Source organism: Bombina bombina, chromosome 2 (assembly GCF_027579735.1).
Source record: "Bombina bombina isolate aBomBom1 chromosome 2, aBomBom1.pri, whole genome shotgun sequence".
In the NCBI taxonomy this organism is placed as follows: domain Eukaryota; kingdom Metazoa; phylum Chordata; class Amphibia; order Anura; family Bombinatoridae; genus Bombina; species Bombina bombina.
This window is the reverse complement of record NC_069500.1, coordinates 822,735,380-822,879,558: the sequence shown is the minus strand read 5'-3', so window position 1 is coordinate 822,879,558 and position 144,179 is coordinate 822,735,380. Positions and strand designations below refer to the sequence as shown.

At 38.2% G+C, this 144,179-nt stretch overlaps 1 protein-coding gene across 3 annotated transcripts; it reads left to right on the top strand.

Annotated features, from left to right (window-relative positions):
• The first annotated feature begins 26,727 nt into the window (after positions 1 to 26,727).
• Positions 26,728 to 132,998, top strand: LOC128649688 (nuclear receptor ROR-beta). Of its 3 annotated transcripts, XM_053703084.1 has the most exons (11): positions 26,728 to 27,464; positions 66,973 to 67,216; positions 84,191 to 84,276; positions 84,819 to 84,960; positions 92,657 to 93,025; positions 93,336 to 93,457; positions 99,150 to 99,282; positions 106,908 to 107,015; positions 107,100 to 107,210; positions 128,026 to 128,138; positions 130,185 to 132,998. In XM_053703084.1, the coding sequence occupies exons 2-11, from the start codon at positions 67,153 to 67,155 to the stop codon at positions 130,344 to 130,346; spliced, it is 1,410 nt and encodes a 469-aa protein (XP_053559059.1). In that variant the 5' UTR covers positions 26,728 to 27,464; positions 66,973 to 67,152; the 3' UTR covers positions 130,347 to 132,998. The 3 variants fall into 3 exon arrangements, with proteins under 3 accessions (XP_053559059.1, XP_053559060.1, XP_053559061.1); XM_053703085.1 differs by lacking the exon at positions 66,973 to 67,216; XM_053703086.1 differs by lacking the exons at positions 66,973 to 67,216; positions 84,819 to 84,960.
• Positions 132,999 to 144,179: the final 11,181 nt, after the last annotated feature.

Genomic DNA, 144,179 nt, shown 5'->3' with positions numbered 1-144,179 from the left:
CAAGATACTAAGACAGATACTGCTCATAGTTTAAACCGAAGAAAAACTCACAAGTAGCTGTTGAGAGCTTGAACACTTAAGTCAAAGACTATATTGGAGTTCAATATAAAAAGACAGGAAATTCAGCATTTCTTTTACTTATGTCAAAAATGTATTTGATACGTCAAAATTGACAAAATATCATAAATGCATGTCTCAAATGTAGGAGTTACACATCTCCAACAACACAATGCATATGTTCAATAACACAATCATCAAAATGAGTCCAGATGAATCCCCATGATTCACATGCTGATCCATTTTACACAGCCAAGTGGACCTGAGTTTACACTGAATCTTTTCATCGTTGAGACTCCCACTTTGTGGCTCTCCTGCTGTGGTTTCCGTGTGGATGCGGAGTAACAGTCTACAGGTTGTATGGGAAGCGGTGGTGAGTCTCACAAGAAGGGTTTGTTTGTTTGTGACCAAGCAGCTATACACTTTGCGAAGTTACCTGGCATTTGATGCTGGATACCCTGGAGGTTGCAAGCCAGCAATTTATTACTATTGCCTGGCACTACATAGCTAACTTACATCCTTATTGAAGGGGTTTGTGCAGTAGAAATTGCAATTCATGATTGGAAATAACTGAGCCGTAATCATGCTTAACTTTCTGGAACCGCTGTACACAAACTGTATTGGCTGTGAATGTAGCTATACATACCGCTACACTTATACATTGTATTCTCAAATGATGTATCTTTATTGCATTGTTATTTCATCATGATTTGATACCTTCTGTTGTAGCATACATAGGTTTGATACCGCATAGATCTCGGTTCCATCATCCTCACTAGCTATTTACCCTTCTGCTATGCATTTGGGGCTAGTGCAGGTTGGGAGTTGCTGATTTCTTTCCTAGGCTATCTTCATTTTATTCTATCTGTATAGAGCGTGTACATATGATATATGTGCTAAGGGGTTACGTAGATCCTTTTGGTGTACTCGACCAGGCATATTTCCCTACTTTGGAGCCTGACTTCGGCCATGGTGTTGTTAAAACCCTGGATACATATTCTGTCTAAGTTCCTGCTTTGTTTTTAGAATTGTATGTATGTATTTTGATGATTGTATTATTGAACATATGCATTGTGTTGTTGGAGATGTGTAACCGCCTACATTTGAGACATGCATTTATGATAAATTTTGAAAATTTTGACGTAGCAAATACATTTTTGACATAAGTAAAAGAAATACTGAATTCCCTGTCTTTTTTTTTTTTTTATATATATATATATATATATCTTTATTTTTTCCACATTATTATAAACATAATACAGCTCAGACATTTGGTCAGAATTAGGCTTTACATTTCTTATACTAGATGCATAACTCGGTCATGAGATGATAGTCCATGCGAATTGGCTTCTGCTGCAGTGTATTAGGAGAAGAATCAAAGTCTCTCATTAGCCAAAGTGAAGACCAAATGGTGATTGAACAAAATAAAGAACAAACCAACACTTACAACAATTACAACATCCAGGGATCTTACACAACTAAGAACATGTAAAACAAAACAATTTGAGGACTAAGTTAGCATGCGGACCTATACATTGTATACTTCCTACAAGGTAACGCCTTCTCAATTATGCCATCCTAAGAAGGAGTTGGGACCCCGGTTTTGGTATTTATATATTGCTCCCACAGAAATATCATGTTCTGGTACAGATCCATCTGACCAAATCCAAAATAGTATGATCTCTCTAGAATTAAAGTATTCTTTACTAGTTCCATCCATTGAGAGATGTTGGGAATCTGAGGGCTCTTCCAAAATGTAGGGACAAGGCATTTGGCAGCATTAATTAAAATTTGATATAGGTGTCTTCTAATCTTACATGGGATATCAAAGATAGCGTTAAATAAAATCTTTTCAGGGAAGAGCTCTAGTTGAATACCTATAATTTTACAAGCTACAGCGTGAATTTGCTTCCAAAAGGGTCCTATCGCTTCACAATGCCACCAGACATGATACATGGAGCCCACCCCGCCACATCCCCTCCAACATTTGTCGCTTGTAGTTTTAAACATGTGTTTCAGTTTGCTAGGGGTTAAATACCATCTAGTAAGAATATTCAAATTGGTTTCTAAAGCTGCTGCTGAATGCAGGGGCGTATTTAGGTTTTGTGCTGCCCTAGGCACAAAGTTCTGCTCCCCCCCCCCCCCCCTAGGTTTTAGGCTGTTTTTCGGCCATAATATTTTTTGGTCAGGTCAGGGTATAATTTGACTTTTGTTTAGAAAATGTTCCCCACAGGACTTGCATATATATATATATATATATATATATATATATATATATATATATATATATATATATATATATATATATATATATATATATATATATAAATATATATATATAGTGTGTGTGTATGTATATATATATATATATATATATATATATAAATATATAGTGTGTGTGTATGTATATATATATATATAAAGTGTGTGTGGGAGAGGTATTTGGAAAATCACTAAGAAAAAAGCAGACAATGTGAAGCGCCAAAATGCTAGTTATAATGGCTTAAAATTTAAAGTTTAAAAATGAATTATATATAAATAATGAGTAGTCTCTAATCCATATATTTTTGATAATTCGACAAAAAAGTGGCTATAAAAATTAACACAGCAATATAGACCAGCTGTGATATAAGGTGCAAAAAAGCAAAAGTTTATGAAAACAATGTGTTGAATTAATGAGTAACATATATTTAAAATCACATATGATTTATTTATAATGAATATAAAAAACACAAAACAAAAAATTCATGCATGAATATAAAAAAATAAAAAACACTCAATGTGTACTCTTATATACAGATATTGTATTACACACAATCTCCTAACCCTACTATTTCCCTTGTAGGGAAATGTAATAACTTCTTAAAATGCTTCTTAAAAAACGTTGTAATAACTAAAAGCTTGTGTGGCAAGCTAATAAGGCAAGAAACAGTCCCAAAGACTCCTTATAGCCTTTATTTGGACATAAACCGTCTTTGTAATCTGTTTTATTTCACTATTATGTCCACAGTACTGATTGAATTTTTGTACCTTTTGCCAAAGTTTCCAAGGTGGTGTTGTCCGGATATGATACCTTTAGTATCCAAAGCACGAAACCGGCTGTTTAAACCGGGCAGTTTACAATCCTTTAGAGAGCCGTGTCCAGCAAGGGAAATAGTAGGGTTAGGAGATTGTGTGTAATACAATATCTGTATATAAGTGTACACATTGAGTGTTTTTTATATTCATGCATGAATTTTTTGTTTTGTGTTTTTTATATTCATTATAAATAAATCATATGTGATTTTAAATATCTGTTACTCATTAATTCAACACATTCTTTTATATTACCTATTAATTGTTTTTATAAACTTTTGCTTTTTTGCACCTTATATCACAGCTGGTCTATATTGCTGTGTTAATTTTTATAGCCACTTTTTTGTCGAATTATCAAAAATATATGGATTAGAGACTACTCATTATTTATATATAATTCATTTTTAAACTTTAAATTTTAAGCCATTATAACTAGCATTTTGGCGTTTCACATTGTCTGCTTTTTTCTTTGTGTTAATTTTGTTTTTCAGACTGGTTTTGGATTGCCAGTCATTGGATGTGAAGCTTAATGGACCTGTTCAGTATACCCCTTATGCAAGGGCAATAAGCTTTTATGCTGTTTTATTGTTTTCTCCAATAAAGTCAATTTGATTTAATGCCTGGAGGTCTCGCTGGTTTTTCTACAATTAAGCTTAATTTAAAGGCAATATATATATATTTTTTCAGCGCAAGGTTTTTTGTTCTCCTTCCTCTAAATTTAGAAAATCACTGTAAAGGTCTTCTGAATACAATTTAGAAAGAGCATCAGAAGTGAAGATTTTCTCCTGCAGCAAGAGAAGTGACTGGTTCCCCTTTAGCAGTCAGGGAAGCGATCCTGACATGTTAATTAGAAAGTGCTGGAATTAAGTCGGTTACAATATGCTATTAGGGCGGCAGAAGGAAACGGGACTGCTGGCTCAACAAGCATTACACAAATACACACTGTCTAATGTCTTACACTTAGACAGTAACTCTCCAGTCCTCGCTCCTTGTCAGCCTACCAGCCCGCTCTCATTAGTGTGCACTGTGCGGCAGCTAACACTCAATGCCTCCTCTGCTAGCTAGCGACATTAATATTTTATTGCCTAATGATTAGGCAATAAAATGTTAATGTCGCTAGCAGAGGAGGCATTAAGTGTTAGCTGCCGCACAGTGCACACTAATGAGCCGCCGCCTACCTACTGTCACAGTTACTCTTTCAGGACTCAGCCCGACCCTACCTGGGTTAAGTGACTCCGCTGTCCGCTCCATCTACAGTCCTGACTCCTCCACATCAGTCTACTCTCTGGCTGGCCGTCTCTGTCGCCACTGACTCACTGGACTCCTCCTTTTCCTAACTAACCCCTATTCTGTTGCCGCTGTTTTACAAAGTTCGAAGTAACTTCGGCCCCTTCACAGAACACTGTCACTGCCTCAAGCCATGCACCGCCAGCCCAGTGTTAAAAAAAACGCCCACAAATAAGTCCAATTGGCTGAGGGCGGGCTATGAAGAGGCTGCAGCACGCACTTTCAAAGTTATTTTTTTTTTTTAAATGATTAGCCGCATTTATTATATTCAGACTGTGCAGCCACGGCAAGTGCCGCCCCCCAAAGCTCTCGCCCTAGGCACCGGCCTTGTTGGCCTATGCCTTAATACGCCCCTGGCTGAATGAGCAGATCTAGCTGTGACCTTAAACCATGAGGACCATTGTTTGGTGGAAATAGACCGACCCATTTCTCTTTCCCATTTGAGAGTATAATTCGGTTTTGTGGAGTAGTATGATTTAAGGAGACTCTTATACATCAAAGAAATTATTTTTTTAGGATGAGATGGTGATGTGCATGAAGTTTCAAATACAGTGAGGTGTCTTAGCATGTCTTTACTTGATTTATGTGTGACAAGAAAATGTCTTATTTGATGATAATATAGCCAAGAGCTAAATTGAGTCAGTTCTCTCTCCAGTAGAGTCTCCCTAGGCGCCAATTGGCCTTGTACTAGTAACGTATGTATAGGCAACTGTCTCGTTAAAGGAGAGATTTCAGTATTCTGAAACGTATTTTTTTTAGGACCTACAGGGCACTCTCTGTTTGGATTAAGGGTCGTTAGCGGTAAGTAGGGGGTAGAGATTAGGTGAAATTTACATCTCATGTGAGTCCAGTCTGACCATGTTTCTTTGATGATCAGTTAAATAGATAGTCTTTCTAATTCATTTACCACCTATGTGGGGGACTTCTAGCATTTGAGTCTCCAAATGGACACAACATTTATAAGAGGACACCCCTTGCCTACACCAGTCAACCACACGATTCAGAGAGATCGCTAGTTTGTATAGAGAGAGATTTGGAACACCCAGGCCTCCCTCCTCCCTATTAGTGTGCATAGTACTTCTCGCTATTCTAGGGGGTTTACGATGCCAAATGTACATGTCCATGATAGATTGTAACTTTCGTATAAGTGTATTAGTGCCAGGTATTGGGAGGGCCTGCATGATATATAGAGCCTTCGGCAATAAAGTCATTTTTGTCGACGCTATTCTTCCCAGCCAAGAAATGTTCTTTGGTAGTCAGGTTGAAGTCAGGAGTATAAACTCCTCCAACAAACGTCCGTAGTTTAACCCACGCAGGTCCTCTAGTTTTGATGTTAAGAAAACGCCTAAATACTTTAATGCTTGGTTTTGGATTTTAAAGGGATAGTGCTGACTGATTAAAGAGAGGTCTTTAGTGGATAAGTTTAATGAGAGTATTTCCGATTTATTATTATTAATTAGAAAGTTAGACACCCTACCATACTCTGCTAACTCATGTTGGATAGCTGGTAATGATTGGATTGGGGAAGTCAATGTCATGAGAATGTCGTCGGCGAACATTGCTAATTTGTAAGATTCTCCCTTTATTGTGATGCCATGTATGTCGGGGTTGTTACGTAACTTTACCACCAAAGGCTCTAAGGATAGTGCAAATAATATGGGTGAAAGGGGACACCCTTGGTGAGTCCCAGTCCGAATTTCAAAACTTTCCGATAATACCCCGTTAACTCTAACCTGGTCCGAGGGATTGGCATAGAGAGCCAGTATTTTATGTATGAATGTGGTAGAAAAGCCAAATTTTTGGAGGGTGGAATGTAGGAAGGTCCAGTATAATCTATCAAATGCTTTTTCAGCATCAGTTGATAGATAAACAGAGGGGGTCTCTAAATTTTTGACATGTTCCATAAGGTGTAACACTTTACATATGTTATACTTGGCTTCCCTTTGTGGGACGAACCCAACTTGGTCATGGTGAATTAGGTTCGGTAAAAATGTATTAATTCTATTTGCCAAAATTTTTGCATAATTTTAAGTCTACATTTAGTAGAGATATAGGCCTAAAGTTTGCAGGGGAAGTTGGGGGTTTACCCGGCTTGGATAAAACTGAAATATGCGCTTGCATCATGGTATCTGGAAAGCTATGTGAGTCTGAGATATAATTGAATAAATTAAGGAGGTATGGGATGAGTTGAGACTTAAAAGCTTTATAGTATCTATTTGAAAAGCCATTAGGCCCAGGAGCTTTATCCGGTTTCATATCTTTTATAGCATCCAAGATTTCTTTACTTGTGATTGGGGAATCTAGGGAAGCTCTCTCACTGGAGTCTAATTTAGGGAGAGGTATATTGCTAAGATACGTTTCACAAAGTTTCAGGGAATAAATTGTAAAGTTTATGGTAAAATGATTTGAATGTTTTTCCTATAGTTTTTGTAATTCCCTGTCTTTTTATATTGAACTCTTTATGACTTAGGTGTTCAAACTCTCAAGAGCTGCTTGTGAGTTTTTCTTTGGTTTAAATAATTGTGCTGAAGGGTCTGCACCAATTGAATTAAATTTTTTAAATGTATGTCCCCATATATACAGCGGGGCGAAAAAGTATTTAGTCAGCCACCAATTGTGCAAGTTCTCCCACTTAAGAAGATGAGAGAGGCCTGTAATTGTCATCATAGGTATACCTCAACTATGAGAGGCAAAATGTGGAAACAAATCCAGACAATCACATTAACTGATTTGGAAAGAATTTATTTGCATATTATGGTGGAAAATAAGTATTTGGTCACCTACAAACAATCAAGATTTCTAGCTCTCACAGATCTGTATCTTCTTCTTTAAGAGGGTCCTCTGTCCTCCACTCATTACCTGTATTAATGGCACCTGTTTGAACTTGTTATCAGTATAAAAGACACCTGTCCACAACCTCAAACAGTCACACTCCAAACTCCACTATGGTGAAGACCAAAGAGCTGTCGAAGGACACCAGAAACAAAATTGTAGACCTGCACCAGGCAGGGAAGACTGAATCTGCAATAGACAAGCAGCTTGGTGTGAAGAATTCAACTGTGGGAGCAATAATTAGAAAATGGAAGACATACAAGACCACTGATACTCTCCCTCAATCTAGGGCTCCACGCAAGATCTCACCCCGTGGGGTCAAAATGATCACAAGAACGGTGAGCAAACATCTCACATGGGGGGGGACCTAGTGAATGACCTGCAGAGAGCTGGGACCAACGTAACAAAGGCTACTATCAGTAACACACTACGCCGCCAGGGACTCAGATCCTGCAGTGCCAGATGTGTCCCCCTGCAGTACATGTCTGGGCCCGTCTGAAGTATGCTAGAGAGCATTTGGATGAACCAGAAGTGGATTGTGAGAATGTTATATGGTCAGATGAAACCAAAGTAGAACTGTTTGGTAGAAACACAACTCATCGTGTTTGGAGGAGAGAGAATGCTGAGTTGCAACCAAAGAACACCATAACTACTGTGAAGCATGGGGGTGGCAATATCATGCTTTGTTTCTCGGCAAAGGGAACAGGACGACTGATCCGTGTACATGAAAGAATGAATGGGGCCATGTATCGTGAGATTTTGAGTGCAAACCTCCTTCCATCAGCAAGGGCATTGAAGATGAAACATGGCTGGGTCTTTCAGCATGACAATGATCCCAAACACACCACCCGGGCAACAAAGGAGGGGCTTCGTAAGAAGCATTTCAAGGTCCTGGAGTGGCTTAGCCAGTCTCCAGATCTCAACCCATAGAAAACCTTTGGAGGGAGTTGAAAGTCTGTGTTGCCCAGCGACAGCCCCAAAACATCACTGCTCTAGAGGAGATCTGCATGCAGGAATGGGCCAACATACCAGCAACAGTGTGTGACAACCTTGTGAAGACTTACAGAAAACGTTTACCTCTGTCATTGCCAACAAAGGATAAATAACAAAGTATTGAGATTAACTTTTGATATTGACCAAATACTTATTTTCCACCATAATTTGCAAATAAATTCTTTCCAAATCAGACAATGTGATTGTCTGGATTTGTTTCCACATTTTGTCTCTCATAGTTGAGGTATACCTATGATGAAAATTACAGGCCTCTCTCATCTTCTTAAGTGGGAGAACTTGCACAATTGGTGGCTGACTAAATACTTTTTTGCCCCACTGTATATAACTATTTTATGCCGCTTGTTCTGTGTAAATATATAGATACCAGTGATCATAGATTGGGAGTTTTTTTGTTTTTTTTTACGAAAGTGAGAGGAAGTGTAAAAAAAAGACAAAAAAACAATCAATTGAAATAACAGACCACATATCTGAAGTATGGTTTTATTTTAGTTTTAAAAGGTTATACAAAATGTTGGAAAATTAACCTTATTACTTAAAGGGCCATAATACCCAAATGTTTAAACACTTGAAAGTGATGCAGCATAGATGTAAAAAGCTGATTAGAAAATATCACCTGAACATCTCTATGTAAAAAAGAAAGATATTTTACCTCAAAAGTTCCTCAGTAGCTACCTCCCATTGTAAAGGATTTCTAAGCAGCATTTTAGTGTGTTTGTCCTGGGACATCTGAAGGGACTAGCATCGTGCACTCTCATATTATTTCACCAATCAGGTAAAGGAAGCTTACTATGAAATCTCATGAGAGTTAAGTCAAATCTCATGAGATCACAGTAAGAGTTCATGACCTCAGCACTGCTGATGCTGATTGGCTGCTGTTCATTTCTTCATTTTTTTTAATTTTTTTACCTGCAGCTGGGAGCAGCTGAGTATAACTTTTTACACAGAACTTACTCTGCTGAGCTGAGGAAATTGTGAGGTAAAATATCTTCCTTTTTTACATAGAGATGCTCAGGTGATATTTTCCTGTCAGCTTTTTACAGTTATACTGCATCAGTTTCAAGTGATTTAGCATATGAGTATTATGTCCCTTTAAAGGAACATGAAACGCAAAATTTTTCTTTCATGATTCAGAGAAAGAATATAATTTTAAGCAACTTTTCAATTTACTTCTATTATCTAATGTGCTTCATTCTCTTGGTATCCTTTGTTGAAGAAGCAGCAATGCATTACTGGGAGCTAGTTAACACATTGGGGGATAATTATCAAAGCGTCAACTATGTTGCATTTATGGGCATCAATACGCTCGCCAAACATCGCGGCCGCGGATCTGGATACGATCTCCTTATTTATCAAAAAAGCGGTCAAAAACATGTGCGTCAAGTATGTTGCGAAGAGCATCGGACTGGTGTTAACTAACAGTCATCGATGTCGCAGTTATTTGGGTTTTTCCCAACTTTATTTATACTATTTCATTACTGTCCACGAACAAGCACATTTCTCTTTAGCAAATTATTGTATACTGTATACTATACAGTGTATAGTGTAAATCTATTCTTTTTCTGAGCAGGACTCATTGCGAATATAGCAAGTAGCGGCATATTTGGTGCAAAGAGGCGAGTGAATTATTAGAATTCTTTTTAAGATTGGTAATACATATTTTAGTATGTATATACACACACATACACATTTATATATATATATATATATATATATATATATATGTGTGTGTGTGTGTGTTATTTCAGAAATCTTTTATCTTTTGCAAACATATTTACATGTACCTAAGTTCCTTTTTTAATTCTAAACAATGTTGTCTGTCATATCTCTGTGTTTATTTTTTATTTATTACTCTGAGCAGGAATAATTGCAAATATAACATGTAATCAGAGTATCATATGTATTTATTTGCAATCTATGTATATTTTAAAGAGATAGGAAAGTAAAAATGTAAGTTGCACTACTGGGAGCTAGCTGCTAATTGGTGCCTGCACACATTTGTCTCTTGTGATTGGCTAAATAGATGTGTTCAGCTAGCTGGCAGTAGTGCAATGCTGTTCCTTCCGCAAACGATAACAAGAGAATGAAGCATAAATTTGAGAATATAAGTAAATTGGAAAGTTGTTTAAAATTGTATGTTCTATCCAAATCATGAAAGAATAGTTTGGGGTATCCTGTCCCTTTAAGAGCTGGGCCAGGTTTCTCTCTGCACCTGTCTAACCCCTCCTGATTGCAATCAATTTTAAAAAATGCCCCTTCACAGGTGTTCTAAAATGGGCTGGCATATAAGATGACATTTCTTAGTGAAAAAGAAATTCAAGAGGATGAAATACACTAAAAATAGCATGACAGTAAATAGGTGATTTTAATTTCTGCTGTATCTGATTCATGACAGTTTAAAGTTAAAGGGACAGTCTACAATAGAAATGTTATTGTTTTAAAAGATAGATAATCCCTTTATTACCCATTCCCCAGTTTTGCACAAGCAACACAGTTATATTAATATACTTTTTACATCTGTGATTACTTTGTATCTAGGAACCTTCTTCCAGCCCCCTGATCACATGACTGTGACTGTTTATTATCTATTGTCTTATTGTTTTGTGTTAGATCTTAAATAACCCCCTGTGCATGAACACAGTGTTATCTATATGGCCCACGTGTACTTTCTGTCTCTTTGTGTTGAAAAGAGATTTAAAAAGCATGTGATAAGAGGCAGCCCTCAAAGGCTTAGAAATTAGCATATGAGCCTACCTATGTTTAGTTTAAACTAAGAATACCAAGAGAAAAAAGCAAATTTGATGATAAAAGTAAATTAGAAAGTTGATAAAAATTAAAAGTCCTATCTGAATAATGAAAGTTTAATTTATACTAGACTGTCCCTTAAAGTGGGCTATCCCTTTGAGCTATCATCTTAAGATTATATTGAATCAAACATCAATTCAAATTGTAAAATCCTTGTCTAAAATATTACACTGTGTGTCCTAATGTCAGCATCAATGTTTATCTTTAATACTAATTTCACATATACATACTTTCAAAGTATAATACACAATGTAACAATTTGCATTTACAAGTTCTGATGAGTGATCAATGACACAAGTATCGAGCAATTTGATTCGTTAGTGATAGTTTAAAATGTATATTTGAATCAGATTGGCTGATGTCATAAATCATGTGATTATGCATATTCCAATCAAAAGAGAGACAAAGTTGTAGCATAATCCATAAGTAGTAATGTATTTTTCATTTTTATCCCTATATCTACTAGTGCACCAAATGTGGAGCAATAATATTGTTTGATTTAGAGAGGGTATACAAATTTAATAAAGATTCTAATTTACTTTTATTATGTAATATACTTCATTCTCTTGCAGCATTGAACATAAGCTTTCTGTGGTTTCAGACTCTCATTTAGTTCTATGGCATCCACGACCTGAAGGGTGGCGGATTGAAAACCAGGTATGCTGAGTCGGAAAATATGCAAGCGTAACTGTAGAAATTTTGATAACTTTGTGAGAGCTTCAAATAGTGTCGAATAGGAGGGCGAATGAACACGATTCAACTCGCAAATGTTCAACTCGCATCAATCTGTGTCAGATTGAGATTGCGGGATCGTATGTTACATCACAAATTTCAACATTTGCCGATCTTGACGCTTTGATAACTACGGCAGATCAATCTCGTGACAATTACGACGCAGAATTCAAGCGTATTTCCGGTTGACGCTTTGATAAATATCCCCCATTGGGTGAAACAATTACTTGACCCATGCATGTACAGTCACCAATCAACAGCTCCTGAGCCTACTTTGGTATCCTTTTCAACAAAGGATAACAAGAGAACAAAACAAATTAGAAGTAAATTGGAAAGTTGTTTAAAATCACGGGCCCCATTACATATGCGGCGTCGCCCGCGGCATGTATATTTCACCTGTCGCCCGCAATTTTTACTCCGTAGCAGGCCTTGCGCTGAGTATGGGAGCACCGTAACTCCTGAAAATGCCTGCAAAAATAAACTAACACCTAACGCATGCGCAATGTCTATCTACCTGTCAACAGCGATCCCCCACCGCAATAACTAATAAAGTGTATTAACCCCTATATCCGCCATCAAACCCACACCGCAAGTAATAACTAAATTATTAAACCTTATCTGCCAACCCCAACATCGCAAACTACCTATTAAAACTATTAACCCCTAATCCGCCATTCACCCACAACGCAATAAACCCATTAAAACTATTAACCCCTAAACCGCTAAAGCCCACAACGCAATAAACCTAACCCATAACCTAACCCCCCGCAAACTACCTATTAAAACTATTAACCCTTAATCCACCATTAACACACAATGCAATAAACCCATTAAACCGCCAAAAGCCCACAATGCAATAAACCTAACCTAACCCCTAACCTAGCCCCCCTAACCTAACACCCCTAACCTAACACCCCCTAAATGAACCCAAATTACCTAATTTACAGAATACTAAAGTTACTATTAAATTTAAAAAAAACTAACACTACTTTAAAAATACAATAAACTAAGTATAAATTAAAGGGACAGTCTAATCAAAATTCTGGAGTATACTGTCCCTTTAAGCTACAATTACTGAAAATAAAAAAATTTAAGATTACAGAAAATAAAAAAGAAAATTACCAAATTTTAAAAAATTATACCTAATCCCTATGAAAATAAAAAGCCCCCCAAATAAAAACACCCCCTACTCTAATAAACTAAAAGTAGCCCTTAAAAGGGCTTTTTGCAGGGCATTGCCACAAGATAATCAGCTCTTTTACAAGAAAATACACAATCCCCCCCTAAGAGTAAAACCCCCCACCCACCTAACACTAAAAACCCTAAACTACCCATTACCCTGAAAAGGGCATTTGTTGAGCATTGCCCTTAAAAGGGCATTCAGCTCTTTTACTGCCCACCCTATCTAAATAAAATAAAATAAAAAAAAAACCTTTAAAAACCCTAAGTCTAAGCCCCAGGTTGTTACTCACCGTTCCTGAAGTCCAGTGGAGCAGGTCTTCTGCCAGACGGCTCCATCATCTTCTATCTTCATCCGGAGCAGAGGTGTGGTGCTGTCTTTACCGATGCGTGGATCCTTGGCGGCGGCGGTCCTCAGCGGCGTGGAGGCTCTTCTTCATGTGATCGTCCGTCGCACACTGAAGATTGAATGCAATCTTCTCACTATATGTTCTCGGTGTTGATTTAGATCAGGTCTGAGTGAATTTTGTGAGTTGTGTAGGTTATAGAGGTCTTTGTAGTATGTTTTGAATGTGTTGGCTATTAAGTGGGAAAAGTGATGTATATGATTGTGTTTATCTTTGATCTGGAGAATATATGTAGTTCTGTTTTTTCCCCCGAGGTATCTCGCCAGTAAGCGGCCTGGTTTATTGTGTGTGTCATAGGTTTGCTGTTTAAGGAAGAAGTATCAGCGTCTAAAGTCTTTGTTTAGTATGGATGCCAGTTCAAGGCGTTTTTTGGAAAGTAGATCTAGGAGGGTGGTGTCGGTAGGATTGGTTTTATGTTGGAATTCAATATGGTCTATGTCTTTAATTAGTGCAGTTTTTTACCTCCCTAATCTATTTAATCTTGCTTTTTGTGCTATCAGGTCTCCTCTCAGTACACTCGTATGTGCTTTCCAGTTATTCTGTGGAGAAGTGTCATTGTCTTTGTTAATTTGGAAAAATTCAAATATGAGTTCTGTCTTTTTTTGTATTTCCGGGTCAGAGAGATGAGTGTCGTCTAGTCTTCATATAACATTTTTAATGGGTTTGGTGGGCCACACAAGGGTGGCATGCACCAGTGTATGGTCTGACCAAAAAACAGAGGATATACCCGCTGCTCTAAACATACCCATCCCTGTGATGTCTGTAAAAATGTAGTCTATTACTGTATATAGCTTGTGTGGGTATGAGTAAAAAGTATAGTCTCTTTGCGTCGGGTTTAGTGTTCTCTATATGTCTTTTATAGCTAGTTGTTTCAATAAGGTGTTAGTTTTAGATATTACAGTGGTTGGGTTGTAAGAGTGTCTAGATGAGCAGTCCAAGTCAAGTTGCAGTGGTATGTTCAGTTCACCTCCTATAATGAGTGTGCCCTTTTGATGTTCTAAAATGATATTGGATATTTTCTTAATGAATGTGTATTGTTTCCAATGCGGGGCATATAAGGATATAATGGTAATTGGGTGTCCATATAGTAGGCCTATGACTAGTAGGTATCTCTCTTCTCCATCTCGTATAATTTTGAGTTCCTGAAAGGGTATTCCTAATTTAATCAGTATGCCCACACCTTGGATTTTATGGTTAGGATGCAATGCATAATAACAGGTGCTATATTTAAATCTGAAGGTCTTAGGCTCTTTACCTTTTAAAAAGTGGGTTTCCTGTAGGAGTACAATGTCCCCCTTGTGTCTTTTAATGCCATGTAAGGCTGTAGTACGTTTTCTGGGGGAGTTAAGACCCTTAGAGTTTATTATTATTATTCTTTATACAGATTCTGCAGCGCTGCCCATGGGTACAAGAATAAAAGTACAATGGAGAAACAATACAATAAGAGACAACATTTTACAGGCAAATACAGGGGGAATTGAGGGCCCTATTTCCGTGGAACTTACAATCTAGATGTGTAGGAGGATGGGAAACAGGAGGTGGGGACTGCAAAGGTGAAAATGATATTTGTGAGGAGATAGATGAGGGCAACTGTTAGGTAAGGGGTTTATTTGTTAATGAGTCCGGTGATAAGCTTCTCTGAACAAAAAGCTCTTTAGGGAATGTTTAAAGGAGGAGAGGTTAGGGGACAGTCTGACAGCTCGAGGAAGTGCGTTCCAGAAAGTTGGTGCCACACGGGAGAAGTCCTGTAGTCTAGCATGAGAGGAGGTGATGGAAGAGGATGCAAGAAGCAGGTCATTGTTGGAACTTAGGGGGCAAGCTGGAGTATATTTGTTGATGAGTGAGGACAGGTAGGGTGGGGCAGCATTAGTGAAGGGACTCACAGAGAGGTGCATTAGAAACAGAGCATCGAGAGAGGTGGATTAGCCTTGCAGATGCATTTTGGATGGATTGAAAGGGAGAGAGGTGGAAGAGAGGTTGGCCAGATAGTAATTTATTACAGTAGTCAAGTTGGGAAATTACCAGGGACTGGATAAGCTGTTTAGTAGTTTCAGCACTCAGAAACAGACAAATTTTGGAGATATTCTGTAGGTGGTTGCGGCAGGATGAAGAGAGCAATTGGATGTGGGGAATGAAGGACAAATTTGAGTCAAGTGTGACTCTGAGGCAGCGGATTTGGGGTGATGGGGAGATAGTGGTGCCGCCAACAGTGATGGAAAAATTAGAAACTGGAGTAGAGTTAGAGGGGGGATTAGAAGTAGTTCGGTCTTGGACATGTTTATTTTTAGGTGGTGAGAGGCCATCCAGGAGGAAATGCCAGATAAGCAGTCGCTGATGTGAGAATTGACAGAAGGAGAGAGTGCAGGGGTGGAAAGGTAGATCTGGGTATCATCAGCATAGAGGTGATAGTTGAAGCCATAGATGTTAAGGCATTTACCCAGTGAAGAAGTGTAAATAGAGAAGAGTAGAAGACCCAGGACAGAGTCTTGAGGTGCTCCAACAGACAGAGGCAATGGAGAGGAGGAGTCACCAGCAAAAGAGATGGAGAAGGATCTGTTAGAGAGATCAGAGTGAATCCAGGAGAGGGCAGTGTCACAGAGCCCAAGAGAGCTGAGAGTCCGTAGGAGAAGGGGATGGTCAACAGTGTTGAAGGCAGCAGATAGGCCAATTAAGAGAAGTATAGAATAGTAGCCTTTGTTTTTAGCATAAAGGAGATCATTGGTAACAATGGTGAGGGCAGTCTCAGTTGAGTGTTGGGGGCGGAAGCCAGATTGCAGGGAGTCGAGCAATGAGTTGGAGGACAGGAAGTGGGTTAAGCGATCAAAAGCTAGTTTTTCCAGGATTTTTGAAGCTAGCGGGAGCAGTGATATGGGGCGGTAGTTTGCAGGAGAGTTAGGGTCAAGGGAGGGTTTTTTGAGGATGGGGGTGACCTTTGCATATTTGAAGGAGGCAGGGAATGAGCCGGTAGAAAGGGATAAGTTGAATATATGAGTAAGAGCCGGAGTGAGGGTGCGAGACAGAAAAGGTATTAGATGTGAAGGAATAGGGTCAAGTGGGCAGGTAGTGAGGTGTGAGGAAGACATTATGGAAGCCACTTCACTCTCAGTGGTTGGGAGGAGGGTGCAGAGAGTGGCAAAGTGGGTGACTGGGAGCGAAGTTGGGAGATTGCAGGCTTGTGATGGGATGTTTCTTCGGATGGTAAGTGTTTTATTGAAAAAGTAGTCAGCCAGGTCTTGGGCACTGAATGCAGATAAGGGGGGTGGTGCAGGTGGGTAGAGGAGAGATTTGAAAATGTAGAAGAGTATTTTAGGGTTTGAGGAGTGAATTGATATAAGAGAAGAGAAGTAGGTTTGCTTAGCTAGGTGAAGAGCAGAGGTGTAATAGTGAAGTATGAACTTATAGTGCATGAAATCAGGTTCAGAGCGGGATTTCCTCCAGGCACGTTTAACAGTGCGGGAGCATTTTTGCAGGTGGCATGTTTGCTGGGAGTTCCAGGGCTGGAGCTGATGATGTGGGACTTTGCGAAGTTGGGGCAGAGCGAGAGTGTTAAGTGCAGAGGAGAGGGTATTGTTATAGTGGGTTATAGCAAGGTCAGGGCAGGATATCGTGGAAGTGTGGGGGAGGTGTATTTTAATAAGGTTGGAGAGTTGGGGAGGGTCTACAGTGTGCAGATTTCTACAGGTGCAGGGGCGAGGGGGGGATGTAGTTTTAGTCTGTATATTACGATTAAAGGTGAGCAGATAGTGGTCTGAGATGTGAAATGGGTGACAGGCAACATTAGAGAGAGAGCAGAGATAGGAGAATACAGATCAACAGAGTGTTCATTGCGGTGGGTAGGGAATAGGGTGGATTGTGAGAGGCCGAAGGAGTTAGTGAGTGAGAGAAGTTTAGAGGCAGCAGGGGCAGATGGGTTGTCAATGGGAATGTTGAAGTCCCCCAGAATTAGAGTAGGTGTATTTGTAGAGAGAAAATAAGGAAGTCAGGCAGAAAAGTTGTCAAGGAATTGGGAAGTTGGTCCAGGGGGGGCAATAGATAACTGCCACTCTGAGAGAGGGGAGAGAACAGGCGAATGCAGTGGACTTCAAAAGAAGAAAAGGAGAGAGATGAAAATGGAGATAGGTGCTGATAGGAGCAGGAGGGGGAGAGTAAGATGCCAACACCGCCACCATGTCTCTCACCTGGCCTAGGTGTATGGCTAAAGTGGAGACCACCATGTGTGAGAGCAGCAGTAGAAGCAGTGTCAGAGGAAGATATCCAGGTTTCAGTAATTGCTAAAAGGTTGAAAGCATTGGAAACAAACAGGGTGTGAATAGTTGTAAGTTTGTTGCAGACAGAGCGAGCATTCCAGAGAGCAAAAGAAAAGAGAAGGGATAGGCACTGTGGGTTAATGGAGATGAGATTGTTGTTATTGCATGACCTAGAGTTTTTGTAGTGGGAGACAGAGCGAGAGTGTAAAAGTGTGGTGATTGCTGCAGGGCCAGGGTTAGGACTAGAGACATCACCAGCAGCAAGCAGTAGTAGCATTGAGAGTGAGACTTGTAGGAGCGTGTATGATTGGACACAGGAGAGTTCGAGGAGGAAGTGTTTCTAAGGAAACAGAGTAGTTCATGCGAGGACAGCATAGGGGATGAGAGTAGGGAGGGTGAGATATGGATAGTGTGGGGGTTGTTGTTATAGGGACATGCAGTGAATTTTAGGAGAAGGGCAGACAGAGAGAGCAGAAAATACCTAGAGAGCATTGTGTAGGTGTATAGTTAGTAAGTTTACCTGTTAGTGGGACTGCATTTTCCACCTCCAGTTTCTAACTCCAGTGAGTAACTCTGACACTTGGAACAGAGAGCTACTTCGAATCAGAGAGCCATGGCTCAACTGAGCCTGTGGGCTGCGGAATGTAGCAGTCAGTGTAATGAGTTAATTGTTATAATTATTAAGGAGTTGTTAGATTTTGGTTTGAGTGTGTGAGATGCCATATTTGTGCAACAATCTGTGTTTCACGTTGAAAAGCTTGCCTAAAGTAGAAAAAGTGGTGTGAAGACTGTGTGTGGGGTTCTGAGGGTAAAACTAAATAGTACGTTCCAGTCCATAAACAAAACAAGTAATAAAAACATACAATTGAGAACAATGATATATTTTACATCATATATCAACAACAACAGTAACTAGGGGAAGCTGTTTCCCAACATCTCTGAAAAATAAAGTATGTAAACTTTTAGGTGCCTCCAAGACAGGGAGGAAAAATTTCCCATGGTATAATAGGGATTTAATGTTACGAGGAACGGGGCCCTCTTATCCATTTATCTAGCTGTTAATATGCATATACGATAAATTTAATAAACATAGTTTTTCAGAACTGTAATTTTCTAGCCTAATACAAATATTATATTACAACTTAACTGTATCCAAAGAAAGTACTTTAATTTTAATAAACATACACAATGCATTGGTGAATGCCATCTCTAAAGGAATCTTTCCAAGAGATGTAAAATTAACCAAGTGAGTATTCCATATCAAATCTCTTGAATACTTTTACTCCTATTGCGGAGTTGTGAAGAAGGAGTAGAAGCCCTATCTTATCTAGTTTTGTCTCTGCGAGGATAGAGTTTTAGGCGTGTATTATAACGATAGGGTGATCAATAAATCGAATATCTTGTTGAAAGTCAACCATAGTTATTATATTCTATGTTGTCTTTCTCCAGTTTATAAAGACTGTAGGCACATACAAAAAGAAGTCAAACTCAAGAACAGAAGTTCAATAATACTTATCTGATAAAGTTAGTCTTGTCAGAAGGTTATCTCAGGTTAATTCTGGCATGGTAGAAAATAATTGTTTCCTCTTTTTCTGTACTGTGGACCATTTTGGTTGTTAATCTTTGGGTTGCAAGGGAGGGATAGTAAGAGAGTTGATGGTTCTGTTGTCTGCTGTATCCTGCGGTGGCATGATAGTGATATTTAGGTATTTAGATAGTGATCCCAGGTCTGATAAGTCCTTATATATAAATTGTTTTCTGGCGTGTGAGATGATGACGATGAAGGGGAAGCCCCATCTGTATTTTATTTTATTTTCTTGTAGGGCTGTTGTGATGAATTATACTGATTTCCTCTTCTCTATTGTAGCCAGACAGAGATCTTGATATATTTGAAGCTCGTGGTCTTGATGATTTCTGTATACTGCATGGATTGATCGATTCATTGAATTAAACATATTAATTAAAAATAACAGGAGATTGTCTGGGGTCACATCTTCCGGTATTCCCCTAATTCTCAAGTTATTTCGTCTGCCTCTATTCTCGAGGTCTTCTACCTTCTCTTGTAGCGATAAAATAGTAGAGGCATGTTGTGCAAGGCATGTTTCTGATAAAGAGACCAGGGTATTTAATGTTTATTGCCCCTCTTCTAGGTCTTCAATCCTTGAGCCTAGATCATTAATATATTTTCTAACTGCAGATAATTCTGATTGGATGAATGTTTTGAGATCTGCTATGTCTGACTTAGAGGATAGTTTTTCAATAATGGTTTGAATATGTGTTAATTGCTTTTGAGAGGAGGTTGTAGCAGATGAGGTGTGCTGCGTGTTTATGTTATCCTCCATTAGCGTTTGTGAGGTTTCTGTATCTTTATGTTCCTGGGCAGTGAAAAATCTGGTGAGGGTAGAAGCTTGAGTAGATTGCATGTTGCTTTTATCATGATTTGAACAGCCAAAAGGATTTTAGCAGCTCTAATTCCTATTGGCTGATTCAAATTTTTAAGCCAGTAGGAATGCAAGGGACGCCATCTTGGATCGCGTACCTTGCATTGAAGATTCAGTGTATGGCAGCGACCATATGAAGAGGATGCTCTGCGCCGTATGTCTTCAGGATGGACCCGCTCTGCACCTCCGGGATCAAGATAGAAGATGCCTCCTGGATGAAGATTGAAGAGGCCGTCTGGATGAAGACTTCACGCCGCTTGGATCAGGACTTCGCCGTTGGGATGAAGATTGAAGAGGCCGCCTGGATGAAGACTTCTCGCTGCCTGGATCAGGACTTCAACTCCGGGATGAAGATCGTTCGAGCGGGACTTCAAAAACTGTAAGTGGATCGTCAGGGGGTTAGTATTAGGCTTTTTTAAGGTTTTTTTGGGTGGGGTTTTTTTTTTTAGTTTAGGGTCTTGGCAGCAAAAGGTGGGGGTTTGTTAGTGGGTCTTTGTAATTTGTATCACTAAAAGAGCTGCTATCTTTAGGGCAATGCCCTACAAAAGGTGCTTTTAAGGGCCATTGGTAGTTTATTCTAGATTAGGCTTATTTATTTTGGGGTGTTTTTCATGGGTATTAGAATAAGAATTATTTTATTATTTTTGATAATTTGTTTGTTATTTTGTGAAATGTATATTTTTAGGGGGTGTTTTTTTTTTTAGCAAAAGAGCTGTTTAACTCAGGGCAATGCCCTACAAAAGGCCCTTTAAAGGCCCCCCAAAAGGCCCTTTTAAGGGCCCTTGGTAGTTTGGGGGGTGGGGGTTTATATAGTGTTAGGGGGTGTTTGTATCTTTTTTTGGAGCAAAAGAGCTGTTTAACTCAGGGCAATGCCCTACAAAAGGCCATTTTTAAGGGCCCCCCAAAAGGCCCTTTTAAGGGCCCTTGGTAGTTTATTCTAGATTAGGCTTTTTTATTTTGGGGTGGGGTTTTTTTTGTAAAAGGGTATTAGAATAGGAATAATCTTTATTTTTTTGGATAATTTTTTTTTTATTTTTTTTTATAATGGTAGGTTTTAGTGTAAGGCAGGTTAGGTTTTATTTCACAGGTAAGTTTGTATTTATTTTAGCTAGGTAGTTAGTAAATAGTTAATAACTATTTACTAACTAGTCTACCTAGTTAAAATAAAAACAAACTTAAGTGTGGAATAAAAATAAAACCTAAGCTAGCTACAATGTAACTATTAGTTATATTGTAGCTAGCTTAGGTTTTATTTCACAGGTAAGTATGTATTTAGTTTTAAATAGGAATTATTTAGTTAATAATTGTAAATTTAATTTAAATCTAATTTCATTATGTTAAAGTTAGGGGATGTTAGGGTTAGGTTTAGGGTTAAGATTAGGGTTACGTTAGGGTTAGGTTTAGGGGTTAATATAGTTTAATTTAGGTTGTTGCGATGGGGGCTGGCGGTTTAGGGGTTAATAGGTTTATTTAGTGGGAGGTCAGAGGTTTAGGGGTTAATAACTTTATTTAGTTGCGGCAATGTTGTAGGCCAGAGGTTTAGGGGTTAATAACTTTATTGAGTCGCGGCGATGTTGGTGGGCGGCGGAATAGGGGTTAATAAATTTAATATAGTTGCAGGGATGTTGGGGTTAATAACTTTAGTATAGTGGTGGCGCTATTGGGAGCGGCACATTAGGGGTTAATAATTTTATTTAGGTGGCGGCGATATCGGGAGCGGCAGATTAGTTGCTAATAACCTTAGTCAGTCTTCGGCAATGTCAGGGGCAGCAGATTAGGGGTTTTTAGACGTAGGGTTTATGTTAGGGTGTTAGGTATAAACTGTATTTTCTTTTTCCCCATAGACATCAATGGGCTGCGTTACAAAGCTTTTGTTTCCACGATCGCAGGTGTTAGGTTTTTTTTTTGCCGGCTCTCCCCATTGATGTCTATGGGGAAAGCGTGCAAGAGCACGTCAAAACACTGATTGTTTTTGGTGCGGTATGGAGCTCAAAATCTCCATATCGCCCGCTCAAGCCGGGTTTTTTTAAACTTGTAATGGCAGTGCTATAGGGGGTTAAATAATGCAACTTTTGTTGTGCTCTTTACTTTCCCTATAGCGCTCAAAACGCATAATCTAGGTGATAATGTCTCTTATATATAATAAAGAGTGCTCCATATCCGTTAGCGAGCTATCAGCAGACTGTTATGGAGCTATATATAGCGTGACTTAGACTGTGCTTACTTTATAGGATGGAGCTGCAGAAGCGCTTGTGGCGCCATCATGGATTAAGGCTTCGCCTAGTTTAAATATGCGGCATGCAGCGTGCTCTTCCATCCATCGGAAAACGGGGTCCCGTGTCTGCAGAGGGCTAGGTGGGTGCTTTGGTGACATCTCTGTGAAAGTGAGCTGTTAGGGATCTCGCACTAAGTCAAGTAGGAATCAACATCATGGAAGTCCGGTATAGCAGAGTCTGTATGCCGAGGTTTTTAGTTTCGCAGCTCGGCGTGTTATGGGAGTGTTCTGCTGTCTCTAAGGTGCTTGTTTCAGCCTGGGTGCGCCTAGTTGTATGTGATGTGGGAAAAACGGCTACAAAGCTGCCATGTTCATGCATGGCCAAGCTCCGCCCCCTTTTTATGCAATTTTTTTTAATTAATCATTTATTATCAGACAGTGTTATTATGAGTGTTCTTTTAAATTTATTTTTTGATAAACTTGATATCACTCGAGCACAAACAATAGAGCTCAACTCGTAATCTATCCCTTAGTGTTTTATTATTGCATGAATTGATTAAACACATAGTTAAAGGGACACTGTACCCAAATTTTTTCTTTTGTAATTCAGAAAGAGCATGCAATTTTAGGCAACTTTCTAATTTACTCCTATTATCAATTTTTCTTCGTTCTCTTGCTATCATTATTTGAAAAAGAAGGCATCTAGGCTTTTTTTTGGTTTCAGTACTCTGGACAGCACTTTTTTATTGGTGGATGAATTTATCCACCAATCAGCAAGGACAACCCAGGTTGGGCCGGCATCTAATGGGCCGGCATCTAAACTTACATTCTTGCATTTCAAATAAAGATACCAAGAGAATGAAGAAAATTTGATAATAGGAGTAAATTAGAAAGTTGCTTAAAATTTCATGCTCAATCTGAATCACAAAAGAAATTTTTTGGGTACAGTGTCCCTTTAAAGTCAGCTCTAGAGTAGCAATGCACTAACGGAAGCTAGCTAAACGCATCTATTGAACAAATGACAAGAGTTATAGGTGTGTAACCACTAATCACCAGTTACATCCCAGTAGTGTACCGCTACTACTGAGCTTTTCTAGGTATACTTTTCAAGAAAAGATACCAAAAGAAAAAATTACGTTTAATAACAGAAGAAAATTGAAACGTCTTGTAAAACTGCAACCATGAAAGTTTAATTTTGACTTTCAAGTCTCTTTTAACAAAATATGATTAGCAATTCATACTGTTAATTGTCAATATGTCCCTGTACCAGTCACTCTCTATGTCTTGCACAAGCGCGTCGTTTAAAAACCTAGTTTATTTTTTAGGTATCTCTTCAACACAGTATATTATGGGAACGAAGCAAATTTGATAATAGAAGTAAATTGGAAACTTTTGTAATAAGTTCTGTCTGAACCCGCAAAATACATTTTTTGGGTTTCACATCCCTTTAAATAAAACGTATGTAGGTTAACTTTAGAGCATACATGTATTACATATTTTGTAGATAAAGCTCCTAAAATGAGGAGCTGTATATCTGTGTTTGCTGTGTTTTCACAGCTTATGAATATGTACGTAATACTCACTTATTGTTTACTTCTATTATCAATTTTGCTTCATTCTCTTAGTACCCTTTGTTGAAGAAGCAGCAATGCACTACTGGGAGCTAGTTGAACACATAAAAAAGCCAAAGACAAGAGACTCCCAGCTCCTGAACCTACCTGGATATTCTTTTCAACAAAGGATACCAAGCGAACTAAGCACATTAGATAATAGAAGTACATTAGAAAGTTATTTAAAATAGTATGCTCAATCTGAACCACAAAGATTACAAATACGGCGTAGGATTCATCACAACTGCTGAAACCCATGCCGCCCTTAAATTCACCTCGCACATTTTGTGAATCACATATACGGTGCCAACAGATAAGATACTACAGTTTATGAACTGCCGGCGCCTAAGTAAAAAACAAAAAAACATTAAATACACATAAAAGTCTAACCCGCCTCCCAAAAAAAAAATACCCCCCCAAAAACCTAACTCTAACCCCAAAAAATGTACTCACCATTCCTGAAGTACGGACATCCATCTTTTTCAAGGCAGAGCAAAGACTTTATCCACGTGGCAAAGATCTTCTTCCAGGGCAGCACCATCTTCATCCTGTTTGCGCAGAGGCGGAGCTGGAACGGCGGCAAGGCAGACATCCGACGTGAAGGGTCCTCATCCGTCGCACACTGAAGATTAAACGCAAGGTACCCCTTTTATATTGGGCTACCTTGCATTCCTATTGGCTGAAATTTTCAAATCAGCCAATAGGATGAGAGCTACTTAAATCAGCTTAAATTAGCTTATTTGAACAGCCAATAGGATTTTCGTAGTTCTCATCCTATTGGCTGATTTGAAATTTTCAGCCAATAGGAATGCAAGGTACCCCAATATAAAAGGGGTACCTTGCGTTTAATCTTCAGTGTGCGACGGATGAGGACCCTTCACATCGGATGTCTGCCCTGCTGCCGTTCCAGCTCTACCTCTGCGCAAACAGGATGAAGATGGTGCTGCCCTGCATTCAATCTTCAGTGTGCGGCAGACGATCGCATGAAGAGTACCCTCTCCGTCGGATGTCTGTGCGGCCGCCGTTCTTGCTCAGCTTCATCTCCGTGCCACCGGGATGAAGATCTTCGCCGCCTGGATGAAGACTTTGCTCCACCTGGAAGAAGATGGATGTCCAAACTTTAGGAATGTGAGTACTTTTTTGGGGTTAGTGTTAGTTTTTTGTTTTTTGTGTGTTTTTTTTGTGTTTTTTTTTTTTTTAGATTAGGGCTTTTATTATTTTTTAATGGGAAGCAAAAGATCTGATTGCTCTTTTAAGGGCAATGCCTATACAAATGCCCCTTTAGGGGCAATAGATTTTTTTACATTGGTAAATTTTAATTTATTTTTTAGGGAGATAGACTTTTTTATTTTATGTAATTGGGGTTAATTTAAGGGGTGTTAGGTTAGGGGCCTTAGTGATCAGATTAATACTTTGCTTTGTGGGGGGTTGAAGGTTTAGGGGTTAATAGGTTAATTAGGTAGATTACGTTGTGGGGGTTGGCGGATTAGGTCTTAATAGTGTTAATAGGTAGAGTGCATTGTGGGGGTTGGCAGATTAGGGGTTAATAGTGTTAATAGGTAGATTGCGTTGTGGGGGGTTGCTGGTGGATCAAGGGTTAATAGTGTTAGTAGGTAGATTGCGTTTTGGGGGTGGCAGATAAGGATTTAATAGTGTTAATAGGTAGATTGCGTTGTGGGGGGTTGGCGGATTAGGGGTTAATACACTTTATTAGTTATTGAGGTGGGGAGATGTCGGTTGAGAGGTACATATTGAGCATGCGTTAGGTGTTTGTTAAGACTTCCAGGGAGTTACGGTGCTTATATACTCAACGCAAGGCTTGCTGCTCCTGTCTATGTGTGGCGAGTTGAAAATGGAGTAAAATGTATCCAATTTCGCTGCGTAAGTCCTTGCGCTGAATATGTGATACCGACTTGCGACGCAGGTTCTATGTTAGTTTATGGGAGTAAAAACAGTGGGCGACGGGTAAAATATACGTGCCGCATTTGTATATGGCGCATATATGTGATTTTGCGGGTGAACGCCAACACTGCATATGTGATCGAGCCCAGGGAGTCACTAGCTGACATGGCTGGCTCCCCAAAGAGAACATGCCATTTTAAATGATAAAATCAGAATAGCAGCAAATAGATTAACTAAAAAAAGGCTAAAATCAGACAAAGATGCCTGCCACCTTCTGCTCCCTGATACTACTGATAGCCCTGCTTGTGCATGTTACTACTTCCCCCTGCCTGCATTGGTTACCACGGTAATAAATTAGTTTATACACAGACACCGGAGCTAAGAATCAAACTCCTCACACACTGCTCTGTGGAACGATTTTCTTGAAGCTAGGACCTTATTTCACAGAGCAGAGCATGGTTAGCCTGATTAGTTTGTATGTGTCCTGCTGTTCTAAATTTTAGCACATAAAAACTACAGTTCATTACACAGAGCTGAGCCAGTCAGGGCGCGTAGGGAAAACTCCTAGCTCTATCATAAGTATTACATACGTATTCATAAGAAAACACAGCAAGTTTTTTATCATATTAAAAAGCTTTAGCTGCAAAATGTGCAATACATGGATATTGACTTTTTTTTTTACCTACATGGAATGCTTTATTTAAAAAGTACACTTTTGTTTTTGACTACGCTGTCCCTTTAATCTGTGACGTTGTTGTTTTTCCTGAGGCAGCATGCTAGAACACTGGACTTTCAGCTGATAGGGGTGTGTGCCACAGCACGTCAATGGGAGAGGGAGTGTCTATTACCCAAGAAGGTGAAAGAAGGAGGGTCCTGGGGTGGGCATGTCATGTGAATTGGCACATGCTGCTGGAAAGAAATAGTTTGGCAGCAGCAAGGATCAGAGCAAGACTGTGGTAGGCAGTTCCTAAAGAAATTACTGGGAGAATTAACAATTCATTCTGTGGCTGGAGTGTACTATACAAACAGAAGAGACTTGATAACAGAGGAGCTGATAATTGTTTTTAGATGATGCTGTGTAATATTTTAGTGTCAATGATAAATAATACAAAGACCAGAAGAATCCATGAAAATATGGAACATTCTAAACTACAGATCCCACATTAAATGTTGATCTAGAACTGACTTTCTTTTAATTGGATGCTCCTTTGGGACCTGCAACAATATTTATTGCTTAAACTAGCATTTTTTTAAAAAATAGACCACATAAACTGGTGTAAACAGTTCATCATACTCTCAAATGAAAGAAAAATCAATGCACCTTACAACTGACTGACAACACTATTTAGGAATCCAGCTCGTTCAAATATTTTGCTTACCCTGGTGGTTGGAGAAGGGCAGAAACTGCTTATCAGGACTAAAAAAACTACATCCAATGGTGCTAAATTTGATTTTATTATCCATAGAATTTTAAGATCTAATTTTTTTGGAAACTCAAATTTTGATAAAAGAACGGACATCAACAAAAACATCACAGTCATCTATCCTATCATACTAGAAAGTGTTAAGCAGCGATCCATTAATCCTTAACTTTGGGATTTCACACCTCTTCTGTATTTCTTATTAATGTTTGAACTATCTCCAACCTAACATCACCATGAGAGGTAAGAATCTATATGTATGTCTTTAAAATAATATTTTTTTTATATCCTATAGATTCCACATAAGCAGATTATCAGGTAACTTAGTGTCATATGGATATGTGTGTGTTCCAGGTGACTTAGTTAGGGGTTGTAGTTTCAAATGTCTAGCAAAATGAAACATTGCAGCTGGCATTGTAATTGGGCACCAAAACAAAACAGGTCTGTGTTGTTAGGGAGGAGTTATAAACTTGACAGCCTGTTTATTGAGTTTGCTGGGACTTTGGCCATAAATAAAATAATTTTTTAGAGGAGATTTTTGGTAGGAACAAAGTGTCCTAATGGCAGTAACTGACATTATTAAACAAGGCTGTGGAAAATTACTACATTGTCTTGTTATAAAAAAAGGAGTTTCAAGCAAAGATATTGTGATCTTCAAAAGGTATACTGCTAAATGAGACCTGTTGTTTTTGTCTGGACTCTTGAAATTGTCTATCTGTTAGCCATAGGCATAGCTACGTTACTCAAACATTACATAAATCCATCTTATTACTGTACCACAAGGGGTCAGTTTATATATGAAGGTTGCATTTGTGCTTTCATCAGTTGCTGCAGATTCCTATTGTATTAATGGTTTTTAACAATGTCTGTGACTATTTAACACATTTCAGCCAAAGCATTGGTCACAATTGCCATCTGATGTACAATATTATAATATATTTGTTATGTATTAAACTGAAAAACACAGCAACTAAGGATGCCTCAAATTCATATACATCCCACATGGTTTGGTCACATCAGTATTTATTTTATTTTGATTTGTTCTCTAACCAAGATTAATGGGACACTGAACCCAAATTTGTTCATTTGTAATTCAGAAAGAGCATGCAATTTTAAGCAACTTTCTAATTTACTCCGATTATCAATTTTTCTTCGTTCTCTTGCTATCATTATTTGAAAAAAGAAGGCATATAAGCTTTTTTTTGGTTTCAGTACTCTGGACAGCACTTTCTTATTGGTGGATGAATTTATCCACCAATCAGCAAGGACAACCCAGGTTGTTCACCAAAAATGGGCCGGCATCTAAACTTCTTGCATTTCAAATAAAGATACAAAGAGAATGAAGAAAATTTGATAATAGGAGTAAATTAGAAAGTTGCTTAATCTGAATCACGAAATTAAATTTTTGAGTACAGTGTCCCTTTAAAGGGACAGTTTACTCAAATATTTTCTCCCCTTTAATTTGTTCCCAATGATCCACTTTACCTGCTGGAGTGTATTAAATTGTTTACAAGTAGCTCCTTTACCCTTATATTGGCATTTGAAATGGTTAATTTAGCATGTGGTATCCCCACCTATTCTGAAAGTTTGTGGCCGCGCGTACCAGCTATAGATAAGCTTTGTAAACACAGCCAGCAGAAGAAATTACACTCCCAGTGTGATAAAGCAGAGATAAGGTAATAAAATGTTGATTTTCCATTGATCTCTCAAAGTACTGGTGATTGTTTTAAGGACAGATATAAGATAAAGAAACATGTATATGTACACAATGTGATACAGTAATGAGATCTGATTATACCTACAAGCTCAACCCATTTTATTAGGCTGTGGCTTCAAAACACAAAATCAGAGCTTTAATATACAGAAATAAACCTTAAAAAGCCAATTTTAATAAATTTTTTACTCTGCAGTTGGTAAAAAAAGCAATTGTAAACACATTAAGGGAAAAACTATTTTACAGTATACTGTCCCTTTAAGTATATATAAAACCCTTTTATTTCTTTTTATTTGGACATATATGCCTCTTGTCATTTGGCTTTCAGGTAGTTCTCAGTAGTCCATTTAGATAATAGAAGTAAATGGGTAAGTTGTTTAAAATGGTATGTTCTATGTGAATCATGAAAGAAGAAAAAAATGGGTTTCATGTCCCTTTACTATATGGTAATAGTGAACCTCCTGCCTCTCAGAACCAGTATTTCCTATGGATAGCTTTGTGCTGCGCTAATATCTGCCTCCTGCATCTTCCCCCATGTTTCACAAGTGTAGATGTTGTCTTTATCACATTACCCCATTCTAAACACCCCATTAGCTTTCTCTTCATCACTGGGAGGGACACTTTTGTTTTACCTCTTCCTGGTCCCTTGTTTTGTTTCTAGAGGAGCTAGTTTTCCTGCTGGGCAGATGACAATGTCCTAGTGACCCAGTTCTGTGAGGGTGGCGCTGGCAGCTGGAGAATCTCAGGACTGTCATTGATCTCTTCCTACTTTCCAAGCCAAGAAATAAAGTAGTAGTACTGGCTCCTAAAATAAACAATACTAATGATTTCTCTCTGGTACACTGACTCATAATAATTGTCCCTAACAAAGTTACAAATACTTAATATAAAGATAATGATTCATTATAATTATATCCCTATATGTGCTCTTACTGACACACATTTACAATAATAGACTTGTTCAGGATTACACAATATTTCTATTGACACACATTTATAATTAACATTAAAACCAGATGACATAAGATATACATGCATGATATATGCTGCCACTGGCATACTGTTATACCCTAGCTTGTCTCACATGTAAACAAGGATACACATTAAAGGGACATGAAATCCGAGTCTTCTTTCATGATTTAGATAGGTCATACAGTTTTAAACAACTTTATAATTTACTTCTATTATCTAATTTGCTTCATTCACCTTTCCTTTGTTGAAAAGCATATCTAGAATGGCTCAGGAGCAAGGAACTAGCTGCTGATTAGTGGCTGAACTTGTATGCCCATTTTCATGTTCAGCCACCTCCCAGAGTGCATTGATGATTTTTCAATAAAATATATTAAGAGAATGAAGCAAAATTGATAACAGAAGTAAATTGGAAAGTTGTTTAAAAATGTATAATCTATCTGAATCATGAAAGAAAAAAAAAATGGGTTTTATGTCCCTTTAACCCCTTAATGACAACTGACGTACCAGGTACGTCCTGCAAAAACTTGCAGTTAGTGACAATGGACGTACCTGGTACGTCAGTTGTCTAAGAGAGTGCTGGAAGCGATCGCAATCGCTTCCAGCAGCTCTCAGGGTATTGCAGTGATGCCTCGATATTGAGGCATCCTGCAATACCCTTTAAAAAGCATCCGATGCAGAGAGAGCCACTCTGTGGCCCTCTCTGCACCGGTAGCGATGGGGCCGTTCGTTGGTGGGTGGGAGCTTACAGGGAGGAGGGTGGGCGGCCCATCGCTTACCCGGCATCCGGTTCCTTCAAGTGCATTGTGCACGCCGGATGCCGGGAGTGTGTGGGGGGCCTGCGTGCGCGCAGCAATCACTGCCACCAATGAATTTTGTTAAGAGGGAGGGGGGCAGCAAACTGTAATTTTTTTTTAATAATAATAGGATCTGGTAGGGTTAGGGGGGTGGGGGTACTGGGGGGGGCAGCTACACTACAGAAAAAATGAAAAAAAACATTTAAAAATAAAAAAAAAAACACTTTATTTTTTGGGGAAAACTGGGTACTGGCAGACAGCTGCCAGTACCCAAGATGGTGGCAATTAGGTAGGTGGGGAGGGTTAGAGAGGTGTTTGGGGGGGATCAGGGAGGTTGGGGGTTAAGGCAGGGGTCCATCACAGCTGAATAATTAAAAAAAAAAACAAAAAAAAACACCTTTTATTTTAGTACTGGCAGACTTTCTGCCAGTACTTAAGATGGCGGGGACAATTGTGGGGTGGGGGAGGGAAGAGAGCTGTCTGGGAGGGATCAGGGGGTGGGATGTGTCAGGTGGGAGGCTAATCTCTACACTAAAGCTAAAATTAACCCTGCAAGCTCTCTACAAGCTACCTAATTAACCCCTTCACTGCTGGGTTTAATACAAGTGTGGTGCGCAGCAGCATTTAGCGGCCTCCTAATTGCCAAAAAGCAACGCCAAAGCCATATATGTCTGCTATTTCTGAACAAAGGAGATCCCAGAGAAGCATTTACAACCATTTGTGCCATAATTGCACAAACTGTTTGTAAATAATTTCAGTGAGAAACCTAAAGTTTGTGAAAAAATTTGTGAAAAAGTGAACAATTTTTTTTATTTGCTCGCATTTGGCAGTGAAATGGTGGCATGAAATATACCAAAATGGGCATAAATCAATACTTTGGGTTGTCTTCTAAAAAAAAATATATACATGTCAAGGGATATTCAGGGATTCCGGACAGATATCAGTGTTCCAATGTAACTAGCGCTAATTTTGAAAAAAAGTGGTTTGGAAATAGCAAAGTTCTACTTGTACTTATTGCCCTATAACTTGCAAAAAAAGCAAAGAACATGTAACCATTGGGTATTTCTAAACTCAGGACAAAATTTAGAAACTATTTAGCATGGGTGTTTTTTGGTGGTTGTAGATGTGTAACAGATTTTGGAGGTCAAAGTTAGAAAAAGTGTGTTTTTTTCCATTTTTTCCTCATATTTTATATATTTTTTATATTAAATTATAAGATGTGATGAAAAAAATGGTATCTTTAGAAAGTCCATTTAATGGCGAGAAAAACGGTATATAATATGTGTGGGTACAGTAAATGAGTAAGAGGAAAATTACAGCTAAACACAAACACTGCAGAAATTTAAAAATAGCCATTGTCATTAAGGGTAAGAAAACTGAAAAATGGTCCGGTCATTAAGGGGTTAAATTCACTCCACTAGTTTTTTTTTTCTTTTGTTTTTTTTTCCCCTGGAATTTTACATAATTTCAGTGAAATAATTTCAGTGATATACAGTGACAGCTTATACACGCCACTGACATATACAAATATGTATACTGAAGATTTTTTCATTTGTTAGCTGCCATTAGTTATAATTTCAAATCATAAATATGTATTAGCAAACAAAATATAATTTAGGATATTGCAATGTGGTGAACTGTTAACATATTTTGCTTCATTTAAAGGGATATGAAACCCTATTTATTTTGTTCATGATTCAAATAGAGCATACAGTTTTAAAAATGTTTCCAATTTACTTCTATTCAAATGTATTTTATTCTCATGGTATTCTTTGTTGAAGAGCATTCCTAGATAGGTTATGTGAACGTGTCTGGAGCACTACAAAGCAGAATTGTGAATACACTGCTGCCATCTAGTGTTCTTGCAAATGTATGACATTGTTAAAAGCAGTCAAGCAGTAGGGCCAGATTTACAAATGGCATGCTGAAGCTTTTCCGCTTGCGCGCTAAGTGCGCTCAAAATAAAAATTAAATATATTATATTGTTTTGTTTTTTTAAAAAAAAAGAATTTTTTTTTTTCTATGTGAAGAACATTGGAATGTTAAGTATTTCTATTCAAAACACATTAAAACACAAAAATTAATAACAATTATATTGCATGTTTCAAGGTATTTGACTGGGAAAGATTCCAAAGTTTGTGTGTGTTTGTATAGTGTATTTATATATATATATATATATATATATATATATATAAGTGTGCACATATAAACATATAAATACGCATGTATACACACACTCCCATACACACGGACTTGTAATATCAAAGTTGCGTGCTAATGGTAGCACGGTCAAGTTATATTGGCTATCACGCACACACTATAATTAGCGTTGTTATAATCTGGTTGTTATAGTATTCCTTTAATGCACACACTTTTGAGCTCACCTACCTGCTTTTCAACAACGGATACCAAAAGAACAAAATATATTTGAAATAAACTAAAAAGTTTTTTACATTTTTTATATTCTATTTGAATCATAAAAACAAAAATGTTGGGATTCTTGTCCCGTTAAAAGGATATGTTAAGTCAATACTAAAATGCTCTAACTGATTACATAAATATCCCTTGGTAACTGTGTTTAACCGCCACAAAGGTGTGTTGCTGAACATGGAGGACACGGCTGCTGGTTTATGGCTACATGCGTATTCCGCTCCTGATTGGCTCACCAGCCATGTTTTGCTCATGAGTGGCGATGTACTAAGCCTAAGCGAGAGTTTAACTATGGTTTTAATAAAAATTATGCTTGTAAAACATCATGCAATATTTTAGAATGTTTGCTAACCTACTACTATAAAAATCAATACATATACTGTATATCCAGGATTTCCAGCTTTTTTTTTTTTTTAAATTAAGGACCATATAAAAAGTATATACACATCTATTTAAGAAAATTAGTGCATCTTTATAAACAGAAGTGTCACCAACCAACGTGTGCACACAGATCAAAAGACAAACAGAATTGAGCCAGTTACACATAAACAAAGCACTGTTTGAGTTGCAAATAAAGAAAGGTAGAGGGGTAGTGCTTGGGGTTGCCACCTTTATTTCAGGACAAATCTGAACTTTCTTGTGCCGTGCACAGCACACAAACTATGTGGTCGATTTATCAACCTCTTAGGCAGGCTTTATCCTGCCTACGACTGCAGGTTCTCACAAGAGAACCTGCACGCCGTATTTAACAAGCAGCGGTCATCAGACCGCTGCTTCCCTACCCTTTCGCCACCTCTTAAGTGGCAAATTTCAATCTCCCTGGTCTAGTCCAACGGGGGAGATTGACAGCGCCTACCTGCGCGTGATTGGCTGTGTGCAAGCAGGGGGCGGGATTGCACACGAGCGCAAAATAGCGCTTGTATGCAATGCTGAATTCCGCCAGGGGATAAATCGCTCCCCTAAGTATAATAGCACATAAACACAAACTCGCAGATATATATTCACACACTCTCTATCTCACTCACACACGCTCGCTCTCATACACTAATACACACACATTATCACACACTCTTAACATACATGCACACAAACTTACTTGCGGTAGCAATTAGTGCTGATAAAATTAACCAGAGATCAGATCTCTGGTTAATTTTATAAATGTGCCCCAAATGCCCCCAAAATACAGTGATGTGTATTTTATTAAAAAATAAAAAAAATAGCAGCAGCTTTATTTTTTAATAAAATAACTTCACTAGGCAATATTTTGGGGGTAAAGTTGGCAGGAGTGGGATGTTATTTTTAAAAAAAAAAAAAAATTACATTGCGGTCTATGGGAACTGTGTGTTCCTAAAATAAATATATATATTAGCATGCGCTGGTATTACTCAGTGGAGCGCTAATATCGCTTGCGTGCAAGCGATATTTAGAGTTCCACTTGTAATCTAGCCCTTAATTGGAGATGAGAGAAGTGGTTAAATGGCATGAGGGAATGATATAGGCCAAGCAATTTGGGCATAAATCTAGGATGAGGAGGCTGAAGAGGGCATGCTCCTAATTAAGATTTGAGTAAAAGGCTAAGATGAGGAGAATGCAAAGTCTGTCTGTGCATCTTATCCAAGGCCCAGTTTGTTCATATAGGTGATAAATCTATGTGATATTTCCATTTGCACATCATTTTTAAAAACTGTTGTGACATTATTTAATTCAAAGGGCAACATCCTAGCACACCTAGTTTTATTCATATTTTACCAGTGAATACTTTAATTCTATTAATATTGCCTGCTAGTGTTTCTACTAATACTCCAGTTAGGGCTTTTGAAGAAAGACATTAGTTGAAATAACTTTCTGTAATTATATCAAAGGAGCTCAGTGAATTTGTTCTCTCAGTGCTACATTACAGCTTAGTTGACTATTTCAAAATGGGCAGTACAGCACTCATTAAAGAGATTTTCTGAACCCAAATCATGTTCATCCTAAGCAAGACCATGCAGAATAGAACAGTGTTTGCATTCACAATTCAAGCCAAGATGATCCAGGAACCTCTTACCTCAGTAAGCAAAAACACAACAAAAAGATAACTGTCAAAAGTGTGGTCTTCATGGGAGAGTAGCAGTCAGTATCTCAACCACTCTTCTAAGTCTCAATATTCAGCAAGCAATGAGCAAAATGATAGACATTTTTATAGAGGAAGATTCAAAAAATGTTAAAATTGTGGTTACAATCACAGAGCTCATGTTAGGACAGCAGCATGAGATGCTTATACCAGTGTTTAAAACCTGCAATTAAATATGGTGCAGGAAAAATTCTGGCGTTGGGAGGCTTTGCCTATTCTGAAGTTGGAAGAGGATTCATTTTCCAGCAGGACACTGATCATAAACACCCATCAAAACTGTGCCAGGCATAACTGAAGTTCAAGGAGTGGTAATTTGCATGGCTTTCCCTCCACAAGAAACTGGCCTCAACTTCATTGAACATTTTGTGGGGAGATTTAAAAAGGGAAAACATACTATGACATCACTAGATACTCTCTGGGATGCTCAAAAGGAGTGGTGGAAAAATGTGGATTGTAGAAATCTGTAGAATCAATACCAAACAGAATTAAAGCCATCATTAAAGGGACAGTATACACTCATTTTCATATAACTGCATGTAATAGACACTACTATAAAGAATAAGATGCACAGATACTGATATAAAAATTAAGTATAAAACTGTTAAAAAACTTATTTAGAAGCTCTCAGTTTAGCTCTGTTGAAAAGGTAGCTGGAAAGCCCACTGCAAGTGGGAAGTAAGACACCCTCCCCCTTCATTTGCATATGAAAAGACCCTTTACACAAACAGGAGCAAGCTAGAGTACGGTAGGTATCTGTCGGTATTCTCTGTCTGTATTTCCTAACTTTGGGGCTTGTTAGGAGTCTGAACATCAGAGCAATGTTTTTTTTAAAAATAAGCAAAACTATACATTTTCCACACCCCCAGTGTCTCTATTAGGGATGAGTGAATGTGGTGAAAATGCAATTCACGCTGGACATGAGTTTTGGACTATCAAATAAAAATCCAGTAAATTAGGTAATCAAATGTTAGTTCCTGTTTTCAAACGTTCATAATTAGATCCAACATCCACATTTCCAAAATTTTGAATGTAACATTCAATGTAACAAATACTATTCAGAAGTTTAATAGTTCATGTGGTAGAGAATTTAGTAAATTGATTCATAATAGATACAAATATATTGATTCAAATTTTTCTATTTCGAATATTGCATAAGTCGAATATATTACATTTAAAGAGAGTATTAGAAATACTATTACAAATATATTGAAGTTATTTTTTATAATTGGAATATTGCATAATTCAATTCAAATTATGCAATATTCGAATTAGAAAAATTTGAATTGAATATTACATTTAAATTTAGCATTAGTAATACTATTACATTAAATGAATGTTAAAATGTTCTGCAAATATTCTAAACGAACGAACAAATGTGTTTAAAATTTGTTTCATTTTTCCAATGTTGCAAAACATTCGCCCATCCCTAGTCTGTATTTAGCACAGGATTTAATATATATGTGTCATTATTATATGGCAGGTTTGGTAACTTATAATATATACAACCAGGAGATATTTCTTCCTTGTGTAAGAAGTCCAGAATTGTCTTTTGAAGTGCCTAAATAATCTTTTCTTGTGACACTTTGCACTGTTCTCTAATTTTCCGGGGCAATGCTTGCAGCCAATTCACAAACAATGCTGAAGTAATTTACAGGACAGTTTTTTCACAGGGTAGGTGGGAAGCACCAGAGGCAAAGATGACTTGGGTGCTTTCAGAAGAAGCATTGCTGAACTTTTCACTCAGGGAAGTAGCATATCTAGCCTTAAATCAAATGTAATAATATAGGGACTTTTATGTACCTTTTATATACCTATAATTATTAGTAGCTAGTAATTATTATTATGCCATTATGGAAAATATAAACTTAATGTTTTATTATGCATAATTATCATGTACTTGGCAATACAGTCTTTATACAATATTTTTATAATAACTGTTCCTTTGCAAAAACAATTACATTAATATTCTGTTTTATCTGTACAAATAATGGGATAGATTCCTTTATAATTCATAAATCTTTCCATTCCTCAAGGGATGTTAATGTTTTAAAATGGAATGCTGTGTTTTGTTAAATCATTTTTAGACATATTTCTATCTTGAGCTATGTGTTTAAAGGGACATTTATAGTTAAAAAATGGCAAGCTCTAATTTGCTAGGGCATAGAAGTTTAGCAAGTCTTCACATTTAACCCTTGCAAACACATATTGAAGCAGCATTAGGGAACTGCAGAGTAAATGTGGACCAAAGTAAATGGGTTGTGACTCCCACTGCAAATGGGCACAGTGGTCATGTTTAATTGAGACCAGCAGTTTTCTGCAGCTCTCAAGTGGTACTAAATTAACTATGTGTTTAAACAATTTTCAGAAGTTAAACACATAGACTTGCAGTGTCAATAGTGGTAAATTCTCTTAAAGGGAGAGTCAAGTCCAAAATAGGGCATGTCATTTTTAAACAACTTTCCAATTTACTTTTATCACCAATTTTGCTTTGTTCTCTTGGTATTCTTAGTTGAAAGCTAAACCTAGGAAGGCTCATATGCTAATTCCTAAGCTCTTGAAGGCCGCCTCTTGTCACATGCTTTTTTATTTGCTTTTCACAAATAGGAAACGGGGGTGACAGCAAGAAACTTTTATTGAAAAGTATACAAAGACAGAAAATACTGCAACGTTTCGGGAAGTTATCCCTTAATCATGTCATGCCAAATATTACTGACTTATATACTAACATACCACTATGTACGCGCTAATGGTCATTTCATATATCGGGTTCTAGAACATAAAAGTAATATTCACACTGGTAATTTAAAAGCCCCACTAGCTAATCATTTCCTGAAAGCTGGTCATTCTATTAGCCAGCTTAAAGGGACATGAAACCCAATTTTTTTTCTTTTGTGATTTAGAAAGAGCATGTCATTTTAAACAACTTTCTAATTTACTTCTATCATCTAATTTGCTTCATTTTCTTTATCAGTTGCTGAAAAGCATATCTAGATATGCTCAGTAGCTGCTGATTGGTTGCTGCACATAAAGGCCTTGTTTGATGGGCTCACACATGTGCATTGCTATTTCTTCAACAAAGGATATCTAAAGAATTGAGCAAATTAGATAATAGAAGTAAATTGGAAAGTTGTTTAAAATTGCCTGCCCTATCTGAAGCATGAAAGTTTAATTTTGACTAGACTGTCCCTTTAAATTTCAAATTATTGATCATATTGAAGTAGCACGTAGAGGAGGGGGTAGGGAGCTGCGGTTAAAGCAGAGAGAATCCTTTTGGATTTATGAATTAGGGTCCCTTGAGCCTAAAGGTTTAAATAGAGATTGGGACTTGTCTGTGTTTTTATAGTCCCGTTTCTAGTCATCAGGGTTATTTATCTAATGTATGAGTTGATTGGGCAATTAAAGGGGATTCTTCCCTCCTGGTCAGATTACTTATTCTGCTTAGTCTATTGAGAATTACTGTGTACTAAATATTTTGAAAAATTGTGTAACATTGTAAAATATATTGTTATGTTAGTCATGAATGAGTTAACATATGAAATGACCATTAGCACCACCTAGTGGTATGTTAGTATATAAGTCAGTAATGTTTGTATGTTTGGCATGGCATGATTAAGGGATAACTTCCTGAAACGTTGCTGTATTTTCTGTGAGCCATATAGATAACATTGTGATCACACCCGTGGCTTGTGGCAGACACTGCACTAATTGGTTAAAATGAAAGTCAATAGATAATAAATAAAATGTCATGTAATCACAGAGGTAAAAAGTATATTAATCTAACTGTGTTGGTTATGCAAAACTGGGGAATGTGTAATAAAGGGATTATCTATCTTTTAAAACAACAACAATTCTGGTGTAGACTGTCCCTTTAACCATTCAGCGCATTATATATTTGCACTTCTATGTCCCTTTTTAAAGGGACATTAAACACAGTATAATCGCATAGTCTGTAAATGCATAATAAAAAGACAATACAAAAACACTTAGTTTAAATTTCAAATGAGTAGTAGATTTCTTTCTGACAAATTTTTAAAGTTCTATTTTCCCTCCCACTGCATCATGTGACAGCCATTAGCCAATCACAAAATGCATACACCTATATTCTGTGAATCTTGCACATGCTCAGTAGGAGCTGGTGCCTTATAAAGTGTGCATATAAAATATTGTGCACATTTAGATAATGGAAGTGAATTTAAATTGTTTAAAATTGTGTGCTCTATCTGAATAATGCAAGTTTAATTTTGACTTGAGAGTCCCTTTAACGCTTTTAAAATTGTTATACACCTATTCAAAGTTGCAATCCTGGAACACCCCAATTCTGCTCCAGATGAGGTTACAGTAAGTGATTGGAGCTTACACATGTGTTCCTGCTCTTTATTGGCTCACCAGCTGTATCCTTGCCTTGCAAGGTTGGATAGGCATTTTATTTTACTTTAATTGAATTAGTTGCAAAGAATAAAATAAAATTTGGTGATCCTGTATAGGCATTTAATGAATTTAGCACAGTGTTTTTGCACAATAGTAAATATGAGTAATAGATAGGGGGACCATATTGCCGCTTTAAAAAGGGACACACATGAAAAATACATATGTCAGGGCTGTTTAAAGTGAATGTAAAGTCACACTTTCCCGTTAAAACAACAGTAACCGTTCTTGAAAAAAATATGTACTTTAATTCATCATTTTTTAAGTTTTTTTAGCTTGTATTTTAACTTACTAGCCGTGCGCTCGAAGTAGTAATCCTCCGCCCGCCATCTTAGTTTTTTGAGTGACAGATAATGCAAAATCTGGTCTCCCAATCATTGAATCCCCCCCGGGGGACCAAACCTCTTTTTCAATATGTCACGCATTCCTATTGCGCCTGCGTTAGACCGCTACTCTTCTATTCAACTAAGACGCGTGTTCGTGCTTCGCACATGCGCTGTAGCATAATTTACGGTCTTACAGCCAGGTAAGTAGCGATTGTATCGCTGTTGTTTTAAAAACATATATATTTACTTGCTAAACCAATTTTAAAACGTGCAATATAATATAATTGTGGTGCATATAGAACATAAAAATGGATTATTGGCAATATAGTGGAACGCATGCGCAGTTGATGTAGTAGATGGTAGCGCGCTTTGCGATTATGTAAACAGTGGGTGGGACCGCTCCATACATAGCAGGCAGCAAAATGAGGAAGTAGCGGATGGGAGGAGCTGGGCTTGAAAACGGCCGAAAGTTGGTGAGCTAAATATAACGATTTGGCGGTTTTAATAATCTATACACAAGGAATTAATATGTTCCATCCAAAATCGGAAAATTAACATTCACTTTAAAGAAATGTTTTGTATCAGAACCCTGACATATGTATTTTTCATATGTGTCCCTTTTTAAAGCGGCAATATGGTCAGACTAGTAATAGAAGTAAATGTATAGTAACTACTTTTGTTCTGTTTTTTTTATTTCATTGATATCCTTGCCACCATTTTATTCTGGTGAAAGTTTTCTCTTTGTTTTTTTTTCTTCTAAGTACACTGATTTATGCACAGTTAAAGGGACAGTAAGCACCTTGTAATTACAAGACATTTCTGTTGTGTTGCTAAAGAATACCATATCATCCAAATCTTAACATTATTAAAATTACTTTTCACTCCAGTTATTTTCAAAAAACAAAATTTGGAAGAACCAATCTGGGATTTATTCCACCGACAACAAAGCCAGCCACTGTCATAAAGTATCTTGCTTTGCAGTTGCTATCTGCCAATTAGAGCGATATGCAGCAGGGTTAGGTTTCATAAGTCAGCAGGGAGCATTTTAGGTTCTGAGAATTAAAAATTGCTTAATTTTTAGATCTAAATTACATTAAAAGGGGTCACAATAAATAATGACAATATATTGCAATGCTGTTTCATTATGCATAACTAAACATTTTATTTTAAAAAATCTCCACGTGTTTACCATCCCTTAAAGAATCAAAATACCACACTTGTGTTTTATGTTAGATTTGTACCTTTATGGGAGAAAGACAACTTGGATAGAAGAGAATCATATAAGGCTGTCTTATCTGTAGCTGAATGAAAACATGAATAATTATATAACCTTGACATAACCAACTATAAACCTACAGCTTCCTGCTAGACAAAATGTCCGTAGTTCCTATGGAACTATCATTATAACCCCATATACAGATGGTGATTTATACACCAACATAATAATACAAGAACCAGTTCTTATTATATTAAGACTATTGAATGCTTAAAAATCACATTTATCTTTATAAATCATAGTTTTAAAGAAGTGGGGTTTGTGAAATGCTTTTAGGCTTCAGGAAACAGTGTAAAATCAGATTTAAAGGTCCATACATACAGTACATATGATGATGATGATAATAATTTATTATTATTATTATCTTCAATTATTTATGAAGCCTGTTTGTGAGTTTCTGTCTGCAATGTACAACATTTTTGCACAATGTCTTCCAGAGGAGAGGTTGACTAGTTTGCTTTTATATTAAGGAACTTGTTAGTAAGTTTAAAATTTTAAGATTCGTATAGAACATACAAAATGTAACTTTTATTATCACATTGAACTCTCTTTTGGTATCCAGTGTTGGTACTTATCAACCTTTGCATGGCAGAATACCTAGGTTGGCTCAGGAGTATGGACGGGTCTTGAGCACAGCTGCTATATAGAGTTTTTAAAGGGATTGCAATATAAAATTCATAACTGAGCATAGTAAAACAACTTTGCTAAATACTTTCATTATTTATTTTGCCCTTCCTGAAGTCTGAAAATTCTGGATTTTCTAGTCCTGAAAACTGAAAGACCAAATGGCAGGTTTCACAAGCCTAACCTTGCCACAAATCTGTCCCTAATATGCAGTTTGTGATCTTATCATTTTTTGATAAAGCTAAACAATGGTGATTTTGTAACCACAATGACCATGGCAAGCCATGTCTATTTTAGACTTTTAACTGGCTCCTCAAAATAAGGAAAGTGGTAGGTGGAATTTGACTATTGAAAAATAATTGCAGCAAACAAGGTTTTAATCTGTTCTAATAATGTTCAGACTCTGCTGATAAGTTAATCTTTTAGAAGACTGGGGGAAAAAAGTTGTAATTATAATGTAATTGTTGTGTGGGGGAATGTTTACACCTACACTGACCAATGGGCTACCTGTTCATATGTAAACTGACCAATAGGAAACCACAACATATCTTTAAAAAATATATAAAGTAAAATAAGCCCATCTGTGACTTTTATTTTTATTTTTAAAAACTGTAGATTTTCTTTCCATTTTTTGAATGGCCATATACATTGTACTCCCATAATCCTTTGCATCGCAGGATTGTGACAACAGGACATAAAGAACCTGAAGGTGTACCAATTCAACATGTTATGAAGCTGCACATTACATTTTTTATTAAAGTTAGTATTTACCAGTCGCCACTATGAGCAAGATGAGGAATGGGGCAAGTGAAAAGGGGGTTATCACGGCTAAATATATATGTTTGTATGTAAATATGTGTGTGTGTGTATATGTATGTATGTGTGTGTATATATGTCTGTAAATGTGTGTGTGTGTGTGTGTATGTGTATATATATATATTTGATATTTTTTGCTGCACCCAAGGCCTGGTTCTGCAAGTTAGGAGTGCACTTTGGCCTAGATTTGGAGTTTGGCGTTAGCCGTGAAAACCAGCGTTAGAAGCTCCTAACGCTGGTTTTAGGCTACCTCCGGTATTTGGAGTCACTCAAAAAAGGGTCTAACGCTCACTTTTCAGCCGCGACTTTTCCATACCGCAGATCCCCTTACGTCAATTGCGTATCCTATCTTTTCAATGGGATCTTCCTAACTCTGGTATTTAGAGTCGTGTCTGAAGTGAGCGTTAGAAATCTAACGACAAAACTCCAGCCGCAGAAAAAAGTCAGTAGTTAAGAGCTTTCTGGGCTAGCGCCGGTTTATAAAGCTCTTAACTACTGTACTCTAAAGTACACTAACACCCATAAACTACCTATGTACCCCTAAACCGAGGCCCCCCCACATCGCCGACACTTGATTAAATTTTTTTAACCCCTAATCTGCCGACCGCCACCTACGTTATACTTATGTACCCCTAATCTGCTGCCCCTAACACCGCCGACCCCTATGTTATATTTATTAACCCCTAACCTGCCCCCCACAACGTCGCCGCCAGCTACCTACAATAATTAACCCCTAATCTTCCGACCGCAAAGCGCCGCCACCTACGTTATACTTATGTACCCCTAATCTGCTGCCCCTAACACCGCCGACCCCTATATTATATTTATTAACCCCTAATCTGCCCCCCTCAACGTCGCCTCCACCTGCCTACACTTATTAACCCCTAATCTGCCTCACTAACCCTATAATAAATAGTATTAACCCCTAATCTGCCCTCCCTAACATCGGCGACACCTAACTTCAATTATTAACCCCTAATCTGACGACCGGAGCTCACCGCTATTCTAATAAATGTATTAACCCCTAAAGCTAAGTCTAACCCTAACACTAACACCCCCCTAAGTTAAATATAATTTAAATCTAACGAAATAAATTAACTCTTATTAAATAAATTATTCCTATTTAAAGCTAAATACTTACCTGTAAAATAAATCCTAATATAGCTACAATATAAATTATAATTATATTATAGCTATTTTAGGATTAATATTTATTTTACAGGTAACTTTGTATTTATTTTAACCAGGTACAATAGCTATTAAATAGTTAAGAACTATTTAATAGCTAAAATAGTTAAAATAATTACAAAATTACCTGTAAAATAAATCCTAACCTAAGTTACAATTAAACCTAACACTACACTATCAATAAATTAATCAAATAAACTACCTACAATTACCTACAATTAACCTAACACTACACTATCAATAAATTAATTAAATACAATTCCTACAAATAAATACAATTAAATAAACTAGCTAAAGTACAAAAAATAAAAAAATATTTACAAACATAAGAAAAATATTACAACAATTTTAAACTAATTACACCTACTCTAAGCCCCCTAATAAAATAACAAAGCCCCCCAAAATAAAAAAAATGCCCTACCCTATTCTAAATTACTAAAGTTCAAAGCTCTTTTACCTTACCAGCCCTGAACAGGGCCCTTTGCGGGGCATGCCCCAAGAAGTTCAGCTATTTTGCCTGTAAAAAAAACATACAATACCCCCCCCCCAACATTACAACCCACCACCCACATACCCCTAATCTAACCCAAACCCCCCTTAAATAAACCTAACACTAAGCCCCTGAAGATCATCCTACCTTGTCTTCACCTCACCAGGTATCACCGATCCGTCCTGGCTCCAAAATCTTCATCCAACCCAAGCGGGGGCTGGTGATCCATCATCGGGTGGCTGAAGAGGTCCAGAAGAGGCTCCAAAGTCTTCATCCTATCCGGGAAGAAGAGTAGATCCGGACCGGCAACCATCATCTTCCAAGCGGCATCTTCTATCTTCATCCGATGAGGACCGGCTCCATCCTGAAGACCTCCGACGCGGACCCATCTTCATCCGGCGACGTCCAACTGAAGAATGAAGGTTCCTTTAAGGGACGTCATCCAAGATGGCGTCCCTCGAATTCCAATTGGCTGATAGGATTCTATCAGCCAATCGGAATTAAGGTAGGAATATTCTGATTGGCTGATGGAATCAGCCAATCAGAATCAAGTTCAATCCGATTGGCTGATCCAATCAGCCAATCAGATTGAGCTCGCATTCTATTGGCTGATCGGAACAGCCAATAGAATGCGAGCTCAATCTGATTGGCTGATTGGATCAGCCAATCGGATTGAACTTGATTCTGATTGGCTGATTCCATCAGCCAATCAGAATATTCCTACCTTAATTCCGATTGGCTGATAGAATCCTATCAGCCAATCGGAATTCGAGGGACGCCATCTTGGATGACGTCCCTTAAAGGAACCTTCATTCTTCAGTTGGACGTCGCCGGATGAAGATGGGTCCGCGTCGGAGGTCTTCAGGATGGAGCCGGTCCTCATCGGATGAAGATAGAAGATGCCGCTTGGAAGATGATGGTTGCCGGTCCGGATCTACTCTTCTTCCCGGATAGGATGAAGACTTTGGAGCCTCTTCTGGACCTCTTCAGCCACCGGATGATGGATCGCCAGCCCCCGCTTGGGTTGGATGAAGATTTTGGAGCCAGGACGGATCGGTGATACCTGGTGAGGTGAAGACAAGGTAGGATGATCTTCAGGGGCTTAGTGTTAGGTTTATTTAAGGGGGGTTTGGGTAAGATTAGGGGTATGTGGGTGGTGGGTTGTAATTTTGGGGGGGGGTATTGTATGTTCTTTTTACAGGCAAAAGAGCTGAACTTCTTGGGGCATGCCCCGCAAAGGGCCCTGTTCAGGGCTGGTAAGGTAAAAGAGCTTTGAACTTTAGTAATTTAGAATAGGGTAGGGCATTTTTTTATTTTGGGGGGCTTTGTTATTTTATTAGGGGGCTTAGAGTAGGTGTAATTAGTTTAAAATTGTTGTAATATTTTTCTTATGTTTGTAAATATTTTTTTATTTTTTGTAACTTAGTTATTTTTTATTTTTTGTACTTTAGCTAGTTTATTTAATTGTATTTATTTGTAGGAATTGTATTTAATTAATTTATTGATAGTGTAGTGTTAGGTTAATTGTAGGTAATTGTAGGTAGTTTATTTGATTAATTTATTGTTAGTGTAGTGTTAGGTTTAATTGTAACTTAGGTTAGGATTTATTTTACAGGTAATTTTGTAATTATTTTAACTATTTTAGCTATTAAATAGTTCTTAACTATTTAATAGCTATTGTACCTGGTTAAAATAAATACAAAGTTACCTGTAAAATAAATATTAATCCTAAAATAGCTATAATATAATTATAATTTATATTGTAGCTATATTAGGATTTATTTTACAGGTAAGTATTTAGCTTTAAATAGGAATAATTTATTTAATAAGAGTTAATTTATTTCGTTAGATTTAAATTATATTTAATTTAGGGGGGTGTTAGTGTTAGGGTTAGACTTAGCTTTAGGGGTTAATACATTTATTAGAATAGCGGTGAGCTCCGGTCGTCAGATTAGGGGTTTATAATTGAAGTTAGGTGTCGCCGATGTTAGGGAGGGCAGATTAGGGGTTAATACTATTTATTATAGGGTTAGTGAGGCGGATTAGGGGTTAATAACTTTATTATAGTAGCGGTGCGGTCCGCTCGGCAGATTAGGGGTTAATAAGTGTAGGCAGGTGGGGACGACGTTGTGGGCGGCAGATTAGGGGTTAATAAATATAATATAGGGGTCGGCGGTGTTAGGGGCAGCAGATTAGGGGTACATAAGGATAATGTAAGTAGCGGCGGTTTACGGTGCGGCAGATTAGGGGTTAAAAATAAAATGCAGGTGTCAGCAATAGCGGGGGCGGCAGATTAGGGGTTAATAAGTGTAAGGTTAGGGGTCTTTAGACTCGGGGTACATGTTAGGGTGTTAGGTGCAGACTTAGGAGGTGTTTCCGCATAGCAAACAATGGGGCTGCGTTAAGAGCTGAACGCGGCTTTTTTGCAGGTGTTAGGTTTTTTTTCAGCTCAAACAGCCCCATTGTATCCTATGGGGGAATCGTGCACGAGCACGTTTTTGAGGCTGGCCGCTTGCGTAAGCAACTCTGGTATCGAGAGTTGAAGCTGCGTTAAAAATGCTCTACGCTCCTTTTTTGGAGCCTAACGCAGCCTTTATGTGGACTCTCAATACCAGAGTTATTTTTATGGTGCGGCCAGAAAAAAGCCGGCGTTAGATTTTCGAGTTGTTACCGACAAAACTCCAAATCTAGCCGTTTGTCTCTTTACACACATATATATATATATATATATATATATATATATATATATATATATATATATATATACATACATACATAGACATATATATGTGCATTGGAGCCTTTGCAGTCAAGTAGATGAAAACATGTAAAATCATATTTATGCAATATTCATTTTTAATAAAGTGTTTTACTATGTATTTACTGTACATATTTACATATTTGACATTACAATGTTCTTCACATATGGGAATATGTTCTCTGTATTTTTTAAATAGATATTTCTATACATCAGGTCTGAGGAAGGGGATACGTTCTCCGAAACATCACACTAAAAAGGCACTGATTATTTGAAGACCAGTGAGTGCAAGCCTGCTTTGTTTACTGTGATTGTTTGCGTGCACCCTGCAGCTGATATTTTTTGAAGTGAGAGTGCACTCCTGCAGTTTGTGTGTGTGTGAGAGAGAGAATATTCTTCTATGTGAAGAACATAGGAATGTGAAATATTCATATTTTCATGTTTGGATAGCGCACTTGAGAAAATGAGATTTGATTCACGCATGAATACGGGTATTTAGTCTTTTTCCCCACTTTTCTGCTCCATTGAAGTCTATGGGGGAATGCGGTTGCGATAATCGAAGTTCAGATTTTTGCTCGCATCAGAATAGAGCGCAAGCAAAAGCTTTCTACTTTCAAGTTGTAATAAGCGCGCAGCCTGACTCGCGAAAAAGTCGAAGTCTAGCGAGGTTAATGCACAGGTTGTTTTTTTTTTTTTTGTATTGATGATAGAGTTCTTAAAAAAATATTTATAATTGGAGTAAATTAGAGAAAGTTGCTTAAAATTGCATGCTTTATCTGACTTTATGAAAGAAAAAAGTGTGAGTTTAGTATCCCTTTAAATGAACAATAAAGTCAAAATTGAACTTTCATGATAGAGCAATTCTTACTTTGTTTTCAAGGCATCCTTTGTTGCAAAACTAGGCAGGCTTAGCAGCCGCAGCAATATGGTACTGGAAACTAGCTAAACACATCAGTTGAGCCAATGACAAGAAGCCACCAATAACCAGCTAGCTCCCAGCAGTGCATTGCTGCTCCTGAATCTACTTAGGTATACTTTTAAACAAAGCATACCAAGAAAACAAAGTAAATTTGCTTAAAGAATTAAATTGTATAAAATGTTTTTACTGAATCATAAAAGTTTAATTTTGACTTTACTGTCCCTTTAAAATTGTAGCAGTTATGCAAAGTGTGTGTCTTTATTTTTACACAAACAATGTTACAAAATGAACATCATGTGCTTTCTTATGTTGAAACAAGTTATACACCAGTTGTTAAGTCTCTAAATTGAATGCATGTAACTATAAAATGCCCCACCTTCCTATACTCCACGCTCTTTAGTTTATTAATTAAACTGTTAACGCCTCTGAAATAATGAATGCAAATCTCAAGAATTTCCTAGCCATTACATTCTTCTCTAATTATTAGGTTCTAGTTTTGTGACGGTGATGGAAACTGTTTGGAATATATTTGTATATATAATAACATTTAATCATATAGGGTGATTTCAAATGTAGTGATTCATGTTTATTTTGATATTAAAAAAAAAACATTTTTGGAACTGTCCCTCCCCCCTCCCTCCTTTTTTTTTTCTGTGCAGGGATAGTCAACTCAAAAAAAATGTATTGTTTAAAAAGATAGATAATCCCTTTATTACCCATTCCCCAGTTTTGCACAGAAAACATGGTTATTTTAATACAATTTTTACCTCTGGGATTACCTTGTTTCTAAGCATCTTCTGACAGCTCCCTGATCACATGACTTAATATTTATTATCTATTGACTTGCTTTTAAGCCAATTAGTGCTGTGCACAACCCATGGGTGTGAGCACAATGTTATCTATATGGCCCACATGAACTAGACGTCTCCTGTTGTGAAAAGCAAATAAAAAAGCATGTGATAAGAGGCTGTCTGTAGTGGCTTAGAAACAGGCAGATATTTAAAGGTTATAAAGTATATTAATTTAACAATGTTGCTTGTGCAAAGCTGTGGAATGGGTAGTAAAGGCGTTATCTAACTTTTTAAACAAAAACTAGTTTTGTGTTTACTGTCCCTTTTTAAGCCTTAGAGGATTGGTCAGGCACAATAGAATGCTTCTTTATTGCAGACATACTATTTGTATCATGATTTCAATCCTACTTGCATTCTTGATATGCTTTATAGTTACTGAAATTAAAAAAAGAATATGATGTTATGTGTTTACAATTGGATCTGTATACTAGAGATTGTATTATATGCTGATGAGAATGTAAACTATTTCCTTCTAATATTTCAATAAAGAGTATTAAATAAAGAAAAAAACTTTAAAAAACAAAACAACCAAGTTTGTATTACTTATTCTTAAAGACTGCAGTAGGGTGTCTACATAATGTAGTATTGGACCACTTCAAAAGGATGTACTCAAAAATCTTACTGGTTGGTACTTCCTACTAATACTCATTGGCTAATAAGGATATTTGCGTCAGCATTACTGGTGGAGAGACACACACCTCTACAAGTATGTTGAGAAAATGTTGGTTTATTCAGGATAAAGAACATGCGTTTTCAAAACATCTAAGTGGACCACAGTGTCCATTTTTAATGCAATGACAGAGGTATTAAAACTGGACATTCACCAAGATGTGTACTTGAACTAATTGCTCTGCAGGTAAACTCACAATGACAAAATCTAGCTAATGCGTTATAATCTTTGTTAAATCATGATATTTACTTTAGCAGAGTAGTTTTTGCATGTTGGGAAAAAGTTTTTGAAACCAAATTCCATAAAAAGCTTGGAGGATGAGCAAAATATTAATGGTACAAAAGCCTGTTTCCCCCTGGGGACTTATTCTTCTACCTGCGAGAACTCTAGATTTTAAGAGGAACACGTTGTCATGTTTCTGAACTTCTCAGCTCTGATGTTTCAGCTGTTCCTGAGAATCCATATACATCATGCCAGAGATCTGGTATACTCCATCTTTTCTAAGGAATTGGGGGTTGTGCATCTCAGAATGTATGAGCTCTTTCATCTCAGTCAAAGAGGGCAGATTTTACAATTTAGCCCTGTTTCTTCAAAATATTTTCTTGTTAACTCATTAGGTGGACAGCAATTATAAACTGATGCTTTATTTTAACTATTGATGAGTTTAATTTTATTTGATTACTCTATTTGCCTTTCTTGTCATTAAGGTCTAGGCTCCAGAGTAGAAAAGATCATATCCTGGTTTTACTTAAAGGGACACTCAAGTTATTATAAACTTTTATGATTCAGATGGAGCAAGCAGTTTTAAGACATTTTCTAATTTACTTACATTATCAAATTTTTGCACATTTTTTATATACACACTTTCTGGGGAACAAGATCCTACTGAGCATGTGCACAAGCTCACAGGGTATACGTATACTAGTCTGATTGGCTGATGTATGTCACATGATACAGGGGGCTGGAAAATGGGAGAAAAAATAAATTTGTCAGAAAAAAATCTACTGCTTATTTTAAATTCAGAGTAGGTGTTAAATAGTTGTCTCTTTTATTATGTACTTGTTAATGATGTAATGTATACTTCATTGAGTGGTCCTTTTTAAGCATTTTACAACATATATACTGTATGTATGAGGAAGGGGTGAACGCCCCGAAACGTCACAGAATAAACTAGTTTTGCTATGCTTTAAATCCAGAGAGTGTGATTATTTGATGATGATGATATATATATATATATATATATATATATATATATATATATATATATATATATATATATATATATATATATATATATATATATATATATATATATATCCTGATTACTTTAGTCTAACTACACTTAAAGGGACATTAAACCCAATTTTATTCTTTCATGATTTAGAAAGAGCATGCAATTTTAAACAACTTTCTAATTTACTTCTATTATCTAATGTGCTTCATTCTCTTGATATCCTTTGCTGAAAAGCATATCTAGATAGGATCAAATAAATATTGTGTAACATAAACTAGATACACAAGAGGGCGCTGTGTGCCTCAACGGAGTTTCTGATATACAAAGATGCCTGATGAAACGGCCGTTAGAGCCGAGAAACGCGTAGCATATTGTTATATGCTCACCTGTATGAACATTTGTATCACAGCCATTTGTCACAAGAATAAAGACTTTGATTTTATCTTATGGCTCTGACACTTACTTGGTGAGATCAGAATTACCATACACCTGCTTTGGAGGAGTTTTGAGACCGGAGGGAGCCAGCTGGTTAGCTCTGATAGCCAGCTAGTGTCTACAAGCACATAAGTGTGCTCCAACAAATTGTGAGTACCCTGTGTGAAAATTTGTTGCTGTTATAATTTGCCATCACAGATACACACATTTGGGCGCTTTGTATTTGCAGACTGGGAGTGAGCTGTGACCGGAGGGAGCCAGCTGGGTAGCTCTGATAGCCAGCCCGCAACTACAAGCACATAAGTGTGCTCATTGAAATTGTGAGTAGTCTGTGTTTAGATCTGCTGCTACTTTAAATTATCATATGTTACAGATACACACATTTGGGCGCCTCTCTTGTGTTTTTATCTTTCTAGATAGGATCAGAAGCTCCTGATTGGTGGCTGCACATGGATGTCTTTTGTGATTGGCTCATCCATGTGCATTGCCATTTCTTAAACAAAGGATAGCTAAAGAATGAAGCAAATTAGATAATATAAGTGAATTGGAATGTTGTTTAAAATCGTATTCTCTATCTGATTAATGAAAGAAAAAATTTGGGTTTAATGTCCCTTTAAGTTCTTCTAATTTGTTTATTATTGATCATATTAAAGGGATAGGAAAGTCGAAATTAAACTTGCATGATTTAAATAGACCATGTAATTTTATGACACTTTTAAATTCTATTTTCATAAGTGCTTCGTTCTCTTGGAATCCCTTTTTGAAATAGAATACGCACATTTCGTACCCTAGTGGGAGCTAGCTGCTGATTGGTACCTGCACATGTGTCTTTTGTGATTGGCTAACTAGATGTGTTTAGCTTGCTGCCATTAGTGCAATCCTGTTCCTTCAGCAAAGGATAACTAAACAATGACGCAAATTTGATGTTAGTAGTAAATTGGTAAGTTGTTTTTAAATGTATGTTCTATCCAAATTGTAAAAGAAAATTTTGGAGTTTCCTGTCCCTTTAATTTATACCAGATCCTGAGGTCTGCATTACTAGAGTATCTAAATATTATTAACATTCTGTGTCATTCTCAGAGAATCTGTAAAAAGTAAGGCCCAAACAAACTGAAAGTTTAATCCAATGTATTAATCTGACGACACAAATGTAAATACATAAAGTTGCAGGTAATTCAGCACCTAAATTGGTGCATACTAAAGTATTTGTGCAAGAGCATTGCTTTAAAGGGATAATAAACACTACGAGATTGTAATATAAAATATTTAATTATGTGTAGTTAAAAAAAAAAAGTGTTTGTATTATGCTTTTCATTATTATAAAAATTGTTTATTTTCTAAATACCACTGAGGGGTAAATTTTCCACTCTGCAGGCAGAAAGGTTCGCAAGTAATGAACCTGTCCGCCTGCAATCGCCACTTGGGATGTTGCATTGCACAGCAAAATGAAACATTGCTCAAAAGGATTCTTGTGCAATACCGCAGCCTGCTCTGGCGCAACCAATTGCGCTACAACAGGGAATATCAGTCACCCCGAGCGAGCAAGTGTGGAGATGATTGATCTCGAAACGGCTGAGGTGGCGGAGCAAACTAAAAGCAGTTTTTGCTTCTTAAATATGTGCACATAGCTGGAAAATCTGCGAATGTAGCTTAATAAATTTACCTCTGAGTCTCTATAAAGTAATGGGCGCCACCATCCCCCTTATCTCTTCTGATGACAATTAGTGGCAGATAAAAAAAAAACACTCAATAAAAGAGACTGCGAATAAAGCTGTTTGAAAGATAACCTTTTTTTTTTTTTTTCAAATGTGGTCATTGTTATTTTGTTGTCTACAAAATACTTGAATTTGATAGGTCACCCAACATTCACCAGCAATCATTTCTTAACATTTGCATTTCCTGCATTCTAATTGGTAAACAAATGGGTATGAGTAATTGACCATTTTGTTGACTATCCAATAAGAAAGGATAACATAATCAAAATTGGATACATTGTTCCTGATAACTGTCTTGTATTTTTCCCTGTACAAACAAATAATTGAGAATATTCGTTTCGTATATATACCTCTATATTACAGAAAATAAATGCATTAAATGGAAAGAAAAATCTAAAACCATCTGTAATGAAGAAAGTGCACTATTTTAAGACATTTAAAAAAAAAAAATTTGCATGAGAGAAAAAAAGGTTTAGCTAAACCTGTTTATTGTGATTCTGAAGCTAAAAGTACAACTGTGCCTTAAGGCCTGATTGCTCACTGGCTGATAGGCTGAACTTCCAGTGCTTTATTAATGGACAGTGATGCACTTCACAAGCATAAACACAAAACAAATAAAAGCTCATTACAGGAGCATGTTTTGCAAAAAAAAAAAAAATACAGAAATCAACTAATACATTTCAAATCCCATCTTTTAAAATACAAAAAAATATATATAATTTTTTTTGGTTCTTTTTAAAGGGGCATGGGGGCCTATTTACAATGCTGTGAATGGAGCGGAAACATAAGTTAAGAAGCAGTGGCCGTAAGACCGCTGCTCCTTAAAGGGACATTAAACCCCAAAAATTTCTTTCATGATTCAGATAGAAAATACAATTTTAAACAACATTCCAATTTACTTCTATTATCTAATTTGCTTCATTCTTTAGATATCTTTTGTTAAAGAAATAGCAATGCACATGGGTGAGCCAATCACATGAGGCATCTATGTGCAGCCACCAATCAGAAGCTACTGAGCCTATCTAGATATGCTTTTCAGGAAAGAATATCAAGAGAATGAAGCAAATTAGATAATAGAAGTAAATTAGAAAGTTGTTTAAAATGGTATTCTCCATCTAAATCATGAAAGAAATTTTTTTGGGGTTTAATGTCCCTTTATCTCATCGTGGCGGACAGCAGTCATTATTATGATCGGGATGATTAACATCCACTGCTAGCGGCTCAACTGCACTTCTCACCCCTATATCTCAGACCTTGTCTCCAGATACTCTCCTTCCCGTCCCCTTCGCTCTGCTCATGACCTCCTACTCTCCTCCTCTTGTTACCTCCTCACATTCCCGCTTACAGGACTTCTCCAGACTGGCTCCCATCTTGTGGAACTCTCTGCCTCGCCCCACAAGACTCTCCCCTAGTTTTGAAAGCTTCAAAGGCTCCCTAAAGACTCTACTGTTCAGGGATGCATACAACCTACACTAACCTTACTTTATACAGTTTCCTCTCCTCTATTGCTATCCCCTGAACCCCCTTAGCATGTAAGCCTAAGAGCCCATCTGTTTGTAGATCACCTTCTTAAGAGCTGACTATAACAGTGCGACTCTTGGCAGGGCCCTCTACCCGTCTGATCCCTATAAATGTTTCCTTGTATTCCACCTATGTTTATAGCGCTGCGGAATCTGTTGGCGCGCTACCTATAACCGATAATAAATAAAAATAATAATATGGGTTTTAATATTTGCAGAAAAAATTTACCATCAGTAATCCAGTACATCAGAAAACGCCTTCCTCAAGAGTTTTTCCAGGATATTTTTGATTGATCTAATTTAACAGCCTATTAAATATCATTATTATATACAGGCACTTGTTATTCATTTTAATAAATTATATAGGGAGTTGTATTTTTTTATCTATTGATTTATTATCCCTTAAGGTTATTCCCCTATATACCTAGCTCTTTTTAGCGCCACATCTATTTATCTTTTACTGTCATTGGTTGCTGTATGAATTGCTTTCAGAGTGCATTTCGAATTTGATGTTTGCTGGTATATAATTAGGTGTAAAGAAGTTTATACGACTCATTTTGTGTAATTTAACAGCCTTGATCACATGAAAAGTAACCCCTAGATCCCGTTAGAATGTCCCATGCCGTCGTAACTCTACTGGACTTTAACGCTGTTAGGATCGCATAGAATGTCCTACATTTTTTTGGCGTCCTGCACCCTTCTACTTTTAGGCAGTGGAAAATCGGAATGAGGTACTTATTTAGTATCGTAGGCTGTCTCCCATGATCCGATCCGGGCTTTGAAATCACATAATTGCATTGATTATTGCATGATATGTATACATCGGAACCTTAATCCGATCTTCAGCACCTGCCCCTGGCATGAAGAGGTTAATTTTATTTTGTTTTGAATGGTATCTCTTAGGTTATCGCATGGTTAGTTTATGTGTTAATAAGAACAATAATGTTCTGGGTTAATAAAAAGTTTAAAAAAAATATTGCACAAATCACACCTTTTTAAATTATATAAAATATTTGCACAGTTAAACTATGAGCATCATAATAGCAAATATAATTGCAAGTAAGTGTCTATAAAATAATTTCTGTATTGAATTAGGGGTGTTTTTTTTTTATTAAATGGGACCGTTTTTTTAAATTTTTTATTATTATTCCCAGTGAAAACACAGCATTTAAACTCGAAACAGTCATTATAAGCACCATATCATTTAGCTGCTATGTGTTACTTTAAATTTACCCAGATATATTTTGCTTCGATGTGGATCTATGGCAAACTCCATTAAAAGCCGGTTTCTTATAGCGTTTCATGTGCTTACCCAATCCGAGCGTAATCTGATGTTCTGGTGCTCTGACAAAATGCAGACGGACATTTGGCAGACTGCCTTCTGTCAGACGGACATTTGGCCTCTGTGAACCTTACCATGGGTCCCAGCCCGCACGTCTTGTAATTCTCTGCCTGGGAAATTATCTATTTATCTATCTATTAAATCTATCAAATTTATTGCATCTATTAATCTATCTATCTAATCTATGTATCTATCTATCAAATCTATCTATCTCTGTTATCGGACAGCCACTTGTGTGTCTGCCAAATGTCCGTCGGCCAAATGTCCGTCTGCTAAAAGTCCGGCCACGGATGTTCCAGTTATATTATATCACATAAAAACCCAAGATTTTTATTTCATGATTCAGATAGATCACTGGTTTTCAAACTTGTCTGCAGGTCTCCCTAACAGGCCAGATTTTTACCTTTTGTGAGTAAAGGTAAAATAACCATGTTTACTAATCAGCTGATTACCTGTGCTCTAGTTCAGATATCCTTAAAATGTGGCCTACTAGGGAGGCCTGAGGACAGGTTTCAAAACCATTGAGAGAGCGCATACAATTTTAAGCAACATTTCAATTTACTTCTATTATCAAATAGTCTTCATTTTCTTGGTATCGTTTGTTGAAAATCAGGAAGGTAAGCTCAAGAGTGTGCATGTATCTGTAGCAATATATAGCAACAGTTATGCAAGAATGTTCTACATTAGCAAGAGCACTAGATGGCAGCATTTTTTCCAGCCATGTGGTGCTCCAGACACCCTACCTATCTAAATATCTCTTTAACAAAGAATAAAATTAGAACAAAGCAAATCTGATAATAGAAGTAAATTTGCAAAAAAAAAAAAAATGTTATACTCTGAATCATGAAAGAAAAAAATGTAGGTTTCATGTCCCTTTAATTTACTGTAAAGAAAATAAGCTTAAACAAAACACCTAAGTTGAGTTTGAAGTTTTTACTCATCAAACTCTAATAGACTGTATCACCTGTCCAGCCCAGGACTTTGAGGTATGCCCTGTTCAACCTCACACAGTGTTTGCAGAGTTGGGGGAAGAGAGAAAAAGCGAGAGATACAAATTCACAGAAGACCTGCTGTTAAAAGGAGTTAGATTGCACTTGGGAGTAGAGTGTGCTGCTCTATTGTATATAAGATGTGTGGAGCTATTGGGTTTTAAGACTGGACATCTAACACAGCACCCGTATCAAAAGGTGCCCTGGAGATGACTGGCAAAAGGTAATCCTGAAGCAACCATCATTTAACTTATTTTTCCCCATTCCTTTTTAGCATGGACCTTTCAAGAATCCTTTATATTACCTCTCTTAATTCTGCATTCTGTTTAAAGGGACTGTATACACCAATGTTCATATAACTGCATGTAATAGACACTACTATAAAGAAGGATATGCACAGATACTGATGTACAAATCCAGTATAAAACCTTTTTAAAAACTTCCTTAGAAGCTCCCAGTTTGGCTCTGTTAATGAGATTAGGCTGGGACACCCAGTGAAAGGGGCTGGGAAATCAGGAAGAGCAGACACTCACCCCTCCCCCCCCCCCCCCGCATATGAAAATACAGATAACATAAACAATAGTAGCAGGAGTCTGTAGACCTTGGTATACATCTGATACATTGGGGCTTGGTTAGGAGTCTAAATATCAGCACAATGTTATTAAAAAAAAAAAAAAGCAAAACTATACATTGTTAAAAACACTCTGAGATGGACTATATAAATGTATCATCTAAAAAACATTAATGCATAGAAAAAACTAGTGTACAATGTCCCTTTAAGGAATATATTCCATGTTTCTTAATATGCTAGCTATTTAGATGTCCATAGGTGGTCTTTCATATCCTTTGTGCTAGTGTAATTTGCAAAACCACAACGCTTAGCCAGTTTGTTTTGCTGTATTTAAACACATTTCTCTCATCTGTATAATTGTAAAAATGTAAAAAAAAAAAAGTACAATGAAGAAAAAAAATAACTTTATTAAAAAAAAAACTGAAAAAAAGAGACGTTTTTAGTTTCAGGTATTTTGGCTATATCTGAACTCTTGCACATATATAATTTAAAAAAGAAAAGAGAAATTAGAGAGATTAAAACTAACAAAAATATTTTAGTTTCAAAATGATAAAGGGAAGGTATTTCTGTTATTGTACAGATGTCCAAAATGTAAATCATTTGTTTTAAAAATATCATTTGAAAAATGTGAGAAATGTTTATAAAAAAGAAATCCTGTTTCACATTTTTTTGTAATGTAAAAGTTATGCAATTGCTGGGGTTTTTTTTAAAGTAGGTTAATGGGTTGTTGTTGTTTATTTTTCCCTAGAGTTTTGAAATAAAAAAGCATAGTTGCATCAGAGAATTTTTGATATTTCTAATATTTTCTAAGGCAGCAAGTAAAAAAAAAAACAACAACAAAAAGGAAAACAAACAAACTGGTTGCCATACTGTAACTTATGAAAAATACATATGTCAGGGTCTTTTTAAATAAATTGTTTGATAATGTTCCATTATAAGAACCATGGCATATGTATACTCTTATGAAAAATATAAATGTCATAGACTTTCAAAGAAATGGTTTGAAAATGTTCCTCTATAAGAACTGACATATATTTTTCATAAAGGTTGACTTTTAAAGCAGCAATATGGCATTCCTATTTGAGAGGCACCATTTACTTGTGTTTGTATCTAGAAAGAGTTGTCTATAGCAGGGGTCGCCGACCTTTCGGACCTCAGGGACCACTAAACTCACAATTTGAATCCCGTGGACCACTAACATGATTTTTTTTTTAAAAAGGTACACACCTGTATCATGTATATGTATGTATGTATATATATATATATATATATATATATATATATATATATATATATATATATATATATATATATATATATATATATATATATATATATGCATGCATTGAGAAGCAGTGCATTTATTAAAATAACCAGTAGGTGGAACTGTCCGTTTGTGCTGCAGAAAAGCCAAGCAAGCTGAAATTAATCAGTTTAACCAGACCTGAGCTATCGAGCAGATTTCAAAGGAACAAGATCTTCCTGTCTATAAATCAGTCCAGATTGGAATGCATAGAAAGAACTGTTTGCAGAAAAAGGCAGGTGAAGTCTGTGTTGTGTGATTATTTTATTAAGTGTATAATGCTGTTTAGCAAATGTTTTTGTTCATTTAACTTAGTTTAATTATATATTCTGTGTTGTGTGATTATTTTATTAGGTTTATAATGCTGTTTAGCATTTAAAGTCTTCATTTTAAAGCTTTAAAAATAATGTATTAGGTGTTACTTATGACAATTTTGAGAGGGGCCTGGAACCTATCTCCCTCTCTTCCCATTGACTTGCATTATAAACTTGGTTTCAATTTACAACGGTTTCGATTTACAACCATTCCTTTTGGAACCTAACCCCGGCGTAAACTGAGGGCTACCTGTATATATATATTTATATGTATATATATATATATATATATATATATATATATATATATATATATATATATATATATATATATATATACACACAGCAGGTATTGGCAGGTGCACTCTCACTAACACTTTAGTTCCAAGTGCCAGGGTGCTAGAATATGGTGTAGAATATGGAAATCAGGAGACAGCACTCACTGGTCTTGACAATACTGGATTTATTCAGTGACGTTTCGGGGAATACACCCCTTCATCAGATACACATATGTGGTTTGTATTTTTATGCTCCCAGAGTGTATTGGACATTGAGAAACATGTACATTAAGATTCTGTAGTCTTTTTAAATATTTTTTTTATTAAAAAATGAAGGTGTTATAGTAATTTATAAGAAAATTAAATTATTAAATTGCAATTTTTTGGATCCAAAATGGGAGAGCACTCTCACTTCATAAATCAACTTGCCAGGGCGCATGCATGGACACATAAAAAAAACAGTGGCTTGCACTCACTGGTCTTTTAAAAAATGTGCCTTTATTGTAACGTTTCGGGGACCGTATCCCCTTCCTCAGATAGATATATATATATATTGTATATTAGTGCCAGCTGGTGTTGTTTTATGTCACCCACGGAGTCTCGCCCATGTAATCACTATTTAAAGGAGGTTGTTAGCAAAGAATATGATTCACTAGTATGTCATTTCCAAAAGCCTTGTAACTTCACTGTTGAAGACTGTGCTCTCAGTGAACACCCACGCTACTGATGGCAGAGGTGTCTAATGTCAGATTCAGTTAGAGCGTATAACCTATTGTAGACTGTTTTTAGAAGAATATAACCATGTGTTTTTAGCTGAAGTATTGATAGGTAACACAACTGACAAAAAGGAGATATAGGAGATACCAACTCTGATGGACTGTAAGAACAAGAGATAATCATGCTGCAGGGCAATTGAAACAAAAACACATTTCTAGAGATCAGACACCAGAAGACATTTCACTACTAGACTGCTACACAGCTAAGAATGTGTGAACCACATATTACTACAATGTTAAGTTCTGGGTTCTTAGCGGGGTGCATGGCTGAGGGAGCAACACATAAAATAATTTAAAATAATTTAGGTATCAGCATCAGGACACTCCAGATCTTCATACTGCCATGGATTGTAGGTCAGCAGATACCCACATTGGATTAAGGGAGGAGTAGGAGCCCCCATATTTATGGAAAGGACAGCAACAAGGCATGTTAATAGGAAATAGCTGGCAGGGACACCCTTAGCATTTGCGGGGCCCTGGGAAAGACAAATTTGCTGGACCCAACAGTCCAGTGCTCTTATTCCCCTGCCCCTGTATGCGTTGCCTTCTGTAGGGTTTCCCCCTGTCCCAACATTCATTGTTACCTATATAAAGAATAACAGTATATATTACACCTAATACCATAAGCAATTATTTAAGATATACATTGCACCTTCTCATATCCATGAAAGTGCGGGTGCCCTTTCCACTCTGCCCAAAGGGCAGGCCTGATAGCCGGTGTTAGATAACAGCTTTACTAGGGGTTCAAATATACCCAGAAGGATTGGGAAGCAACATATAACCACATTCCTATGTAATTGGGGGAGTTGCAGTACTGTCACTAATAGAGGCTTGGAAAACAAACATCTAGGGAGGGGGAGAGCAGAGATACACTGTTAATGGGTGTAGAATGGAGCAGGTGCCACCTTTTGCTAAGGAACAGTAAGCATTTGATGCCCATACATCTCTGAGATTAAAGAAGAATCGGAAAACATTTCTCTGCTTTGGGGAGTATCAGATATTGGGGATTGGAGATCAGAAATTACTTCTATGGCTTTGAGAATAGCAAATACCTTTATTGATCATTATTTGTTCAACATTGCCACTGTCTGTGGCATCAATGTGTATCTATATTTCTAGGGACCGATGGAGAATCAGATGCACATATATCTTATAGAGAAGTAGACAATAAACACTTTACTAGAGATAAAGGGACCCAGCAATGTTCAACTTTCTAGAACATCAGATATGTATTGTCATAGTAATAGTAATATAGGTTGAAAAAAAATACTTAAAGTGATGATACATTTCTGGCTTTAAGAATGCTGCAATGAAAAATATATTAGTGTACAAGCAAAAGCACATATTTTTTTATTTTTCTTAAAGTGTATGTATATTTTATAATATAAGATTTATAATACTACTGGGTATCTTCTGTTCCTCTGACCCGCCCCCCCCCCCTTAATTTCCTCTTTTGTATAGGCTGTGACACGGAGCAGTTGCACCCACTTTCTACCTAGGCTTCCTAAGGGCTTTCAAAGGGCTGGACATCAAAAAAAGTGTTCATCTCAGTGGACCGGTATAACAGTGTAATAGGAACATTACTGGCATGGATTTAAAAAAAAGAAAAAAACACATACTTTTTTAATGGCAAAGATTACATATATGGCATTTGATTAACTAAAGTTTACCATCACTTTAACTACATAAAGTTAAACCTTTCATACATTCCTGTTACTACTGTTTATCCAAAAGAAGGCAAAAAAAACCTCAAACTAAAGCAATTTCCAATAGTATCACCAAGGGGAAAAAAAATCTACTATATTATCAATACTAATTGTAATCTCCTTGTATATGCTGCTTTGCCAAAAACTCTAGACCAGGGGTGTCAAACTCAAATTCATCGGGGGCCACATCAGCAGTTTGGTCACCCTCAAAGGGCCTCAAAGGGCCGGTTGTATAGGACTATATATATATTATATCATGCTGGTGGTATTGATATTTAAAGAGCTAGGGAAGGCTTAGCAATGCATTAGGGCTAACAACTGCTGGCTTCTGCTTATTATGGGCCTCTGGTTGTGGTTTATTATAAAATTAATCAGTGAGTAGAGTAGTCAGTAATAAATTATAGATGACGCCAGTGCCAGACCCCTCCCTTAAGTTCAGAGACCCCCATCAATATGTGGACAGACAGTGACACAGTGCCCCCCCTCCCCCATCCCCAGCCTGGCCATTCAAGATTTTCCAGCAATCAATCTGTGGACAGGCAGCAGTGACAGACAGTGCCCACCCTGGCCCCCCCATCCCCAGCCTGGCCATTCAAGATTCTCCTACCTGGCTGTACTGACGGTCGACACTGTGGACCTGGACTAGTTGTCTGACTCCACTCGTGACTGAGCTACCTGCAGCCTGCTGCCTGTCTGGAGACGTCACGTCAGGCGGCCATGGCTGTATCCCTCTGCTTTCTCCCGCTCTCATTCAGAGTGAGTGACGTCACGTGAGGCAAGTGAGCTGCGCCTGGTCACCAGTCCTCCACTGACACAATCACAATACGCATGCGTGGCGCGGCGTGCACTCACTCGGACCTCCCCCCCATAATGATCAATAGGCAGTATTAGGCTATCTATGCCGGGCGGCCGGGCCAGCACACTGTGGGAGGGAGAGGAGTGGGACGGGAGGCGGCAGTGACAGTCAGTGAGGAGGCACACAGGCAGGCTAGGCAGCAAGTCAGTACTCTGCAGGTGTACTCTGCTATGCATAATAATAATAAGGCGGCTACACGGGCCACATGACAAGGTCTGGTGGGCCGGATTCGGCCCGCGGGCCTTGTGTTTGACACCCGTGCTCTAGACCTTTTTTAAAAAGCATCTACTTGATTTGTTTAAAATAATTCTACTTCCTTATTGTTCTAACTGTAAAGAACTGCTGTAGGTGAAATCTCTGTTCCGCAAGTTTTAATGGATAACCTCTAGCAACAGATACCAAAGCTGCTTGTGTACAATAGATTAGGTATGCCACATTTGTGTGTAAAACTATAATGAATAAGCAAACTGCTAGTTACTGGAACACTTGGTGCTCATTGATAGCTACGTATAGCTGTATATCCATAACTGCTTAATCTTATAAACAAGTTTCTGCCTTGGAGGATTGGGGGTTAATAGAGGGTGCGGCTTTGTCTCTTAGTACTGATGCCATGGGAATACTGAGTGCATTTTTTTTATTTACATCTCTGGACAGACACCAGTAAATGCAGTCATTCAGCCATGTAACTCTGTATGTGTACAGCCTCCTGCAGATAGCTAACTTGGCAATTTTAACAAGGACATTATTAAAGGGCCACTAAAGTCAAAATAAAAAAGGGGGCAGTATACATCAATTTTCATATAACTGCATGTAATAGACACTACTATAAAGACGAATATGCACAGATACTAATCTAAAAATCCAGTATAAAACCTTTTAAAAATGTACTTAGAAGCTCCCAGTTTAGCTCTGTTGATAAGAAGATTAGCCTGTGATACCCACTGAAAGGGGCAGAACCTCTACTGAATATGAATAGACCCATTATACAAACAGAAGCAATCTGAAGTCTGTATACATCAGGATACATCTAAAACTTTGGGGCTTGGTTTGGAGTCTGAAAATCAGCACAATGTTATTTACAAATAAGCAAAACTATAAATTTTTACAAAAACAGCCCCAGATGGGCTATATAAATAGATCATCTACAAAACATTTAAGCAAAAGACAAATTTAGTGTACAATGTCTCTTTAAAGTTTCATGATTCAGATAGAGTGCGCAATTTAAAAACTTTCCAGTATACTTCCATTGTCAAAACGTGCACGTTCTTTTTGTATCCACATTTTGTGAGGCTCCATCTTCTACTGAGCATGAGCAAAAGTGCACAATATATACATATATGCATTTTGTGATTAGCTGATGGCTGTCACATGATATAGTGTGAGGGAAATTAGATTAACTTTGAAATTTAACAGAAAATATTTTACGGCTGATTTCAAATTCAAAGTAAGTGATACTGCATTGTAGGGCTGGGCAAAAAAATATATTGCGATTTCGATATAATCGCTGCCACTCCGGTCTCACTGCCGTGCTGCAGACTCCCAGAATACTCCTGACTAGACTACATGTGCAGTCAGTCAGGAGGAAGTTCCGGGCGGCAGCAAAAAAATAAATTAAAATAATTTTAAACCCATTCCCACCTCAATCAATCACTCCCCCACAGCTGTACCCGGTAATCCATTCCCACGTCACTCACTCCCCACAGCTATACCCAGTAATCCATTCCCACGTCACTCACTCCTCCACAGCTGTATCCGGTAATTTTATTCCCACGTCACTCACTCCCCACAGCTGTACCCGGTAATCCATTCCCACGTCACTCACTCCCCACAGCTGTACCCGGTAATCCATTCCCACGTCACTCACTCCCACAGCTGTATCCGTTTATCCATTCCCACATAACTCACTCCCCACAGTTGTACCCGGTAATCCATTCCCACGTCACTCACTCCCCACAGCTGTACCCGGTAATCCATTCCAACGTCACTCACTCCCCCACAGCTATACCCGGTAATCCATTCCCACGTCACTCACTCCCCCCACAGCTGTACCCGGTAATCCATTCCCACGTTACTCACTCCCCACAGCTGTACCCGGTAATCCATTCCAACGTCACTCACTCCCCCACAGCTATACCCGGTAAGGTAACCCATTCCAACGTCACTCACTCCCCACAGCTGTACCCGGTAACCCATTCCCGCGTCACTCACTCCCCACAGCTGTACCCGGTTACCCATTCCCACGTCACCTGGTAAAAATCATTTAGCAATATTTCCCGTTAGTCACCTACACGTGACACAATAACAACACTTCCTTTGCAGGTGCTGAACTGTCTGTAAGCGGAAGTGATGTTTTTACTGGCAAAAGCGCAGAAACGGAAAAGACAAACTAATTCATTTACATAAGTGACATCACTACGGTGAGACCCTTAGGATCTGAGTATGACAGGCGGACCCTAAATACTCCACTGACTCCCTCCTAAATATTCCACTGTCTGCCCTAGTCGTCATAGGTGACATTATAGTGGGCGGGGTTAAAAAAATGCGTACTATCACGGTTTTTAAACCACAGCGATTAATCGCGGTTTAAAAACGCATCCACGATTAATTGGACATCCCTACTGCATTGTCTTTATATTGTGTATTTGTCAAATATTCAATTCTACTGTATTTAGTGGTCCTTTAAAGGGACATTGTACACTAGATTTTTCTTTGCATAAATGTTTTGTAGATGATCCATTGACATAGCCCATCTGGGAGTCTTTTTGTAACAATGTATAGTTTTGCTTACTTTTTAATATTGTGCTGCTTTTTAGACTCCTAACCCAGCCCCAAAGTATCAGATATAGACCCAGGTCTACAGACTACTGCCTGCTCCTATTTGTGTAATTGGTCTTTTCATATGCAGGTGGGGGTGTCTGCTGTTCCTACTTTCTCAGACCCTTTCCGTAGATATAGCAACCTAACCTCATCAACAGAGCTAAACTCTGAGCTTCTAAGTACATTTTATAAGGTTTTATACTGGATTTATAGGTCAGTATCTGTGCATAATCTTTTTATATTAGTATCTATTAATGCAGTTATATGAAAATTGGTGTATACTGTCCCTTTAACTAAAATCCTGACTAGGTTTGTGTGTCAAAGTGTGGTACTAGATCTGAATTTAATCTGAGATATTGTCTGGATGTATATGGGTTTGTTTGTTTTTTTGCAAAGTTAGAGCTTTTGTGTCTAAAAGTGGCAGCTTTTTCTGAGTTAACTACCTTTATACATGGGTATTGGTTAACTAGGTTTCTGTTTTTGCATTTAAGCTCTGTGTTTGTTTAGTGTCTTATTAAGTGTCTGATAATGTAACTAGCGCCAAGTGTTTAATTTAGCGTCCACTGCTAGGTTTGCATATTTCTGTAACTAGTTACGTATTGGTGTAAATTGCCTGTTTTCTGGGAGTTTATTAAAGGGACAAAATAGTGTGATAATTAAAAATGCGGCAATGTGCTGATATAGGAATAGGCAAAGTATTGACTGTTGCTTGTTCTTGCTTAGTTCATGAACTAATAATGTTTTGTTTGTTGTTTTTACATTTTTAAATGGTTAAAAAAAAAAAGTCAAAAGAAGAATAATATTCAAAAATGTAATTTGTGTCTATAAATAAAGTTTTTATTGGATCACAGCCACACCCATTCATTTATGTATTTACGATGGCTGCTTTTGTCCTACAACAGCTGAGTTGAGTAGTTGCGACAGAAGCCTCATGTGGCCCTCTCACAATATTCACAACTTAACCCCTTCCTGCCTAAACTTATTTTTTACAATCGGAAAAATTTCCGATGTAAACAAATGAGTAAAAAATGTAAATCACGCGATCGTAAATGCGATTGCGTGATTTCAATGATGGGATCGGGTCTGGCCGGAGTGCCTATGACGCTAGGCACACCCTCCAGCCCGCATTCCCAGTTAGAAACCTGCAGAGGCTTCAGGACAGCAGACTGGCTAGGACGTTCCATGCCGTCCATAATGGCGCTAAAGCCCAGCACAGTTAGGACGGCATGGAACGTCCTAATGGCGGGAAGGGGTTAATGTGACTGTAAACACCTTGAGATTTACATATACATTGTTACGTTACTTGTAAATAAACACCTTTGCAATATACTTTCATCATTTATTTTATTTATTTATTTTTTCATTATTTACAAATGTGTTGTAAATACAAGGTGTTTACTGTCCCTTTAAAAGGAAAATTAAAGTCAAATTAGAAAATTGAAAAACGAATTTTGTCACAAAAAGAAAAAAATGAAAATAAGGCTGCAGCAAAAGTAAGTTTCTGAAATTTGTTTTCTCTTTTGTTATAGAAGCACCTACCTAATATCACTGAGTCTGCCTCTTGGTCTGCAAAGCTTAAAATATTTATAATCTGGTACTTTACAAGATCCGTTAACCATTGCCAAGGAGTAAAACATACCGTTAACTTCTGCTCCAGAGAAGCAGTGCACTTCTGCTGCTGAGCTGGATATGTCCGATAAGCCAATCACATGCACAGTTGTCATGCACTGACCTTGAATTTGAACTCAAAGAAATTTCACTTATACACACAAGGTAATAATCACTCATAATAAATACACAATGCTCTCCTTTCAAATTGACTGCCTATTTTATGGTTCTGTGTTGGAACACTTTGAATGGATTGGAATGACATGCACCAGGAAGCCAAAATAACTTAGATGAATTTGATGTTGTCTAATGATGGAGGACGTAAGATTGGAATTGAGCAGTAACATTGCCGGGGGGTTATTAGCCTCCACAGGGTAATGGCTTGCCCCTCCCGTGGGCCCCATCACTCTGCCCAGGCACTTGCAGCAGCTTTAGCTGGCCCACCTAGCCCTGCCAGTGATACACCTAATCCTGCCTATATGGAGTTCCTTCCCACAAATCACCAGTGGGCCTCCTGGAAGTGCCCCACCAAGAGGAAATTTCTGGGAACACCACTGGGATTGAGCCCTACTAAAGTAACTAGGGGTATATATACATATCTTCTAAAATTTCTCAGATAAGATCCAGGACTTGGAAGCCTAGGCTGAGTTAAGAAGACCGGTGGGTGACGTTGTGGTTGTTCAATGATTGGATTCTTTCTAGGTAAAGAGTCATTAGTGTTTAGTGGGTAGGGAAGGTGTGTTATGATCTACACAACAAAAGGGTGAGCGCTAATAAATAGCTAGTAATAACCTCAATGATATATGAGAATATAAATACAATTAGAATTGCCAGCAATTTGGCATATTAAAGGAAAGTTCAATTTCAGATTAAGAAGTGTATCTTTCTTCCCAACGATGGCAGCCTCCTCCTCACCAACAATGGTCCAGAGATACTATATAAAAGACAAAACAAAGGGGCGCCTCGTGTAGTATCATCAAATAAGTACAAAGCCACAGAAAAAAAGCCAAATGGGTACTCACAAGGCTCTGGAGCACACCTATGTGCTTGTAGGGACAGGCTGCAGATTTTATCAGGTGTGACAGCTCACCCACAGGGGATATCAGTCATTCACTTTAGTAGAAAGATAAAACACAGGAAAAAGCACCAAATTGTGCAGATCACAAGGGATATGGTGTATGACTTAGCACAAAGGAAGATTGGGTACTCGCATGTTAGATGAGCACACTTATGTGCTAGTAGGAGCAAGCTGGCATATTATGGTAAGGTGTGTCAGCTCACCACCAAGGGACTTTTCCTTAGGATGCAATATCCAAAAGTGGCAGAATTCTGTGTGTTAGGTTCCACTCCAAGCAGGTGCAGGCTGTTAAAATCACTCACAAGAGTATTTGTACAAATTAAAAAATACTATTTATTAAAAACAAATTAAAATACATGTACAAAGGAGTGAACTAGGGGCATACAATCTAGCCCCCTGTAAATGCAACACGTTTCTCGGCTCATACGCCGTTTCCTCAGGCATATCATATATATGATTTGCCTGAGGAAACGGCGTATGAGCCGAGAAATGCGTTGCATTTACAGGGGGCTAGATTGTATGCCCCTAGTTCACTTGCCTTGTGTTATGAGCAGTACAGGGTTAATAGTCAAATTGAACCTGTGACTTATCAGTTGTTTTTTTTGGAGGAGCCAATTCTGGACTTCATTCCGAAGACAACAAGCCTAGCCACCATCATATTTTTATATAAAGTAAACTATTTTGTGTGCTTTATCTGTTAAAGCCAATTAGAAAAAGATATGTAGCAGAGGTAGCCTTGAGAAGTCTGCAGGGTGCATTTCCAGTTCTGAGAATAAGAAAAGCTACAATTTTTAGAGCTAAATTACTTGAAAGGGGGGGGGGGGGGCAAAATAAATTAGGAAAGTATATTGCAAAGTTTTTTTATTATACATAACTAAACATTTTATATTAAAATCTCAAGGTGTTTGCATATAACTGAGCATTAAAGGAAACAGTACTCATGCACTTCCAGTTATCGCCAAAATGAAAATACACCGCTTTAATTTAACCCTTTCTTGTACAAAAACATATTTTTAGGATGCTTATATAGTGCCCTTTTTACGTGCGCAACAGATTTATTTCAGCATTTACTGCACCTTTTAAATAGAAAAAAATCACAAAGAACAAAAAAATGAATAAAAATTGTTCTAAAAACAGTGATACCACATTAACAGAAAACGCAAAATGTGTCTTTAGCGTCCTCTTTGCCAGTTTCAATCTCTGTTTATTATCCTGGTATAACTTACTGCTTATTGCGTTTTATATAATTGTCTGAAAATGATTTTCATCTGACAGAGCATGAGATTTGCAGTGTGTGATCCTCAAATGGGATTTATGGCAGTCCCTCCCTTCATATTACAAGCTTGTATTTTTTTCTAACTGTCTTTATTATTTCTTCATAATAAATTTGAAATTAAACAAATATCACTCACTAAAGGGACACTGTAACCAAATTTTTCTTTTGTGATTCAGATTGAGCATGACATTTTAAGCAACTTTCTAATTTACTCCTATTATCAAATGTTCTTTATTCTCTTGGTATCTTTATTTGAAATGCAAAAATGTAAGTTTAGATGCCGGCCCATTTTTGGTGAACAACCTAGGTTGTCCTTGCTGATTGGTGGATAAATTCATCCACCAATCAAAAACTGCTGTCCAGAGTTCTAAACCAAGAAAAAAGCTTAGATGCCTTCTTTTTCATATAAAGATAGCAAGAGAAAGAAGAAACATTGATAATAGGAGTAAATTAGAAAGTTGCTTAAAATTGCATGCTCTATCTGAATCACGAAAGAAACTTTTTGGGTTCAGTGTCCCTTTAAAGGGAGAGGGGTACCAAACTTTTAAAAAAGTTTCCAATTTACTTCTATTATCAAATTGACTTTGTTCCGTGTTATTCTGTGTTGAAGAGATACCTAGGTAGACATCTGGAGCACTACATGGCAGGAAATAGTGCTGCTATCTAGTGCTCTTGCAAATGGATAACCACCTTGCAAAACAGCTGCCATATAGTGCTCCAGACCTGTGCACGCTCCTGACCTTAAAGGGTCATGAAACCCCAAATGTTTCTTTAATCATCCATATAGAGCATGCAGTTTTAAACAACTTTCTAATTTACAAAAATTGTTCTCTTTGTATCTTTTGTTAAAAAGCAGGGAGGTAAACTCAGGAGTGTGCATGTGTCTGGAGCACTATATGGCAGAAGGTTTGCAAGAGCACTAGATAGTAGCACTATTTGCTGACAAAAAGTGCTCCAGACACCTACCTAGTTATGGGAACAAAGCAAATTTGATCATAGTGAATTGGAAACAATTTTAAATTGTATGCTGTGTCTGAATCATACAATAATCTGTTTTGGGTTTCATATCCCTTTTAAGTTCCTGCTTTATAATAAAAGATAGCAAGAGAGTACATTTGATAATAGAAGTATGCTCTTTCTAAATAAGAAAAATGTTGGGTTTCATGTCCCTTTAACAAAAGACATACCAGCTTGTATTTTGTTATACATTAGATATCAGGCATAAAGCTAAATCAAATAACCAAGATATATGGCACACATTACATTATGTTATAGAACATGTATTATCTTATCCTTGGGCATATTGTATGAACATGTTTAATCTTTTCCCTTGTACAACAAACACAGTGAGTGTGTTCCCTCTGCAAGCAGTGCTTAGTGTAATTGTCTGCATATGCAGATATAGGGGTAGATTTATCAAATGTCGGGCGGACATGATCCGTTGTAGTGGATCATGTCCGCCCAGTATCGATAAATGCAGAAAGCATAAGCTGTCAGCATTTATCATTGCACAATCATCTCTAGTGAAATGCTTGTGCAATGCCGCCCCCTGCACATTCGTGGCCAATGTGTCAATCATCCTGATCGTATCCAATCGGGATGATTGCAGTCCGCCACCTCAGAGGTGGCAGATGAGTTAAGGAGCAGCGGTCTTACGGCCGCTGCTACTTAACTTAAAGGGACACTGAACCCAATTTTTTTCTTTTGTGATTCAGATAGAGCATGCAATTTTAAGCAACCTTCTCATTTACTCCTATTATCAAATTTTCTTCATTCTCTTGGTATCTTTATTTGAAATGCAAGAATGTAAGTTTAGATGCCGGCCCATTTTTGGTGAACAACCTGGGTTGTTCTTGCTGATTGGTGGATAAATTCATCCACCAATGAGCAAGTGCTTTTCAGGGTCCTGAACCAAACAAATAACTCAAAAAAAAACTTTTAAAATAAAGATAGCAAGAGAACGAAGAAAATTGATAATAGGAGTAAATTAGAAAGTTGCTTAAAATTGCATGATCTGTCTGAATCATGAAAGAAAAAAATTGGGTTCAGTGTCCCTTAAGTTTCAGGCGGACCTGAAACTTTGGGGGTAGATTGCAGCATCCACTGCTTGATAAATCTACCCCATAGTGTGTATTCTCCAACTCTCCGCTCCCAGGTCCCATCACATTCTATTAAAGGGAAGTTGTCACATGAAAATGATTTTGTTTTTAAAGCCAAAAGTTCTGCACTCCATAAGACATCTGACTCAGGCATAACTAAACTGCACAAATAAGCTTCAATTAAAGCTCGTTGGTGAGGTCAAATGATCTTTTAGAAATTGGGTAAATTCAGAATGAATTTAGTAGAAGGAAGTGCTCCCTGGGAGGGGGTGCTGAACTTCAAAAGCCAATATGAGTTGGAAGGAACTTTTTTGCTCCACATGCCAATGAGGGAGTGTTTGATAACTCTGCAAGCACCATTTTTGATGAGAAAGGAGGGGGGGTTAAAAAAAAATAATAATAATAATAATTATGTATACAAAAATAAATGAAAACTTATGTAGGCAGTATGAGTGGGAAAAAATATATATAATAATAAAAATAATAAATATAAACACACACATATATATACATTTTATACTGTGTGTGTAAAAATAACAATATAATTTGCCAGTCAGGGAGAAAAGTTACTAGTTCAAAGAGAGAAAGTAATACTGGTCAGCTTAATGTTAAAAATAGACAAAAGCCAAATCTCGTGTGTGTGTAGCTGGTTACAGGACGTATTGCAGCACTTCACTCTTTGTTTTTATATTTTCTGTTTACATCTCTAAATATCAGCATATCATGGGTTAACCTGGTTAATCTTACAGTTACATAACAAAACTTGTTACACAGAATCGGATAAAGTGTGTCAGTGGGACAGAGAGCCTGATAGACAAAAAGCTGAGCCAATCGAGTTGCTCTCATGCTCTCTCTGTCTGTGCCTGAAAGCCAATGAGATAAAGTAAGCTGTGTTCCACATAATCGCAGCAGATGCTTCTTATATAACCAGCAGGATTAATCAGTAGGGGTGGAGTCTACTATCCAGCAAGCCTTCAGCTAATTACCCCTCACTCTCCTTATTATGACGCTGTTTGGAACCTGAGGCCTCTTATGAACTGACAACTTTTTAATTAACCTCATTCTTTTATTTATATATATATATATATATATATATATATATATATATATATATATATATATAAAAAGAGAGTGGTTTAATATAGTAATTTAAGTTTTTTTTTCTTATGGCATTAAAATATATGCTATAATTATGTGCATATAACGTAACGATATGTAATGCCCTCCCCTCTTAACCTTCAACATATAAACACAGAATTTGTTAGAATATATAGAACTACCACACTATCCCATCACAAGTAAAATGTAGACAGCAGCAATACCAGAGCAGTATGACAATTTAATGTACAAGCACACTTATAATACAGGCGGTGATTGAAGCCTCCCTTTTACATGTATTGGTGCACTTACTATATCGTGTATCTATAGCTCAGGTCTGTATTCACACATAAACAATCATAGGTATGGTTGGCAGCACTACCATTTTGCTTCTTTTTCTCAGAAGTGAAACTGTTAATCACATCCCCTTGTCTGTCCCTTACATAATGGAGCCCACACAGCACTGAGCGCAGATGTGACGTGGGATAACGAGCAGACATGAGTCACACACAGGATGGGGGGCAGAGATCAATGAGAGAGAAGGGGGAGAAGTGAGAGTGCATTGAGGAAACATTTGAAGGGGGATCACAGAGCGATGTAAACGTAGAAAGTGAGGAAAGATGTATTTACATGTTATAAGGAAACAAATAGAATGGAGAGAGAGCAAGGACATTTGACCATTTTAAAGTAGAGGGTGCAATAGACTTGGTTTCCCACTTGCAGGTAGGGTTTCGGCCATGTTTTCCTGGACATGTATGAGTTACACATGCTGCAGGGTGTGCAGGGAGGAACATGAATAGTGCAGTACAGAGTCACTGTTCATTTGCTGTCCAGGTGAGCAGTGCATATTGCCCTCTGCACACCCTGCAGCATGTGTAACTCACAAGTGTCCAGGAAAACATGGCCGAGGTGTCAACCCAACATACAGGGTCAATACTTTCTAAACTTTATTAATTAACACAACAATATATCTATAAATTAGCCTTGCTTTGCTGTGGTATATGATACTGCTTGTGAGCTTACGCAGATGCTATAAAAATACATTTAAAGGGACAGTCAACACTAAAATTGTTATTGTTTAAAAAGATAGATAACACATTTACTACTCATCCCCCAGCTTTGCATAACCAATGTTACGTTATAACATTTTAACCTCTAAATTTCTTCCTGTTTCTAAGCCATTAAAGACAGCCTCTTATCACATGCTTTTTTTATTTGCTTTTCACAACAGGGGGGGGGTGCTAGTTCATGTGAGCCATATAGATAACATTGTGATCAGGCCCGTGGCTTTTGGCAGACACTGCACTAATTGGCTAAAATGAAAGTCAATAGGTAATAAATAAAAAGTCATGTGATCAGGGGGCTGTAAGGAGATGCTTAGATACAAGGTAATCACAGAGGTAAAAAGTATATTAACATAACTGTGTCTTCTGTGCAAAACTGAGGAATGGGTAATAAAGGGATTATCTATCTTTTAAAACAATAAAACTTCTGGTGTAGACTGTCCCTTTAACCCTTTGAGTGCTAAGCACTTTCCCACCTGGGTGCTAATATTTTCTAAGGTTTTTTTTATTTATTTTTTATTTTTACAGACCCCCAATATTACACTGTTGGAAAGGTTAGGCGATTACCTTTCCAACAGTGGGTCTTGGGGGTCTGTAGCAGCTTAGATGCCTGAGATACAGGCTTCTAAGCAGCATGCCCCCTCCTCCTATACTTAACATTGTTAAGTATAAATAAAGCTGTGCAGTGACGTCATCACGCATCACGTGAAGCCCCGACGATGCCTGTCACTCTACAGGCACGATCGCCGGGGTAGGAGCGGTTAGGAGCCCCCAGATCTCCCTCAAGGTGGGAGAGTGCTCATGACGGCTCAGAGCCGTCATCAGCACTCAAAGGGTTAAACACAGAACAAGATAAATAGATGATTAAAGGGAAGTTGTACTGAGGCAAGCAGCATATAAGACTATTATATTTAGGGGTCGATTTATCAAGCTACGGCGGACAGGGGCGCACATACGTACCCCTGTCTGCCGCAGCTTGCCTTTGGTGGGCTGAATTTTGCTGCCGGAATTCAGCATTGCACACGAGTGTTATTTTGCGCTTGCGTGCAATCGCGCCCTCTGCACGCACACAGCCAATCGCACGCGGGCAGGAGCTGTGAATCTCCCCGATCGGACGAGACTGGGGAGATTAAAATTCACCACCTAAGAGGTGGCGAAAGGTTAGGGAAGCAGAGGGTTGTTAAATACGGACTGCAGGTTCTATTGTGAGAACCTGCAGCCGTAGATTACCTTTTAGAAGGGGTTAGCCTCACTCTCCCATGGAGGTTCATCTCTGCTGCTGCTGCTTCTTGTTTACATAGCTTTTTCTATAGACAATACTGCAGTATTGAAGTTTTTAGTAAAAGTGGCAGCTTCAACAGGAAAAATAGAAAAAATAAAGGTGAAGGAGTTAGTTGTCAATAATAAAAAATACTCCAGCAGGTAAATTGATCAATGGAAAAACATTAAAGGGAAGACAATTCCACTGTACACCCTGCTGCTGGAGAGGAAAGGAATATGCCTGAACAGTGGATGATGAGCTTTGCTAACTTCCGAGGGACATAAAAAAAAAGTATGCTATGATTCACACAGAACATACCATTTTAGACAACTTTCCAATTTACTTCTATTATCAACTTTTCTTTTTCTTTGTCGACAGGCAGGAAGGTAAGCTCAGGAGTGTGCACGTGTCTGCAGCACTATATGACAGCAGATTTGCAACAATGTTATACATTAGCAAGAGCACTAGATGGCAGCACTATTTCCTGTCATATAGACTTGTGCATGCTACCTATCTAGATATCTCTTCAACAAAGAATAACGTGAATTAATCAAATTTGATAATAGAAGTAAATTGGAAACTTTTGTATTGTATTGTATTCTCTTTCTGAATCATGGAAGATAATGTTTGGGTTTCATGTCCCTTTAACTGACAGCTGAATGGATAGCTCACGCAGGTGTGTTGCTGAGATGTCTGAGTGTTGCAGATATAGACAGGCAAAGTATCTGATAATGTGGTATCAAAGCCAAATATTTCTCTATCGTAAGCAAAGGCAGCAAAACACTGTCATGGATCACACATGCATATTAATCTGGAGATGTCAAGGGCAGAGATAAACAGGGTGGTGGGATATAGAAAACAAAAGAGAGGCAAAATACATAATATGAATAGAGTGGGGGAAGGGAGGTTAGAGATTATAAAAAAACGAGAGAGATCAAGGATTGACATACAGAAGATTATGAAGAGTGCCTAATATCTGCACTGTGCCTTTAAAGATTAAAAAGAAAGAAAAATCTCTAAATCAGAAAAGTTTGGGATAGAAAATGTAGAAGTGATTACCAATATAAGGTCCTGGAAATGTCTGATTATTATCATATTTGGCTGTCTGGTAGCATAGAACATTAAGTTGCCACTGGCAATGTGTGCATAATCTGCGCTTCCGCATGCCCAGAGAAACTGGATCTGCCAGATGCCAGCACTGACTCACATCACAGAGAGATCTACAGGGCTAGATGTGGGTGTAGTACCATTGCTATGTGTGTTGGGGTGCAGGGAGCTGTAGATTTCCGATATACTTAAAGGGACAATCTAGTAAAAATAAAACTTTCATGATTCAGATAGGGCATGCAATTTTAAACAATTTTCCAATTTACTTTTATCATCAACTTTTGCTTTGTTCTCTTGATATTCTTTGTTGAAAGCTAAACCTAGCTAGGCTCATATACTAATTTCTAAGCCTTTGAAGGCCGCCTCTTTTCTCAGTGCATTTTGACAGTTTTTCACAGCTACACAGTGCTAATTCGTGTGTGCCATCATAGATACCATTGTGCTTACTCCCGTGGAGTTATTTATGAGTAAGCAGTCAGCACTGATTGGCTAAAATGCTAGTCTGTCAAAATAACTGAGATAAGGGTGCAGTCTTCAGAGGGTTAATATAACCTTGTTGCTTATGCAAAACTTCGGAATGGTTAATAAAGGGATTATCTATCTTTTTAAACAATAACAATTCTGGAGCAGACTGTCCCTTAAAATGTGTGTTGTTGAATATAGTTGTATCAGAGGTGCTAGCTGATTGGAGGCTGCTACATCAATAGGCTCGTGTGTTGCATGTGAGATTTATTACAGCAATAATACACAATTCTGCACAACAGGATGGATTAGTAGTGACAAAGCACTGTGTGGGTTCAGTTCCGTAAAAGCAAGAGGAATATAGAAGCCAAATCAACAGCACAAATCCTCTGCTTCCTCAACCCCAATAATTATACTTTTAAAACAACATAAAAGCTATTCTCAATTTTATCGAAACTACGTTAGAAGTCAAACAAGTTATTTGTTTAATGGATTATGCCACAGTTAATATATATCAGTGAGGCAGCAGCTGCAGCCCTCTGAATGTGATGCAATAAAACATACGTATTATATTGCCCTCTGGTGGAGATATTGCTCAGTGCATTGGTGATTTATTGTACTGTTCTGTTGTATCATATTGTATGTTCCGTAAGATTTGCTTCTTAATAGATGAGTGAATGGATCAAATTCTGTAAATGAATATCTGAGCTACAAGGGTTTATTCATCCCTCTTATTAATTATTCTTATCACATAATTTATTTGTATAGTATCAACATTGTTCCTCCTAAATGTGCAACAATTACAGTAGTAAAAAGGAAATTTATGCTTACCTGATAAATTTAATTTCTTTTACGATATACCGAGTCCACGGGTTTCATCCTTTACTTGTGGGATATATTCCTCCTGCTAACAGAAAGTGGCAAAGAGCACCACAGCAAAGCTGCTATATAGCTCCTCCCCTAACTCCTCCCCCCAGTCATTCGACCGAAGGTATAGGAAGAGAAAGGGAAAGAACTAACAAGGTGCAGAGGTGACTGAAGTTTATAAAACAATAAATCCTGTCCCGAAATGACAGGGTGGGCCGTGGACTCGGTATATCGTAAAAGAAATTAATTTACCAGGTAAGCATAAATTTCCTTTTCTTTTACAAGATATACAGAGTCCACAGGTTTCATCCTTTACTTGTGGGATAGCAATGCCAAAGTTTTAGGACACGAATGAAAGGGAGGGACAAGACAGGAACCTAAACAGAAGGCACCACTGCTTGAAGCGCCTTTCTCTCAAAAATAGCCTCAGAAGAAGCAAAAGTATCAAATTTGTAAAATTTGGAGAAAGTATGAAGGGAGGACCAAGTCGCAGCCTTACGAATCTGTTCAACAGAAGCATCGTTCTTAAAAGCCCAAGTGGAAGCCACAGCTCTAGTGGAATGAGACGTAATCCTTTCAGGGGGCTGCTGTCCAGCAGTCTCATATGCCAAGCGGATGATGCTTCTCAGCCAAAAAGAGAGAGAGGTAACCCCTACGATTCCCAGAATAAACAACAAACAGGGAAGATGTTTGACGGAAATCCTTGGTCGCTTGTAAATAAAATTTTAAAGAGCGAACCACATCCAAATTATGTAACAAACGCTCCTTCTTAGAGGAAGGATTAGGAAACAAGGAAGGAACCACAATTTCCTGATTAATATTCTTAGTTGAAACAACCTTAGGAAGGAATCCAGGTTTATTTCGCAAAACCACCTTATCAGAATGGAATATAAGATAAGGGGAATCGCATTGCAACGCAGAAAGCTCAGAAACTCTTTGAGCCGAAGAAATAGCTACTAAAAACAAAACTTTCCAAGATAACAGTTTAATATCTATGGAATGCATGGGTTCAAACGGAACCCCTTGAAGAACATTAAGAACTAAATTCAAACTCCATGGCGGAGCAATTGGTTTAAACACAGACTTGATTCTGAGTAAAGCCTGACAAAATGCCTGAACGTCTAGGACATCTGCCAGACGCTTGTGAAGCAAAATTGACAAAGCAGAAATTTGTCCCTTCAAGGAACTAGCTGATAATCCCTTCTCCAATCCTTCTTGGAGAAAAGACAAAATCCTAGGAATCCTAATCTTACTCCATGAGTAACCCTTGGATTCGCACCAAGAAAGATATTTACGCCATATCTTATGGTAAATTTTCTAGTGACCGGCTTGCGAGCCTGAATCAAGGTATCAATGACCGGCTCAGAGAAAACCGCTTAGATAAAATCAAGCGTTCAATCTCCAAGCAGTCAGCTGCAGAGAAGTGAGATTTGGATGCTGGAAAGGACCTTGAATGAGAAGGTCCTTTCTCACTGGCAGTCTCCACGGTGGCAGAGACGACATATCCACTAGATCTGCATGCCAGGTCCTGCGTGGCCACGCAGGCGCTATTAGAATTACTGAAGCCCTCTCCTGTTTGATTCTGGCAATCACACAAGGAAGGAGAGGAAACGGTGGAAACACATAAGCCAGGTTGAACAACCAAGGTACTGCTAGAGCATTTATCAGTACAGCCTGGGGATCCCTTCACCCGTAGCGTGGAAGTTTGGCATTCTGTCGAGATGCCATCAGATCCAATTCCGGTGTGCCCCATTGATGAGTCAAGGCTGCAAACACCTCCGGATGGAGTTCCCACTCCCCCGGATGAAAAGTTTGACGACTTAGAAAATCTGCTTAACAGTTTTCTACTCCTGGGATATAGATGACAGAGAGATGGCAAGAGTGAGCCTCCGCCCATCGAATTATCTGTGATACTTCTATCATCGCTAGAGAACTCCTTGTTCCCCCCTGATGATTGATATATGCCACAGTCGTAATATTGTCCGACTGGAATCTTATTAATTTAGCCAAAGCCAACTGAGGCCACGCTAGCAGCGCGTTGAATATCGCTCTCAGTTCCAGAATGTTGATTGGCAATTGAGACTCCGCCTGAGTCCACACACCCTGAGCCTTCAGGGAATTCCAGACTGCGCCCCAGCCCAGAAGACTGGCGTCCGTCGTTACTATTACCCAAGATGGCCTGCAGAAGCACATCCCTTGGGACAGATTGTCCTGCGACAACCACCACCGAAGAGAGTCTCTGGTCTCTTGGTCCAGATTTATCTGAGGAGATAAATTTGCATAATCCCCATTCCACTGACTGAGCATGCACAGTTGTTGTGGTCTGAGATGAAAGCGAGCAAACGAGATGATATCCATTGCTGCTACCATTAGTCCAATGACTTCCATACACTGATGGCCGATGAATGGACTGAAGAGCCTGGCAAGTATTTAGAATCTTTGATTTTCTGACTTCTGTCAGAAATATTTTCATGTCTACCGAGTCTATCAGAGTTCCCAGGAATGGAACTCTTGTCTGTGGAACTAGTGAACTCTTTCCTGCATTCACTTTCCAACCGTGAGTTCTCAGAAATGACAACACAATGTCCGTGTGAGATTTGGACAGATGATAGGTTGACGTCTGGATCAAGATATCATCCAGATAGGGTGCCACCGCTATGCCTCGCAGCCTGAGAACCGCTAGAAGAGACCATAGAACCTTTGTGAAGATCCTGGGAGCTGTGGCCAACCCGAAGGGAAGGGCCACAAACTAAAAATGAAATGCAAATCGCAGGAACCAATGATGATCCTTGTGGATAGGAATGTGAAGGTACGCATCCTTCAGGTCCACCGTGGTCATGTATTGACCCTCCTGGATCATTGGCAAAATTGTATGAATAGTCTCCATCTTGAACGATGGGACTCTGAGAAACTTGTTTAGACATTTGAGATCTAAAATCGGTCTGAAGGTTCCCTCTTTTTTTGGGAACCACGAATAGATTTGAATAGAACCCCTGCCCCTGTTCCCGATCTGGAACTGGGCAAATTACACCCATGGTGTAGAGGTCTTTTACACAGCGTAAGAACGCCTCTCTTTTTGTCTGGTCTACAGACAATCGTAAAAGATGAAATCTTCCCCTTGGGGGGAAGTCCTTGAATTCCAACTGATACCCCTGGGTCACAATTTCCAATGCCCAGGGATCCTGTACATCCCTTGCCCAAGCCTGAGCAAAGAAAGAGAGTCTGCCCCCTACTAGATCCGGTCCCGGATCGGGGGCTGCCCCTTCATGCTGTCTTGGTAGCAGCAGCAGGCTTTTTGACCTGTTTACCTTTATTCCAGGCCTGGTTAGGTCTCCAGACTGCCTTGGATTGAGCAACGTTCCCTTCCTGCTTAGTGAAGGAAGAGGAAGCAGAGGATGTTCCTTTAAAATTTTGAAAGGAACGAAAATTATTTTGTTTACTCCTCATCTTGAAGGGCTTGTCCTGAGGTAGGGTGTGACCCTTACCTCCAGTAATGTCAGAGATTATTTCCTTCAACTCAGGCCCGAATATGGTCTTACTTTTGAAGGGAATAGGTAAAAGCTTAGATTTAGACGATACATCAGCCGACCATTACTTTAGCCATAACGCTCTACGCGCTACAATGGCAAAGCCTGCTTTTTTCGCTGCTAATTTTGCAAGTTGAAAAGCAGCATCAGTCATAAAAGAATTTGCTAGTTTAAGAGCCTTAATTCTGTCTAAAATGTCCTCTAAAGGTGTCTCAACCTTCAGAGACTCTTCCAGGGCGTCAAACCAAAAGGCAGCTGCAGTAGTTACTGGAACCATGCAAGCTATAGGCTGTAAGAGGAAACCCTGGTGAACAAATATTTTCTTTAGAAGACCCTCTAATTTTTTATCCATAGGGTCTTTAAAAGCACAACTGTCCTCAATGGGTATAGTTGTACGTTTAGCTAAAGTAGATATAGCTCCCTCCACCTTGGGAATCAATTGCCAGAAGTCTCGCATGGTGTCAGATATGGGAAACATTTTCTTAAAATTAGGAGGGGGAGAAAACGGTATAGCTGGTATATCCCATTCCTTCTTAACAATTTCCGAAATTCTCTTAGGAACCGGAAAAACGGTACTTCCAAATATTTGTCCATTTTACACAATTGTTCTGGAGGAATTGTGATCGGGTCACAATCATCCAGAGTCGCCAGAACCTCCCTGAGCAATAAGCGGAGGTGTTCTAATTTGAATTTAAAGAACACGAAGTCCGAATCTGTCTGAGGTAATACATTTCCTGACTCTGAAAGTTCTCCCTCAGACATTAAATCCCTAACCCCCAAATCAGAGCATTGGGAGGGTGCATCGGAAATAGCCACTAAGGAGTCAGAGGGGTCAGTATTTACATTAATATCTGACCAATGGCGTTTACCCTGCAAACCTGGCAGTTTAGACAATACCTCTGTAAGGGTAGTAGACATAACTGCAGCCATATCTTGCAAAGTAAAAAAAGTAGACGCACTAGAAGTACTTGGCGTCGCTTGTGTGGGCGTTTAAAGGGTGTGACACTTGGGGAGAATTAGATGGCATATCCTGATTCTCTGCAGACTGAGAAACATCCTGAGGCCCACTTTCTTTATTTAAAATGTGATCCCTACAGTGTAAGGCCCTTTCAGTACAAGAAGGGCACAATGTAAGAGGGGGTTCCACCATGGCTTCTAAACACATAGAACACTGAGTTCCCATGTCAGACATGTTGTACAGACTAGTAATAACAGCACAAGTCGTTCTCAATCTTTATGATATGTGAAAAAAACAATTCAGCACAAAAACGGTTACTGCGCCTTTAAATATAAAAAGTGTACACTGTTTTGCAAAGTCGTTAAAACGATATTCAAAATGAATAATTTTGTTGATATGAGAGCCTAATGTGCTATTGGCTATTGCACCACAAGTAATAGGAGAGTTAGATCTTATTTTTAGTAAATTAGGCAGTAAAAACGATCTGCAGACAATTTTCACTCCGCTGTGGCGCCTACCTGCCCCCAAGACCTGTCAAAATTATCTGGTCCCACTCCAAAATACAGCCTCACAGTTCCAACCAGAGCTAATGGCTGCTACCTCTCCAGAAACTAACTGCGCACTGAAGCGCAAAATTAGGCCCCGCCCATCATGTCTGATGAACCAACAACTTGAGAAAACCGCATGGGAAGCGTTTCAACAATAAAAATATGCACACACTGCTTTTTTGTAATGAACATGCCATGTGGACCCCACAGAAAAATTAAACTCAGCCTCAATAAACCATAATCGTAACATTAGGTGTTTCCTAGGCTACCCTCGTGTCTAAAACCACATAGCCCTTAAGTATCCCATGTTATCTTGAATGGGATAATAATACACAAGTTACTACAGTACCACCCTTTTTATATAAGGAATACTGCTTACCCTTTCCCTGCATGGGAAATATGTCTGATATATCATGTCTCCTCAGAATGTAAATGACTGCACATACCTTGATACTGATTGCAGCAAGAAAACGTTCCCCCATACTGAAGATTTCTCCTGTACTTCCTCAGTAAAACTTGAGAGAACGAACATGGATCTTAGTTACTACTGCTAAGATCATCAGACTCGAGGCATGATTCTTCTTCTATGTCATGCCAGAGTAAAAACAGTACTCACCGGTACCATTTAAAATAAAAAATTCTTGATTGAAGAAAAACTAAACTATCTTTTTATCACCACATAAATTTTACCCTTCCTATTGCTAGCATAGGCAAAGAGAATAACTGGGGGGAGGAGTTAGGGGAGGAGCTATATAGCAGCTCTGCTGTGGTGCTCTTTGCCACTTCCTGTTAGCAGGAGGAATATATCCCACAAGTAAAGGATGAAACCTGTGGATTCGGTATAACTTGTAAAAGAAATATCAAAACTATTTCATATTATGAGGGATGAGGTAATGGTAAACTTCATCACAGATGAGGATAACAGCCTTAGACTATGTAGGATAACTCAGTGTTTCTCAACCGCGGTCCTCAAGCACCGGTCTCCCAACAGGCCAGATTTTCATTACAGCTGAACTTGAGCACAGGTGAAATAATCAGCTGATCTGTAACCATGACAACTAACCTGCTCTCACCCATCAGCTGATTATTTCATTGGTTGAACCAATAACAAGAGGCATATATGTGCAGCCACCAATCAGCAGCTAGCTCCTAGTAGTGCGTTACTGCTCCTGAGCCTACCTAGGCATACTTTTTAACAAAGAATACCAATAGAAAAAGCAAATTAGCTAACAGAAGTAAATTGAAAAGTTGTTTAAAATTACATGTGCTATCTGAATTATGAAAGAATAATGTTGGGTTTCATGTCTCTTTAAAGGAATGTTTAATATTAATCGTATTTCTGTATACAAAATAAGTGTTTTAAAAGCATTTAAAACTGTAATTTTGTTTACAAAATGTGCATGTATTGTATTCCAAGGACACACACTTTAAAAGCCTTGAGTGTTTTTTTTACCTTATCTCCTCTTATGTGACCAATAAGGAACAGGTATCAGTGAGCCTCTGTGGCATACGGGGGGGGGGGGGTCAGGTCTCTGAATAACCCCTCTCTGGAAAAACTAAATAACAGGAAACCGATGCAAAATAATTAATGAAAGTACAATGCAAAGTTTTATGGGGAATTCAGTTTGGAATTTAATGTTTCTATAAATAATGTTCTGGAAAGTATATAAGTAACAGATTACTGTAACGGGATAGTAGTAAATTGTTGCTAGTGTCCTTTCCACCCTACTTTATGCCATAGGTATTAGGCCTTAGAGATGATTTAATCCCTTTGTTTCTCTGTTTGTCCCACAGCACAGATAGAAGTTATACCGTGCAAAATTTGTGGAGACAAATCATCTGGGATACATTATGGGGTGATTACCTGTGAGGGGTGTAAGGTAAGATTTTGTTTCACCTCTTTATAAAGGGCATCCTTTACAGTGGTGGTTACATAGGTGTTAGCTGGCGAACCCAGTCAGCCTAATGTAGTTTACTTAAAAAGCCTTGTTATATTAGTGTAAAGGCATGGAATTGCCAATAACTGTTGGTCTATGCAAATATACAGGTCAGATGTCATACAGCAACTGTGACACACACACACACACATATATATATATATATATACACGTTTACTGTTGTTTATCGCTATATAAATATATATCTATTCAATTTTTAAAATAAATATCTTCCAGATCTCTTAAGAATCACTCCATTTCTTTACTCATAGTATGTCTCAGCACCTACTGAAACTTAAACTTATGTCACTTCTCTCTGTTTAAATGTATGTTTATGACCTGCTGTTTGATCCTATGTCTACAATGATTATTCTCTTTGTCTCCTGATGCTATACCTCTTTAATTCCAATCCTGGACTTTCTTATCTTTGCTGCCATCTAACCTTATCCCTTACTGCCCTTTAACTCGCTGTCCTTCATGTACAGGGTTTCTTCAGGAGAAGTCAGCAGAACAATGCTTCTTACTCATGCTCTCGCCAACGCAACTGTCTGATAGATAGGACAAACCGAAACCGCTGTCAGCACTGCAGGTTGCAAAAGTGCTTAGAGCTTGGGATGTCTCGAGATGGTGGGTAATAATCAATACACAAACAATTTAAACACGCAGTCAAGGCAAAAACATAAAAGTAGTTTTTTGTAGAAAATGCTTCTTCTTTTTTGGAATAGAATCAACTAAAGTGTTAGAGGCTCAGGCAGGAAAATAGAAATGCCCAAGGCGTGAACACTTTTCTTAGGTAGTACCTAAAAAGAAGCAACTTACAGAGTCAAAAAATTTATTTAAAAAGGTTGATCCTCCTCTTTTAAATGATGGTTCACATAATGATTTTAGGTCTCAGGGTTGATGTGAAAATTACAGTTTAGAACAGGATTGTGGTAATATGTGGATGAGCTCAAAAATGATTTCACAGTTCATCATAAGTAGATCCATGAGACTATTTAATTTAAAGCAGAAAGCTCCTTTTAAAGGTAATCCATAAACTGTCTCTCTAAATATCATATGGTGGATGTAAAAATGGCAATTTTAATAATTTATTAGACATATTTAGGTTAATCAAAAAAGGGAGCTGCTTAAACTATACAACCATGAAACAATACATTTGATGTGGTAGAGACTCCTCTTAAAAAAACATGATAAATACAACTCAGCTAGAGTAACTACACCAGTCTCTCTATTAAAATAAACCACCACCCTTTTGAGACCTCTAATTAAAGGGGCTCAGTTTCTTATTCAAATGATGGACCATATGACTCTGAGTATATCATGTGGTTGATGTGAAATGGAAATTATAAAATTAGAAAGAGTTTATTTACAGTTAAACTTGTTTGTCTACAGTAATATCATTATGGCCAAGAAACAACATGTTCTTGATATTTTAACTCACTAGACACTGTTGAAGCTGGAATTAATCATGTTAATATATATTTTTCTACATTGATGTTATTATGATTTGGAAATTTATGTATTTTTCTCTGTATATGGTTATATATTGGGTAAAACGCTTGTTTACGCCCGAATAGATTATAAAAATAATATACATTAATTGGAATAATTTCAAAATGTCTTCACTTAAAGGGACACTCAAGTCAAAATTAAACTTTAATGATTCAGATAGCAAGCATGCAATTTTAAACAAATTTCCAATTTACTACCATTAACAAAATGTGCACAGTCTTTTTATATTTACACTTTTTGAGTCACCAGCTGCTACTGAGCATGTGCAAGAATTCACAGAATATTGGTATATTCATTTGTGATTGGCTGATGGCTGTCACATGATACAGGAAGAGTGGAAATAGACATAACTGAAATTTGACAGAAAAAAAATCTACTACTCATTTGAAGTTCAGACTAAGGGCTAGATTTATTAAAGCTGAGGCGTACAGGGGCGCGTATACGCGCCCCTGTACGCCTCAGCTCGCCTGTGGCAGGGCGAAAATACCCGCAGGGATTCGGCATTGCACACGAGCGCAATTTTGCGCTCGCCTGCAATCCCGCCCCCTGCCCACGCACAGCCAATCACGCGCGGGCAGGAGCTGTCAATCTCCTCGGTCTGACCGAGGAGATTGAATTTCGCCAGATTAGAGGTGGCAAAGAGGCTAAGGAAGCAGCGGTCTGGTGACTGCTGCTTGATAAATGACGGCGAGCAAGTTCTTGAGAGAACTTGCTGCCGTAGGGGCTTAATAAATCTAGCCCTAAGTGCTATTACATTGCATTTTTATTGCGCATTTGTTGATTATGCAAATCTATTGTATTTACTGGTCATTTAACTTGTACTGAATAAAATGTGTATATATAGCAACTAATATACTATGTGTAGCTTGATAGATGTACATATAATGCTGTAACTAAATATAATTTCTTTCATGTAATTGGCAAGAGTCCATGAGCTAGTGACATATGGGATATACAATCCTACTAGGAGGGGCAAAGTTTCCCAAACCTCAAAATGCCTATAAATACACCCCTCACCACACCCACAATTCAGTTTTACAAACTTTGCCTCCTATGGAGGTGGTGAAGTAAGTTTGTGCTAAGATTTCTACGTTGATATGCGCTTCTCAGCATTGTTGAAGCCCGATTCCTCTCAGAGTACAGCGAATGTCAGAGGGACGTGAAGGGAGTATCACCTATTGAATACGATGATTTTCCTAACGGGGGTCTTTTTCATGGGTTCTCTGTTATCGGTCGTAGAGATTCATCTCCTACCTCCCTTTTCAGATCGACGATATACTCTCAAATTTACCATTACCTCTACTAAAGAACTGTTTTAGTACTGGTTTGGCTATCTGCTATTTGTGGATGGGTGTCTTTTGGTAAGTATGTTTTTATTACTTAAGACACCCTCAGCTATGGTTTGGCACTTTATGCAATTTATATAAAGTTATAAATATATGTATTGTACTTATATTTGCCATGAGTCAGGTTCATGTATTTCCTTCTGCAGACTGTCAGTTTCATATTTGGGAATATAAACACTTTAAGAAATTTGTTTCTTACCTGGGGTTTAGTCTTTTTCTATTTTGACTACTTTTGCATTTGCGGGTATTAGGCCCGCGGGTGCGTCAAATGTTAGACTTTATTGCGTAATTTTTTGGCGCGTGAAATTACGTTTTTGACGCAACTTCGTCATTTCCGGCGTCACACGTGACGTCGAGACCTTTCACACGGCGGCGTCATTAGTGACGCAACTGTGTAATTTCCGGTCAATTTTGGCGCCAAAAAAGTTTACGTTACATTGTGCGTCATACTTGGCGCCAATTTTTTTCATTATTTCAATACCCCATTCATGTTTGCCTCCTGCTTTCTTCTATCAAGAGGCCTATGCATTTGCATTTTTTCCCATTCCTGAAACTGTCATTTAAGGAAATAGATAATTTTGCTTTATATGTTGTTTTTTCTTTTACATTGAGCAAGATGTCCCAATCTGATCCTGCCTCAGAAGTTTCTGCTGGAAGCTTGCTGCCTGACGTCGGTTCTACAAAAGCTAAGTGCATTTGTTGCAAAATTATAGAAATGTCATTTGTAATAGTTGTCATGATAAACTTTTACATGCAGATAGTGTTTCTATCAGTAATAGTACATTGCCAGTTGCAGTTCCTTCAACTTCTAATGTGCATGATATACCTGTAAATTTCAAAGAATTTGTTTCTGAATCTATTATGAAGGCTTTGTCTGCATTTCCACCTTCTAATAAACGTAAAAGGTCTTTTAAAACTTCTCATTTAGCTGATGAAATTTCAAATGACCAACAACATAATAATTCATCCTCTTCTGATGAGGATCTATCTGAAACAGAAGATCCTTCCTCAGATATTGACACTGACTAATCTACTTATTTATTTAAAATAGAGTATATGCGTTCTTTATTAAAAGAAGTGTTAAATACTTTGGATATTGAGGTAACCAGTCCTATTGACGTTCAGTCTAATAAACGTTTAAATGCTGTTTTTAAACCTCCTGTGGTTTCCCCAGGTGTTTTTCCCATTCCTGAGGCTATTTCTGATATGATTTCTAGGGAATTGAATAAGCCAGGTACTTCCTTTGTTTCTTCTTCAAGGTTTAAGAGATTGTATCCTTTACCAGCAAAATCTATAGAGTTTTGGGAAAAGATCCCCAAAGTTGATGGGGCTATTTCTACTCTTGCTAAACGTACCACTATTCCTATGGAAGATAGCACTTCCTTTAAGGATCCTTTAGATAGGAAGCTTGAATCTTATCTAAGGAAGGCCTATTTATATTCAGGTCATCTTCTCAGACCTGCTATTTCTTTGGGTGATGTTGCGGCCGCATCAACTTTCTGGTTGGAAAATTTAGCGCAACATGAATTGGATTCTGACATATCTAGCATTGTTCGCTTACTGCAACATGCTAATCATTTTATTTGTGATGCCATTTTTGATATTATCAAAATTGATGTTAGATCCACGTCTTTAGCTGTATTAGCTAGAAGAGCTTTGTGGCTTAAATCTTGGAATGCTGATATGACATATAAATCTAGATTACTATCTCTTTCTTTCCAAGGTAATAATTTATTTGGTTCTCAGTTGGATTCTATTATTTCAACTATCACTGGAGGAAAAGGAGTTTTTTTGCCTCAGGATAAAAAACCTAAGGGTAAATCTAAGGCTTCTAACCGTTTTCGTTCCTTTCGTCAGAATAAGGAACAAAAACTCAATCCTCCTCCCAAGGAATCTGCTTCCAGTTGGAAGCCTTCCTCAAATTGGAATAAATCCAAGCCATTTAGGAAACCAAAGTCTGCCCCTAAATCCGCATGAAGGTGCGGCCCTCATTCCAGCTCAGCTGGTAGGGGGCAGATTAAGGTTTTTCAAGGATTTTTGGATAAAATCTGTCCAAAATCATTGGATTCAGAGCATTGTCTCTCAAGGGTATCGAATAGGATTCAAAGTAAGACCTCCTGTGAGAAGATTTTTTCTCTCACACATTCCTGTAAATCCAGTAAAAGCTCAGGCTTTTCTGAAGTGTGTTTCAGATCTGGAGTCTTCAGGGGTAATCATGCCAGTTCCTCTTCAGGAACAAGGTTTGGGGTTTTATTCAAACCTATTCATTGTACCAAAGAAAGAAAATTTGTTTATCTGAAACAAATCTGGATCTGAAAATTTTGAATCGTTATGTAAGAGTACCAACTTTCTAGATGGTGACTATAAGGACTATTCTGCCTTTTGTTCAGCAAGGACATTATATGTCCACAATAGACTTGCAGGATGCATACCTTCATATTCCGATTCATCCAGAACACTATCAGTTTCTGAGATTCTCTTTTCTAGACAAGCATTACCAATTTGTTGATCTTCCATTTGGCCTAGCAACAGCTCCAAGAATCTTTTCAAAGGTTCTGGGTGCCCTACTATCAGTAATCAGAGAACAGGGTATTGCGGTGTTTCCTTATTTGGACGATATCTTGGTACTAGCTCAGTCTTTACATACTGCTGAATCTCACACGAATCAACTAGTGTTGTTTCTTCGGAAACATGGTTGGAGTATCAATTTACCAAAAAGTTTCTTGATTCCTCAGACAAGGGTCACCTTTTTAGGTTTCCAGATAGATTCAGTGTCCATGACTCTGTCTCTAACAGACAAGAGATGTTAAAAATTGGTTGCAGCCTGTCGGCGCCTTCAGTCTCAGTCATTCCCTTCAGTGGCTATGTGCATGGAAGTTTTAGGTCTCATGACTGCAGCATCGGACACAATCCCCTTTGCTCGTTTTCACATGAGACCTCTACAGCTTTGTATGCTGAATCAATGGTGCAGGGATTATACAAAGATATCACAATTAATATCCTTGAATCCCAATGTACGACACTCTCTGACATGGTGGCTAGATCACCATCATTTGGTTCAAGGGGCTTCTTTTGTTCGCCCAACCTGGACTGTGATCACAACAGATGCGAGTCTTTCAGGTTGGGGAGCTGTTTGGGGGTCTCTGACAGCACAAGGGGTTTGGAAATCTCAAGATGCGAGATTACCAATAAATATTTTAGAACTCCGTGCAATTCTCAGGGCTCTTCAGTTCTGGCCTCTACTAAAGAGGGAACCGTTCATTTGTTTTCAGACAGACAATATCACAACTGTGGCTTATGTCAATCATCAGGGTGGGACTCACAGTCCCCAAGCTATGAAAGAAGTATCTTGGATACTTGCTTGGGCGGAATCCAGCTCCTGTCTTATCTCTGCGGTACATATCCCAGGTGTAGACAATTGGGAGGCGGATTATCTCAGCTGCCAGACTTTACATCCAGGGGAGTGGTCTCTCCATCCAGATGTGTTTTCTCAGATTGTTCAGATGTGGGGGCTTCCAGAGAGATAGATCTCATGGCTTCTCATCTAAACAAGAAACTTCCCAGATACCTGTCCAGGTCCAGGGATGTTCAGGCGGAAGCAGTGGATGCGCTGACACTTCCTTGGTGTTATCAACCTGCTTACATCTTCCTGCCTCTAGTTCTTCTTCCAAGAGTGATTTCCAAAATCATCATGGAACAGTCTTTTGTGTTGCTGGTGGCTCCAGCATGGCCACACAGGTTTTGGTATGCGGATCTGGTTCGGATGTCCAGTTGCCCGCCTTGGCCACTTCCATTACGGCCGAACCTACTATCTCAAGGTCCGTTTTTCCATCAGGATCTCAAATCATTAAATTTGAAGGTATGTAAATTGAACGCTTAGTTCTAAGTCATAGAGGTTTCTCTGATTCAGTGATTAATACTATGTTACAAGCTCGTAAATCTGTCTCTAGGAAGATTTATTATAGAGTTTGGAAGGCTTACATTTTATGGTGTTCTTCTCATAAATTCTCCTGGCATTCTTTTAGAATTCCTAGAATTTTGCAGTTTCTTCAGGATGGTCTGGATAAGGGTTTATCTGCAAGTTCCTTGAAAGGACAAATCTCCGCTCTTTCTGTTTTATTTCACAGAAAAATTGCTATACTTCCTGATATACACTGTTTTGTACAGGCTTTAGTTCGTATTAAACCTGTCATTAAGTCAATTTCTCCTCCTTGGAGTCTTAATTTGGTTCTGAGGGCTTTACAGGCTCCTCCTTTTGAACCTATGCATTCTTTGGACATTAAACTACTTTCCTGGAAAGTGTTTTCCTTTTGGCTATCTCTTCTGCTAGAAGAGTTTCTGAGCTATCTGCTCTTTCTTGTGAGTCTCCTTTTCTGATTTTTCATCAGGATAAGGCAGTTTTGCGGACTTCTTTTCAATTTTTACCTAAGGTTGTGAATTCTAACAACATTAGTAGAGAAATTGTTGTCCCTTCTTTATGTCCTAATCCTAAGAATTCTTTGGAGAGATCCTTACATTCTTTGGATGTGGTAAGAGCTTTGAAATATTATGTGGAAGCTACTAAAAATTTCAGGAAGACTTCTAGTCTTTTTGTTTTATTTTCTGGTCCTAGGAAAGGTCAGAAAGCTTCTGCTGTTTCCTTGGCTTCTTGGTTGAAACTTTTGATTCATCAAGCTTATTTGGAGTCGGGTCAAACCCCGCCTCAGAGAATTACAGCTCATTCTACTAGATCAGTCTCTACTTCATGGGCTTTTAAGAATGAAGCTTCAGTCGATCAGATTTGCAAAGCAGCCACTTGGTCCTCTTTGCATACATTTACTAAATTCTACCATTTTGATGTATTTGCTTCTTCGGAAGCAGTTTTTGGTAGAAAAGTTCTTCAGGCAGCTGTTTCAGTTTGATTCTTCTGCTTTTGATTTAAGATTTTTTTTCTTTTCAAAGTGAAAATAACTTATTTTGTGGGTTGTGGATTATTATTTCAGCGTAATATGGCTGTTTTTATTTTATTCACTCCCTCTCTAGTGACTCTTGAGTGGAAGACTCCACATCTTGGGTATTGATATCCCATATGTCACTAGCTCATGGACTCTTGCCAATTACATGAAAGAAAACATAATTTATGTAAGAACTTACCTGATAAATTAATTTCTTTCATATTGGCAAGAGTCCATGAGGCCCACCCTTTTTATGGTGGTTATGATTTTTTGTATAAAGCACAATTATTTCCAAATTTCCTTTGTTGATGCTTTCTACTCCTTTCTTTATCACCCCACTGCTTGGCTATTCGTTAAACTGAATTGTGGGTGTGGTGAGGGGTGTATTTATAGGCATTTTGAGGTTTGGGAAACTTTGCCCCTCCTGGTAGGATTGTATATCCCATATGTCACTAGCTCATGGACTCTTGCCAATATGAAAGAAATGAATTTATCAGGTAAGTTCTTACATAAATTATGTTTTTTCCACAGCTGTGAAATTTGGTCGCATGTCCAAGAAACAGAGGGATAGCCTTTATGCTGAGGTCCAGAAGCACCAGCAGAAACAGGAGCCGGTGCTGGACAGAGAGGTCACTGATATGGTTCCACACAGTTATCCCACTAGTGTGAGCAGCGGTCTGTCTGACTTGGAGGAATTGAGTGGCCTGTCTGACAGCCTTCTGTTTGATTTCCCGCTCACCCCAGATGAAAGCAGCTCTTACTATAGCCTGGATATTCCTCTTTCCACACATACCTCACCAGACCCTGGGCATGTGACAACACCAGATCCTCTTGCTGGACACTGCATGAAAGGGTTGGAGGAGGGACAGTTGGTGCTGGACATCAACCCTGCAGACATAGGTAAATTCTTACACTGGGAACATGGGAACATTACTCAAGGATTCTGGGAGACAAGTGGTTCAGCTGAAGTATCAGGGTGGAAATTATAGACACTGAGCTGGAAAGGACAACTAAAATATTTAGTACTAGGAAGAGAAACTGAAATATTAAGAATTATGAAAAGTCCTTGAAATGTAAAGCTTTGAAGGAAGGCTAAGATGGGATTAAAAAAAAAGTATCAAGAATTAGAAAAGGAAGGAGGAAGTGTAAAATATTTAGAGTAATATAAAACTAGTCTAAGTTTACTAATCTAAGTTTCCTTCTTCTGCAGAACTCTTGTCCCAGAACATCATTCGTTCCCATTTAGACACCTGTCTATACACTAACAATGAGGTGAGAAGAATGACCTGGAACCTTCACTCACAGGAGGAAGTGCGCGCATTGCAGAGCAAGGTGAGGCCAGGGTGCAAACACAGGATTAACTTGTACACTCTTATTTCTCACATAATGACTGTAATGTGCTTCTAGTATCAAAAATAACAATTCGTATGTGCTTCTAGTATCCATAATATAACGTTTAATTAAATTAAAAGTAGATTTAATTTAAAGATCACTATAAGTACCACATATACAAAATGAATACTTTGTAATGGCGTCAACAGGAGCACAATAATCTCTCAACACCACTTAAACTAATATAAATCTTTAAATGGACATTTAAATTCAGAATTTAAATTCACATAACATGCTTAAAGGGACAGTATGCTATAAATGTTTTTTTTCCTTAATGTGTTTCCAATGACTTGATATACCGGCTGCAGAATATGAAATGTTTGAAGAATTGCCTCTTTGTGTTTATTATTGTATATGAAATAGCTGGTTTTGTTCCTTGAATTCACAACCCATTACAATGGGTTGAGCTTGCAGGGAAATCAGATCTGTTTTATCACTTTCTGTACACACAAATGTTTATCTTATCTCTGCATTTATACCAAAGCCCAATACTTATTACTTATCTCTCCTAACACCCGTTGGAAGTGTAATTTCTTCTGCTGACTATGTTTACACTGTTTTTCTATAGTTTATACTTAATATAGAAACTTTCAGTATAAAATCTATTTGTAAACAATTTAATATACTCCACTAGGTAAAATAGATCATTGTAGACAAATTAAAGGGGAGAAAAAAATAGGTAAAGCTGTACTTTTAATTCTACACAGTGAAACAACTTTGCAATGCATTTTTAGTATTTATTGTGCCCTTTCCCTGTAATTTAAATGTGATTGTTGTAGTTTTTCCACTACTTCCCATATAGATTGTAGTGTGTTCAGTAGAATTCAGACCCCTGACCTTACAACATGCTGCACAGTGATTGGTTGATATGTGCAGGAGCTAATTTTATATGTCCCATTGGCAACAACAATGCAGAGAAGGTAAACAATTTCAACGAGTATGTCCCTAGACTGCAAAACAATGCACAATTTGCTAACAAGCTGACAGTTTCATACACTTTTTTTTTTTGTATAAAGATTTTTTTTTGCAATGTAGTAATTCATTTCTGATGTATACATAAACACTTAATTTAATGTTTAATCATGGTTAATAAAGTATAAATTATATTTTTATGCATATTGACAATAATTATATAAAGATGACTCTCAAAAAAAGTGCAATTATTTAGCAAGATATTCTCAGTTCTCATAAAAAGAGCAGAGCTTTCTAATTTTCATTATATGAATTACTTTTTTTAAATGGACATTATTTTCCCCTTTTAATGTATTTTCAATGGAACATTTACCTGCTGAAATCTACTTAAAGGGCCATGATACCCAAATGTTTAAACACTTGAAAGTGATGCAGCATAGCTGTAAAAAGCTGACTAGAAAATATCACCTGAACATCTCTATGTAAAAAAGAAAGATATTTGACCTCAAAAGTTCCTCAGTAGCCACCTCCCATTGTAAAGGATTTCTAAGCAGCATTTTAGTGTGTCTGTCCTGGGACATCTGAAATAATGAGCCTCGTGAACTCTCATATTATTTCACCAATCAGGTAAAGGAAGCTTACTATGAAATCTCATGAGAGTTAAGTGAAATCTCATGAGATCAGAGTAAGAGTTCATGACCTCAGCACTGCTGATGCTGATTGGCTGCTGTTCATTTCTTCATTTTTTTTTTATTTTTACCTGCAGCTGGAAGCAGGTGAAGTATAACTTTTTACACAGAACTTACTCTGCTGAGCTGAGTAAATTCTGAGGTAAAATATCTTCCTTTTTTACATAGAGATGCTCAGGTGATATTTTCCTGTCAGCTTTTTACAGTTATACTGCATCAGTTTCAAGTGATTTAGCATATGAGTATTATGTCCCTTTAATGGTTTACAAACGGCAAACTTTGTTATTTGAAAAAACTACTTTTGCCTGTTGTATTATCCCCACCTTTACTAAAAATATAAGTAACCCAGCCATTTTTATTCTCTGTAGAAAAGTCATGTATACAGGAGACCATAGCACCGATCAATCTCCCAGTGTGGGTAGAGGGCAGATAGAGATTTTGTATCTGAAATAGCTGGTTGTGCTAATCTATCCCTTAGCATTCCCATACCTTACATAGATAACTTTTCTAGGTCTGCTTTACTTGCAGACTCAGCCCATTTTAATGAATCTGTCCTGCAGAACAAAAGGTATATTTCAAATATAAAATATATATAAATATATATATATATATATATTTATATATATATATATATATATATAAAGAAGCAATTTCCCATACATTTAATACTCTGCAACGGGTATAACAAGTCATTTGGAACACATTAAGGGTAAACAAATCCATTCTTTTCATTACAATAATATGTTATATAGGTGATTTGCTTTAGTGCATCTTACTGAAGTTATATGGGCAAGTATTGCCACTTTCATATGTATGAGAGCTGCCTTTTAAATGTTGCAGTAGATGTTTCCAGCAATAGAGGAAAATTTTATAAACTCAGAAATGTGACTGTCATGCTTCATGGGGGGAAATGTTATAGCTGGAATACAACTATAGCTACATAAATACGTTTGCACGTGTTGACCACTTGAGAGTCTGTTTGTCCCTTTCTCTGCACTAGAGCTTCCTGCTGAGTGCTACTGCTCAATACATTTGTAGTCGACACTGACAGTGTACTGAGACCACGAACTGACACAGCATGACAAAGGCATAGAAATATAAATGCACTTGTATCCATAAGGCAGCTTCAGCAATCGCTACGTAAACAGGCGTAAATTATACAATGAACAAAAGTAATGTACACACTCCATCAAGACCTCATACAGACACATACAATTAAGACCACTTTTAGAACAACTAACACAATTAAAGGGACAGAATACCTTGTAATTACAATACATGTTTGTTTTGTTCACATATCAGACACTTCTAAACATTTTTAAAACAAATTACCATCTTGTTTGCCGCATTTTCTTTTTTTTTTTTTTAGTTCAAACTCCTCTTACAATTTGCCTTATTTGGAGAAGCCAATCTGGGCTTTAGTCTGTGGACAACAAGGCTAGCCACAGTCATTATGTTTGTATAAAGTGCATATAAAGCCAATTAGGGAACCTACATGTAGCAGTGTTAGCAGTTTCCAGTCCTGAGTATTAGAAAACCCACAATTTCCAGACCTAAATTACATGAAAACAAGGCAAACTAAATAATGAAAGTATGTCACAAAGTTGTTTTATTACACATTACCTAAACATATATATAATATTCTCAAGGTGTTACTGTAAACTCTTATGTACTAAGGCCATATCCAGAAATAAAACGCAATTAAATAAATACACTCACATTGTAAGGGCAGTAGAGTACACCGCATTATGAAATGAAAATAAAATCCTCAAGTTATATCCACTTACCAATATTACATACAACTACGGCCCTGATTCTAATACCTTAGAATTTCTGTGCAAAAACATTGTATGGCACATTGAGTAGTTTTTTTTTTGTTTTTTTAAGTTGTTCCAAATCATAAAAACAGCCACCATTTAAATTAGTAAAACTATTCAAATTAGTAAATGATATTACAGGAAAATCTAGTTAAACATAAAAAAATAAAAATTGGAAGGCTACAAGAAACATTATCACAGGCATTTAAAAGTGATTTTCCTGAGAATTTTATTTTTAGTGAAGCAAAATATAGGCGTCCAAAGCAAAATAAAAATATGGCAACTTACAAATTTAGTAATGATGATGACTGAATAATGTTTCTGCATTTTTTTCACATATTAATTAATATATAATTATTACTTGTGCACGTGACAATTTTAATATTATTTGTAGTATTTTTATAATTAAAGTGAAAGTCAATCCTACCGTTTTACAAACGCTAGGATTGACTATTGAAACAAATAAAGGGGACTTTCATTCATGAAGTATAAAATACTTCATGTAGAAAGCACCTTTATTTGTTTCAATCGATCACTGTTTTTTGCTGCTACAGCAGCCCACGGCTAAAATATTTTTTTGCTAAGAGGTGACGTTTTCACCTCTTAGCCAATAGCCGTGCGGTAAATCTGGCTTAGCGCCCATGGGAGCCGGATTTACCGCACGGCTATTGGCTAAGAGGTGAAAACGTCACCTCTTAGCAAAAAAATTGCTTAGCCGTGGGCTGTAGCAGCTAAAAACTTTCACTTTAATGTTTAAAAATCCAAACACACATCCAAAACAGGTCAAAATGGAGTCAAGGCTGGAGAAACTCCAAAACCTTTAAAAAAAAAAGGTCCTGGAGAAGTATTGGATTGGAATGTAATTAAATTGTCATTGTGCAAAGTTTAGGGGTGTTGTCATGTCACATGCATTTGAAAACCTTAAGATGAATGGACTATTGTGTTTTTTTTCTCCAAATGTATTAAAAGGGACATGAAAGCCACAACTAAACTTAATTTTAAAGAAATTTCCAATTTACTTCTATTATCTATTTTGCTTTGTTCTATTGGTATCCTTTGTTTAAAGGCATACCTAGGTATTTTTAGGAGCAAGTTGCTGATTGGTGGCTGCACACACACACGTGTATGTGTGTGTATATATATATATATATATATATATATATATGTATGTATATGCCTCTTACAATTGGCTCACTTGATGTGTTCATTAAAGCTGCCAGTAGTGCATTTCTGCTCCTTCAACAAAGGATACCAAGAGAATGAAGCACATTTGAAAATTAACTACATTTGGAAAGTTGTTTAATATTGCATGCTTTGCCTAAAGCCTTAAAGAAAAATGATGGGATTCATGTCCCTTGAAATGCATTCAAATATGAAAACCCTAAGAAAAGCCATGCAAGATAGGCGAATTCTGATGAATGGGAATAGACGTACCTTGAAACAAATACATAGTTATGTCCACTGCTACTCCCATAGCACCATTAAGGCCGACACATATCAGAGACATACATCACCATGAACAAACATATACTCCCCTATGGTCAGAGACAAACAACTCACACACTTACCATAAGCACTGTGACAAATGCATCTTTAAAGGGATATGAAAGTAAAACAATTTGTTTTGTGATTCAGACAGAGCATACAATGTTTAAAAAGTTTCCAATTTACTTTTATTATCAGATTTGCTTTGTTCTCATGATATTCTGTGTTAAAGAGATACCTAGGTAGGTGTCTGGAGCACTACATGACAGGAAATAGTGCTCCAGAAATGGGCCAACTCCTAAACAAAAGTCCCTGCTTTCCAACAAGAGAATGAAGAAAACATGATGATAGAAATAAATTAGAAAGTTGTTTAAAATCACATGCTTTATCTGAATCATGAAAGAAAAAATTTAGGTTTCATATCCACTTAATGACCACGTCCAGAGATACCCTGAGCAGTGGCGTTTCCATGGGGAAGCTTGCTTGGTGGGTACTACAGCTACCCAAATTATTACTATACAACCCCCAACTGTCGAAAATCCCAAAGTTCCTGAATTGAATCACTTTTTAACATGCCCAGTGCTCTACTTTAGCTTGTCTGATTGCTACCTGTTAGCCGAAACAGCAGCCACTTTAACACTCATAAAAGCATGGGGATTAACCTATAACATAGGCCTAGATGGATTAACAGCTATGCACTCATAAACCATCTTGTGTGTCTCCTAACAGTCCTGTGAAGTTATGTGGCAACTCTGCTCCGTCCATGTCTCACACGCTGTACAGTATGTTGTGGAGTTCGCCAAACGTTTAGATGGATTCATGGAACTGTGTCAGAATGACCAGATTGTGCTGCTTAAAGCAGGTAAGAAAATGAGAGTGAAGAGAGAGAGAAAGAGGAGTGTGTGTGAGTATTAGACCGTTGGTAAGATGTGGAATATAAAGATATACCAAATGGAGAAACTGGGGAACAAAACAGAAGACAGATGGTGACTGCTAGGGATGGGCGAATGTGTTTATATCCAAATTCGAATGTTAGAACGAATGTTAGTGTAGAAATTTGATTTACATAATAGAATGTTGATAAGAACGAATATTCTTAAAAATTCGATTTTCGAATGTCACATTCGAATTCGAATATTACATTTCTAAAACACAATTGTAGACTAGAAACACTATTTCGAATGTCACATTCCCTAGTGACTGCATGAGTGACTGAAAATGGAGATATGATACTCAATAAAAGGGACATTTTACACAAATGTTTTTTGTTTGTTTTTGTTTAACCTGAAATGAATGTGAAGTAAAATCTGGTTACATTAAACTTGAAACTAATACAGTTGTACAGTTCTGTGCTTTCTGCTAAGGCTTATTAACTGTTAGGTACAAATGTTTATGGTCAGCATTGTAGCGAGTGGGCATCGATTGCCCGTGCAGCCATGCCCCCCCTACTCTTGTACAACCAATTGCATGAAAGCAGAGCTTGTCAATCATCCCCAGTGATCTAAATAGGATGATTTAACTCTGCCAACCTTGACGTGGCAGAGACTAAGGGCCTGATGATCTAATGCTCTTTGCTCAGGTGAGATTATCTAAAATGATCCTCCAGCACTGCAAGATCCCTTAAAAGGACGATTTTGCTTAACTTCTCCAAGGGGTGGTTCCCTGAATTTCTGTATGTGAAGGAGAGACAAGCCCATTGCAAAAAAGCACTCCATGAAATGACAGTTCTGCTGCATTTACACTTTGTGCTTTTGTATTTTAGATTACTTTACATTTCAAATTGTTTTATTATTTAAATGTTGTACTTTCTATTTTGTTTGGTATACAGCAGTGTATTTAGGGTTGTGATTTTACAAATTCTGATTCTTCTTTTTTTTTTGGATCAATATTTTTTTATTGAGGTTGTTGAAACATAACAGTAAAAAACAATATGATACAGTAATGTAAGGTAAGAGTTACATTATATATGGCCAATAAGTATAATAAAGTTTTGATAGACGAGTGCCTGTAGTACACAGTATGATAACTAACAGCTCAGTTTTCTGGGATGGAACCTCTTTTTATTTCTTTTAAATATTCCCCTTATGTTACAACGGGTCTCTTTTGTACCCGGTAAAAACATAAACACTTGTAGAGGAATAGCGGTGATAGATACAGCCACTGTTGGACCATGATTGGATAGTAGGATAACATAGTAAGCATACTCTTGTGGCGTCTAGGTATGGTAAAGAAAATGAATATATGCTAATATATTATGTGTAGAATGTGAGGACGTGTACCCAAAACATATTACTATAATTATTGCCACTTGCCTAGTATATGCACCTATGTGCTAGTAATGTAAAGTAGTGCAGCACTCCTGCTCACTGAAAACTCAAGCATAATCTGGATATCTCTTGTAAGTAGGGTGACCATATTGCCGCTTTAAAAAGGGACACATATGAAAAATACATATGTCAGGGTTCTTATACAAAACATTTCTTTAAACAGCCCTGAAAAAAAGTCCTGGCATATGTATTTTTCATGTTTGTCCATTTTTAAAGCGGCGATATGGTCAACCTACTTGTAAGACATCATATGAACAACAGTTAAAGGGATATATGTTCCAATTTATGAGTGTATACAGGTTCTTATGCTGCAGATCTAGCTAAACCCTCCATATATATCTGACATCAGCTCAATAAATAATTTTATATAATAACAAAATAGGTAGGCAGTCAAAACCAGCAACTATTACCACTGGCTGCTACAAATCCACACTCTCCCCCGCCGGCTGGGAAAGAAAGAGGAAACATGCTTTTATGTATAAATAGGGGGAGATAATAAAGCTCAATTTGGCACAGTACGATAAAACCTCAATCTATTTGTAAGAGAAAATATGTGTAAAAACCTGTTAATGGATTGAATGCACATATTAAATGATTAGGTATAAAATACTATAAGAACAGATACAGGTTAATACAATAAAGTACTCCCCTTTATAACAAGCGTGAGTGTACTATGTGCTTGAGGTAGTCCTGCAACTTAGATATAGAAAGTAGTAGTGCTACGTATGACCATTAGTGCTCCAAGGAAAACAAAATAAATTGGCATTCGGCAAATAATGTAATTCAAAAATGTATACAGTTAACCTAACTTCTGTTGATGTATTGACTGCACATACTATAAATTTAGATATAAGATACAACAAGAACCCACAAGACACGCTAACAAAATAAATTAAATAACTTAGGTGTAGAGAGAAGTATTACTACGTATGATCGTTAGTGCACATAAACAAACAATATAGATTAACATTCAACAAATAATGTTTCACAAAGATTTATATATCAAACTTAAATATAGACTCATTAGGATCAGTTCTGGTTGCCATAAATTGGAGGCTAGGCGATTGAGGCAGGGACCGATCAGTTAACCAACCCCCTACTTAACGTTATGTGATGTAGCTAATGGCTGAGAGTCCTGAATGAGGGATAGAGTTTTAACTGCCAGCCAGGCTTGTCCTGCCAACAAACTCCCCTTGCAGTATGAACTGAGTTTCTGGGTAAAGATACAGGTAGGGTTAGGGTTCTGGCTGAATAGACGAGAGCGAACCAGAGAGGTAAGTCCTCCATGTGTGGCATGTCTGGGGCTTGCCACACACCCTTAAAAGTATGACTGCTGGAGTGATTTCCCATCTCATAGTTGGCCTCTACGGTAATTTCTTCTGTACTTTGGGTCGCATCTCCTGACTGGTGTAGAGTGTCTGAGCAAACAAAATTCTCAGTCTTGTATGTTGATAGCTCATTCTGGAGCGGGCTCATGGCAACTCTCAACTCCTCAATGATAGTGAGTCGATGGCTGTCCAGTGAGACTAGCAGGTTACATAGCATATGTGACATTAGCCTCTCCATAGCGGGAGGTAATGGGGCTGAATACATTTTGCACGTCTGTGAGATTAGTACAGCGGTGAAGCTTGAATAGAACCTAAGATGGCCTCTTGCACCGATCTGACTTCATAGAAAACTTACTGACCATTGTGTTGTTTGTTCCTTTGTTTCTTTGTTTAAATGTCCCAAGTAGTTAGACCTGCAGCCCAAGTCTTTGTTGAGATGACACTTCTAGATGTAGAACCAGTTTCGTTTGCTTATAATATTGGTTCTTTTGATCCAAGATCAGGAGCTCAAGAGGCACACATTTTGCTGCTTCGGCTGCTGGCTCTGCCACCTCCTGATTCTTCTTTTTTTTTTTAAATACTTTTTTATTGAGGACAAGATAAAATGACATATACATCTGAAAATGATACAGCATAATAAACAAACATATCAGATTGTGGCGGGGGGAGGAGGAAAAAAAAGGGGGGGGGAACAGCATCCCTCTCTCTAGACAGCAATTCCTCTCGCCTCCCCAGTGTTGTCCTGCGTTTGATATAGGAATCCCCATTCACCCCTCAAAGAGGCTGTTAGCATGTATTCAGTATGAGCAAATGGAGCTAATAGTTGCCTCTGTGTTTCCAGGCTCAGAGTTACGACATATGCCTGCCATTTGTTTATAAAGTGTTTAAGTCTTTTGTTAGTATTCATCTTAGTGTCTAATTACTCTATAAGCAATTGTCTATGTAGGCTGTGCTTAAATGTTGTAAAGGTGGGAGCAGACTTTACCGTCCATACTTTCAAAATTACCTTTCTTGCTATTAAAATGATAGTAGTGAGTAGGGGGCCATGTCTAGGACTTGTTTCCCTCCACTCCAAAAAGCAGATTTGTTTCATGGCAATGTGCGCTTTGATTGCTATAACATAAGTAAGCCAGTAAGAAATCTTTCCCCAAAACTGTTTAACCCGTGGACACATATAAAAATAATGGAGGAAGTCGGGGTCATTCAGTCTGCACTTATTACATTCATTCACCACATTAGGATTCCACTTAGATAATCTTCGTGGGATGATGTAATCTTTATGTAGCAGTCTAATCTGGGATTCCCTAAGGGTCATGGATAGTGTCGCCCTATTAACATTTTCTATACTCTGTTGTATCACTTCTGTCAAGTCTTCCCTCTCCAGGTCCCTGCTCCATCTGTTCTCTAACAAAGTTAAATTTGTTGATTTAATTTTACTTAATAAGGTCCTATATAGCCCCGAGATTGTAAAATTACCAAGTTTAAATGAAGCTACCGATGGGCCAAGAGCATGCGGCTCCCAAAAAAACGGGTCATTTCTAATAAGCTGATTAATATAATGTCTCATTTGAAGGTAGGCATAGAAATGAGTTTGTGGTAACCTGAACCGAGTTTGTAATTCAGCAAAGGTCTTTGCACACCTCCTAGCTAGATCCAGAGCGTCCCCTACCGAACACAAACCCATGCCCTCCCAAGCAACAAACGGAGAGGTGTCAATTCCTGGAGGGAAACTATTATTGTTCCTTAGTGGAATCATTCTTGGGGACACACAGCAACGGCCAACGTGCCGCAAAGTCAGTCGCCACGCCCTCAGCACATCTCTGTAAAGAAAGCTATCTCTAATTTCCAAGGGAACATTGCTAAAGGAGGCATAGGGTAAGTAAGAGAGATCAAACACCCCTAGGGCATGGCTCTCTAACTCGGGCGTGTGAAAGTGCTTTGTTTTTAATTGCCAATCTAGCATGAGTCGATTAAGTGCTGCCCAGTTGTACAATTTAAGGTTGGGCAGGCCCAAGCCACCCTGCGAGGGTTGAGCATATAATTTGAACAGGGCTATTCTAGGTTTTCCTCCCCTCCATAGGAAGCCCGATAGGGCCCGTGTGTATAAAGCAATATCTCTCTTTGTGACCAGAAAGGGTGTCATTAGGAGAGGGTACAGAATCCGCGGCAAGATTACCATCTTGATTAGATTAACACGCCCCGTGAGGGAGACAGGCAAGTTCTTCCAGTCTTCCAAGGTTAGTACAATGTCTCGACACGCCCGCGTAACATTAGCATGATATAGGGTTTGGATATTAGTGGACAAATGAATCCCCAGGTAAACCAAGGTTGGATTAGCTACTTGGAATGGGTAGGTAAAGGATTGGGTATGGTGCCTCCGCAGCCACAAAATTTTCGATTTGGTTTTGTTTATCCTATAGCCCGAAAAGGACCCAAACGCTTCTATTGTCGCTAGGATTTTTGGAATATACTTTGCAGGATGCTCTACAAAAAGGAGCATATTGTCCGCATAGAGGGCCATCTGCAGCCTCGTATTACCCAATGCAATACCTTGGAATACTTTGCGCAGTTTGATAGCCAGCGGCTCCAAGGCCAGGTTAAAAAGAAGGGGAGATAGGGGACAACCCTGACGAGTGCCTCTCTGTAGGACGATACGCGGGGAGAATAAACCATTAGCCATGATGTGGATCCATGGGGCTGCATATATATTATTAATATACTGAGAGAAAGATCCTGAGAAACCGAAGCGTTGTAACGTGCCAAGGAGATGTCTCCACTCCACCCTGTCGAAGGCCTTCTCTGCGTCAAGGGACAGCAGGAAGGCCTCCTAGTTATCCTGCGCTCGTGCGGTACCAGACTTGTCCACAAAGTGTGCTATAGCATGAAATTCCTCCTGATTATTCTTATACAGCTTCTGTGTAACTTTAACAAATTAGGATCATACTTTGTATATTTATGTGTATCTTTTACAAATTACAATACACTTTTTTATATTTATTCTATTTAAAATAAAACTGAAAAAACTGACAGCTTCATTTTCCCATAGAGCTTTAGCTTTATTACGTTCTATGGACCCAATAAGCAAAGGTCCTCTTGTTAGGAGAGAAATTATATTGCAGACTTCACAGGGGCTGAACTCACTGAATTCTATAAGACAAGGGGTTGAACCTGGAATTTCCAGAGATATGCCTTCCATAGAAATTAATTAAGCTCTCTGGGATACATAATTTCACAGAGGAGAGAGAATGTAACTGGAAAACACCAGGGGCTGATATAAAGGTTATTTGCATCAATTACAAATTAAATTTAAATGTTTTCACTACAATTTAACTTGCTTTCGCCTATAGTTTAGTATTTATTCCTTTTCTGTCAGTTAAATAAGTGTATTGTGAATTTTGGGCAAAGGTCAACTGCATATAGCTGGCAAGAAAAATCTGTGAGACCAGCTTGTTTAGAATGCTTACAGCTTTTCAGAAGACTTGTGAGAGAGCTTTAGACATACTCTAAGAACTCCCCTGTTCCTCCCACTTTCTGAAGCTGTGTTTTGTTTTACAATAGACAAAATAACCAAGTTCAGTGTAAGTTATAAAAGATACACAGAAATATACAAAGTATGATCCTAATTTTGTTAAAGTAACACAAACTTTCAAAACACAATCAGAATTTGTAAAATCCCTGCTGGGTCTAAATCTAAATGTATTAAAATATTAACTAGAAAGTGCAAAGCTTAAATGCATAATGCTAAAGGACCAAATCTGAGGGCTAAAGTAATATAAAATACAAAGCAAAAAGTCTAAGTCTAACAAAACTCTCATCATGCTGTGCTATATTGCACTGGGCTTGTCTGACCGTGCTGAAGAGTTCTGCCCCTTGTTTTTTTTTTATCATCTAGTGAGTTCAGCCACTGTGAAGTCTGCACTACAATTTTTCTCCAAGCTGGATAATCTTTGACTATCAGGCTCTAAGTATCAGCAGTCTAATGGCAGCAGCTTCTTAACTAGTGTTCAGGCCCACTCATGCAAACCTGCAATGCTCGGGCCCCAAATCTGCATCTGCCTTCTCTGGCAAATTAGCACGCATTGCAATGGACTTGTAATATTAAAGTTGTGCGCTAATGTCAGAGCATTCAAGAAATATTGGTTAGCACATTAGTGCTCCACTTGTAATCTGGCCCTTGTTATTTAATCTCCCTTTAAACATCTTTTACCTCACATTTAATTTCAGGCAAATAGCAACAAAAAAAATCACAATGTTTAAATGCTGCTGTTATGAAAGATAGAAACACTAAGTACAGTTTTCCTTGACAGCAATAGAGAAAAGAGTGACATTTTAAATAAAGTTTGATATAAAAAAAAGCAGTAGAGCACAGGAAAACAATGAAGTAACAATAAATGTTTAGATCTAATGGAAAGAAAAAGCTGAGTTTATAACAGTTTATTTCTTTGTTGTTGATATAATGTTTGCTGTGTATCACCATGGTTTCTAACCTTCTACCTCCTTCTCTTCCTTTTCTGCTTTTTTTTATTATTTTTTTCTTTTCTTTCCACTAATGCCCTAATAAAACAATTTGAATTCCCTGTTGACCAAATGTTATTATGTCCCCACCTTATGGTATTCCTGTCAATTCAATTACATTTGTTTTGATTTTGGTGCATTGTGGGAGCCAAATTAATTGGATTTGTATTTAAATATTTAATTCTTCTGTGGTAAAAAAAAAACACCTATAATAATCTTCCCTTTAAATTTAATGGTTCTTGTTCTTTTTCATGGGACGCTGGGATTTTTTTTTTTCTCCCCGGCCCCCTTCCTGCTTCTTCTTGTTCTTGAATTAGGGTGCCTGGAAGTCCTGCTCATTAGGATGACCCGAGCGTTTAACCCTTTAAACAACACAGTACTATTTGAAGGAAAGTTTGGGGGAATGCAGATGTTTCGGGCTTTAGGTGAGTAACTGACTTTTATTATGTTTGTGAAGTTTAGTTGACACTGAAATTCAGTTATTTGACTAAGTTTTTATGTGTCCCTAGGGTGTGATGATTTGCTGTCTGCCATCTTTGATCTGGCTCGTGACCTGTGCCGTCTCGACTTAACCGATGAGGAAATTGCTCTTTTTACAGCAGTGGTTCTGATGTCACCAGGTACCTAATCTAAAATGATTTCAATTAGGCAATGACCATGGTATACACACACAGATGTGCTAATGCACAAACTTAAAGGGGCATGAAACTTAAAAATGTTTTTATGGTTCAGATAGGGCATACAACTTTTCAATTTACTTCTATTATCTAATTTAAATCATTCTTTGTGTATCCTTTCTTTAAAAGCATACCTAGGTAGGCTCATGAGCATTAATGCACTACTGGGAGCTAGCTGCTTTTTAGTAGCTGCATATATATGCTTCTCGTCATTGGCTCACTCAATGTTTATCTATCTCCCAGTAGTTAATTGCTTTAGCTGGAACAAACAATACTAAGAAAATCAATTAAGCACATTTGATAATAAAAGAAAGTTGGAAATTTGTTTAAAATTGTATGCTCTATATCAGTGATAGCGAACCTTAGCACTAAAGATGTTTCAGAACTACATTTCCCATGATCGGCTGGACTGCAGAGTGCCTAAGCATCATGGGAAATGTAGTTCTGAAACATCTGGAGTTCCAAGGTTCGCCATAACTGCTCTATATGAATCATGAAAGATTTTGTTTTAGTTATATGTCCCTTTAAAACTGCCGATTTTGACATAACCAAAAATATGCACATGCACATAAACCCTGTCTCTACAAACACACTCTGCACACAGGCACTTATAACTAATGTTTGTGCACAGACACTGATGCAAACACTGATACAAGCAAAACACTTTAATATAGTCATTTTTACCCATTGCATTCAGGCATTTAGTACCTCATCTAAAAGTTAAGTGCACATTCCAGTGTCATGGCTTATACGTTCTGCCTTTTATAATAGAAATGCTTTTAATTTTTTATAGTGACATATATTGTATAGTAGTGTGTGTAAAATATATATATATATATATATATATATATATATATATATATAAAGTTTTCTCTTTTAATATCTTGGTGTTATTACATTAATGTAACCTTGTATATGTCAGACATTTTAAACCTATAAATAAGTATTGCCAAGCTATGCTAATGATGTCCCAAATTTAAAAACAACTCAATTCTAACATATTATACAAATACAGGGAAGGAATACAGACAGATAAATTGGGGTAAATAAAAAAAATTAAAAAAAAGCTCTCGACCTGGGAACAAACAATAACATAATAGCTTGTTCTATGGCTCGTTACCACCCAAGAAGCAGTCTCTTTTTGCTCAACATGTGCCTTTCACAGAGAAGAACTTTCCTGTAGCATATGAAGTCCAGCCCCAAAATACCAGGAAATCCCTCTCTGAGCGTACATTAATTTTTTACTTCCAAATCTAATATTGTTTCAATTTGTGTGGATGAGGCAACAAGTAGAATAATTTGCGCTTCTGCCTATGTGCTCTGTAGTTCTCATTATACATAATGCATTGAATATACCTTGATAAATTTTAATAAACAAATGTCCCATTAAAAATAACACCGTATGAACCTGAGGTTAACAAAGAGAATAAATATTATCTATAAAAAGGAGCAAACAATATACACTTAAATGATCATACAGCTACTTGAAAATTTCCATTTATAATTACAAAATAAATAATTAAACTTTAGTCATAGGTCCCAATACAAATTGTGGAGGATAGCTGATTGACTCATCTCAGCTAAAGTGAAAATGGATACACTTATCATTTTTATTATGTTATTTATAAAGCAAAGTCAGATTTACACAGATATATAAATTGCTATACTTCTTGCGTGGGGAAAATGACAATATATGTGAAATTATGAAATAGAGGGAATGACCTTGCCCTTGAACAACAACTATTAGTTAATGCAGCTTTTTCTCTTGTTAAGTGTAGTCAGTCCACGGGTCATCCATTACTTATGGAATATATCTCTTCCTAACAGGAAGCTGCAAGAGGATCACCCAGTAGAGCTGCTATATAGCTCCTCCCCTCACATGTCATATTCAGTCATTCTCTTGCAGCCTAATAAGATAGGTCGCTGTGAGAGGTCTGTGGTGTTTTTTAACTTAGTTTATTTCTACAATCAAAAGTTTGTTATTTTAAATGGCACCGGAGTGTGCTGTTTATTCTCAGGCAGCATTAGAAGAAGAATCTGCCTGCGTTTTCTATGATCTTAGCAGACGTAACTAAGATCCACTGGCTGTTCTCATCTGAGGAGTGAGGTAACTTCAGAGAAGGGGAATAGCATGCAGGCCCCCCCTGCAAAAGAGGTATGTGCAGTAAATTATTTTTCTGAGGAATGGAATTGACTGAGGAAATACTGCTGATACCAATGTAAAGTAAGTTCAGCCTTAAATGCAGTGATAGCGACTGGTATTAGGCTGATGAGTGTGTGTACACTGAATGTATTTTTCTAAGGAATGGAATTGACTCTGAAAATACTGTTAATACTGAAATAATGTATGAGCCTTAACTGCAGTAAAAGCGACTGGTAGCAGGCTTATTAATAACACTTCATAACTTTTAAAATGTATGTTCAAAACGTTTAATGGCATGTTAATCGTTTTTTGTGAGGTACTTGGTGATAAAACTTATTGGGGCATGATTTTTACCACATGGCCATCTTTGTTTTCTGCATAGAAACAGTTTTCTGAGCTTCCCCACTGTTGTAATATGAGTGGTAGGGGCCTATTTTAGCGCTTTTTTGCGCAGTAAAAATTCAGTCACAATCTGTCTACTTCATCCTCCATGATCCAGATCGTCTCTAGAGAGCTCAGGGGTCTTCAAAATTCATTTTGAGGGAGGTAATCAGTCACAGCAGACCTGTGACAGTGTGTTTTGACTGTGAGAAAAACGTTAATTATTAAATTGTTAATCCGTTTTTGGGTATTAAGGGGTTAATCATCCATTTGCTGGTGGGTGCAATCCTTTGCTAACTTAATACATTTACTGTGAAAAATTGGTTGCTATAACTATTTTGGTTCATTGTTATTTCAACTGTGACAGCTTTTTGTGCTTCTTAAAGGCACAGTAGCGTTTTTTTATATTGCTTGTAAATTTATTTAGAAAAGTATTTCCAAGCTTGCTAGTCTCATTGCTAGTCTGTTTAAACATGTCTGACACAGATGAATCTCTTTGTTCACTATGTTTAAAGGCCAATGTGGAGCCCAATAGAAATTTATGTACTAATTGCATTGATGCTACTTTAAATAAAAGTCAATCTTTACATGTAAAGAAATTATCACCAGACAACGAGGGGGAAGTTATGCCGACTAACTCTCCTCACGTGTCAGTACCTTCGCCTCCCGCTCAGGAGGTGCGTGATTTTGTGGCGCCAAGTACATCAGGGAGGCCCTTACAAATCACTTTGCAAGACATGGCTACTGTTATGACAGAAGTATTATCTAAATTGCCAGAATTAAGAGGCAAGCGCGATAGCTCTGGGTTAAGGACAGAGCGCGCGGATGAGGTGAGAGCCATGTCAGATACTGCGTCACAGTTTGCAGAACGTGAAGACGGAGAGCTTCATTCTGTGGGTGACGGATCTGATCCAGGGAGACTGGATTCAGAGATTTCTAATTTTAAATTTAAGCTTGAGAACCTCCGCATATTGCTAGGGGAGGTATTAGCGGCTCTGAATGATTGTAACACGGTTGCAATTCCAGAAAAATTATGTAGGTTGGACAGATACTATGCGGTACCGGTGTGTACTGACGTGTTTCCTATACCTAAAAGGCTTACAGAGATTATTAGCAAGGAGTGGGATAGACCTGGTGTGCCCTTTTCCCCTCCTCCCATATTTAGGAAAATGTTTCCTATAGACGCCACCACACGAGACTTATGGCAGGCGGTCCCTAAGGTGGAGGGAGCAGTTTCTACTTTAGCTAAGCGTACCACTATCCCGGTGGAGGATAGTTGTGCCTTTTCAGATCCAATGGATAAGAAATTAGAGGGTTACCTTAAGAAAATGTTTGTTCAACAAGGTTTTATCTTACAGCCCCTTGCATGCATTGCGCCTGTCACTGCTGCGGCGGCATTCTGGTTTGAGTCTCTGGAAGAGGCCATTCGCACAGCTCCATTGGATGAAATTATGAACAAGCTTAAAGCACTTAAGCTAGCTAACGCATTTGTTTCTGATGCCGTCGTACATTTAACCAAACTTACGGCTAAGAACTCCGGATTCGCCATCCAAGCGCGCAGAGCGCTATGGCTTAAATCCTGGTCAGCTGACGTGACTTCTAAATCTAAATTGCTTAATATTCCTTTCAAAGGGCAGACCTTATTCGGGCCCGGCTTGAAAGAAATTATAGCTGACATTACGGGAGGTAAGGGCCATGCTCTACCTCAGGACAGGGCCAAATCAAAGGCCAAACAGTCTAATTTCCGTGCCTTTCGTAACTTCAAGGCTGGAGCAGCATCAACTCCAAAACAGGAAGGAGCTGTTGCTCGTTACAGGCAGGGCTGGAAAGTTAACCAGTCCTGGAACAAGGGCAAGCAGGCCAAGAAACCTGCTGCTGCCCCCAAGACAGCATGAAGAGAGGGCCCCCTATCCGGAAACGGATCTAGTGGGGGGCAGACTTTCTCTCTTCGCCCAGGCTTGGGCAAGAGATGTCCAGGATCCCTGGGCGTTGGAGATCATATCTCAGGGATATCTCCTGGACTTCAAAACTTCTCCTCCACGAGGGAGATTTCATCTTTCAAGGTTATCAGCAAACCAAATAAAGAAAGAGGCGTTTCTACGCTGTGTATAAGACCTTTTACTAATGGGGGTGATCCACCCAGTTCCGCGGACGGAACACGGGCAGAGATTCTATTCAAATCTATTTGTGGTTCCCAAGAAAGAGGGAACCTTCAGACCAATCTTGGACTTAAAAATCCTAAACAAATTTCTAAGAGTTCCATCATTCAAAATGGAAACTATTCGAACCATCCTTCCCATGATCCAAGAGGGTCAGTACATGACCACAGTGGATTTAAAGGATGCCTACCTTCACATACCGATTCACAAGGATCATTATCGGTACCTAAGATTTGCTTTCCTAGACAGGCATTACCAGTTTGTAGCTCTTCCCTTCGGATTAGCTACGGCTCCAAGAATCTTTACAAAAGTTCTGGGCTCACTTCTGGCGGTACTAAGACCGCGAGGCATAGCGGTGACTCCGTACCTAGACGACAAGTCTCATACAGAGATAGTTCTGGCATTTCTGAGGTCGCATGGGTGGAAGGTGAACGTGGAAAAGAGTTCTCTATTACCACTTACAAGAGTTCCCTTTCTAGGGACTCTTATAGATTCTGTAGAGATGAAAATTTACCTGACAGAGGCCAGGTTATCAAAACTTCTAAATGCTTGCCGTGTCCTTCATTCCATTCCACACCCGTCAGTAGCTCAGTGCATGGAAGTAATCGGCTTAATGGTAGCGGCAATGGACATAGTACCATTTGCGCGCCTGCATCTCAGACCGCTGCAATTGTGCATGCTAAGTCAGTGGAACGGGGATTACTCAGATTTGTCCCCCCTACTAAGTCTGGATCAAGAGACCAGAGATTCTCTTCTATGGTGGCTCTCTCGGCCACATCTGTCCAAGGGGATGACCTTTCGCAGGCCAGATTGGACGATTGTAACAACAGACGCCAGCCTTCTAGGCTGGGGCGCAGTCTGGAACTCCCTGAAAGCTCAGGGATTATGGACTCAGGAGGAGAAACTCCTCCCAATAAATATTCTGGAATTAAGAGCAATATTCAATGCTCTCCTAGCTTGGCCTCAGTTAGCAACTCTGAGGTTCATCAGATTTCAGTCGGACAACATCACGACTGTGGCTTACATCAACCATCAAGGGGGAACCAGAAGTTCCCTAGCGATGTTGGAAGTCTCAAAGATAATTCGCTGGGCAGAGTCTCACTCTTGCCACCTGTCAGCGATTTACATCCCAGGCGTAGAGAACTGGGAGGCGGATTTTCTAAGTCGCCAGACTTTTCATCCGGGGGAGTGGGAACTTCATCCGGAGGTCTTTGCTCAACTGATTCATCGTTGGGGCAAACCAGATCTGGATCTCATGGCGTCTCGCCAGAACGCCAAGCTTCCTTGTTACGGATCCAGGTCCAGGGACCCGGGAGCGGTGCTGATAGATGCTCTGACAGCCCCTTGGGTCTTCAACATGGCTTATGTGTTTCCACCATTCCCGATGCTTCCTCGTTTGATTGCCAAGATCAAACAGGAGAGAGCTTCGGTGATTCTGATAGTGCCTGCGTGGCCACGCAGGACCTGGTATGCAGACCTAGTGGACATGTCGTCCTGTTCACCGTGGTCTCTGCCTCTGAGACAGGACCTTCTAATTCAGGGTCCTTTCAAACATCCAAATCTAATTTCTCTGAGGCTGACTGCATGGAGATTGAACGCTTGATTCTATCAAAGCGTGGCTTCTCGGAGTCGGTTATTGATACCTTAATACAGGCTAGGAAGCCTGTTACCAGAAACATTTACCATAAGATATGGCGTAAATATTTATATTGGTGCGAATCCAAGAGTTACTCATGGAGTAAGGTTAGGATTCCTAGGATATTGTCCTTTCTACAAGAGGGTTTAGAAAAGGGCTTATCTGCTAGTTCGTTAAAGGGACAGATTTCTGCTCTGTCTATTCTTCTACACAAACGTCTGGCTGAAGTTCCAGAAGTTCAGGCTTTTTGTCAGGCTTTAACTAGGATTAAGCCTGTGTTTAAGACTGTTGCTCCACCGTGGAGCTTAAACTTAGTTCTTAATGTTCTTCAAGGCGTTCCATTTGAACCCCTTCATTCCATTGATATCAAGCTGTTATCCTGGAAGGTTTTGTTTTTGATGGCTATTTCCTCGGCTCGAAGAGTCTCTGAGTTATCTGCCTTACATTGTGATTCTCCTTATCTGATTTTTCATTCAGACAAGGTAGTTCTGCGTACTAAACCTGGGTTCTTACCTAAGGTAGTTACTAACAGGAATATCAATCAAGAGATTGTTGTTCCATCACTGTGTCCTAACCCTTCTTCAAAGAAGGAACAACTTTTGCATAATTTGGACGTAGTCCGTGCCCTGAAGTTCTATTTGCAGGCAACTAAAGATTTTCGTCAAACTTCTTCCCTGTTTGTCGTTTACTCTGGACAGAGAAGAGGTCAAAAGGCTTCGGCTACCTCTCTCTCTTTTTGGCTTCGTAGCATAATACGTTTAGCCTATGAGACTGCTGGACAGCAGCCTCCTGAAAGGATTACAGCTCATTCTACTAGAGCTGTGGCTTCCACCTGGGCCTTTAAAAATGAGGCCTCTGTTGAACAGATTTGCAAGGCTGCGACTTGGTCTTCGCTTCACACCTTTTCAAAATTTTACAAATTTGACACTTTTGCTTCTTCGGAGGCTATTTTTGGGAGAAAGGTACTTCAGGCAGTGGTTCCTTCTGTTTAATGTTCCTGCCTTGTCCCTCCCTTCATCCGTGTACTTTAGCTTTGGTATTGGTATTCCATAAGTAATGGATGACCCGTGGACTGACTACACTTAACAAGAGAAAACATAATTTATGCTTACCTGATAAATTTATTTCTCTTGTAGTGTAGTCAGTCCACGGCCCGCCCTGTCTTTAAGGCAGACCTAAATTTTAATTAAACTCCAGTCACCACTGCACCCTATGGTTTCTCCTTTCTCGTCTGCTTTGGTCGAATGACTGAATATGACATGTGAGGGGCGGAGCTATATAGCAGCTCTGCTGGGTGATCCTCTTGCAGCTTCCTGTTAGGAAGAGATATATTCCATAAGTAATGGATGACCCGTGGACTGACTACACTACAAGAGAAATAAATTTATCAGGTAAGCATAAATTATGTTTTTACACGGTCTGAAAGGTTCTGAAGCTTACAGTGTAATTAAACATATTTGGCATTGAAGAGAGGTGTGTAGAGTTAAAGGGATAGTGTACTGTAAAATTGTTTTTGCCTTAATATGTTTCCAATTGCTTGTTATACCAGCTGCAGAGCATAAAATGTATGAGAAATTGCTCATTTAGATTTATTTGTGTATATGAAATAGCTTGTTCTTTAACCCTTTGGCTGCTAAGCCATTTCCCACCTGGGTGCTAAGCTGGATTTGAGCTTTTTTATTTTTTACTTTTTTTCCAGATACCCAATGCTTATATTAGGCGATTACCTTTCCAACGGTGGGTCTTGGGGGTCTGTAGCTGCTTAGATGCCTAAGATACAGGCTTCTTAGCAGCATGTCCCCATTTCCCTATATTGTCCATTGTTAATTTTAAATAAAGTTGCGCGGTGACGTTATCACGTCATTGCGCGTGACGTCACTGCATGAAACGTGAAGCCCCGGCGATGCCTCTCAGTATTCAGGACAAATCGCCAGGGTGGGAGTAGGTGGGAGCCCCCAGATTGCCCTCAAGGTGGGTGAGTGCTAGCGACGGCTATGAGCGTCGTCAGCACCTAACTGGGAGAATTTGCGACGGTTCAGAGCCATTGTTAGCACTCAAAGGGTTAAAACCATAACCCGTTAAAATGGGTTGAACTTGTAGAGAGCCCCTTATTTTATTACTTTCTGTACTCACAAATGCTTCCTTATCTTAGCCCAATACACAGGGAGAACAATTGAAATTTAGCATTTTATTACTTATCTCTCCTAACCTCTACTAGGAGTTTAATTTCTTCTGCTGGCTATGTTTACACAGCTTTTCTACTGCCAATACTTAAGTTGAGTATTAGGTGGGGATACCCCAGGCAAATCGTCAATTTCAAATGCTGAAATAAAGGTAAATGAGTTATTTGTGCACAATTTAAAGGGACAGTCTAGGCCAAAATAAACTTTCATGATTCAGATAGAGCATGTAATTTTAAACAATTTTCCAATTTACTTTTATCACCAATTTTGCTTTGTTCTCTTGGTATTCTTAGTTGAAAGGTTAACCTAGGAGGTTCATATGCTAATTTCTTAGACCTTGAAGCCCAACTCTTTCAGAATGCATTTTAACAGTTTTTCACCACTAGAGGGTGTTAGTTCACATATTTCATATAGATAACACTGTGCTCGTGCACGTGAAGTAATCTGGGAGCAGGCACTGATTGGCTAGACTGCAAGTCTGTCAAAAGAACTGAAAAAAGGGGCAGTTTGCAGAGGCTTAGATACAAGATAATCACAGAGGTTAAAAGTATATTATTATAAATGTGTTAGTTATGCAAAACTGGGAAATGGGTAATAAAGGGATTATCTATCTTTTAAAACAATAAAAATTCTGGTGTAGACTGTCCCTTTAATACACTCCAGCAGGTAAACTGGATCACTGGGAACAAATTAAAATGGAGAACAATTTTAGGGTACACTTTACCTTTAAAGTATGTGAAAAGAGGCAAAACGTTTAATTCTGTTGTTCAATCATGAATATATTGTAATATACTGAAATCAGATATTCTGGTTCTACTCAAAAGAACCAATACATATAAATGCCTGAATGTACAGAGACTGAGAGGCCATATTGATCATGGGAGAGATAAAAAACATGTCATTATGGGAATAGAAAACTTCTAGTTTAAAGTAGGGATTATTGGGGGCGGAGCCAACTAGTGTGCTGAACGGTTGTGTCTGATGATAGCTCCTGCCACAGTTTAGCTTAAAGTTGATAAAATCTACCCTAATTGCATAACAAACTATCCAAAATTGCACCTTTACAACTGGGAGAGCAGCTGGGTTGCCACTGGTGGGCCTGTGAAAGTAGAGTTTGGCTGCAGTTGGCGGATATCGTGGCCTCCTCAACATTGGGCCTAAAAATCGGGATTGCCGGAATAGACTGAGCTTTTACCGATACCTGATCCTTGGCTATCGGAGGGCGGAGGGTGAGCAACAACTGACTGAAGAGCTGCAAACACCACATCTCCCTATAGTGGTCAAGACAGGGAGGCGGACCGGTAGCTAGGGGACTGCTGAACTTACCTCGCACTACGAGACCGCACCTGCCTTGTGCAACAACCCGGGTGGTGCCGGTGTCTGTGATCTGGGGAGACGCCCTCCCCCGGATCGCTTGAAAGGAAGTGCCCAGACCTGACTGGATTGAGCGGCCTCTGTTGCGACGGAGGAGAGTTCAGGGCAGCAACTTGAGGGCCTGAGCAATACCCGGCGATCCCCGCCATTTTGAGTAATTTACAGGTAATGGAGGAAGTTTATAGACTCCTTCAGGATCTTCTGAGAGAGCAGGAGTGTAAATGTATTGCTAGACTGGATCGTCTCCAAGCTCTTGTGTAGAATGCGAGTATGGGGAGTGCCGTTTGCGAGATCTCACTGGACAAGACTACTAACACTATAAAGTTGTTGAGGCTGAAGCCCCTGAAATCCGGGCAGCCTCATTTACGGGGGGACCCTGCTTGTTCGCTGCAGGATCCGTTAACAATTGCTTCTTCTGAGCTCTCTATCCCTGCCAAGGAGGATGCGGCCGACCTCCTGGATCAGGGCGTCAGATTATAAAACCCAATATAAAAGACACCTTCTTTGAGCACCGGAGCCTTCCTGAAGAGCTTTCTGGTCAGATTGGGACACTAGAGATGCCACAAGCTATGACATGTGGAACAGAGACTGGACTGTGCCAGCATACCGACCCAGTACCATACTTGGAATTGCCCAGTATTATTGCAACAACAGTTCTCATAGCTCTGGACTTTTTGGGGGCAGTGGTGCTGTCTGGATCCCTCCAGGGAGTGAGAGGAAGGGGACACAACCGGACTGGTATAGGATAGACTTTAAGGAAAGCACCACTATTTACATTCTCTCCCAGACTAATTTGAATTCATGGGGGTCTATTGATCTGAGACTTTATAGTCTGCGAAGAATTTTTGTATGGAGGACTATGGCAGTTGTTTTTTTTTATAATATACTCCTACGTACTGGAATATAGAACACAGATGAAGTACTGTGCTAAATCAGGTTCCTCTGTATACTGGAATGGCTCCTTCTGTAGATCTTAAGGTGTGATCTGCTGGTGCTTTTTATAAAGTATATTAGAACCTGCTTTGTACATTTATTTTGTTTCAGAGGAAGAGGTATAAGCAGGTCAATATTTGTTAGTAACTTTGTAAACATTTTCATGCACTAGGTTAACGGACAGTTTGCTCCCATATTGAGAATTTCATTTTAATTGCACAATTACCTATCTCCGTATGGGACGATAGTATGGATAACAAAGAGAGAAAAAAGGGAAAGATAGGGGTTTATATAGCACTCATACTTACTAATATGGGTATGAAGTTAGTTAAAAAAACTATACTTTAATTATTTGTTTAAAAGATATGGGGTAACAACCCCTACCGTTACACACGAACCACTACCTATTATCAAAGAAACTAAACTAAACTAAAAACAAGCCAACAGTCACTTCTCTGTTTCCTGGCCGATAGCAGGAAACGTCGGCATCAGGTGGCTGAAGTGACTGACCGGCAATATACAAAATATTTAGAGCAAACGCGTTTCGGCTGTGACCTAGCCTTTCTCAATGCTATATTTTGCTGACAGTTAGTAAACCCGAGGCTACCGGGTGCGCGAGCTTTTAAACCCGTTCTCAGACCGAGAATTAGCCAATTGGGTGAGTATCTGGGAAGACGCCTTCTTAGTATCCAATGGTTACGCTGGGTTGAAGACGCCTACACACCGGATTGGACTATATGGCTGAGAAGTGTATTGGGTATGTCGCGCATGCGTGTTACTCCACTAATAGCATATATAGAGAATCACTTGTATGACAGCTGCTATATTACAAAATAATCTATATCTATATTGATTGAACAAGTAAGTATCGTATTCAAACGTAAACCATTCAAACCACAAACTTAATCAATATTGTACTCAATAGGTTCCATTATAGCGATTATTCTATACCAAAGCTTAAATAGTGCTATACCGTTATAAAACTTTACAGCACTATTAGCAGCCACAGTACTATTTGTAGCCATGTGTTAAACCAAATAATGCTAAACACTGTACATTGGAAGCTTTATTCTGATGATAAAGGATTTTCACGTAAGTATCTGGCCAAACTTAATTATGTTGGGTTACGTACTTGGTTATGATAATTCCCACAAAAAATAGTATTTCTTGGGATTTATATGGATATGATCCAATATATAACCTCCATGTATAGCGATACTAATTAGTGTGAAAAGTGAGTTCTTAAGCTTAATCCTCACTAATAATATGTGTACCTTATATATCACCTAATGTTTGCTTTGATATGTACAGGTGACGCAATGGTATAGTATCGCTATACATGGAGGTTATATATTGGATCATATCCATATAAATCCCAAGAAATACTATTTCTTTCATGTAATTAACAAGAGTCCATGAGCTAGTGACGTATGGGATATACATTCCTACCAGGAGGGGCAAAGTTTCCCAAACCTTAAAATGCCTATAAATACACCCCTCACCACACCCACAAATCAGTTTTACAAACTTTGCCTCCGATGGAGGTGGTGAAGTAAGTTTGTGCTAGATTCTACGTTGATATGCGCTCCGCAGCAAGTTGGAGCCCGGTTTTCCTCTCAGCGTGCAGTGAATGTCAGAGGGATGTGAGGAGAGTATTGCCTATTGAATGCAGTGATCTCCTTCTACGGGGTCTATTTCATAAGGTTCTCTGTTATCGGTCGTAGAGATTCATCTCTTACCTCCCTTTTCAGATCGACGATATACTCTTATATTTACCATTTCCTCTACTGATTCTCGTTTCAGTACTGGTTTGGCTTTCTACAAACATGTAGATGAGTGTCCTGGGGTAAGTAAGTCTTATTTTCTGTGACACTCTAAGCTATGGTTGGGCACTTTATTTATAAAGTTCTAAATATATGTATTCAAACATTTATTTGCCTTGACTCAGAATGTTCAACTTTCCTTATTTCCAGACAGTCAGTTTCATATTTGGGATTATGCTTTAATTATCATATTTTTTCTTACCTCAAAAATTTGACTTTTTTCCCTGTGGGCTGTTAGGCTCGCGGGGGCTGAAAATGCTTCATTTTATTGCGTCATTCTTGGCGCGGACTTTTTTGGCGCAAAAATTCATTTCCGTTTCCGGCGTCATACGTGTCGCCGGAAGTTGCGTCATTTTTGACGTTATTTTGCGCCAAAAATGTCGGCGTTCCGGATGTGGCGTCATTTTTGGCGCCAAAAGCATTTAGGCGCCAAATAATGTGGGCGTCTTATTTGGCGCCAAAAAATATGGGCGTCGCTTTTGTCTCCACATTATTTCAGTCTCATTTTTCATTTGCTTCTGGTTGCTAGAAGCTTGATGTTTGGCATTTTTTTCCCATTCCTGAAACTGTCTTATAAGGAATTTGATCTATTTTGCTTTATATGTTGTTTTTTCTCTTACATATTGCAAGATGTCTCACGTTGCATCTGAGCCAGAAGATACTACAGGAAAACCTCTGCCTGCTGGATCTACCAAAGCTAAGTGTATCTGCTGTAAACTTTTGGTAGCTATTCCTCCAGCTGTTGTTTGTATTAAATGTCATGACAAACTTGTTAATGCAGATAATATTTCCTTTAGTGATGTACCATTGCCTGTTGCAGTTCCCTCAACATCTAAGGTGCAGAATGTTCCTGATAACATAAGAGATTTTGTTTCTGAATCCATAAAGAAGGCTTTGTCTGTTATTTCTCCTTCTAGTAAACGTAAAAAGTCTTTTAAATCTTCTCTCTCTACAGATGAATTTTTAAATGAACACCATCATTCTGATTCTTTGGACTCTTCTGGTTCAGAGGATTCTGTCTCAGAGATTGATGCTGATAAATCTTCATATTTATTTAAGATGGAATTTATTCGCTCTTTACTTAAAGAAGTACTAATTGCTTTAGAAATAGAGGATTCTAGTCCTCTTGATACTAATTCTATACGTTTGGATAAGGTTTTTAAAGCTCCTGCGGTTATTCCAGAAGTCTTTCCTGTTCCTAATGCTATTTCTGCAGTAATTGCTAAGGAATGGGATAGATTGGGTAATTCATTTACTCCTTCTAAACGTTTTAAGCAATTATATCCTGTTCCGCCTGACAGGTTAGAATTTTGGGACAAAATCCCTAAAGTTGATGGGGCTATTTCTACCCTTGCTAAACGTACTACCATTCCTACATCAGATGGTACCTCGTTTAAGGATCCTTTAGATAGAAAAATTGAATCTTTTCTAAGAAAAGCTTATCTATGTTCAGGTAATCTTCTTAGACCTGCTATATCATTGGCTGATGTTGCTGCAGCTTCAACTTTTTGGTTGGAAACTCTAGCGCAACAAGTAACAAATCGTGATTCTCATGATATTATTATTCTTCTCCAGCATGCTAATAATTTCATCTGTGATGCCATTTTTGATATTATTAGAGTTGATGTTAGATTTATGTCTCTGGCTATCTTAGCCAGAAGAGCTTTATGGCTTAAGACTTGGAATGCTGATATGGCTTCTAAATCAACTCTACTTTCCATTTCTTTCCAGGGAAACAAATTATTTGGTTCTCAGTTGGATTCTATTATTTCAACTGTTACTGGTGGGAAAGGAACTTTTTTACCACAGGATAAAAAGTCTAAAGGTAAAAACAGGGCTAACAATCGTTTTCGTTCCTTTCGTTTCAACAAAGAACAAAAGCCTGATCCTTCGTCCTCAGGAGCAGTTTCAGTTTGGAAACCATCTCCAGTCTGGAATAAATCCAAGCCTGCTAGAAAGGCAAAGCCTGCTTCTAAGTTCACATGAAGGTACGGCCCTCATTCCAGTTCAGCTGGTAGGGGGCAGGTTACGTTTTTTCAAAGAAATTTGGATCAATTCTGTTCAAAATCTTTGGATTCAGAACATTGTTTCAGAAGGGTACAGAATTGGTTTCAAGATGAGACCTCCTGCAAAGAGATTTTTTCTTTCCCATGTCCCAGTAAATCCAGTGAAAGCTCAAGCATTTCTGAATTGTGTTTCAGATCTAGAGTTGGCTGGAGTAATTATGCCAGTTCCAGTTCCGGAACAGGGGATGGGGTTTTATTCAAATCTCTTCATTGTACCAAAGAAGGAGAATTCCTTCAGACCAGTTCTGGATCTAAAATTATTGAATCGTTATGTAAGGATACCAACGTTCAAGATGGTAACTGTAAGGACTATATTGCCTTTTGTTCAGCAAGGGAATTATATGTCCACAATAGATTTACAGGATGCATATCTGCATATTCCGATTCATCCAGATCATTATCAGTTCCTGAGATTCTCTTTTCTAGACAAGCATTACCAATTTGTGGCTCTACCGTTTGGCCTTGCTACAGCTCCAAGAATTTTCACAAAGATTCTCGGTGCCCTTCTGTCTGTAATCAGAGAACAGGGTATTGTGGTATTTCCTTATTTGGACGATATCTTGGTACTTGCTCCGTCTTTACATTTAGCAGAGTCTCATACGAATCGACTTGTGTTGTTTCTTCAAGATCATGGTTGGAGGATCAATTTACCAAAAAGTTCTTTGATTCCTCAAACAAGGGTAACCTTTCTGGGTTTCCAGATAGATTCAGTGTCCATGACTTTGTCTTTAACAGACAAGAGACGTCTAAAATTGATTACAGCCTGTCGAAACCTTCAGTCTCAATCATTCCCTTCGGTAGCCTTATGCATGGAAATTCTAGGTCTTATGACTGCTGCATCGGACGCGATCCCCTTTGCTCGTTTTCACATGCGACCTCTTCAGCTCTGTATGCTGAACCAATGGTGCAGGGATTACACAAAGATATATCAATTAATATCTTTAAAACCGATTGTTCGGCACTCTCTAACATGGTGGACAGATCACCATCGTTTAATTCAGGGGGCTTCTTTTGTTCTTCCGACCTGGACTGTAATTTCAACAGATGCAAGTCTCACAGGTTGGGGAGCTGTGTGGGGATCTCTGACGGCACAAGGAGTTTGGGAATCTCAGGAGGTGAGATTACCGATCAATATCTTGGAACTCCGTGCAATTTTCAGAGCTCTTCAGTTTTGGCCTCTTCTGAAGAGAGAATAGTTCATTTGTTTTCAGACAGACAATGTCACAACTGTGGCATACATCAATCATCAAGGAGGGACTCACAGTCCTCTGGCTATGAAAGAAGTATCTCGAATTCTGGTTTGGGCGGAATCCAGCTCCTGTCTAATCTCTGCGATTCATATCCCAGGTGTAGACAATTGGGAAGCGGATTATCTCAGTCGCCAAACGTTGCATCCGGGCGAATGGTCTCTTCACCCAGAGGTATTTCTTCAGATTGTTCAAATGTGGGGGCTCCCAGAAATAGATCTGATGGCCTCTCATCTAAACAAGAAACTTCCCAGGTATCTGTCCAGATCCCGGGATCCTCAGGCGGAGGCAGTGGATGCATTATCACTTCCTTGGAAGTATCATCCTGCCTATATCTTTCCGCCTCTAGTTCTTCTTCCAAGAGTAATCTCCAAGATTCTGAGGGAATGCTCGTTTGTTCTGCTAATAGCTCCGGCATGGCCTCACAGGTTTTGGTATGCGGATCTTGTCCGGATGGCATCTTGCCAACCATGGACTCTTCCGTTAAGACCAGACCTTCTGTCACAAGGTCCTTTTTTCCATCCGGATCTGAAATCCTTAAATTTAAAGGTATGGAGATTGAACGCTTGATTCTTGGTCATAGAGGTTTCTCTGACTCCGTGATTAATACTATGTTACAGGCTCGTAAATCTGTATCTCGAGAGATATATTATAGAGTCTGGAAGACTTATATTTCTTGGTGTCTTTCTCATCATTTTTCTTGGCATTCTTTTAGAATACCGAGAATTTTACAGTTTCTTCAGGATGGTTTAGATAAGGGTTTGTCCGCGAGTTCTTTGAAAGGACAAATCTCCGCTCTTTCTGTTCTTTTTCACAGAAAGATTGCTATTCTTCCTGATATTCATTGTTTTGTACAAGCTTTGGTTCGTATAAAACCTGTCATTAAGTCAATTTCTCCTCCATGGAGTTTGAATTTGGTTTTGGGAGCTCTTCAAGCTCCTCCGTTTGAACCTATGCATTCATTGGACATTTAATTACTTTCTTGGAAAGTTTTGTTCCTTTTGGCCATCTCTTCTGCTAGAAGAGTTTCTGAATTATCTGCTCTTTCGTGTGAGTCTCCTTTTCTGATTTTTCATCAGGATAAGGCGGTGTTGCGAACTTCTTTTGAATTTTTACCTAAAGTTGTGAATTCCAACAACATTAGTAGAGAAATTGTGGTTCCTTCATTATGTCCTAATCCTAAGAATTCTAAGGAGAAATCATTGCATTCTTTGGATGTTGTTAGAGCTTTGAAATATTATGTTGAAGCTACGAAATCTTTCCGTAAGACTTCTAGTCTATTTGTTATCTTTTCCGGTTCTAGGAAAGGCCAGAAAGCTTCTGCCATTTCTTTGGCATCTTGGTTGAAATCTTTAATTCATCTTGCCTATGTTGAGTCGGGTAAAATTCCGCCTCAAAGAATTACAGCTCATTCTACTAGGTCAGTTTCTACTTCCTGGGCGTTTAGGAATGAAGCTTCGGTTGACCAGATCTGCAAAGCAGCAACTTGGTCCTCTTTGCATACTTTTACTAAATTCTACCATTTTGATGTATTTTCTTCTTCTGAAGCAGTTTTTGGTAGAAAAGTTCTTCAGGCAGCGGTTTCAGTTTGAATCTTCTGCTTATGTTTTTTGTTAAACTTTATTTTGGGTGTGGATTATTTTCAGCAGGAATTGGCTGTCTTTATTTTATCCCTCCCTCTCTAGTGACTCTTGTGTGGAAAGATCCACATCTTGGGTAGTCATTATCCCATACGTCACTAGCTCATGGACTCTTGTTAATTACATGAAAGAAAACATAATTTATGTAAGAACTTACCTGATAAATTCATTTCTTTCATATTAACAAGAGTCCATGAGGCCCACCCTTTTTTGTGGTGGTTATGATTTTTTTGTATAAAGCACAATTATTCCAATTCCTTATTTTATATGCTTCGCACTTTTTTTCTTATCACCCCACTTCTTGGCTATTCGTTAAACTGATTTGTGGGTGTGGTGAGGGGTGTATTTATAGGCATTTTAAGGTTTGGGAAACTTTGCCCCTCCTGGTAGGAATGTATATCCCATACGTCACTAGCTCATGGACTCTTGTTAATATGAAAGAAATGAATTTATCAGGTAAGTTCTTACATAAATTATGTTTTTTTGTGGGAATTATCATAACCAAGTACGTAACCCAACATAATTAAGTTTGGCCAGATACTTACGTGAAAATCCTTTATCATCAGAATAAAGCTTCCAATGTACAGTGTTTAGCATTATTTGGTTTAACACATGGCTACAAATAGTACTGTGGCTGCTAATAGTGCTGTAAAGTTTTATAACGGTATAGCACTATTTAAGCTTTGGTATATAATAATCGCTATAATGGAACCTATTGAGTACAATATTGATTAAGTTTGTGGTTTGAATGGTTTACGTTTGAATACGATACTTACTTGTTCAATCAATATAGATATAGATTATTTTGTAATATAGCAGCTGTCATACAAGTGATTCTCTATATATGCTATTAGTGGAGTAACACGCATGCGCGACATACCCAATACACTTCTCAGCCATATAGTCCTATCCGGTGTGTAGGCGTCTTCTACCCAGCGTAACCATTGGATACTAAGAAGGCGTCTTCCCAGATACTCACCCAATTGGCTAATTCTCGGTCTGAGAACGGGTTTAAAAGCTCGCGCACCCGGTAGCCTCGGGTTTACTAACTGTCAGCAAAATATAGCATTGAGAAAGGCTAGGTCATAGCCGAAACGCGTTTGCTCTAAATATTTTGTATATTGCCGGTCAGTCACTTCAGCCACCTGATGCCGACGTTTCCTGCTATCGGCCAGGAAACAGAGAAGTGACTGTTGGCTTGTTTTTAGTTTAGTTTAGTTTCTTTGATAATAGGTAGTGGTTCGTGTGTAACGGTAGGGGTTGTTACCCCATATCTTTTAAACAAATAATTAAAGTATAGTTTTTTTAACTAACTTCATACCCATATTAGTAAGTATGAGTGCTATATAAACCCCTATCTTTCCCTTTTTTCTCTCTTTGTTAACTAATGGTTTCTAAGGGGTAGCACCGGAATCCAATGATTCTTTTTCTTACTTTAAACCAGTGTAGTGCCAGTTTATCCCTATCCCCATACGATAGTATGGATACAATATGCATTATAGAAGCCTCCATATGGGGATATTGAACATGGAGTGAATCTCCATCTTATAGCAGATACACACTCTAATCCTCATGTCCTGATCATTAAAGGTAACAGAGACTGATCTATACACACATTCAATCGATAGTACACTTTGATAATTACCTATTGCCTTGCTGAAACACAATATGTGATAGATATGTGTCAGTTGTATCACTTATTAGACCTTTATATATAAGCCTATGGCCTTCTTCAGCTCAATGCTTATCGTAACCTACAGAGGTCTAAGGATAATGATATAATTTTAATTCACATAGTCGATTACTCTTTAAGCAGTTGCTTCATACTCTTTCATACTATCGTATTATGAATAGCAGGATCAAAGAGTACCTTGCGCAGCTATTTGGAAAAATTACTTGCTTTCTATAATTTACGTGATTAACAGTACTTGATATGTTTACCTGAACGGTACTTCTAATTTATAAGTTTGCTCTCCACTGGCTCTTTATATTATACATGCAATATTTTCAGGGTCTTAGGATAGATGTTGGTCATAATAGTTTCTACATTGTTATACAAACTGTTTTAGAATAAGATTCAGCAAAATTTCAAAATCCTAGAGGGGTCTTAACAATATTGCTATTCCATAATTCCCTTTTTCTAGCGAAACCCCACTCTAGGAAGCCTGAGAGTGGCAGCTAGTTATCATTTGTGAATGAATGTTAGTGGTTTTAGCACTAAGTATGCAAGGGGAATATATACAACATTTGCTATTTCAATAGCGTCCAATAGATATGCCACTGACTGCAGCAATTAGATATTGCCCGGCTAGGCACCCTCTCCCATACCTAGAATTGCTGCAGTTAGAGGCAACTAAAACCCTCCACAACTCTAGGCAGAGTTAGCCAGTCTCTGCCCTATCCTAAGTATTAAATATTCTTTATCTGGTAGCTAATGGACCTTGCCGTTCATTACACTTTTTTCTCTGTAAACCTAAGGCAGGTGTTCCTAGCTTTTTATATATACAAGCTACACTTTGACATAAATGTATTGTGTATACCGACTATATATTATCAAGTCTCACTTTAAGTAAGATCATTGCCCAGAATATTTTGTATTTTTATAGTACACATTTAAATTCAATGACTACTTTATAAGTTTATATTAGCCATTATTTGCCGCCCATAAGTCGGTTTGTTAGTTATAGCTGTTATTATTTTGTTAAGTAAATGGCCTATGAGTAGCCTACCAGGTTTTATTCCTATATAAAAAAATAAAATAAAATTAGATTCTACCTTTTGGATGGGATACAAAAGTGGTCCCCTATTTATCATTGGCCTTCCATAAGTTTTCGGAGAGTAAAAGGCCCAAAAGTGGCCCTCATTTTCAGCCAGAAGGCATACTATGTCGTACTATGACGTAAATATAATTAAATGTGATTACTGTTGTTTGTAGCAGGAGGGGGGTTCTCAGCGCCTCTCACTGCATGCATTTGTGAATGTATGTATCAATGTCTCACATTGTAAGATGTTTTTCTTTGTACTGCTTGGTGAACCTCAATAAAAAATATAAAAAAAAAAAAAAGTAGGGATTATTGTTTCTATGAAATTCTAGGCTTTGTCCTTTTTCATGATATAAATCTAAGCAGATAATTACTGCATGAATTACTCTCATAATGTTTATATTTCTTCAGATCGCCCATGGCTAACAGAATCTAATAAAGTTCAGAAGATCCAGGAAAGGATATTTATGGCCTTGCAGAGAGAGCTACAGAAGAAGCATAACAGTGATGATCTTTTGGCTAAGGTGGGTTTCTGTCCATGTACAACACAAAAACATGTAACGGTTTCATCTTATACATAAAGGGACATGGAACAGAACTAAACTTCCATGATTCATATAAACGTGTAGTACAAAAGAAATGTACTTCTGTCATGCAATTTTGGGCCTCATGTATTAAATGGCAGGTGGACAAACTTCTCAGAATTTGTCCTAGGTGTTCAATCCCTGCAAAGTTCTGTATTGCATGACTTTCCATGTTTTTTTATTTATTTATTTAAAACCATTCCAAATCATTCAAGTTTTCTGATTTTTGAAATGCTTCAAATTCATCACTTTGGACCTGTTGAAAACACATTTGTGCCCCGGCCCTTACGAGATTTGGGTAGTTATCAACAAACAGAATCTAACAAAATCAAAAGGGCTTTGTTGCATATTTGCACAGTGATTTTAATTATATTTTGAACTTTTTTATTATGAAAATTGCATTTATTAACGTGAATTAAGTATGTTCAAGAACTGCCTCTTGTAAGGGGCATAAATGTGTTTTCAACATAAGATTGCTAGTTTTGCACAGCACCATCTTAAAGGGACACTCTAGTCAAAATTAAACTTATATGAGTCAGATAGGATATGCCATTTTAAACAATTTTCCAATATACGTTTATGATCAAATTTGTTTTGTTCTCTTGGTATTCTTTGTTGAAACATAAACCTAGGTAGGCTCATATGCTAATTTCTAAGCCCTTGAAGGCCACCTCTTATTTTAGTGGATTTTGACAGTTTTTCACAGCTAGACAGCGCTAATGCATGTGAGCAATATAGATAACATTGTGCTCACTCCCATGGAGTTATTTAAGTCGGCACTGATTGGCTAAAATGCAAGTCTGTCAAAAGAACCAAGTTAAGGGGTCAGTCTGCAGAGGCTTAGATACAAGGTAATAACAGAGGTAAAAAGTATATTAATATAACTGTGTTGGTTATGCAAAACTGGGGAATGGGTAATAAAGGGATTATCTATCTTTTTAAACAATAACAATTTTGGAGTAGATTGTCCCTTTAAATAGGCAGTAAAGTCAGAATTAAACATTCATGATTCAAATAGCGCATGTAAATTTAAACAACTTTAACCCCTTGAGGGCTAACGAAGGCTCTGATTCGTCGCAGTGTTTCCCACTCAGGTGCTAACGACGACTCAGAGCCGTCGCTAGCACTCTTCCAACTTGAGGGAGATCTGGGGGCTCCCACCCGCTCCTACCCCGGCGATCAGGCCTGTATAGTGACAGGCATCACCGGGGCTTCACGTTATGCGCGGTGATGTCACACGTGATGACGTCACCGCAAAACTTTATTTAAACTTAACAATGTTAAGTATAGGAAAAGGTGCCATGCTGTTTAGAAGCCTGAATCTCAGGCATCTAAGCAGCTACAGCCCCCCAAGACCCACTGTTGGAAAGGTAATCGCTTAACCTTTCCAACAGTGTAAGTCTTGGGGATCTGGAAAAAGAAAAAAAAGTTAAAAAAAATAAAAAAAACATTTGAACAGCTTAACACCCAGGTGGGAAAGTGCTTAGCACTCAAAGGGTTAAAAATGTACTTCTATTCTAATTTGCTTCACTTTCTTTGTATCCTCTGTTGAAACAAGCAGCAATGTATTAATAAGCACATTTGCTTTGTATTCTTTGTTGAAGAGTAAACCTAGGCAGACTGATAAGAGCTTAGGAGTGTGCATGAGGTTAGTTTTCACAACTATGTATAACATTGCTATAAATATTGTTGCAAACTCTGCTGACAGATTGCTAAAGACGCATTGACACTTGCGTGTCCACCTATGATTACTCTTCAACAAAGGATACCAAGAGAACTAAACACTGAAAATGGAAATAAACTGGAAAACCGTTTAAAATATAATGCTGTAGCCGATCTATTTAAGTTCAATTTTGACTTTACTGTCCCTTTAAACTTCCATCAGTTTCTTATATCTTTATAACTTTTGAAATTTCTGAGACTTTACAGTTGGCACAACTTGCTCAAGAATCAAAGTAACTTTACTTTTCTCTGTGTGTATAACAGGTGATCTCCAAACTCCCTCTCATGAGGACCATCTGTAACCTTCATATGGACAAACTGGAATTCTTTCGCCTTCTTCACCCAGAAACCGTTCAGTCTTTTCCTCCCCTGTACAAAGAGGTGTTTAGCGCTGAGCTTCAGTATACCAACCTCCGGGAAAGCTAGAAAGGACCAATCCAGAGGAATCTGCATAGCTTCAAATGAACTCCTCTTGTAAGACATAAAATAGAGGGCAGAGGGGAAGTGAGAATGATTTTTGTTGGTTAGAGAGTTCCTTATGACTCTGTGTCTAGAACGCTGATATATTCACTGGACAAACCGCTATTATCTGTGGGAGCTGCCAATTGGAAAAATGTATTAAAATTTCTGATTGGAAAGACTCAATGTAAATATTTACTGAAGCTGACCAAATGGACTAGTCTATTTCAGTTGCCGCAATATTGACCTTTTGAACTGTTTAATTGCATCTGCTTATTGGCTGCATTAGAACTGTCTAATGGAATTCTCCAATTTATCAATTGCAGTGATGCATTATGTTCAATGTTCTAGAAGACTTAAACTCTAAGGATGCTATTTATCTGATTAGTTGTAAGCTAAAACTACTTCAAAATCTCTCTTTCTATGTGGGATTTTGTGGTTCTGTTTCCTGTATCTTCCATACCTGTTTAAAACGGAGGAAGATCATTCCTGCCTTTGCACAGACCCAATTTAAAGCTTGTGTCCTGCATACAAATGATAATAATCAAATGTATACTCCTTTAAGACTCACATGTTTTTAGTATGCCTATTGTTTATGCTCTTATTGCACTTTAGCAGTTTAGTTACTACAGAGTGCTTAGAAACTCTATGGCTAATTTGTATTAATTAGCAATGAATTTAATACCATCTTCAGTTAGGGTTGCCACCTCAGCCATGTTTTCCTGGACACTTATGAGCTATACATGCTGCAGGGTGTGCAGGTAGGAACATGAATTTCAACCCTGGACAGCACACGAAAAGTGACACTGAACAGTACTATTCACGTTCCCCTCTGCACACCCTGCAGCATGTATAACTCATGTGTCCAGCAAAACATGGTGGCAACACTATCTTCAGTACGGTTTGCTGTTCCTATGCTCAGAACAGAGACATGAGTTTACTAAATCTCTAACTGGAGTTTGCTAAGTTTGGCAACTTAGTAAATAGAAGGTTGAATGTGATGTTTGAGGAGTACACACTTAAAACCAAAACATAGCACTGTGTATTCAAAAATAAATTAATATATTGCATAGATCTATTCTTGTGAATGTCATAAACATACTGTATATTACTTTTATCTGTGTATAAAGGTTTTGTTGTTAAACTTAAAGGGAAACTGTAAGCAAACATTTTCTGCCATTTTCAACATTTGCAAGTAGCACTATTTTTATAGAAGTTCATTAAATTCAAACTAGCAGGACATTTAAATTTCATATCCTTTTTTCAGCTGAGGAGGACAACTTCTGGTCCTCTATTGGTGAGGGTGGAAAAGCCTTCTTAAGAATGAAAAGAGATAGTAGTTGTATTCAGCACAACAATAATGTATTTTAAAATTAATTATTTTAGATCAGTGTCTACAATCTCAAGTTCTCAGGACCCTTAACAGGCCAAATATTCATTAAATGGACATTAAACACTAAATAAATGCTAGATAGAATGATGCATTCAAAGAAAAGATTAATCTGAGAATAACATGTAGATGTATTTTTTTAAAGTTTCATTATCTATTTAAATATTGACAAAATTAGTGTAAAGTTTTAGTGTCTATAAAACAATGGGAGCTGCCATGTTGTAATTTAGGTTAACTTCTCTGCTGTGTCCAATTAGAGACAGTTATAAATAGGTCACTAGAGTATGCAGCCAATGGCTGTGTGGAATATAAGTGTTCTGCCCTTCCATTTCTAACAGGAACTGAAAAGCTCACAATTGCAGTATGGAATTACAGGAAAAGGGGACAAAATAAATAATGAAAGTATATTGCAGAATTTTATTTATGTGATTTAACGTCCCTTTAATTTTTAACGAGAGCACAGGTGAAATAATCAGCTGATGAGTGAGAGCAGGTTAGTAACCATGGTTACTGATTAGTTCACCTGTACTCTAGTTGATATAATGAATATCTGTCCCGTTAAGGGTCCTGAGGACTGGATCTGGGAAACACCATTTTAGATGGTGCAAGAAAAATATTTGCCTACAAGGTTCCTTTAAAAATATTTGGGATAACTTGTGAATGTAGGAGCCCAATGGTCCGCCAGGCTTCTTACTTTTTTTTAACTTTTGTAGCCACATAGTGATACAGTTAGGTGATAGATATTAGAATGAAGATTGTTCCATATTATGAGAGGCATTTGTGAGCTGTTGAATATATATAGCTTTGATCTCTCATTGTAGAGTTACACTGTTCACTAATAGCTACAACTCATAAGAAAAAGAAAATGTTAAAAAAAAAAAGAGAAAAAAAAGTATTTTTTCCAGAAGGTAAAAGTAGTTACTGTTTTAGTCTTTGAATGTTGCTTCTTGTTAAGGATCACATCTATTTTTATAAGAAAAATCAAAACTTTAACAAAAAAATAAAATAATATATTTGTTTGTATTAAAAAAAAAAAAAAGATTGTATGATGGCTGTACGGGTAAATCATCCAGCACAGAAGTGGAAAGCAAAGAAGAGAACCTTTGTTAATGTATGTCTTATTTTTGCTTCGTTATAGCAAATATTTCTGTCTTTTTGTGTTATGTATCGGGTTTCCTTCAGCTAACTTTCTGGGGTTCATTTTAATAAAAGTACAGTGTTTAAAGAAAGGGTCTGATTTGTTTGAATTTTTTGTCTTAAAGGGATAGTAAACATAAAAAAAAAATTCTGTTGAATATCTTTGTTTTCTTTGAATACGACATCATTATCAATATAAGGCTTTTAAAAACACAGTGGGCCAGATTACAAGTGGAACTCTAGTTAACGCTCCCGCTTGTAATATAAATTGAAAGTTAACTGTTTTTGCTCGCACACTAACCTGGTGAGCGCAAAAAGCCGAACTTACAATAATGCGTGCGCGTTCACGTATTCCCCCATAGACGTCAATGGAGAAAAAAAGTGGAAAAAAGTCCATTCTCATTCAAACCCGATCGCATATTCTCATATGCGCTAACCCAACATGAACATGTGAATATTTCACATTCCAATGTTCTTTACATACACGAATATGTTCTATTTATTCATAAATAAATATTTCTATATAAATCTGATGGCATTTTTGTACTATATATATATATATATATATATATATATATATATATATATATAATTTTATAGAAATATATCTATTTAAAAATATATAAAATATTTCTTTCCTAAGATATGGAGAGTCCACAACCTCATTCCAATTACTAGTGGGAATATCACTCCTGGCCAGCAAGAGGAGGCAAAGAGCACCACAGCAAAGCTGTTAAGTGTCACTCCCATATCTACAATCCCCAGTCATTCTCTTTGCCTCTGTCAATGGAGGAGGTGAAGTTTGGTGTCTGAAGAAATTAATTCGTTTTTTGGGTACTTTTCCCTGCAAGTGAGGATTTGGATCTAGCTGAGTCCACGTCAATCTCTTCAGAAGTTCAGGAAGTTGTGAGGTGGTCCTTACTTTGTTTCCGAACATATTGCTACCCTAGTTATAGAAAGCCAGAGTTGGTTACTCTGTTCTTTCTTTTTTCTAAAGGTCTCTGTAAGGAGTATGTGTCCTTTCACGCCTTGTGAGCTGTTGTCCTGCCTGACAATTGGATTGCAGGTAAGTGCTTTTGTCTTCTAGGTATTGGAGACTTGCACTTCAAGAAAATTTAGCTGCAATTTTTGTTTGGGACATTTTATATCCTATATAGGATATTTATAGGCAGGGTGCAGGCACTTATCTATTGTGACTTGGAGACCAGGGGGTTCATTTTTTAAGGTTAACCTTTAATTGTATTGTGGCTCAGAGATGGGTATGTTTTAGATGGCTTGCAGCTGCATACAGTACACAGCATTTTCATCACCTTAGAATGCTGTGGAAACAGTGAATATGCAATACAAACAACTATACACAAGATGTGGGATTGTTTTGGGAAAGACTGCTCACTGTTAAGGACTGATGTCAGTCTTTTGACTTTATCGGTTTATTTTTCTCAAATCACACGCTTTCTTTGTAGCAAAGCAGTTGTTTTTTTTTTGGCCAGATGGTTATGTGACCGGCTCTTCCACTTTTATGTTAAAATATTTTTATTGTCACTATGCAAAATACATTCCATCACAAATTAATAAACAGTCATATATCGGTACATCACATAATCAGTAGGTGTTACATCAAAATAGCAATTGTACTTCTTCCTTTTTTCTGCGTCAGCTTTTACCATTGACTGTAGTTTGAGATTATAGTCCCCAGTGTCCATCCAGTGTTATATAATATCTCATCAAGAAATTTTAATACTAGTATCGGAGATCAGTTTCCATCTGTTACACCCTACAACGTGACTGCTAACATAGATTCTTTGCATATTAATTTTCATAGAGAAAAGAATAAAAATTATCTTTCCCTTCCTTTTTTAAGAAACAAACAAAGACGAACAAAAAACAGAAACAAAACAACAAGTGGTCAAGTGATAAGCATATGTATGTGTCATTGCCGTTTGGTACCTTAAGAACTATATTCCATATAGGGGGTAAAGTATCTATGAGAAACCCTGTCCTATTTCAACATTTTTTGATGCGTATTAGTAGTCTGTCTACCAATGTAGTTTAGGGCCTCAAGGAAGTCAGTGTGTCAATTCGATTGCATTAACCAGTAAAACCATGTTTTGTGGTAAGCATCTACGTTTCCCAGGATGAAAGCTGCGGTTTCATGGAGTTTATGTGTCAAACTAATTCTATTTAGGATTTCTTGCCATAGTGGTGCCCTCTCCCTCCAGTACTTAGCTATGCATATCCTTGTGATTGTGCAGAGTATTCTAATGAAAGTATTAATATGATGGTGGTATTTTGGGAGTGGCATATTAAGGAGTCCCTGGGACATAGTTAATGTTATCCGTTCCTCCAGTAGTGTACTAAGAAGGTCAGACAGCTTCATCCAAATACGTCTAACTTCATGACATTCCCACCACATGTGTGCATAGGTCCCTATTTCATTGCATCCTCTGTAGCAATTCCTATTTTTTACTTCTGTAAAGTGGGAGGTTTTTATTGGGGTTAGATACCACCTAAAAATGGTCTTACAACTATTTTCTCGTAGATCCGCACTTATCAGTCCTCTGCAGGAGGAATAAAGTAGCTCATACCATTCCTTCACCTCCATACTGTTGCCTAAGTCAGTCTCCCATTTGCACATAATAGAAGACTTTTCCTCACTTGTAGTTGACTGTATTGCTATGTATAGCCGCGAGATGGTATGTTTTAGTCTAGTGTCAGCACTGCATATTTTCTCTAAAGTGGTACTGAGTTGATTTCGTGCGTTTGATAGAAATTTATGTAAGGCAGAAGTAACTTGTAAGTATAAGTACCATCTAAGGGGGTCTGGTGCAAGCTTTTCCTGAGTCTGTGTGAAGGTTAATGGCTTACCATGTGATATCATATCTCCCACCCTATAAAGGCCCTTATTTACCCATTTGTCTAATTGTTTCCTATATTCCTTTGGGATAAGGTATCTGAGTGGTGTCTTAAGTGAGTTATCTGGGACCAGTTTTTTTTTCTTATTTAAAGTTCTCCAGTGTTCTACCGAGAGGCCAGTAATTGGGGAGTAGTTATGAATTTCTTGTACAGATATGGTAGTGTCCCATATTAGAGCCCCCGGGGAGTCCACCTCTCCCAGATCCGATTCCATCCCTATCCAGATTATATCCGGGTTAGAGGATCCCATTAGTGCTGTTTGAGCCAGTCTAGAGGCGTCATAATAATCTGTCAGGTTAGGGATTCCGATCCCACCTAGCTGTCTGTGTTTTGTCATTATCTGATAAGGGATTCTGGAGTGCTTTTTGTTATTAACAAAATGAATAAATTCTGACTGCATTGTCTCCAGATCTCTCTTAGGAACCGCTATCGGCAAGGTCCTGAACAGGTATAGTAGTCTCGGGAGAATATTCATTTTTATAGCTGAAATTCTGCCATACCACGAAAAGTTAAGGTGTCTCCATTTTGCGATATCTTTACGAATATCTCTATATAATGGCAAATAATTAGTTTTATATAGGTCCATAAATTGAGCAGATAAATTGATTCCTAAGTATTTGACATGTGTCTTAACCCAAGAGAATTCAAAATTGAGTTCAATTAATTTTTTTGTTTGGGGTGGTAATGCTATTGCCATTGCTTCACTTTTGTCCATATTTATTTTATATCCCGATATGGCAGAAAATCGGTCCAAGACTTCGTAAAGGTTAGTAAGGGAGGTCAATGGCTTGGTCAAAGTTAACAGAACATCGTCTGCAAAAAGGGCAATCTTATAGTCCTTCTTTTTAAGTTGGAAGCCTGTAATGCCAGGGTTTTGTCTAATACAAGCAGCTAATGGCTCCATACAGAGCGCAAACAACAGTGGTGAGAGAGGGCATCCCTGTCTCGTTCCATTTTTAATATTTATAAGTTTGGAATGATGTCCAATAGCCCTAACAGTGGCTGTAGGTGCAGAGTATATACTCCTTAGAGCTGTTACAAAGGGGCCCCTAAATTCCATCTTATCTAGGACAGCGAACATGTGTGCCCAATCAATTCTGTCAAACGCCTTCTCCGCATCTAATGATAGGACCAGAGAAGGCGTTTTCGATCTTGTCAGTTGGTTAATGATCGTGAGTATTCGTCTAATGTTATCAGGAGCTTCCCTTCCCATCACAAACCCAACCTGATCTGGATGGACGATATCTGGCAGTATGGTTTTGAGCCTATTAGCTAATATCTTGGTAAAGATCTTAAGATCTTGATTTATAAGAGAGATGGGTCTATAACTAGCACACCATTTGAGATTTTTCCCTGGTTTGGGTATCACAGCTATCCTTGCTCTAAGGAGGTCTGGAGGTATTGCATGTCCTTGCATAATGTGGTTTGAAAGCTTAACCAAATGGGGTACTAATGAGGATTGGAACAACTTATAGTATTCCCCCGGGAGTCCATCAGGACCCGGGGCCTTTCCTGGTTTTAAGTCTTTAACTGCTTGTTGGACTTCAGTCAGTGTAATGTCTTGATTCAAGCTATCCCTGTCTTTGTCCGTCAACGAGGCTAGTGATGTTTCATTAAGAAAGTTAGTTAGTGAGACTTTAGTTTGTGCTGATTGGGTTACCTTATTTCCGTCATAGAGATCACTATAGTAGTCAGCAAAGCAGTCAACTATCTCCTGCGGGTGAGTTGTAGTGGTACCGTCTAGTTTCTGAATTTGTGCAATGGCCGCTACCCTTAATTTATCTCAAATTTTATTAGCCAGATATCTATCCAGTTTATTGGAGTATATATAATAATTTGTCTTAAGTCTGAATGCCGCCTTAACTGACTGATCATTAAGAATATTGGCTAATGTTGAGCGTTTGTCTTGTAGTTTTTGGTAAAGAGCCTTAGAATGTGTAAGTCTGTGTTGCCGTTCTAGAGTGTTTATTTCTTTTTGGAGTTCTAGTCTTTGACTGTTACATTTTTTAACCAATGTAGCTTTTTCCCTTATAAGCAGTCCTCTTAAAAAGGTTTTGTGAGCTGCCCAGGTTGATATGGGATTTTCCGTCGTCTCTGTATTGATCCCCCAATATTCACACATTTGTCTCGTTATAGTTTTTAGTGTTAATGGGTCCTTTAGACAGAAAGGGTCGAAAGTCCATGTTTTGGTTCTGTTTGTTGTCTGCAAAGTACCTAGCTTCAGTTGTGTTATCGAGTGGTCTGACCACACACAGGGGTGGATAGTAGCGGATTCTAGGGAAGGCTGTAATATTTGGCTAACAAAAATGTAATCTAATTTTGTGTATGTCTTGTGTGCTGCAGAATAATATGTGGTGTCCACCGTGTTTCCATATAGGGTCTGCCAGGAGTCGATTAAGGCATGTGTACTCAGGTGATCTAGTATCGCCTTGGCTTTGTTATATTGTTTGTGCTGTTTATTGGTCATTAATTGGAGACGTTTTCTAGATTGTAATGCCAGGTCTACATTAAAGTCTCCCGCTAATATCGTCCTAGACTGAGTCCAATTTGTCATTTGATGCGATAGTAGCTTAAAGAATGTGTCTTGTTTATCGTTAGGGGCATATAAATTACAGAGTGTAATGTCCGTACCTTGTATCTGACCTCTAACTATCAAGAATCTACCCTCCTTATCTCTGATTGTTTCTGTGTGTACAAAGGGTATAGAGGAGTGGATATGGATGGAGACACCCCTTTTTTTTGAGTCAGTCGTGGCATGATAGTGTAATGGGAAGTCTTTCGTCCAATACTTAGGTATTTGTGAGCCTAAGAAATGTGTTTCCTGTAGGAAAATCATGTTGGCTCTTAAAGATCTATATTGTGTAAGAGCTGTTCTCCTCTTAATATCTGAATTCAGCCCTCTAACATTATGTGAGATAAGATTAATAGCCCACGTTTCCATAGATAAAACAGTGTGTATGATCAATAATGCTATTAGTATCCATTGTCTCAAGTTTGCATTGTTCTAAATATTTCCTTTCTAGGGGCAGTTTGTCTGGTACAGAATCAGTAAACAATGAAAAGGGGCCTCTACCGCTTGTGTCTTTCCCCCAAATATGTGACACAACATAAAAATAAAAAAGTGAATAGTATTTCCATGACCACATAACTGTAAACATCATAAATATACAAACTAAATATATCCCTATTGGATATATAACAGTAAATAAGCTAATAATGTAATATAAAAGCTGTAATAAAAAACATGTTACAAAACTTTTAACTTGTGTTGTATGAAAACAAAACATCACAATTGATGTGCATAAGAAAAATTAAAGTTATACGTATGTTTCAATTAGAAAGTGTGAGGGGACACTCCCCCGACCTGCAATGGGTTCGTCTCTGAGTCTCATTTGTCCAATTTGATACACAGTGTAAACCATATAAAGTATTATGACATAACTTAAGGGGTGGCTGGTATTTGTTGCTGTTGTCCAACTCAGTACCATTATAATAGCTTAATATGTTTTTCAATAGACAGTTCAAATAGAGAAATATACTTATCTCCAGGTCAGTCTCGTGTCAATGGCATCTCACAAGCAAGAACCATATCCAGCCAGAATGTCCCTGACTGGATTTTTTCTTTCCTTTTCCTCCTTCAGTGGGTTATCTAAGGCGAGTGTTTAGGGGTTTGGGTTGGTCAGGTTTTCTGTTTTTTCTTAGGGACTTTCGTCCATCTTCCACTAGATGATGTTCCCTGCTGTGAGGCGTTTCGAGTTGTGTTTTGGTCCTGAGATGAGGTTGGCAGCTCCGGACATTCCAGTTTGAGATGTTTACATACCTCCGGGATATCTGATAGATTATCAATTGAGGTTATTCTACCTTCATGTTGGATATGTAGAGCAAATGGGAAACCCCATCTGTAAAGAATTTGGTTTTTGCGTGGTAACTGCGTGAGAGGTCGTAGTGCACTTCTTTTTTGTAATGTTCTCAGGCAGAGATCTTGGTAAAACTGGATGATTGACCCTTTAAATTTAAAGGTGGGATTTTTTCTGGCTGCCGCCATTATTTCTTCTTTTTCTTGAAAACGAAACATTTTTACAATTATGTCCCTTGGAGGGTCTCCTTTTTTTGGTGGTGCTCTTAGAGCTCTATGAGCTCTTTCTATTTGAAATTTGCCCTCTTCCCTATCTTCTGTTATGGTTTGGAATAGTTGTAGTAAAAAGGATTTTATTTCCAGTGCAGTCACCGCTTCAGGTATTCCTTTTAATCTTATGTTACATCTCCTTCCTCTATTCTCCAAGTCTTCTAATTTATTATTGATGTCAGATAGTTCTTGTTGTTGGGATGATATCTGTTGCTGTAAGATGGATATGTCTTCAGTGACAGAGTCCTCTCTGCCCTCCAATGTTTCGACTCTTGCTCCCAATTCCTGTAAGTCTTGTTTAATATCTGCCAAGCTATTAGTGACCGTATTTTGTAAAGTGTCCATTTTCTCTAGCATTTTGTCAAAGATAGTGTTAATGTCTTGCTTTGATACTAGATTTTGTAGGTCTGCTTTTGTAATAGAGATCATGTCTGTGTTGTCTGATTGGGGTTCTGAGTCTGAGTCCATGTCCTCTGCCGGGGGTGATGTCTCTCTTTCTGGTGTTTTTCCTCCTTTAGTGGGTTTAAAAAAGGGGTGCTGTGTAGTGGATTTAGGAATAAGTTGTGGTTTGGTTTTTCTGACCGACATAGTTCACGTGCAGAGGAACAGGTATCTTAGTTCTGGCTGATAACTTGTGCTAAACTGCACTGTGTAGTTTAATTTGTTCCCTTCTGTTCACTAGCAACCCTTTGCAGCGTATTACACTTTTTGTAAGTAAGTTTACCCCCTTAGAAGCTTTTAGTAATGGTAAAAGTCAGACAGAACCTATTATAAATGTCTCTTGTATCCTGGTAAACGTTTCAAGACTTTAGTATAAATTATGTGTCAGATACACGGTAAATACCAATCCAAATGAACCTTAGACAGCACAGAATTCTTGTTCTTTGACCTTAAAAGATAAGACAGTGCAGGCTATATCTTTTAGTGCATCTTTAAAAGTGAGGAATTTGATCAATCAGCATGTATTAAGCGTAAGGTAAATACCAATCCAAATGAAACATAGGCATAACAGAGCACTGCATCTCTGGTGCTGGATAGTGAAGCGTTTAAAACGGCTGTATTTTAGTTTTAATACTGCATTGCCCCTCTTTGTGGTTTATCCGTGAGTAGCAAACCCATTCCTCCATCTTTATCCCTCCTCATATCATTACTGACTTCCAAAAGCCGTGGGGCTATCTGTCTTATAGAGTGTTAGATGCGCCTGTTAGTTGTGTCCCACGTGGGCGCAAAAAATCAGGGCCTTGCAGTACAGCGTTCCTTTATCTCTCCTCAAATCATGGCTAGCCCCCACATATAATTTCGATCCAGCTTACCGGATACTTCGGTACTTCTCACATGATGTTTCCCAAACTTCAGTACTCCTCTTGCTGCCCTTGCAGGTGTTGTATCCCTAACTGCATGCAAACTTTTAAATTCCAAGATGGCGGATCCGTGTCTCTCAGTGCCGCGCACCAAGTCTGGTATCTTTCTCACTTTCTGTGTAGTTTTGCAATGCGAGTCCTGTAGAGTTGCGCTCAGGGAGCTCAGAAGTATTCCCGCAGCATATTGTTAGCAGTTAGGTTGCTATATGAAAAGTTTAACACACTTTCAATGTTCTCTATGCACGGAGCTCAGCAATTATGCTGCCATCACTGAGCTCGTCCAGGCTCCGCCCCCCGGCTCTTCCACTTTTAGATCTAAGTGTAGCGGCGTCTTTTAGATCCGACATTTCCAATCCTGAGTGTGAGACAGGTGGGTGCTGTGTCATTGTTAGTCCACTAGCTTGGTTTCTGGAGGTCAGGTAGGGCACCTCAGTATATCTGGGGTGTAGAGGGCCTGATTTGGATCTGGTTGAATAACTTATGTAGAGTTATTCATTGTGAGGAAAAAAAGAACCTCTTAAAGTGACAGTATTTTTGAATTTCAGAATAATTTTTTTCTAAATAATTTTTTGGGGGAATGTTTTATGATCATAATGGATATGGATCAAGAATCCCCTGCTTGTGATAAATGCCTGTTATGCCTAGAGGCACAAATTGCTTTTGTTTAGTTATAACTCTTCAATATAAAGAAATATTTGCCCTCTGAGTCCAATATAGTCTCTCAGGATGATGCTGTTCAGGCAATGCCACAGCTTCCTCCTCAAACGCCCCAAGCATCAATGGCATCACATTCAGTGCCCTGCAGTTCCTCTCAGCCTCCTGGAGGAGTTTATGTGCTATCGGATTTTGTGGCACATATATCTTCTGCAATATCTGAGGCATTATCTGCTTTTTCCATGTTGGGGAAGCGCAAGAGGAAATCCTAAAGATTTTTCAGAGTGCGAGGTATCTATTCCATCTGCTACTTCGCAGGTTGTCCTGCCTCATAAGTCTGATGAGGAGGATACCTCGGTAGTCTCTGAGGGTGAAATCTCAGATTCAAACAGTATAATTCCTTCATCTGATACTGCAGAAGTAAACTTCAGATTTAAGCTTGAACACCTTTGTGTACTGTTAAAGGAGGTATTGGCTACTTTGGACGACTTTGACTATGATAATCTTTCTTCTGTGGGAGTGTTTCCTGTTCCAGACAGTGTGACAGAGATTATTTCACAGGAATGGGAGAAGCCAAGGATACCTTTCTCCCCGTCTTCCATCTTTAAAAAGATGTTTCCTGTTGATGACTCCATTAAAGATTCATGGCGAAAGGGTGCCTAAAGTATAAGGGGCTATTTCTACTCTGGCTAAGAGAACTACGATCCCTATAGAGGATAGCTGCTCCTTTAAGGATCCCATAGACAAAAAGCTGGAGGCTTATTTAAAAAAGATTGAACACAACACAAATACAGTGGCACCACAGTGGCAAGCTTTTCTAATATTTAAATTAGCTGACACGTTTAATATTTATGTCTTAGTAATTATTTAGCAGAAAAGTGGTGCTGTGCAGTGTGAAATATACTTTACAAAGAGAGGAAAGAACCCCACTGGTGACTGCACGTTCACCTGTACTCTAGTTGATATAATGAATATCTGACCTTTAAGGTTGCTTGGACCAGGATATGAGAAATTGGGAAAATTAAAAAATAACTTTTATTGGTAATTTCTAAAAAATAAAAGGACTCAAAGTTAAAAACAACTAAAGAACTGTAGGCCTCATCTTCAATATAGAGTAAGCCTTTGAAATGTTAAAGGTGATTTTTTATTTAAAAAAGATGTATGTTTATCAAGGTCTTCAATGGCAACCTGCAGTTTGTACTGCTACAGTAGCAAGTGCGGCATCTTATTGGTGCGACGCCTTGTCTGAATCAATTTTAGTAGAGACTCCGTTGGAGGAGATCCAAGATAGGATTAAAGCTCTCAAACTAGCCAATTCCTTTATTTCTGATGATAACATGCAAGTTATTGGACTGGGAGTCAAGATGTCTGGCTTCACTGCCTTGGCCTGCAGGGTTTTGTGGCTAAAATCTTGGTCAGCTGATGTTACCTCTAAGTCCAAGCTTCTGGTGCTTCCTTACAAGGGTAAGACCTTGTTTGGACCTGGTCTGGCAGAAATCATTTCTGATATTACGGGTGGAAAAGGGTCTTTCTACCACAAGACAATAAGAACAGACCTGAAGGACCTCAAAGTAATTTCCGTTTCTTTCGTAACATCAAAAGTCTTCTTGGAAGCCCAATTAATCTTGGAATAAGGGAAGCAATCAAAGAAACCCTCAGCTGAGTTAGCATGAAGGGTCGGCCCCGATCCAGGATTGGATCAAGTGGGGGGCAGACTTTTCCTGTTTTGTCAAGCATGGATATGAGATGTCCCAGATCCTTGGGCTGTGGACATAGTATCTCAGGATTACAAAATAGAATTATAGACTTTCCCTCCCAGGGGCAGATTCCTCCTCTCAAGATTATCTGCAGACCAGGTAAAAAGAGAGGCATTCTTGAACTGCATTCAGGACCTTTCCTCCCTGGGAGTGATTGTTCCAGTAAGGGAACAGGATCTAGGATTCTATTCAAATCTGTTTGTGGTTCCCAAAAAAGAGGGAACCTTTCGACCCATTTTAAACCTAAAGTGTCTCAACAAGTTTCTCAGGGTACCATCCTTCAAAATGGAAACCATTAGTTTCATTATTTCTTTGGTCCAAGAGGGTCAGTTCATGACGACCATAGACCTGACAAATGCGTATCTTCATGTTCCCATCCACAGGGATCATCATAAGTTCCTGAGATTCGCCTTTCTAGACAAACACAAGTTTGGCTTTGCCACAGCTCCCAGAATTTTCTCA

Bases quoted from the DNA above. Each gene is read 5' to 3' on its own strand.
- LOC128649688 (XM_053703084.1), top strand. From the start codon at position 67,153: ATGCACAGTTGTCATGCACTGACCTTGAATTTGAACTCAAAGAAATTT. The intron at 93,026-93,335 runs GTAAATTCTTAC...CTTCTTCTGCAG, and splicing joins CATCAACCCTGCAGACATAG to AACTCTTGTCCCAGAACATC. The intron at 107,016-107,099 runs GTGAGTAACTGA...ATGTGTCCCTAG, and splicing joins GCAGATGTTTCGGGCTTTAG to GGTGTGATGATTTGCTGTCT.